Source organism: Pinus tabuliformis, chromosome 6 (genome assembly GCF_031772625.1).
Source record: "Pinus tabuliformis cultivar Carrire ecotype Pingquan chromosome 6, CPIR1, whole genome shotgun sequence".
NCBI classification, from domain to species: domain Eukaryota; kingdom Viridiplantae; phylum Streptophyta; class Pinopsida; order Pinales; family Pinaceae; genus Pinus; species Pinus tabuliformis.
Window position 1 is genome coordinate 515,210,473 of NC_142292.1, and position 144,179 is coordinate 515,354,651.

At 38.5% G+C, this 144,179-nt stretch overlaps 1 protein-coding gene across 7 annotated transcripts; it reads right to left on the reverse strand.

The window, feature by feature from the left end:
* Positions 1-15,177: 15,177 nt before the first annotated feature.
* On the reverse strand, positions 15,178-83,874 carry LOC149259564 (nuclear transcription factor Y subunit A-7-like). Of its 7 annotated transcripts, none has more exons than XM_089418745.1 (6): positions 83,630-83,874; positions 82,861-82,988; positions 81,027-81,154; positions 80,651-80,761; positions 80,259-80,402; positions 15,178-16,103 (listed from the first exon to the last, which is right to left on the reverse strand). In XM_089418745.1, exons 2-6 carry the CDS (start codon positions 82,886-82,888, stop codon positions 15,660-15,662), a joined length of 855 nt encoding a protein of 284 aa, XP_089274871.1. In that variant the 5' UTR covers positions 82,889-82,988; positions 83,630-83,874; the 3' UTR covers positions 15,178-15,659. The 7 variants fall into 7 exon arrangements, with proteins under 7 accessions (XP_089274871.1, XP_089274852.1, XP_089274873.1 ...); XM_089418726.1 differs by having other exon boundaries at positions 15,201-16,103; positions 80,259-80,429; positions 83,630-83,870; XM_089418747.1 differs by having other exon boundaries at positions 15,201-16,103; positions 80,651-80,743; positions 83,630-83,869.
* Positions 83,875-144,179: the final 60,305 nt, after the last annotated feature.

The following is a 144,179-nucleotide window of genomic DNA, read 5'->3' on the forward strand; positions in this document are numbered from 1 at the left end:
CAAATACTCAACTTCTTCCATGCCAAAAGAGCACTTGGAAATATTTACAAATAATTTATGCTTGCAGAGAAGTTGCAAGAGCAAATCTACATGTTGAAGATGGGTGGCCCAGGTGCAACTGTAGATGAGGATGTCATCAAAGAAAACAAGGACAAGTTTTCTAAGATAAGGTTTGAGTAGGTGGTTCATAAGACTCTGAAAAGTGGATGGGGCATTACAAAGACCACATGGCATGACCAGGAACTCATAATGGCCTTCAAGAGTTCGGAAAGCAGTCTTTGGAATGTCTACTTCTTTCATGTGAATTTGGTGATAGCCCGAGCCAAGGTCGAGCTTAGTAAAGAATTAAGCCCCATTTAGTTCATCCAACAAATCATCGACAATCGGGATGGGAAATTTATCTTTGACCATCAACTTATTGAGGGCCCCGAAGTCTAGACACATACGCCATTCCCCATCTTTCTTGAGCACCATGACCACCGGCGATGAATAAGGACTAATGCTAGGACGAATGACGCCTACTTCCAAGAGTTCCTTGATGATTTTTTCAATTTCATTCTTTTGGGTGAACGGATATCTATATGGGTGCACATTTGGTGGTTGGGCCCCTGGGACCAAAGTAATGCTATGATCATGTTCCCCTCTCGAGGGTGGAAGCTCATGAGGCTTGTCAAAGACTAGCAGATGGTTGTTTAAGATCTGTTGCATCTCAAGATGAATATGAAGAGAATTGGGTTCGAAGGCCTGGATGGCATTAAATTGGGCTATAACTCCATGGTGGCCCTTTTTTAACAATTTTTCCATCCTATGTGAGCTGATGATAGAGGGATCGCCCGCCTAGAGTCTGTGGAGGGTATGTGTGTGGTTGTTCTGCTTAAAGCTCATATATAACTCCTAGAAATCCATTGTGATTGGGCCAAGTGTGCGAAGCAATTCAGCACCTAGGACAATGTCGCACCCTCCCATGTGTATGGCAAACATGTGGGTCTTTAACTAATAATCCCCCATTTGCAGTTTGACATTTTCACAGCGGCCTTCACATTTCATTCTCCCCCCATCAGCAATTTGGACTTGGAAGTTAGGAACTGCTCGGACAAAACAATGCACCGCTTCCGCAACTCTTTGATGGATAAATTTATGTGTACTACCACTATCAATCAAGACGACTACCGGGCGATGCTTAATAAAACCTCTGATTTTGAGAGTTTTAGGAGAAGAAATCCCTGCCAAAGCATGTAGCGAGATAACTGGTTCTTCAGGTACATTGTCCTGCTGGTTGTCCTCTTCTTCCTCCTCTGGTTCCTCAAGTGGTGGGGCTTCCTCCGATGAACTGTGATCAGTAGCATCAATTTGAAATAATTTGGGCTCCTTTCATTTATGCCCGGGGGAGTATTTCTCATCACAGTAGTAACACAATCCTCGCTTTCTTCTTTCCACAATTTTTGCTGGTGACACCTTTTGAACCTTGAGTGTTTGGGTAGTGCTTTGAGCCTGGGTGGGTGACCCTTGGCTATGAAATTTGGGCGATTAGACTAGGCTGCTAATGCACGTTCTACTTCACGAGCTATCCTGCAAGCATGCAGCCATGACATAGGGTGTTGCAGTCGAACGTGGGCTTGTATGGTTTCTTTGAAACCACTGACAAAACATTCCAAGTAGAACTCATCATGTAGACCTCCTGTGCGGAAAGCTAAGGCTTCAAAGGCTGTAATATATTCGTTCACTGTTCTTGTCTGTCGGAGCTTAGTGAGATGACCCAAAAAGTTAGATTCATGGTCAAAGCGATCCCTAAGAGCTTTTTTGAATGTCTGCCAAGTCAAGGGCCTTCCATAGCAACGTTGATGCCACTACGACCATTGCCATCTTTGATTGTCCAAATACATGCTACCCACACTAAGCTGAGTCGTATCATCCATGATGTGATTTAGTGTGAAATATTTCTCCATTTGTGCTATCCATGTGGCCGGCTGAGAGCCATCAAATTTATACATGTTCAGCTTGGGTGGTCGCATCTGGGATTGTTGGTGGGTGCCAAAGAGGTGAAGAGACTCGTTGGACTCGCCCTCACTGTTTTTATTGCCAATATATGCCTCCGCGCATTCCTCCCTTTTTCCCTTTGAGAGTGTTTCATTTAAGTTCTTCAGTGACTGTAGTACTTCGTTCAATGTTGATTCAAGGGTGTCGATCCTCTCATTATCCATAGCTTGAGCTCTAGTTTGTACCATGCACCAATCTGATGCACTTGAAATTTGGGACCGCCTGAATGTTTTGGCACTAACAATTGAATGGTACCACCTTGCTCAGCTCGTCGACCTGATGCTTATGGGCTAACTCTCCAATAAGCGTCCCAGAGGGTCTCAAACTGCAGTGGCCGAATCCCAGAAAATTCAATGCTACCCAAAGTCCTGCGAAAATCACGTTTGTGTATAGGAGCCCACACAATTAGTCAGATCTGAATGGCAGAACTGATTGTTGCGACGGCTACAGAGCCCAAACTACTAGATCTGGATGGCAGATCTGACGAATCTAATGGATCTAAATGGCGGAACTAATTGTTGTTGTTGCGACAAAACCCCACCTGTGAGATCTGATCAGGCAAGACGATGTGTGATCTAGAGATAGAGAAGGGAACTATGGTCTCCAGGAGTGTCAGGTGATACAGATCGCAATATACATAAGGGTCTGACAGTGGTACTCGGCCCAATCTTTCAGGGCACTAACCAAGGAGGATCAACCATACCCTTAGTTGTACAACCCGACTACCCTATCGTACACGCGAGTAATCTCCCCGAGTGTTGTTCTCAATGTATTGTAGCAGCAAGACGGTTGACGGTTTATCTATGGCGAGGTTTCAAGGGAGCCTAGGGGGCTTCCGATATACCCAGAGGGTACTTGGAAGACAGTCCATGCGCAGTTCTGTCTAATGCGCTACTACTCGAAGGGGTACCCACAGGGGTTACAAGGGAGTCCAACAAGCGTGACCACCTCTTGTATTTCCTGCGTGCATGCCTCCCCAAATCCGCAGGTTTATGCGCTCAATGACAGATCCCGTGGTTTAAAGACGCCAGAACATGTCTCTAGCCAAAAAAAAAATTGCTAAAAATTGGAGATCCCATCGGCCCTGGAAAGCGCTCTGATACCACTTGTTATGCTCTTAACCTGCAAGACGATACCAAAATACCAAATATGCGAAGAAATATACCCAGAACATAGAACAATGAGAAATAATAGCAAGTATTTTATTATTCAGAAAGCAATGTTCACTTGCCTCTTCGAGGGGGCAACCTCCAATAGAGCTGAGCTCAATTACAAAATAAGACACGATGCTCCTCGATCGGAGTCTCTATCCCTTATATAGGATTCATACATGCAATACCATTGTTCTTATTAATCTCTAGCCAAGAAAAAAAATTGCTAAAAATTGGAGATCCCACCGGCCCTGGAAAGCGCTCTGATACCACTTGTTATTCTCTTAACCTGCAAGACGATACCAGAATACCAAATATGCAAAGAAATATACCCAGAACATAGAACAATGAGAAATAACAGCAAGTATTTTATTATTCAAAAAGTAATGTTCACTTGCCTCTTCGAGGGGGCAACCTCCAATAGAGCTAAGCTCAATTACAAAATAAGACACGATGCTCCTCGATGGGAGTCTCTATCCCTTATATAGGATTCACACATGCAATACCATGGGGAAATAACATTGTTCTTATTAATACCATCTATCTAATACCATGGCCCATTTGCAACTAACTGTGGTCCCTTCATTAAATGGGGGTCAACCACTTACAATTATTAATATGGGCTTTATTGACACTTTACTTAACTATAACTATGACTCGGTCCTATTACATAAATAAGGGGGTTAGGGTTGGACCCTAACATCTTCCAAGTTACTATTGTCATACATAAAATTAGCGTAAGTGTCCTTCTTGGATTTGATAGTCATAATTTTTGTTTTCTCGTTTTTAACAGTCATACCCATGGTAGAGCAGGAATCCTTAAGAAGTCTAAGTTGTTGATCAAGATCAAATGGGCACCTTGCGAGAAGACCAATATCGTCAGCATAGAGAAGAAGGATGATAATTATCCCAGCTAAGATCGTTCCAGCACAGCCTGCTTCCTCTAAACAACTTTCTATCTTATCGATGTAAATGCCAAATAGGGTAAGGGAGAGGAGGTAACCTTGTTTAACTTCGATATTACACTTAATATCTTTCGACCACCCCTCATTTCTCTTTAACTTGGCAATTACATTCTTGTATAACCTTATAGCGGCAACTCTCAACTCGAAATGAACCTTTAGCTCTTCTAATCTATTCCATAGGTTGCTTCTAGGAACTGTATCGAAAGCCTTTCTAAAGTCCACAAAGCAACAAAAGAGATTGGATTTATCATTGTGGCATTCCTCCACAATGATCCTAAGCATAAAGAGGTGGTTCGTTGTTGAGTATTGCCTTCTAAAACCTGCTTGGCCTTTAGCCCGATTACATTCACTTTCAAGCCATATTCTCAACTTCTTTTCCAAAATAATACCATATAACTTGGCTGAGAAAGGGTTGATCATAATTGTCTGATAATTAGAGGGGTTATTTGTATCCCCACTTTTAAAAATAGGGATAATTAGGCTTTGATTCCATGGTTTAGGGAATCCTTTCTTGACCGCTTGATTGAAAAGCTTGTGGATGTGGGGGATGAGGACAGGACCTCCAATTTTTAAGATTTCTGCCTAGTAACCTTCAATGTCCTTAGCTTTCCCATTTTTCAGGCAATTAACCCCAAAATCAATGTCTTATAATGAGAAAACTTCTTTCATTGTGAGCAAGGTTTCAAAGTTATCCATAACATTTGGAGATTCGTAAAGCTTTTTAAGATAGGAATTGCAGTCGTGTAAAGCAATTTTATTATTATCTTTAGTTTTCCTAGTTAGAATCTATCTCCAGAATTTCTTAGGAGCTACCTTAGAGAGGTGTAAGAGATTCTCTTGTCTTTTACGAATATACTTCATTTTCTTCCTTTTAGTTAGGGCTTTGTATATTTTTATCTTGCCAATTTTAAGAGATTCATCAACAGGTTCCTTAATTGCTCTCCTCGCACTTTCACAATCTTTGTCATACCATGGGTTGATTTTTCTATTTCTTTTATTACTTGAAACTTCAAATGAGAACTTGTTAATAGAATATGGGAGGGTTGTAGTAAAATTATGATAGAGGTCTTATATGTTGTCTATACTAGATAAAGGAAGCAAATTAGTTTTTAATTCATTTAGAAAGAGATTGTTTTTATTTTTATCAAAGATTTAAGTTCTTTTGGCTATAAGGATTATCTTCTATGGGATCTCTATGCATGACAAAATTGAGAGTTATAAGTAAAGGCCTATGATCAGAGTCAGGTTTGTGGTCGTTTAAAATGCCAAAATTTATTATTTCGTTGTATAAAGGGAGATCGAAAATAGCACAGTCTACCACGTTGCTACCAAGCCCATGGATGCAAGTCATCTCACTAGAATTGGGCCACTTCTTTAGACAAGCGGAGAGGGGATCCAATGGTCTATAACTAATCTCTAAGAAGTATGCTTCTCGATCCAAGCATCCATAAGTCAAGTTCCCAACCCCAAATGTGTACAACACATGTTTTCAAGCTCCTAGGGCTAAGTACTCTCCTCTAAGCACTTATTGCTCCTTGTCCTAGGTAGGTACCTCCCCTAATTTTGCAATCAACTCCCTCACTGTGTGGACTCAATAAGTCGGTCATCATGTTGATCAAGGTAACAGCCACGTATGTTAGAGCATCTATATGTCCATGAAGCATCACAAGGGTTTTAGTAGATATATTATTCTCCTAACAAGGTGAAAACACTTTTGTTGTAACCCCAAAAGATTATATAAATTTTATTACACAATTTATGTCATTTGAAAGTGAAAGCATTGTAATTTAGGTCCACAAATATGTTTTTAGACATATTACCTTACAAGTAGTTATTCAAACTCAACTACATATTCATATGTGTTATATTAATAATATCTTACATATTCATATTTTTTATACATGTTCATATGTGTTTCCTAACAATTTGCATTTTCCACTTTCAATATATCTTTGACACTTCATGGTTTTGAACCTACCATCATTAGTCACATTCACATTCCATTCACTTCTAGAAACCTTAAATTCATATCAAACATATCTATACAAAATGTCTAAGTCAATTTAAAAAATACACAAGAATTAAATTTCACAATTTGGCAAATATATCCTCTCTACCATCCATTTTTCAAAATCATATGCTCAATTTGTTTCCAAACCATACATCAATTCCATTATATCTTTAACCTATTCTACTTAATTCTACTTAATTGTTACTCCATTTCCCATTTCATGTAAAAAACACTTAATTAAAATATTGCTAGCACTCCTAGTGTAATTGTGCCAAGAGACGCTCTACACCTCAGTATAAGAAAGATGTGTATGTGTATTGTAAGTAAGTATGTCAACATTTTTTAAATGTTGAGAAAAATAAATAATATCAATAAATAAATAATGTCGTCCCATTATGGGGTGATATTGTAGTGGTGTAAATATTTGTAAACATTTCAATAATAAAAAGTTAAAAATAATCAAAATAATAAAATTCAATTTGTTGTATTGTAATATTGTTTTTATTAATAAATTATGAACAATTTTTTAGATCAAATAAAATCATAATATATATATCACATTAGAATATATAACATATAAGTATGGTCATAAATTAAGATCCATTTTACCATAAAAATTAAAACAAGTGTTGTTAAGTTGAGATGTAAAGAGGATAAATTAATTGATTGTTGAGCCACAAGGATTTGCATAAATGTTGGTAGGTAATAACATATTTACAGTTTTACGGAAGTGACTCCTAATAATTATATTTATTTACATCTTATTTCTATCCATTTTTTATGGAAGGACTTGCTTAAATTATGGTGAAAAGTAACTTATCCTAAATATATTATTTAGGTGAATATGAATTATTTTCAAGGATTTTATTTTTGGATTTAAACAGCCTACACAAATATTTAAAAAGTATGCATGAATATTGAAACCATATCCATAAATTATGGCATAAAATGTGTGATGTAGTTATCCACTTGGCATTATATTATGGAACCGCTACAATAAGACTCAAATTATGGTCCAATTAAATGTTTGAAAAATAGTTTTTTTTTAATATTGAAAAATAAATTATTTTTTTCGAAGTTAAACATTATAAGTTGCATTGATCAATGCTAAACTAATAATGATCAAGAAAATCAATTGGCATGGACTAATAATGATTTGTAACCATAATTAAATTTAATTAATAAGCACATAAAAGTTTAATAGTTACAATAAACTTACAATATAACAAGATTCTTAGCCATGGATATTCACCCTCACTTTACCATGGATATTATTAACGTATAAGTAGGTTTTGTTACAATACCACATGCCCAAAAACCATAACGCTATTCACAATCAAAATATTTTATAAATATTTAATTTTAACTTAATTTTATAACTTTTTTTTAATTAAATCTAAAAGAAAAAAAAATGTTATACTTTTGAGATATAATTAAACCCTCTACCCTCACATATACTAAAAGTATTTTGTAGACATTCCATAGAGATTAAATCAAGGTTTTAATAAAATTAAAAATTAAAACACTTTTATATATAAAAATGTGAAATTTATATAACTAAACCCTCTACCCTCATTACTAAGTATTTTGTAGATATTCCATGGAGATTCAACCAAGGTTTTAGTAAAATTAAAAATGAAAACACATAAATATAAAAATGTGAAATTTATATAATACTAGTCTAGATTCATCTTAATTTCGGATCTAGAGACAGATCAAATCTATTTTCACTTGAAAGTAGTTTACACCTTTGATTTTATCCCTTCAACATTTAACAAAGTCCAGAATTAAAATAAATCTAGACTAGTATTAATGCAAATATATACTCACAATTCATCCATCCTAATATATATGTACAATAATATATATGTACAATAAGGCCATGCAACTCTAATGTACCACATATGTACATATATTGATAATTCTAACGTACCACGTATATGGATGACTCGTTCATTTAGTAAACATATATATCATCTCTTTCATGTTCAAGTATCTTTGAAAGCAGTAGTCTTTAACGCGACTTTTTGAAAGCCTTTCCGGCGATTTTTTCCGATGAAAATCCGGCAGTAATTTATTGGAATCCAAGTTTGATAGCTAATTTCTGCACAATGAAACCGTCCCAGGGGTTTTTCAGGGTGCTGAATCCGAATATGCAGTTAAAAAACCATTTTAACTGCAACAAATCATGATTTCATCTCAATTTCTTCCGCCGGATTCCGTCACCGGAATCTCAAAAAGTCGCATTATAGACAACTCCTCTTTGAAATACCAACAAGTGGATGTGTGTCACGGTAAGCAGCATTTGGAGCCTATGTATGGAGTCGTTGATAGCATCTCGTGAAAGGTATTGGAGGACCATGAGGTTAAATATAATGGAAATGCAACTCTAATTCCCGAGTACAAGTTCGAGTACAAGTTTAAGTTAAGAGAAATGTTTAATTTCATACAGAAAAATAAAGCAGATGAAGAATATAGCAGATTAAAAGAGAGAGCGGGGAAGCCAAACCCTTTGGATGAAACGAAACCGTAAACACTATAGAAGAAAGAAAGAAGAAAGAAATTATTTTAATGTTCACGAGACTAAAGATAGCCTATGGCACAGATTACTTCTTCATTTACTTGATGTATTCGGCCCTTTTTCTATGAAGCTTCATAATAAATGCTTTCAGCGTCTTGACAAACCCCTTGTTAAATAGATTATCCCAAGAGCTAGTTGTCAACATATCTTCATAACTTTCCCTGTTGTCTTTGAAGGCCTCACATTCTAAAATAAAATGTTTTTTGGTTTCCACTTTTCCGGAATAACAAAAAATGCATACCCTTTCCTTCCACACTTCCTTTGGCCTTTTCCAGCGCCCTATGTCACAACAAAGTTGATGAGAATTGCTCAGATATTGGCCTCTATGTATGCTTTTGGTTGATGATTATGAGTGGGACTAAACACTTCAAAATAGTAATTTTTCTTTCTTCCTAGCTCCTTATCCCAAGTACGTTTGTGGAACTTTTCCATAACAAAAGCGTTTATCTCTTTGCTATTTATGGGACATGCGTTCAGGCAAATACCCCATTTACTAAACTATTTGTTATTTTGTCGCATCCAAGTTTTTTTGCTCTTGCACAATCTATCATTAAAGACAACTTTAGGCCATCTACCCTCTTCCATTTGCTCAATTTTTTTTAAATACCTTATGACTCGCACCATAACAATTGCTTCAATAGGAGCACTCCCTATTTCACTTAACAAGATATCAGAAGGAACTACACTTTTAATCTTAAATTTGTTTGTAATCAAACGCTTCTGAATTTTCTCAATTTTCTCCACTGCATGTCGGAGGTACTGCTAGCCCACAGTTCACAACCATAGAGAATCACCGAAATCACTAGAAGCCCAAAAAGTGTTTGAGTGGTCTTCCAGTCCCATAACTCTGTCTCTCTACACCTATTTTGAAAAGCATAAAATGTTTTCCAACCCCACAAAGTTCTTTTCTTTATACAACCATTCCATCTTAGATTTTTGTTGAAGTCAATCCCAAGGTATTTGTAATCCGCAACTTCTTCCAGAATGTTGCCTTCAAAGTAGAACTTATGCTGGTTATGTTTTCTTTTCTTAGAGAAGACCACTACTTTCGTTTGCTAATATTGACTTGCATCCTCACACTTTTACAAAAATGCTCAAGGGATAGTAAGTGCTCTTGCAAACCAAGAGCCGATTTAGCAATCAGAATAAGGTCATTTGCATACAAAAGAACCCTTATAACAAACTTGCAAAAATAGATACCATCACCCCCTTGCAAATTTAACCACTCCTCAAGCTTATCGATATATAAACCAAAAAGGGTAGGAGACAATGGGCAACCTTGCTTGACCCCGATATCGCTTCTAAAACTTTCAAAAATGCCTGCTGAAGTTCTAATTTTGACTTTCACCTCTTCATACAGCCTATGCACAGCTGCTCTCAAATGTTTAGAAACCCCGCAAAAGAATAACACATTGGAGAGCATAGACAGTTTTCATTCGCATAAAAAAGACATTTTACATGCCTGGAACTTTCCTTCAAACACACAAAATAGAGCGGACTTCGAAGTTTCAGTTGTTTTCTTCCCATGGTGAAATTCTACAGAAATTCAAAGGCAAAAATCTCATAATTAGAAAATGAAATTACACCAGCATTTCAATATAGATCGTTCTTAGTGGATGTAGAAAACATTCTGTCGACAAGATAAATTAATATAAATTAATTGAATGGATTAAAGAGGATGATAAATTTGGGTAGTGGGATGGAGTGTTATTCTTTCCACTTAGGTCATATTCTCCTAATGATATGTTAAGCGAATATATTGTTGTAAGGCTTTGAACCCCATTGTTAATATGACCTTGTACCGTAAAGAATTTAGTGTTTACCCTAGTAACTATTCTCAAAATGAGATGAAGTGCCCTGAGGTAAAATATGTTACTTGGAAAGGAAAACTATAAACTACCATAACACTGAAATCGCTGATGCAGAGTTATATCATCTGGATTAGGCTAAAGTTCCAAAGAAGTTTCGGATGAATTAAATCATTTAATTGGGTCCAAAGCCCAAAATGCCAAGTTTACCTTGAAGAAAAACGGTGGCATCTACTGAGGTGATAATTTCACCTGAACTGTCATTTTTCACCGGAATCCAGACTTTTTTTTTCAAAAAATCCAACCATGGGAGTGTTTAAATTGTTTTATTAATGGTGGAAATAGATTTAGCACCATCAAAAAGTTTTGGGTGCCCAAAATCCATCCTGAAGCTCGAAAGCTGTAATCCATATTTCCAAAAATTTGTAGCAGATTTTTGTCAAAATTGTGCCATAATTTCCATTATTTTCTGGATGAAAACGTCGATCTTGGTTTTAGAATCAGAAACAGGAAAACCATGTCCAGCAATGTAAATACCTTAAAAGCATTCATGCATGTCCAGCAATATAAATACCTTAAAAGCATTCATGCAACAGTTAGTTGAAGTAGGCATCAAGGTCAAAAAGGATCCACCAAAGCAATGTCATAAATCAGTTTGCCCACTATGTATGATAAAAATAATGTTCCCCGGCAATCAAATCCTCCTACCATACTTAGAGACATGATCTCATCCATCATGGCTGAAGAAGAACGAGTAGCTAAAGAAGTATAAAGAAAAGGTTATTTTCAATAAAGAAATGAAACCTAAGAAAAGCCGCAAAAGTGAACCAAACAACACTCGAAAAGGAAAAAAGGTCTTTTACAGGCTATGGAACCTGGGACTGCGAAGTACAAGCAACTGATGCGCTTAAATTTGAAGTCAAAAAGAAGAGTTGCAATATGATTTGGAAATCAAGCAAAATCTCAAATAACATGGAGGAGGATGGATTGAACAACAATTTGTTGTTTTGGTCTACAGCTTAGTAACTCAATCTCCACACAAAGCGTAGAGAATAGGGGATGCTTGTTTTGTTGATTGGCTTAGGAAGTCCAACCTATTTCCAATTATTTGCACAACTTCTTGTTTCGGTCTATAGCTTAGTTGCTCGATCTCCAGATAAATGTAGCGAAAAAGGGATGCCCAGTTGATTGATTGGCTAAAGGAGTCCAACCTATCTCCACCTCAAATAAAGTGATGGCATTATGATAGTGAGAGATTGTCTAGAAATCCTGTTGCTCGATCTCCAGATAAATGTAGCGAAAAAGGGATGCCCAGTTGATTGATTGGCTAAAGGAGTCCAACCTATCTCCACCTCAAATAAAGTGATGGCATTATGATAGTGAGAGATTGTCTAGAAATCCCGTTGCTCGATCTCCAGATAAAAGTAGCGAAAAAGGGACGCCCAGTTGATTGATTGACTAAAGGAGTCCAACCTATCTCCACCTCAAATAAAGTGATGGCATTATGATAGTGAGAGATTGTCTAGAAATCCTGTGGAAATCTAACTTCAAAATGAGCGTTATGCCAATCTGATGGAGCACACAGAAGTCTCTGAGCTGGAGCCCTATTTCATTGCTGAAGATCAAGCAAACAAAATTACAATTTTCAGAGTCATACTTTAATTGTTGAGACACGTCGTTTTTCAAAGTGCCGTTATGAATCTCTTATTCATGGGAGGTAAAACTAAAAGGGTTGTTTTGTGTTAAAGGCAATGTACTAACACCCTGTAAAGTGCTAGTGTTGTTAATAACAGAAATACCCACTGTATGAATAAAAGGTGTTTTGCCACATTGCATTCATAACTCCTCCGTTTAAATCAACATATAATATTCATACGTCTGCTTCTCATGTCATGATCGTGTATCATTAAAATATTAACAAAATGAGCAAGTAGTAATTGTACTTCATTTCTCTCTAAAATGGTGCAACTACTACGACATAAAATTCCGCGTTCTTAATGCTGAATTTCAGGGGTGTTAACTTCTGCTACAGGGCCTATTTTCTTATGAAGTTGAGATAGCATACTGCTGTTATCTATTTTCTGTTTTAGGATATTATAATTTCATCCATCCTTATGAAGTGGAGAGAGCATACTGCTGTTATCTATTTTAGGTTATAATTTCAACTCCACTTTGCATAGAGAGTTGCCAAGAACCAGCATTATTTCATCATTATTAGCAGGACACCAAATTTTTATTATGAAACTTTCCATCTAAAAGATTATAAATTTAATTTGAAAATCATGGCCAAGTCAGACACCAATTGGTATATAAAGTTCCAGAACGCAGTGATAAAGTTCAATTCGAATTTGAATTTGTCAAAAAAAAATAAGGTATGAAGTTTAAATAAGGTTTGCCATGAGGGTCTTCCATATACATATTTCAAATTCTTAAAATATATATAATTATATAAATATAAATATATAATTTATATATATTTATAATTAATATTAAATATTAAATTTATAAATTTATAATTTTTTTATAAATATAAATGTAGTCATCTGGGTATGAAGTTTAAATAAGGTTTGCCATTAGGGTCTTTCATATACATATTTCAAATTCTTAAAATATATATAATTATATAAATATAAATATATAATTTATATATATTTATAATTAATATTAAATATTAAATTTATAATTTTATAATTTTTTTATAAATATAAATGTAGTCATCTTTAGTGCCACTTTTTCGACTTTCCGGTGCCTGAATCTAGCGGAAAATTTTGAGGTCAAATCTTAATTTGTTTTATTTAAACTAGTTTTTTTACTGTATATAATGATTCAGCGCCCTGAAAAACCCCTAGGGCACTTTGATTGTGCAGGGGTTACCCATCAAACTTGTGATTTCAATAAATTCTTGCCGAATTTTAGAGAAATTAGACCAGAAAAGCTTCCAAAGAGTCGTATTAAAGACAACTTAAATATAAATTATAATACATATAACATATTTTTCTCTCTCGAACCAATAAAATAAATAGTGTCCCTTCCTCCTGGATTCCATCTGAAGAGTTGTGAGATTTTAAACCCATTACCATAACTTGTAACCTAGCCCATAAACTAGATCCTCAACGCGCATTCAATTTTAGCGTTGTAACACAAATTCATGTGTTTTTATTTTCGATGTGTAAGCTAATGAACTTAAACAAATTTTATGTCCTGTAGCCTGCTCGCCTTTTTTTTTATTTTGCAGCCGTCGCGACTTGGCCTTGAACATAAGAATTTTTACACCATATAACCTACTCGCCAACGCTTTTTCTGTATCAATTGACCCTCGAAGGTTTTTCTCTATCAATGGGCCTCGAAACTAACGAATTTGAACATTTTTTATGGACTTTTTGAGATTTGTTGAATTTCGAACCTCAAGGTTCAAGTCCGGCAAACCCTATGACATAGGTGGGGCAAGGTACTCCACTCCACACAGCAATCTGACTACTAAAGTCTACATAAGTGTACATACTCTAGATTTGAACTTGTGACCTCTTACATGAAAACACATATTCTTAACTATTAGGCCCACTCAAGATGTACTTTACAGTGTTAAGTCAAAAGCAATTGCAATCCTATATATGCAACACTTCAACACAAGAGGCTTGTAAAATGTTAATAACATATGTCTATAACTAGCATGGCATATTCATGAAATGGGAGAAATCAAAACTAAGAATTGTAAATCAATTGGAAAACCCCTTTAATGTGGTTAATTATTCATGTCCCACAGCATATTCATCCCAGCACACCCCAAAGTTGTCACACTCGGACTCAGCAAAGACTAGGCTGTCCTGGGACTCGGCAAGACAAAGTGGCAAATACAAAAAAGAACTCAAAATATAGTAGGGACAATTCTGCTAAGTCTTGGTGAGACTGGCCAAGTCTAGGCAAGTGGCAAGTACAGGGCCAAAAGTACAAAGCGAGTACTCAGCCCAGCTAAGATATGCATATGACTCAACTCGAGTACTCAGCCCAGCTAAGATATGACTCAACTCGACACAACTCGCATGTATCGGCTAAGTCAAACTACATTGGCACACCTATTAGTTTTTCAGCATAACCAAGAGTGGATCTCTCCCATTTTGATTATATAAGAATACACACTTTGATTATCTAAGAATACATGAATTGTAATATTACGTAATAGGCCAGCAATCTCAACCTTATTAGATTTTTACAAATCAAAAGAAAAGAAACCAGCCATAACAACAGGCATGTATTGATGAAACCTCCATATACCTCCTGACTTTGCCATGATCATATTTTCATTCTAGTCAATTTCATATTCTACAAATTCCTTAGCCAAAACAGATCACAAATAGACAGATTACCTAAGAAGATCTGCATGAAAAACCTGCAAAATTTGAATCTCTAGTACTACATAGAAAAATGCACTTGACATCTTACATCCAACTATAGCATATGTGAATAGATTTTCATTGTTGCGGCTGAACATAACATCCTTACGAGATTGCAAACTGCAATAAACTCTTATCCTTTGATCAATTTCTAAACAGAGAGAAGAGCAAAGGACAAGCACCAGATTTTGGCATCTAAACTAACTTATGGTTATTACAAATTCTAAAGAAAATTTAAGCAAAAATAAAACCAGTCAGCACAACTTGGTTAAATACAAGAACTGTTAAAGTACCAAATACATTAGCCAAGAATGATTTGCCTCTGTCCATTTTCAATCCAGGCTGACAGAGTTCTGCCCTGCCTCACACCACCACACAAATCTACAGCCTAGTTGATATGGTGTCCCAAGTCCTACACAAATCTACCCAGTTCAACATCTAAGGTCTGGTAAAAATATCAGCCTCTGAAATAAATAAATTTAACTTCAGATGTATACCAAAACCTACCCTTTCCTTGCAAATTGTCTTGTCAAGGAAGTTGCATGCCAGGATATGACATGCTTCAGACCAACCTTTCATTGGTGAACATCTTATAAAATAAACTCAAACTATGCATGGATATTTTTTACAAAAGTCAATAAATATCTATTTTGTTTGTCAAGAAACTTGGCGACTGAGCAGGACATACATCTTGATACCCCCATTTGAAATGACATCATTGGGTTGCTACTGCTGTATGGTGGCCTCCACTGGAAACCACGCCTCCAACTTGGCCACTCTCTGTAGTGCTGACTGAAAGAGGATGAAATGCAGATGAATGAAATCCTCGCCTTTGATTATATGTGTAATGTGATCCATTTGACACACTTTCACCCATTCCAACTTGACCAGGAGAGACTGTTCCAGAATGAGCACTGATGCCATTGCCAATTGGTGCTAAATTACCTATGTGTTGAATCCCATTCAAATCATGTGAGGTACCATCCTTTCCTGAATCAGGATTTAGCACCTTATTACTTTGACCTGTAGAATCATGAGAATCATTATCCCCTGACACATCTTTCTCATTGCTTCCATCATTTTTGGTGTTAAGAAACCGACCACCACAACCCCTTGCTCGTCTTAAAGCATGGCGGTGTCGAGATTCATGAAGATACGGCTGCAAAAAGAATTCAGTCGATAAGAATTTATCTTCCACATGTTTGACTTTGACCAAAACACGAGTACTTGATGTCTCCATCTTGAAGAACCAAAGAAGAGATGTCTTGACAACATCCACATATCAACATAGATTGGGAACATTTTGCAGATTCAAAGAGATTAAGGAAAATGTTACAAGTGGTATCACCAACGTCGTAATATAGATTAGATCTTAAGACTCAGAAAAGTTCAAAGTGTTAACTAAAAAGTTGGTGACAGCACCAAAGGAGGCAACTAGATCCCCTTCAAGGACAGCTCCTTGTGGGAAAACTATCTTGTCAAAATATAAACATTTCCATTCCAATCAAAATAGGCCTGAAATGTTTCTTGGCTGCACCATATCCACTACATTTTACAGTATTATTGATATCTAAACAGTTGTTTCGGAAACAATGTTCATTTTGTGCAGATGACAAGCTCTCGTGATCAAATTCAAAATCTCAATGTCAAAAAATTGTGAACTTCTTGATAAACAGCCAGGACTAGATATTTCACAAAATAAACTTCATAAGTTCTTCCCATAAATTTAATACATAGAATATGCACATTAATGCAGAAGGCACCCTCCTAAACCACCTTAACACTTAAAGATCACTATAAGTTCAAAGCTACTTACTTCAGTCGACAAGGACACTAGAAACATATAAAATGAAAAAGAAAAGTTTATTTCTCTCCTGAACAAGCATTTGTTCTCATTAGCAATTTGATTTGTAGTAAAAAGTGGCAAGAACACTTCGGATATCCAGATTGCAATAAAAGCAGTTCCATCAAACATAAAAGTAGTTTTGAGCAATATTCTTTGAAGCTCATATGAGTTTTAAAAAAGACCCAAAAACATTATTCCAATCATCAAACAATGGAGCCTTATAAATGTAACCAAGCCATGAGCATTTTTAGGCCCATCTAGCTACAATCGAAGATTCATTGCCAATAAACACAGCTTACCATGTACCATCTTTAAACGAGAATCTTTTGAAAGGAACAAAGGAGCATAAGAATTCTTCAAAGAATGCATGACAATGATGCATCTCCAAACCATTTCAAACTTCAAAACTCATTTATTTTAAAGCATGATACTTCATATAATGAGAATCAAGCCACTAAAAAGGAAAGAGAAACTCGAATTCTAATACAATAAAGAAATCTTATCATTAGTGAATACCCTCAAGAAATGAAAACAAGTTTTACCTTACAAAAATTTTAGAATAGACTACAACAACCTCAACCACTTTTTAGGCTAATACACCTGAACAACAAATATATGTAAGAAATTACAAGAATTCGATGTCTCCTATATAAAAAGACAACAAATTGCTTCTCATTCTTCCCTGTGACGAATGATATCTGTATGAAAGGAGCAAGACACTAACAGGCCATTGCTTGAAAGGAGACCAAAATATTTGAGCATATTATCATACAAAATTTGAAAATTCAGCTTCTTGTGCTGAGAGCACTCTACAGCCCAGTATGGAGGAGATGTTCCAGTGGCTCATTAGATGAAGTGTTAGATCAAAAATAATAATAATAAAACATAATGTCGGCACAATTAAAAAAATAATAAATCAATACAAATTCAAATTTTTATATAGTAATTTTCTTGTTAGAAATAAAATTATAAACAAATTTTTCAAGAGAAAATCATAATATGCATATCACAATAAAATAAATTTAAATAATAATGATTCATATTCATAACCATGTCGTTATTTCAGTACGTAAAACTAATTAGAAATAAGAATAATTTCTATATATAGAGATGTGAACACCGAAATACATATAAAAAACACAAATAGTAGTTGTATATTTAGATCCATTTTACCATATAAATTAGAACTAGCAATAATCTCTCTCTCTCTCTCTCTCTCTCTCTCTCTCTATATATATATATATATATATATCTGTGTGTGTGAAATTTATATAAATATAATTATATAAACAATATTGTTAAGAACCAGCATAAATCCATCTTAAACTTTGGATCTACCAAGTGCCAAAAGGAATCAAATCTCTCTAGATGCAAATGTTTCCTCAAGTTTTGCACTCAAAAAGAGGTTTGCACCTTGAGAGATTTGATCCCTCTCGGTGCTTGGTAGATCCGGAGTTAAGATGGATCTAAGCTGGTTACTAAAGAAAAGATTGTAGTCTCTAAATAGTGAAAGGCCTACTACATAAAATTGACATTTTTATAATAATGACCTTTTACAACATGAGAAACATTCTAATTCTATACCGTTATTTACATTTTCCATTTGTCACATAAGTGATGGTTACAACTACACAATAAAAATACAGAACACCCTAAACACATACTTTTCCTCCTCACCACACTAGTGATAGTTACAATCAGTGTTGTCGAAAAATCAAGGACTTTCCAAATTTTCCGGAAGTGTAAATGAAAAAGAGAAATTGCATTCAAAAATGCAATTTTTTTAATAACTCATCGTACTCACAATTTTTTCACAACTCTGGCATGTCATTCATAATTTTTTGGAAAAAAAATCTGCTGCTGTGCACATTTTTCTCTGTTTAAACTTTAACACCAGTTATGGCACTCATTTTGCTAACTCAAGCTTGTTGCTTGTGCTTCTGCCAGTAAAAATTTGACTCCAGCATGCCATTGGATGGCAAACTTGATGTCTATTCTGTAGCAAGGAATGATTTGTGAATTGGGAAACGATTTCAATCCGTTATTGTGCATATCCCATGTATGTTTCTACTCTCTTCCCTTTCAGCAGATTTCCACAATAGGGATAGCATTTGCTTTTTGAAAGTTTTTGCAGTGTTTTTCTGCAATAATTTACAGTTAGCATAGCTTATCATTAAACTTCATGGTCCGATTTTTTTTGCAAACAATACATGCATGTCACCCTGTTTCACTTTGACAACCTTGAAATTTAACAAAACATTAAACAGTGACAAATTTTGTAATAAAATTTGGCAATAAGTTTGAGGAACTACTATATATATATATATATATATATAATTCAATGCATCCAAGGCTGTCCCTATAATAAACTCAAGTCAATGTAATAAAAAATATGATTGAAAGATAATAAATTCGATCTTAAAAATATAATAGGAATACAATAAAATTGAATGTAATAAAAATATATACATAGTAAAGTTATGGGCCGAGGTTGTCTCTGTATGTGTCACTATCGAAGCTTGGTTGCAGCCTGTAGCCATCGAAGCCGCCAACAGTGATTGTAGTCTGTGAGTCACAGCTCAAAAGGGGTCATTGTCCCGAATCAGGGTTTCTGAGAGACATGGGACTCCAGAGGGGTCGGGAACTCTAGGTTATCACAGTGAGAGGGTGGGACTTGAGAGGCATCTCAATCTATCAATGTGAGAGACAAGCCACGACAGGAATGAAGACTTCATAAGCACCTATATCTCTCAGTGTGAGAGACGGGCCATGACAAGACTCAGGAGAGTACTTAGTCGCTGGAGGAATGAATAAATGAATGAACAGGAGGAACGAACCTTGATTTACATTTAGGTTTTTTTTTAAGCTTTAAAAATTCAAACCTCAACGCATCTCAACAAACTCCATCAGATTTGTAAGAAAATTTATTCAATTTAAGATTCATATTTGGCTTAAAGTTCAGCGAAATTCAATGAATTTGTTCAGATTCACCTGAAGTTCGGCATATTTTGAACTTGAACATTGAAAATCAAAAAATAGTGACTTAACAACCCACAAAAATATTTTCATTTATCTTCCACCAACATCCCCAAGCAATTGGATGCATCTTGGGAACATGGAGAGCCTATTCATGGGTATCGTAAGAAGATCAAATGCAATTTTTCCTCATCAGATCTGTTCGGGATTTTTACAATTTAAAAATTCCACCTCGTAAGAATCACCGGCAAAGATGTTAAGCCATGTAAAATATTGCCTCAAAAATTCAGCAAGAAATCTTTGCCACTGTGTAACAAACAAAGTTCGTATACTTCAATGGTATGCTTTGATACCAATGTTACGAACAAAGTTTGTTTACACAGCAAAATACTCAGAAGATCTGGTTTATGTAAATATCCATTATAGGACAAAATATGTTATATGAGATTTGTACAGAAGATATGAGATGATCATTACAATTGAGGGTGAGGGCCTGCTTATATACCTACGCAGGTACCTCTTCACAAAAGGTCATGTCTTTAGAGGCATGCCTATTCACTACTAATTAATTATTATTCATTATTATTATTATTTATATTATTTGTATATATTTTATTCATAACAGTGTCTTCGTCTTCAAAAAGCTTTGTCCTCAAAGCTTATCGCTGACAAGGTATGTCATTTGTTTCTTTGTCTCTGTAATCTGTTCACATCTTTTGAAATTCTTCAATTCGTTATCTTCATTGATACAAGATGATAAGATCCTTGGAGTGATAAACAAAATAGTCGAACTGAGAAGGGATCTAACCATCCTAAATCAATCTTTTGTGGAACCTTGAGGTTGTTGGAAACTTGTGATTTATTGTTATGACAAGACTAGATTGTACAAACTTCAATATTCATTGGAACATAAGTCTGTTGTTTTTGTTCTGAACAATACAAATATGTGGGTTGACTAAGTTGTCTTCATGTGGTTTAATTTTCCCTTATCTTCCATGTGACAACCTCTTGATTTACTTGGAAGTATATGATTTCCTTTAGCTATGGAAGTTGCGTGGTTAATTTCTGGATCTTCACTTCAAAATTCCAATGCTTGAATTGCAACATCTAAGTGCGTCTTCATTTCAATTGGTTTATCCTCTTCTTGATTTGTGATATTGACTGGATTGGTATTCGTTTCTTTATCTTAAACTTGCACTGTTACGATTGGAAACTTTAATACTTCCTCTTGAGTACGTTGTTCTAACCTATCTTTTAGCAACTTCTTGTCCTTTTTAAGCTTCTTAATTTGTGTTAGTAATTTTTCACTATGGTCTTTAAGCCGAGAAACTTCTTCATTTTTGTCAACGATGATTTTGTCAACTTCTCTTTGCATATTTTGTAGTATTTTTTTATCTTCTTGAAAAATTACTTTTGAAATATCTTGTATGTCTTCGGGTGTTACTAAATTTGGCTTCAATGTAACATCTTGTAAGGTTATTTTTTACTTTTTGTATCAAAATGTCAAAAACTTATTTTTCGTATTTAAGATGAAGGACCCTAGAGTTTCCATCCAGGGTGAACCCAAAATAATGTCACCTTGATTGTTCCATAGGGCTTGAACTAAGAATTGTGATATAAATCTATAATCCCCATTGTTTAATTGTAAATTGGTTATGTCATATTTTTTGTTGCCAAAACAGTCTAATTTTTCGATTATATTTGACTCAAGGATCACTAATTGGTTTGTGATTTTAGGTTTTATATAATTTTTATCTTCAACTAGTAAGGTAGCAATAGTAACATCTTTTTTTGCAATAGACCCCTTAATTTTAAATAGCACTGAAGCATAGTTATGTGAGGTTTCTGGAAATCTTCCTTCATTTATTTTTGAATTAGGTTTCATTCCTTTCTCATGATTGTTGGACTTCACTTTGCATTTATCCTAGAAAATGACCTTTAAAACTTTTCCACTTCCTTATATTATCTCCTTAAAATATGAAGTATTCTTGAAATATACCACTTTTGAAACCTTTAAAATAACTTCATTTAATAAAAAAAATTTAATAGTGATTCAAATTCAATGTGGTCCTTTTTTTTCCTTATATTTTTCTTTTAATAACTAAGCAATAAACCCTTTAGATTCCAAGTGTGAAAATTCCAAGATCGGAATCATATTGCAGCAACTAATATTATTTCTCCTAATTGTTAATTAATTAACAATTTATCTGCCACGACAAATATCGAAATAAATACATTGTAACCTTCACAAATAAAACTGCGGAAAAAATAATGCGTTGCAAACTAAGAAATGCTAGCACACACACACACACAAAAAAATAACACAATTATTTTTGGACAAAAGTTCCCGGAAAAACCGAACTTGGGAAAACCAGTGTAGCAGCTGAGGTATTTATTATTATGCAGCAGTGAGAAATTTTGAGTACAACTGGATGTCGAAATCTGACAATCCTACAGAGAAAAATACTGGCAAAAATCTAGTGAGGAGTTTTCCTCACCCCACAGGCAAACTCCTTGCATGACTTGCCTTCAGAAATTCCGCCCTCTGACCCTTTGCGCTACGTTGCATAACCTTCTGGACGTCTAACCTTAGACTGGTCTCTGACGAAGTCATTATGCCTTCTGTTGATTGGAAAGATGCTTCTCCTGCACTCTGGGACTCCTTCCCGACCTCTATAACTAAAGACGTCTCTCCCTCTCAACAAATCGATCTTACCTCTAGAGGTTGTTGCGCTGCCCCAGTGTTAGCCTCTTTGTGGCTCTTCTGCCTCTCTGCAAATGCACTCGCTGGATCTGGAATGACTCCTCCAACCTCACTATATCTGCCCCTCTCTCACTGCTTCGATCTCTATCTCTCTCTCCGGCAACTAATTGTTACTACTCTGCAAATCGATCTGCCAAGAAATCAAATGGCTGAAGTGTCTTCTCCATCACCACATCAACCTCCTCTTATAACCCTTTGTTGGAAAACCAACAGCCAAGATTAAAATATAATCGATGGCTACGATCATCTCTGGATCGATCCGTGTGAGTTTCTAGATGATTCTCGCCTTGACTTAATTAATTTTGATTAATTAACCATATTCCCCAATTTTAGACTTAAAAATATTTAGAAATTGGTTAATAATCTAAGTCATTTCTAGGCAGAATTTCTAAAAATGATTTATGAATTTTGGGGATCTCATATATTCTAACCTCTCCACCAAATTTCGTGGCTAGAACACGTTCGATGCTACAAAAACTAACACTCCCTCTTAGCGAGGAATGAGTTCTAGTACTGCACTCCCTGCCACAACACCCTGTCTCTACATCATCTCATGTCACATTGTTGACGTCTGGCCATACTGCCCACCAACCACTGTGCAACTCTGATATATGTTGCATTTGTGTTGCTACTGACGTTGCCATATTGCTGCCAACACTGCATCTGCACTACAACTCCCTCTCATTTGTTGTTACAATTGCAACATCTGCAATTGAAAAGCATCCAAAATGTTTAATCAATTGTCATCAATATGATGCATCTGTCTCCCGAGTCTCTGACTACTATTAGCGTTTGCACAGTCACTGAAGAATCTGCATTGCTACTGACTTTGCACTGCTGCCAACTTTGCACTATGCTTCCCAGCATCTGACTACCACTAGTCTGCAATTATCACTCTGATACTGACTGCATCAACTGCCACTGATCCATCCTACTACTGAATACTTTGGGCCCCTGTAGCATGGTATTGATCCATGAGGTGGACTCCTCAAGGATCTTGCCCATCTGTAGCACTCTGGGCTACAACTCCAAGTCACCCCACCTCAATCCTAGAGGTATGGCTACCATCATCACGAAGTCTTCTTCCAGCCTGGAGGAAAGCCTATCGATCTCTGCAGAAGTTGTCTACTAGTCTTGCTTCTCCTCTTTGTCCTTCTTCCTGAGGGAACACTAGGTACTATAGTGATCGAGCTCACCACAACTGAAGCACTTGACCTTTGACAGGTCCTTCTTCTTCTTTTTCTACTCCTCTTGTCCCTGACTGGGACCCTTATATGCAAGGGCCACATTCTCCTCTTCCTTCACCTGCTTTTGTCCGTTGTTGTTGCCACTGATGGAGCTCTTTAGAAGAACTTGCCTTAATTCCTCTTGCTGCAAGTTAGCCCACATCCTGTCCCACTCTGGTAATTTGTTTCTGCCCAATATGCTTTGGAAAAAGACTTGCAGTGCTGCCCCAACAACTGACAAATGGTCCCGAACCTCCTGAATCCTGATGAGGAAGGGGTCTATGCCTTACCCTTTCCGCATCCGAATGAGTCTCAGCTTCTCCTCGAGGTACATCTTCTGCTACTCGGAAGTACCCTGATATAACGTGGCGAGAGCATGCCACATCTTCTTGGCAGTATCTTTGCCAGCTATATGCGAGACTATATGATCTCAAACTCTGTCTAGGATCAACCGCTTCGCCCATGCTATCTCCTTTTTGTACTCTTTCAGCGGATCTACGTCCTCAGGAACTGACACCACTGCATCAATATAGGCTTTCAGACCATATTCATCTAGAAGGAAGGACATCCTCGCCTTCCAGATGATGTTGGAAGCTCCATCCAACTTGTCCTGATCACGAAACCTAGCAATGGCCATCTCAAAGAACTGTTGAAAACTACCTCTTTCTTTCTACTTGGTAGTTGCTCTGCTATTCGCACTCCCTTTTGGAGTGATAAGATCTGCTCACAACGATCGTCGATCTGCAAGGAAAATCGAACTGCTTGAGACAAGAAGTTGCCTGAGGAAAATTTTCCCTTTGTGTGTGCTCTTCTCTCTTCCACCCCGATGTTAGCTCTGCTCTAGCAAACTACCGCAAAAACCATTGCATCTAGCTAGAGATCTATTGAATGAAAAAACTGAGCTACTCCCTCTGCCTCTGGAATCTCTCGATCTGGTAGGATCAAATTTTTCTGCCCCACTCAGAAAAATGAACCCACAAGTAACTCGACTCCTGACAGAATGACCGCGTTGCCCTTGAGAATTTGGCCCTCTACCCACACTGAGCAGTGAAATTCCTTCTTTTTGCCTCCAAGCTCTCCTGTTGATCAAGTGCGCTCTAATATAATGTGAAAAATCCAATAGCGGAATTCTATTGCAAAATTGATATTATTTCTCCTAATTGTTAATTAATTAACAATTTATCTGTTATGGAAAATGTCGAAATAAATACACTTCAACATTCATAAATAAAACTGCAGAAAAAATAATGCGCTGGAAACTAAGAAATGCTAGTGCACACAAAAAATAACACAAATATTTTTGGACAAAAGTTGCTAGAAAAACCCAACTTGCGAAAACCGATGCAACAACTGAGGGTTTTAGTATTATGCAACAGTGAGAAATTATGAGTACAACTAGATGTTGAAATATAGCAATCCTACAGAGAAAAATATTGGCAAAAATCTAGTGAGGAATTTTCCTCACCCCACAGGCAAACTCTTGGCACGACTTGCCTTCAAAAATTCAGCCCTTTGACCCTTTGTGCTTCTCTGCGCAGCCTGTTGGACATCTAGCCTCAAACTGGTCTTTGATGAAGTTGTTTTGCCTTTTACTAACTAGAAAGATGCTTCTCCTGCACTTTGGGACTCCTTCCCGGCCTCTGGACTTGAAGACGTCTCTCCCTCTCAGCAATTCGATCTTACCTCTAGAGGTTGTTGTGCTGCCCCAGCATCAGCCTCTCTGTGGCTCTTCTACCTCTCTGCAAATGCACTCGCTGGATCTAGAATGCCTCCTCCAGCCTCACTATCTCTGCCCCTCTCTCACTGCTTTGATCTCTAGCTCTCTCTCCGGCAACTAACTGTTGCTATTCTAGAAATCGATCTGCCAAGAAATCAAACTGTTGAAGTGTCTTCCCATCACCACATCAACCTCCTCTTATAATCCTTTGTTGGAGCACCAACAGCCAAGATTAAAACGTAATCGATGGCTAGGATCATCTTTGGATCGATCCGTGTGAGTTTCTAGATGATTCTCACCTTAACTTAATTAATATTGCTTAATTAACCATATTCCCTAAGTTTAGACTTAGGAAATATTTAAAAAGTGGTTAATAACCTAATTAAGTCATTTCTAAGCGGAATTCCCATAAACGAATTATGGGTTTTGGGGATCTCATGTATTCTAGCCTCTCCACCAAATTTTGTGGCTAGAACACATCCGATGCTACAAAAACTAACACCAAGTACCTTAATAAACAATTATTTGGCTTTCCTAAAACAAACGTGAAGAGATGTGAAGAAATGGGTGGTCGTTGTACAAAAACCGTACAGACGCATCGAATTGTTTGAACAGACTCGGCTAATTGTTCAGTGTTCAATTCAACGGCAACAATCCGAAAATACAATTGTTCTATGGTGGTTGAATAATCTTGGTGAAGGCTCATATGGTGTATGGTTAGCAATGAGATAACGACAGAGTGGCTAGCTGGTATACGAGCGGTTGTGGCTCAAGCATAGCAGACAGAATGACGGTTGTGGCTCAAGTAGAGCGGACAGGATGGGACAGTGGCTTCGATTGTTGCATATGTTAGGGTTGCAGTTACGGGCACAGTTGAACGTTGATGATGTGCAGAGGTTCTGTCTGCTTGTGTTGTAGGGTTGCAGTGACTCAGGCAGCGGCAACGTAGGCCTCTGTTAATGCACCAACCAGGTAAGTGCGTTTTTTTCCCTTGTTTTTTTTGTTTTGGTTATAACTTTTATATATTTTTTTTTGTTATATAATTTTTTTTCTATACTTTTATAGTTTATATTTATTTTTGAATCATTTTTCTTTTTTCTTTTTGTATATACTCTTCTTTTCTTCTTTTTTAACTTGATCTTTTTCCTTTATTTATATATATATGTTTTGTTTTTCTTTTCTTTTTTCTTCTTTTTTTTAATGCTAGCTAATTCCTTTTTTAAGCATTTTTTTTAATATACTTTTTTTTCTTTTCTTTTTTTTTCTTTTTTTACTATATGGCCCAAGGCCTGATGGTGAGACAAAGAAACTCCAAATTTATAGCGAAACACTTGAATTGTGATGGCAACAAGGTTGACGATAATTAATGGCCAAAGACTGGATCACACTGGCTCTATGTAGTGAGTAAGCAGCCAAAGGATCAAACAATGGTTATGTAAAAATTTAATAATTTTATAATTATAGGTTAATTAGGTGAAAGGGCACGATCAGAAGATCATGCCCTTTCACCAAGAAGCACCCAAGGCGGTATATAAGCCAAGGGCCCTTCTATGTAATCCATCATTTAACTCAATTAATAAAATATATATATTTTTCTGCAAATGCAAATACTGAGCGAGTTTGCTCCATCTAGTATTAGAGCAAAGAATGAAAGAAAGTAAGTGCAAATGTTGTGGCGAAAAATGGGATCCTAAACACAAATGTGCTAAAGGAAAAGAGACCAAGAACCTGTATACATGTGAAGCAACCAATGATTCAACTAGTGAAGAATCACACTTAGAAGAAGTTGAAGATTCCCCACAATTTTCTCCAGAATCGGATAACGAGAGTATTCCACAAATGTCGTTATCGGCCATCACAGGGATATCTCAACCCCAGACATTAAAATTAAATGGACATATCAAAAAGAGCAATATAATAGTTCTAATAGATACAACCAGCACCCACAACTTTTTGGACTCAAATATGGTGAAAAGGCTCAACATTTTCTCATATCCCATGCCCAACATGAAAGTGATGGTAGCTGACGAAAAGAAAATTTTAAAAAGTAGGGAAATGCCATACAATGAAATTACAGATTCAGGACTACAATCTAGAATCTTCGTTCTATATTATAACATTAGGAGTGGATGTGATCCTAGGTATCCAAACAAACCCTAGGCACTTACTCTGCCAACCATCAAAAGCAATTTATAAAATTTAGATGGGAGGGGCAAAAATACAAGTTATTTGGGTTCCAACCCCCTCATAATCAAATTGTATCGTCATACCAGATGATGGAGTTGAAACGTAAGGGAGCACCAGCATATGTAGTGCAATGTCATCAGATGGAGATGTTGGCTTCAAGATTGGTTAGCGAAGAAGCACATGTAGCTCAAGAACTACCACCTGAAGTTCAAAAATTGATCCAAAAACAAACAAAAAAGATGTTCCAAGATCTTCCTATGAAGATGCTACTTGAAAGAGAAATCGAGCACATAATCAAAGTCATATCAGGGTCAAACCCTGTCAACATCAAGCCGTACAAGTATCCACACCGCCAAAATACTGAAATCAAAAGAATAATCCAAGATCTTTTAAAGTGTGGAATCATCACAAAGAGTAGAAGCCCATACGCTACTCCAGTGGTTCTTGTCTGAAAGAAGGATGGATCCTTTAGACTGTGTGCAGATTATCGAGGACCAAACAAGGTAACGATTAAGAATAAGTTTTTGATCCCCTTTATAGATGAAATGTTAGATGAACTTAATGGAGCCTAGTACTTTTCAAAATTGGACTTTGAGATCAGGATATGGTTAGAGGGCATAGCGACCACTGTTTTTCGAACACATGAAGGTCGTTATGAATTTAAAGGTAATGCCCTTCGTTGTTAATTTTCCAGATTGTTCTATGTTGTATCAATTACTTTAGCCCAATTTACTTCTTCATTAACAAAGCATCCAATTATTAGCAATGTAACCAATCATAAACTGTAACTGAAGATAGAACAATATATGCAATGACAAAGACAATGTTACTTGGGAGCGGGAGCGGAAGCGGGGAGCGGGAGTGGAAGCGGGAGCGGGAGCGGGAGCGACCATTTTCAGAAGCTCCCGGTTTGGGAGCGAATCCCGGAGCGATTTTTTAAAAATATATATATATATTTTATATTTTTTAATTTTTGATACATATATGTCAACAAAAACATGTAGAATGATGAAATAGACATAAAAAACATAAAAAAACATAAATTGATCATTGAACCATATCACATCAATCATCTAGAAATTATAATCGTCATCAACCTTAGTAAAATTAAAATACATATTACAATCGCAACATATTGAGTCTTATAAATCATGATTCATCAAATTCAATATTAAAGTTTCAACTTCAAGCTTTCAGAATTGAAAATTCAATAACATTTATCATCATTGATCACCAAAGTAACAAGTTGTACTTGTAAGCCAAGTTTAACCATTACAAGAAGTAATATCGAAGATATTTCTAAGTCCTGACTCCTAACTTCTAACTGTTAACGTGATATGAAATGTTAAAAATTTATAAAATGAAACATGAATAATGAGATGAAATGAAACAACTTTAGTGACTAGTCTTTCACAAAGCATCATATTCATAATTCACAATCATTACCAATGAGTTATAATTGCCAAGGCCCAACTTCAAACTTCAAATTTTCATTGTCACAGTGATATAATGTTTACAAAAAATATCATAATGTCATAATGATATGAAAGAGTCAAGAGTCAAGTGTCAAGGACTCAAAACTCAACACTGAACAGTTATGAAAACTAAAGTGACAAATCTAATAGAAACTAAAAAAGACAAGTAAACTGTAAATCTACAAGTGGCCCTTGCCACGAGAGTCTCCAGGAGTATAAGTAGGTCGTGGTGGTCTTCTAGGAGTCTCCCGCCCAGACCGACGACCAGAACTAGAGCCTCCACGCGAGGGTGTCGATGGAGGTGGCGACAGCAATGGAACAAGACTCGGGCCCCGAGAACTGCTACTAGATGGTGGAGGTGGAGGTGCCATGGCTGCTGCAGCTACTTCAGCTTCATCCCGTACAAGCTCCTCTTCTAGTTCTTCCATATGTACAATGCCATCCTCCAAATTGTCGTCCTCAGGGTGATTGTCCCAAATTTTATATGTGGGATCTTCATTAGCCCGATCACAGTAATGGCTCAACAACCTCAAGTTGTAGTGCACATAAACCAAGCTTTCTGCTCGGTTTTCGTTGAGCCTGTTTCTTTTCACATTATGTATATAACTGTAGGTGCTCCAACACCTCTCTACAGAAGAAGAATTTACAACCTGTGAAAGAACTTTTATTGCCAATTTTCGCAAAAGTCCGTGGCCGCCATATGTTTCCCTCCATGTGAGAGAATCAAATTTATCTTTGTCATCCATTGCATGGAAGTTACCATACAAACCACTGCCAGTGAAGTATCTGCCTATTTCAAGGCGCACCGCTGCACATTCCTCCCTGTCAGGCACCAACTTTTCTAATGCTTCCAGATATCCTCTAGTTACCTCTCGATCTAAATGGGGTTTGGTCCTAACACCACCCCCTGCTGCAGGTTTGCCCAACCAAGAATCTGAGTAGTATTTTGGCGTAAGGATATACGCCAAGCAATGTAGTGGAAGGTTAAGCCTATTCCACCGTTCACACACACAATCGTGATTCAGTTTGTACAAGTCGGGATCTCTGTTATGAACAATGTCTTTTATTTCCCCCAACATGGTATCCATTTGCTCATACACCTCGCCAATCACTGGTTTGTCTGTATCTGCAAACCGAATCATGTTATAAATTGGCTTGGTGAAATCCAATACCTGTCTCACAGTTGTCCAAAACTGCCCATCAAGAGCGGCCTCCTCCACCGTTTCAAAACCTGCAATGTCAGCTACATTTTTAGCCCTTTCCTTTAACACCTGCCAATGTGGACTTGATACCATGCTAGCTAATGCCTCTCTTACCTTCAAAAGGCGCCTGAAGGTGAGGTAATAGCTACCAAATCTAGTCCTCGCAATCTTCAGCAACTCCAATCTCGAGTGACTGCGGAAAAGGCCATGGGTATTGCTATGATTTGTAATAAATTTTATCATTTTTTTTCCTTTCTTGTACAAATCACCAATCCATTGGTATTGTTCATTTTTGTTTTTGACAATATCATGCAACAGAAGGTTCAATGTGTGAACCAAACATCCAGACCAAAATATGTTCGGGTATTTATCCTCAATAATTGCTCCCGCTGCCTTACAATTAGGAGCATTATCAGTGATGACTTGGATGACATTGTATGGGCCAATACGCTCAATTGTTTCAAGCAATGCTTCTGCAATGTTGATAGCGGTCTTGAACTTGTCTGAGTAATCATGTGCAGCTAGAAAGATGGGACCACTTCGGGACACAGCAAGAACACTTATCAATGGCTTGCCTTTTACATTTGTCCATCCATCAGATACAATGGACACCCCATTGTCAGTCCAAGAACTTGTCATTTTATTCAAAGAATGTGATATTTTTGCTTTTTCATGATCAAGGCCAACAATTCTTGCCTTGTCATACCCAGGGCTCTTGTATCCTTTAGGGGCATCATTTATGGAAGAAACCATTTCGTGCCAATAAGGTGAGCGTAGAACATTGAATGGTATCCCACATGCATAGAGGAACCTGTAAACTTTTGAATCCACATCATTCCTACACCCCTCATCAAGGAAATCTGATATGGTTCTACGGCGTAAAGATGATGACCCTGTGCCTCCATGTGCATATCCACTGCCTTGGGAGGATGCTGAAGGAGTTCTTTGTGAGCTTGGTTCAAAGAAACCCCTTGATCTTTTTGCTCTGTATTGGGCGTCATCCTCTTCCTTTATGTATTTGGCTCTATCTGCTGTTGACACCGCGTTACAAGTTTTGATTCCTATTTGTTTCTCTCCATCCCATGGCCTTTTCCCGCAGAGGTGTCTTCTAGCACGGGTGTATGAGCCTGTGTAATCAGTGTTGCAATGGGGGCAATGAAATTTAGTGGTTCCACCCCCTCTCCCTGTTTCAGCCCTGTGAACATATTTCCACAATGGAGTTTGGTCTTGTTTAGTTTTTTGACCCTCATGTTCACCCTCCTCCACATCCTCCTCACTGGGGTTTTCACCCATTTGACTTCCTCCGGCTTCTTCATCCACCTCTTCAGTTTCAGGCCCCCTCCGTTTCCTACTCTCCACCACCATAATAACCAGAAAGGGGACCAGGAAGAGGAAAATGCCAATAAAAATCCCCAGGTCCATCGTGTTTGATGTTTGTAGGGTTTGAGTCTTGAATCTGCAAATTAATTTAGTTTATTGGGATTAATTCATTTAATTTATTAATTTAATTTAAATTAATGATCTTTAAACTCAAACAGGTAAATGAAACTAACCAAATTAACTACCTAACCAGCTAAACTAACTAAATGATTAAGTTACTTACCTCTGCAAGCTTGCTCCTCGCTCCTTGGCACTTGCTCCTCGCTCCTCAGCTCTGGCTCCTTGCTCCTCAGCTCTTGCTCCTTGCTCCTTTGCTCTTGCTCAGCTCTCAATCTCAAGCTCAATGAAGTTGAAATGAGTTTTTTTTTGGCCCATTGAGCTTATAAACAAAAAAAAATTAGTTAAATTTTTTTAATTTTTCGGGTCCGGCGGAATTTTTTTCCGCCGAACCGCTCCCGGCCGATTAAAAATCGCTCCCGGAGCGTTTTTTAATGCCCGGGAGCGATCAAGGAGCGATCGCTCCCGGGCATTAAAAAGCGCTCCGGGAGCTCGGGAGCGATCACTCCCTGAAACGCTCCCTATCAGAGCAGGGAGCGTAAATTTTTTTAAGGGAGCGCGCTCCCGAAAATCGCTCCCGTCTAGCGAGGGAGCGCGCTCCCGACCCGCTCCCCGCTCCCGCCCGGAGCGCGCTTCGGGAGCGGGTTCGAGGGGGGGGGGCACTCCCCCGCAACACTGGACAAAGAAGACAACAGCACAAACATAAGAGACAATAGATTGGTCCAAGACCAAGGAAAAAAACCCCACAAGGGGGAAAACCTTTTCAAATCTTCTTCTTTATTAGATCGTCATAAAAAGTTTTTAGCGGAGAGTACAATGAGCCCAATACATAAATTTGCAGCAGAGATTTACAAAAACAAATTGCAGATCTACAGAATGGCAAAGAGAAACCCTTGATCCATCAAACCACTAAAGATAATTGAAGTCAACTGTCAAACCCTAGATGCTCTTAGCAAGACTGACTGCGTGCGTCTTGAACTCCCTGGACGCTCCCTCAGCCACTGTGTGAGGGTGTCTGTCATCCCAGACCCTCTCAGGAAGATTGTGTGAGTGCATCCAAGGTATAACTTACTCAGATCTGCTCCAAACCCCTAGACGCTCTCTTCCAACTACTGTGCATGCATCCAGGACTACCTAGACGCTCCCTAGACCACTCTGTGCGAGCGTCCATGAACTAATATTATCTGATCTGCCCCTGAAACCCTAGACGCTTCTTGTGTGAGCGTTTGGGGTTGCTCGAACACATCCTGGACCACTTTGTGCGTGCATCCGGGGACCAACACCTTCAGATCTGCTTTCAAAACCCTGGACGCTCCCTTAGGTTGTTGTGTTAGCGTCTGAGGCTTCTTGGACGCTCTCAGGGCCACTTTGTGCCAGCGTCCTCGGACGAAAATACCCTATTACGTGCCAGTGTCCGAGAAACAGAAAACCCTAGATTTGTGCGAGCCTCACCCCCGTAATTTCGGACCCTTGGACAATCTACCTCTGTCAAACTTGTGCGAACCAAGACAAAAGAAGAGAGTAGAAGATGACTTGATCAATTTGTGTAAATGAGCTTGAAGTCGCTTCTATTTATAGGCTTTCATGAGAGTCCACTTGGGTTGAGGCCGACCTAGCCAATTTCACATGTGCTTAGGGTCGACCCATTCCATTATACATGAATGAATAAAATAATTCAAAAATCAACTTTCACTTGTCGAAATGGGGTGATCTTTAGGTCGATTTTGGTCCTCTCGAAAAGAGAAATTTAATGCAATCATCATCTCAATCATCTGAGTTGTCCAAGGTGGAATTTGACCCTAGTTGCAAAAATTAACACTCCCTCTCAACTAGGAAGAATTCCACCTGCCAATATCTGTCTGTTGATCATCACATCATTTGTCATGTTTTTGTCATGCTTGGTTGTCTCTGCTCAACTCTATCTGCTGAAACTTTCTCATTTTAAAAGAAGAAGAATCAGAGAGTAATAGCTTCCACCCATACCAAGCAATAGGATAACTTGATCATACATGGGAGCAAGTCTCAACCCAATCCTATTCCTTATCGATCTTCCCATCAATGACCCTTAGTAGTCATGTGGTAGAACACCTGCATCATAATCGACTAGTACACTCTCAACCCGTTGCCTAAACAGGGAGCAGTATTCCCAACAAGCCTTGCTTGAGGGTATGATGCCAACTGGGGTATACTCTACATAGACCAGATAAGGGAGCAACATCTCTGACCCTATGAAGATAGGGGAGCAACATCTTCAACCCTATGGGTAACAGATAGGGGAGTACCCTATTGTCCAGAGATCCCTCAACCCCAGGAGCCCTCTATCTCAATTCCTCACCCTGGGAGCTCAAACAGGGTGGGAAGAGTTGGCTCAATGTCCTCAATCAATGTTGCCCCTTATCTGGAGGGGCCACATCCATCAGTCCAAGCTGCTCTCTGAAGACCAAGAACTTTCCTTTCGGTAATGCCTTGGTGAGAATATTTGCAATTTGCTCATCTGTCGATATGTGATGGAGTCTAACAGCTCCTCTTTGCACCATGTCTCAAATAAAGTGATATCGAATCTCAATGTGCTTGGACTTGTCATGAAACACGAGATTTTCTGCTAAACGAATCCCACTCTTGTTGTCGCAATATATCACTGTAGTGTCTAAGACCTACTCAAATAGCTCTCCAAAGAGGTTCCTCAACCAAATTGCTTTGTGTTGAAGAAAGTGTAACTAGGTTCGGTCTTCATAATGACATGTAATTATGACTAATGTAAATGATGTAATAAAAAGAACAAAAACTATTTTTGTAGGCCTTGCTACATGGGTTTCATAAGCAGGAGGTTTATTTATTTATTAGAGCCTTAGGATGTATTATTAAAAGAGTCAAAGTCATAAGAGCTCTTCCTGAGCATATATGAAATGTATATGAGTCAACCTAGTGTCTAGTTCAACCCTCCAAGACAAGCACAATCCTCTTGAAGAAGTTGGCCAGCAAAATGATATAAAACACAATCATGTCGACTCAAAAAGAAGTCACAACGGTTCCCTCACTTATGTCGGCTTATTATGGAGACATAACTACTATATATACCCCGCTGGTCTTCGCAAAAGTACAGATAGAATCTCGGATCCTCTGAAATCTCGGTCAAGTACAAGGGTGCAAACATCTCAGACAAGCACAGTGGAACAGTATTTTCGAATACAGTGGTATAGAATCTCGGATGAAGTACAATGGCTCTATAATTCTCGGATTGTCATCATGATCACTGTCTCAGTGTACTAAACAGTATCATTGTAATTGATACTAAAGATCTTGATGCAAGGAACTCTCAGTTATGCACTCTTAGCATCACTCTCTAGTCACAGTCACAATCTTGACATGATTGTGATCTTACAGTTACACATTCTCGACATTCTAAACACAGTCAAGATCTCAGCAAAGTAGCAGTCATGATCTCGATCATAATAAAGACAAGGTCATGGTCAATATCTCGATGCATCTAGCATACAAGTATGAAGACCTCGGTGACATGATGATGAAGCGATGATCTAGGTGGAAGTACAAGCAATGGTGTGACTGCAAGTACCTTTATGGTACTATGATAATGTTCTCAGTGAAGCAGTAGTGATGATGATGATCTCAGCAATGACAAAGAAGAGGATTGGTGTCTTGGTCTTTGTGTGGCCTAATAGGTCAAGGGTCATGGTCTTGGTATTCGTCAATTGGAATCTCTATAAGAATTTGTGTGGGTTTTCCTCTCAAAGAGTGAGAGATTTTGGCCCTGGCAGAAAGCCAAACATCTTATGTTCTTGTCTCTTATCTTATGTTCTCATCTCTTTGTTTTGGTAACTATTTGATGAATATAAGACACACTCTAATAAGAACAAGTTAAGATTGTGCTAAGAAGAAAAAATAAAATATCTCACAAACAATTATCATGCTAGAAGAATCTCATTAACTCTAATTGCCTTAGATTCTTCAACATGGTATCAGAGCTAAGGTGTTGAAGTCAAAGGAAGGGCAACAAAAAGAGACATTCAAGGATCAACTTCAACAAAGGCAGCAAAGCAAGTTGAAGGCCTTTGACAAAATTGAAGGATCAGTCTACATCACCAAGGGTTTTTGTCTATGCAATCAAGGAGACAGTCTACAACAGCAAGAGCTTTTATCTCCATAATCATCACCAAAAGTCCATCAAGACCCTCATCAAGTTGTATACAAAGTAAGGTAGCTCAATGGACCTCAAAAACAAAGATTACATCATCTTGGAGAAGATCAAAACTCTAGGAGCAATCCTGATCTACAAGAAGGCAAAATATATTTAAGGCAATAAGGCATGGTCATCTTCAAGAAAGAATCATCTCCTTGCCCTAGAAGAAGATCACCCGAGGAAGCAGCAAATCATCCTCATTAAAAGGAGCAACCTTTTCTATTGAGGAAAGGCTTTCTCATTTGAAAGAAGATCATTCAAGAGGAAGCTCTAATGCATCTACCACTTCCAACATGATCAAGGTGAAGGTTTCATCTTCACATCTCAAGTAAGTATTTTCATTAATCAATTTGGTAAAATGACTTCATGAGTACAAGGAGATCTATAGGTTGGATGGGTCATCAAAGGTTCCTTGCATGAAGAAGGAGGATAAACATAGTCCTCTAAGTAGTTGAAGTTGTTGAACATATCAAAAGGTCTCCTCTGAAGAGGATAGACATAGTCCTCTAAGTAGTTGAAGTCATTGAACATATCAAAAGGTCTCCTCTGAATTCTTGGAAAGGGATACTTATGAAAGATCCTCTCATATAGCAATATTGGAGACATCAAAGAGATGTATATGATAAACTCATTCTCAGAAGATGCAATGAAGAAGGTCATGTGAAATCTGATCTACATTAAAGTAAAGTGTATCAAAGGATGTAGGATATCTTCATAAGGTCCCATATACAAGATCTACGAAGGAAGATAACCATCATTGATTCATAATGCACTAACAGATAATCAAGGTAACAAATATCCATGGGATAAGAAAGTTACCTCATTCGACAACTTATGGTCTCTATGCAAAATAGAGAAAGACAAGTTGATGGCAAAAGTATTGAAGATTAAAAGAAATTAAATATGTGCAGAAAGGAAAGGCAAGTTTGGTCCTCAAGCAAGACAGAATAAGTATAGTTAAGATTCAATGTTAGGAAAGATTATAGAAAGAAGCTCATATCACTAGAAAGATGGAGGAAGTTGAAGGAAAAGGGGCCAAGGAAAGAGGGAGTAACAAATCTCTACTATGAATAAGATGGTATCCCTCACAAAAGGTTCCTATCATAAGCTCCTAAATCTTGTGCTATGGATATGACCAAGATAATAAGATGCATCGTGGCATCATCGAACCATTAGAAACAAGAACTCGTGACATCATCGTGGCAATCGTGGAGGACAAAATCTATGGCAGTCAAACATGAAGGATATAGCTGTTGGGAATCCCATTGAACATTGAAGGAAAAGAAGAAGTCATCCAAAACAAGGTTCATCATACATCAAGTCAAAAAGGAAACATCTGCCAAATGAGGATATACAAGATCCTCAAGATTCTTTGATGGAATCCTCATCGAAGGGTTCACTAATCTAGATAGGAAGCAAGTGTTTCATTAAGAAATCCAACTTATGGAATTCATGGATGATGTTATGGTGACATAAGAAAAGAAACGGATCAAGGGGTTGAAGACACTTCAATCAAGGAAGTTGTTGAAAGAAGCCTAGGACCTAAAGGTAAAATAAGGTATGTATGCTTGTGTTTAATATTATAATGTCATGTCATATGGTTGCTGGTAACAAAGATCATTACTTCTATCTTAAAAAGCATGATCAAGAGAAAAAGAATCTCCTCCTCTCAAAGGATGTAGGAAGACATAAGTCACACTATATGAAATCAACATAATACGTCCTCATATGAAGTATGAGGTGGTTGACTACAATTAAGAAACTCTAATTGAAAGCTCCTTGGAATGGAACGTGTGAGGAAGGAAGAGATTGTGATATATGCAACCCTGATGAAGGTGATCAACATCCAAAAGACCAAGAAGACTTGACTAGGAAATCTCTCGAAAAGATTTGAAGACTCTGATGGAAAAAATGAAGACCCTTGACAATGGATATCTTTGGGAGATGTATCAGCATGTATGCAGGATGCTAATACCTACAAAAAGATGTCATGATGAAGAGCCATCTCGTAAGTTATGATTTGATTTAATATTATGTTTTGATTTTTTGAATAATATCTGGATAATGCAGGGCTACTCGAACAAGAGTTGTAAATACAAGTACAACTAGCATTCATGTGGTAGATGGAAGAAGCGTGATGAGAAAGAAGAAGTCACATAACGAAGGTTCCAGATATGAAGAAGGCCACTTTCCATGAAGAAAGGAATGACATGACGAACAAAGGAGGAAAGTGATCGACGGATGTTGCCCTACGAGAAAGAAGCTCAACTAAATTTCATGACATCAAGGAGAGAAGTTGATCAAGCAGCTTAAGGAACCACGAAGAAGAAGTCGCTGATGTGTAGAAGAGTCCCTAGCTAAGAGGGAGCTCTGACAAGTTCCTGATTAAAAGGGAGCTTGGGTACATTCCTTCAAGGAATGGGCATATCTTCCCCAGTTAAGAGGGAGAGATAGACACAACATTCTTGTCTTCACTTTGGAAGAAAGAATGGAGGATTGGGTAATCATTTGGCATTTGATGCTCTTTGAGGATGTGTAGGGCATCCAAGACAAGAGTAGGCAAGAGGACCGATATTCTTTGAGGGCTAGGAACCCAAGATAAGAATAGTCCTAGAAGGTCATACTCAGTGAACACTCAGGTGGGTATGTACCTTGAGAGACAATGATGAAGGTGTCTATAGTCATTGGTCTCGCCAACATTATGCTCTGATCTGATGAGAGATAGAGTTGTCAGTCAAGGCCTTCCTGTGGAAACAATGTTGGTTACTATGATGATATACAGAAGGGTTACCAATCTAATTCTTCTTATGAGAAATTCTTCAAATTGAGAATGACCAAGTGCCATTTAAGAGGAAGTCTTGAAGAAAGTGTAACTAGGTTCGGTCTTCATAATGACATGTAATTATGACTAATGTAAATGATGTAATAAAAAGAACAAAAATTATTTTTGTATGCCTTGCTACACGAGTTTCATGAGCAAGAGGTTTATTTATTTATTAGTGGCTCCCATTGAGAGCCTTAGGATTTATTATTAAAAGAGTCAAAGTCATAAGAGCTCTTCTTAAGCATATATGAAATGTATATGAGTCAACCTAGTGTCTAGCCCTCCAAGACAAGCACAATTCTCTTGAAGGAGTTAGCCAGCAAAATGATATAAAACACAGTCATGTCAACTCAAAAAGAAGTCACAATGGTTCCCTCACTTACGTCGGCTTATTATGGAGACATAACTATTATATATACCCTGCTGATCTTCGCAAAAGTACAGGCAAAATCTCGAATCTTCTGAAATCTCGGTCAAGTACAGGGGTACAGACATCTCGGGCAAGCACAGTGGAACAGTATTTTTGGATGGATACAGTGGTATAGAATCTCTTATGAAGTACAGTGGCTCTATAGTTCTCGGATGGTCATCATGATCACTGTCTCAGTGTACTAAACATTCTTGGTGTAATTGATAGTAAACTAAGTAACCGGATTCATCCTAAACCCTCTACGAATCTGAATCCTGCGAATCAGACACGATTTGCTAGGAATTCGAATCCGAGAATGGGACATGATGTGTCTGTACGGGATTCGTACTCGGACAAGCACAGTGGAACAATATTTTTGGATGGATACAGTGGTATAGAATCTCGGATGAAGTACAGTGGCTCTATAGTTTCTCGGATGGTCATCATGATCACTGTCTCATTGTACTAAACATTCTTGGTGTAATTGATAGTAAACTAAGTAACCGGATTCGTCCTAAACCCCCTACGAATCCGAATCCTGCGAATCAAACACGATTCGCTAGGAATTCGAACCCGAGAACGGGACACGACGTGTCCATATGGGATTCGTATGAATCCCATACGGACACATCGTGTCCCGCTTCTAGGATTCGAATCCCCTAAAATGCATTCCGCGGACTTAAAATATGCGTTGTTCCTTTTCTTTTTCACCTTATTTCTCATTCAGTTTTGCATAGTTTGAGTCGTGGGCAAGGAGCTACGGGTGTGGAGCGTTCGGCAAGGAGATTCAAGCACCAGGTAACTGCATTTCCACTCTATTTTTTTGCATTTCTATTACAACAGTTTGTATATGATTTTTTTTTACAAATTTGTGCATGTTTTGTTCATTATTTTTACAGTATTCATGGCTCAATCAAAGGCAGCAGTTAGGAGGCAGAGGAAGGGGAAGAATGTCTCCATTGGAGATGCCTCTCCTCCCCCAATATCATCAGAGTCTGCTGCAAGTAATGTTGAGGGAAGAGGAGGACCTAAAGACAACATTGAGAAATATCCCTTGTGGAAATATGTCACAAGAGAGGATGGGACAACCACCACGGGGAAGGGAGGAGGCAATGTGCAATGGAGATGCAACTTTTGTCACATTTCTTTCAAAAGCACATTTTCGTGTGAAAGGCCATATGTTGGCTTTACTAGGTTGTGGAATTGGAGCTTGTAAAGTTGTTCCTTTACAAAAGAGGAAAGAAATGGAAAAGGAGTCCACTGTTGGTATGGAAAATGTGGCTGCAAAATCAAGAAAAACCAAGAATGAAGACGCCCTTCCATTTTTGAGGAAAGACACCACCAAATTTCCATTTGAGAGTTCTATTGGGGGACAAGTAGCAAAACGAAGAGCAATTACATTTTGTCCAATGGACAAGATTTTTCAAAAAGAGAAACGAGAAAAGCTTGATCTCACCATTGCCTTCTTTTTCTATCAAAACTTCATATCATTTAATATTGCACGCTCACCTCTATCTATTGAGATGTGTCGAGCTGTAACTCACAGGTCTCCATCATGGTATGTACCTCCTGGTTTAGAGAAGCTTAGAACCACATTGTTGACGAAGGCAAAAAAAGAGGTGCAAAAAATGCTTGAGCCTATTGTAGCATCATGGCCAACATCTGGGGTTAGCATTGTTTCTGATGGATGGACAGATCCAGCACGACACCCAATCATCAACTTCATGGTGTCTTCTTTGAATGGTCTAGTTTTCTTGAAAGCAGTGGATACACTTGGAGAATACAAGGATGCACAATTTATTGGTGAGTTATTTATTAAAGTTATTGAAGATGTAGGTGTTGATTCTTGTGTGCAAATCATTACAGATAATGCACCTGTTTGCAAGGTTGCTGGCATGATTGTGGAAGCTAAATATCCACAAGTGTTTTGGACACCTTGCATTGTCCATTCATTGAACTTAGCACTAAAATCCATTGCTTTTGATGTGCTTTGGATTGGTAACATTATCGAGGATGCACGACATATCCGTAACTTTGTGCAAAATCATATAAATGCCTTCACTATCTACAAGGAGTACACCAATCTATCATTATTGAAGATTGTTGATACACAGTTTGCCTCTTCATTCATGATGTTGAAGAGGTTGAGGGAGGTCAAGACTGCTCTTGGGTCCATGGTTAATTCAGAGTTTTGGTCTTTTTGGAGAAAGACAGATCAAGTAGCCTCTAAAAGAGTGAAGGACACAGTGCTAGATGATGCTTGGTGGGAGAGGGTAGATCTAATTATTCAGATCATGGACCTTATCATTTCTTTGCTTCGATTTGCAGATACAGACAAACCCATCCTAGGAGAGGTTTATATGGGATGGGATTCCATGATTGAGTCTGTGAGGAGCATTATTCTACAGAGTGAGTGCCCCGAGTATGAGACATCACCAGAGGCCTTCTGTGATACTATATAGGATATTCTTGTCAGCAGAGGGGACGAGAATTGTACACCTTTACATTATTTGGCTCACTCATTGAACCCAAAATACTACAGCCATGAGTGGCTGAATGGTGGACCTTCCCACAGATTCCATCCTCACATGGATGGTGAAATCTCACAGGGGAGGAAAGAGGCATTCAGGCGGGTTTTTCGGGATAGATCATTGCTTGATGAGGTGGAGGATGCCTTTGCAGAGTTTTCCACTGGCACTGGACGATTTGCAGGATATGATGTGATTAGAGACAGGGGGGCTAAGAAGCCCTATTCTTGGTGGGCAAATCATGGGGCAACAAGCCCTCCTCTTTAACAGTGAGCCATGAGGCTCCTCTCTCAGGTGACTTCATCCTCTTGTTGGGAGAGGAATTGGAGCACATATGGGAATTTGTATAGTGTGAAGAAGAGCAAGCTTGAGCAGTCCAGGGCAAAGACAATGGTGTATGTGCACACCAACCTTCGTCTTATTTACAGGCAGAGGGAAGAGTGGTTGAGGGGAAAGAAAAAGATGTGGGATGTCTTTCCTGATGATATGGGTCTGGACAGCAGTGTTGAGTTGGCATTGGCCAACATGGATCTCAATGATCCAGTGCTAGAGCCTGTTAGATTTGATGACGGTGATATTTTTGAAGGGTCATCCTCCACACCAGCAGATGCAGAGGCGAATATGGATACAGGGGAGGAGGAGGATGCAGAGGAGAGCAGTGGTGACCATGATGATGAAGACATTGATGCTGATTCTGATGATGACTCTAAGGATTGATGACTACCTATTTCCTTGAGGCTTGTATACATGTAGTTGTTTTATATTTTCTATTTCTATTTGCCATTGGCATTGCACCAGCACTACCTATGTAACACATTTTGATTTTATGACTTAATAAGAAAACTACAGTTGTCAGTGTCTTTATCTTACTATCTTGTAGTTGTAAGTTGTCTTTCATTTATGAATTATGAATCATGATTTATGTGACCACTGACATGTATTTGAATTTTGTATGTACTATGCATGCTATAGATGAAGATCTATGTTTGAAATCAATGAATTTGTATCATTAATTAGAATTTGTGTAAGAAATATATATATATAACGAATCCTACGTGTCCTGTTCCGAGGGGTCAACGTGTCCGAATCCGACACTCGAATCCCTGTATCCTACGAATCCTCGTGTCAAGTGACTTAGATAGTAAATATCTTGATGCAAGGAACTCTCAGTTATGCACTATTAACATTACTCTCTAGTCACAGTCACAATCTTGACATGATTGTGATCTTACACTTACACATTCTCGACATTCTAGAAACAGTCAAGATCTCAGTAAAGTAGCAATCATGGTCTCGGTCATAATAAAGACAAGGTCATGGTCAATATCTCGACGCAGCTCACATACAAGTATGAAGACCTCGTTGACATGATGATGAAGCAATGATCTAGGTGGAAGTACAAGCAATGGTGTGACTGCAAGGACCTCTGTGGTACTATGATAATGATCTCAGTGAAGCAGTAGTGATGATGATGATCTCAGCAGTGACAAAAAAGAGTATTGGTGTCTTGGTCTTGGTCTTGGAATGGCCTAATAGGTCAAGGGGCATGGTCTTGGTATTCGTCAATTGGAACCTCCATAAGAAGAATTTTGTGCGGGTTTTCCTCTCAAAGAGTGAGAGGTTTTGGCCCTAGCAGAAAGCCAAACATCTTGTGTTCTTGTCACTTTGGTTTGGTGATTATTTGATGAATATACGAAGACGCACTCTAATAAGAACAAGTTACAACTGTGCTAAGAAGAAAAATTAAAATACCTCACAAATAGTTACCACGCTAGAAGAATCTCATTAACTCTAATTGCGCTAGATTCTTCAACACTTCACAGTTAGCCATGCTTGCAGCGATGTATTCCGCTTCAGCAGTGCTCAATGCTACAAACTTTTGTTTCCTGCCCATCCAGGATATCATGGCAGATCCAAGGCTAAAGCAGCATCCAAATGTACTCTTTCTATCGATAACATTTCCTGCCCAGCGAACATCAGTGTATTCATGAAGTTGAACATCTCCGACAAAATATCTCAGACCAAGTGTGATCATCCAATGCAAATATCTTAATACATGTTTGGCAGCAATCCAATGTGCATGGAGGGGCTCAGTCATGAATTGACTCAATGTGTTTACTGCATAGCATATGTCTAGATGGGTGTTCACAAGGAACATCAAAGCCCCAATCAGTTGTCTATACTCGGATGGATTTGCCAAATCGGGTCCTGCAACTTCTCCACATAACTTCTTGAAGTTCATTTCCATCGGTGTAGCCATGGATTTGCATTCAGTCATTCCAAATCTTTCCAGCAGCTTCACAACATATTTTCCTTGTGAAAGGAAAATCTCACCAGGCCTTTGCCACACCTCAAGACCTAGAAAGTAGTGCATGAGACCAAGGTCCTTCATCTCGAATTCAGAGGCTAGCTCCCTCTTACACTCGATCATCAGAGGCTCACTACCTGTCAAGAATAGATCGTCAACATATAAAACCAAAATCAATGGCATACCTTGGACTACCTTGAAGTAGACGCTTGGAATCGGCATTGCTTCTTCTGAAGCCCCGCTTCATTAAGCAACTGTTAATGTGTGCATACAATGTCTTCTTCAACCTACAAACATGAGTTCTTCGATCTTCCACTTCAAATCCTTGTGGTTGTTCAACATATACTTCTTCTTGTAAAGGAATGTGGTCTTTACGTCCATCTGACGAAGAGTCCATCCTTGACTAGCAACAAGAGCAACTATCAAAAGGATGGCTGTATATCGAGCCACGTGAGCAAATATGTCATCATAATCTTCTCCCTCTTTCTGAGATAATCCTCGAGCTACGAACCTTGCTTTGTATTTCTCAATGTTGCCATCAATTCCATGTTTGATCTTGAATAGCCACTTTGAATTCACGACAGACTTCCCATTCGGTCTTCGCACAACATCCCATACATCATTTTTCACAATTGATTCATATTCCTCGGCCATAACATCCTTCCAAACTTGTTCTTTTACAATTTCTTTGAATGAGGATGGTTCGGCTTGAATCATAGTGCTCATGGTGGCAACATATCCCTGATACTTGCATGGTTGCTTTTTTTCGCCAAATGATCTACGAACGTGACCAAAATGGATCCTAAAAACCCTCTAAGTCTTCACAAATTAAAAACTATCGGAAAGGATGAACTTGTAGAAATGGTGGATTACACTATCGGGCTTGAAAAACATGGAGAAACAGTGTAAAGCAGAGCTATCAGATGCTTGAAAAAAGGATGCACAGGAGTCATCGGATCTGGCCGATCAACGGTCCAAATCTGATCGGCATATCACAATCGGAGATGGCAGGCCAAGGCTATCAGAAGCTATCATGTGAAAGTTGGGACAGCGATCAGCACGGGTCACCGAGCACTGTCGATCAAGCGCGCAGATCGACGGCCCCAGTTAACTCACAATATCGCGTCGGTAGAATACAAAGGAGCGCTTACCAACGGCCCGGGGACTATGCGATATGTGATTGCAACATCTCGCATCGCAACAATACAAAGAAGCGGGGCCAATATATATGCGACTTGCGATAAGCTGAACCCGACGGGTCTTATGGACACATATATATATATATATATATATATATATATATATATATATATATATATATATATATATTGAGTTCCGGAAAAAGGGTTTTTTCTATGTATTTCGCGTTTTCGTTAAATAAATGAAATACAAAGGGCAATGTTTTAAAACTCCGACTCCGACTCCGACTCGGTCGAGGGTCGACTCCGACTCCGACTCCGACTCGGTATCAACTCGGTCGGCTCGATTTCAATGACTCGGTCGTTGTAAAAAATACATTAAATATTTATTTTTTATAAAAACACATAATTTAAAGATTTTCATTCATGTTTCCAAACACACAGCATTAGAATATAGATAGAAGACAACATATGATCAAAGTAGGCTCATGAATATATCAATTATATCAAAATGGCACCCAGTGCATTGTCCAATACATACACGATGATGATATAGAGATCAAAACAAAAACACATAACCAAGGAGGCTATAAATGGCCTCTACAACAAAAGTCTGTGACCAGTACTACTGGCTACTGCTAGAGTTGCCACCATCATCTGGCTAAGTGTTACTTGGGAGCAGGAGCAAAAGTGGGGAGCGAGAGCGAAAACGGGAGCGGAAGCGACATTTTCAGAAGCTCCTGGTTTGGGAGCGAATCCTAGAGGAGTTCAACAACCAATGTCACTAACATCAAGGTACATAGGGGGATTAGTGCTCTTGATTAAATACGAGTTCCATACCCTAATACATGACAAAATTCAATGGAAACATTACAATCCTCCAATCCTAAAATCCTGAAAAACTGATAAGTCTGCTAGATTTTGAATGAAATCTAAAATTCTACTTTCTCCATATGAAATCCAATGAGGCCGAAACCACTCTCAAACATCCTGAGCCATTTCATGGTAATGTTAAAAATTTAAGTAAAAGGATGAAAATGAAGATTAAGGAGAATGTCACTTTTACTTTAAGAACTTAACATTACCATGAAATTTGAATAGCATATCAATAGTAGAGAGCATTTGAGTGTGTTAAATAGGGTTTGGGAGGGGGAAATGGACCCCAAATAACATTTAACTAATTCATAAAACACATTGGAGTCCAAACCAATCAACAAACACTTCAAAATTTCATTAAAAAAATGTCAAATCGCTATTTTGATGGGGTTACAGGCTGCTGGTTATGACTCGACCGAGTCAATACGGAAACGGCCGAGTTGGCCGAGTCAGCCATGACTCGGCCGAGTCATTGAATGACTCGGCCGAGTCATGGCTGACTCGGCCTACTGAACCGCTTCCTCCACCGAGTCACATTTCTGGGCAATGAAACGGATCAACTCGGCCGTTTCCGTTTTGAATCGCCCGAATTTTAAAACTATGACGAAGGGAATGCGCCCGATGCGATGAAGTCGGACCCGAAAGGGTTTGTAAATGCCGTTGTATATTATTTGAAGTCCGCCATAAAGACATTTGTTGGGATTTCAGTGTTTTAATGTATTTTTCAAATACAAAGGAAACCACAACATAGGGGCACTTGCAACTTGTGATAGCGATTACAGGCGGGCCCAATAGGAGTTTAGGGCGGATTCAATGATTTTTGAAGTCCGATAGAAAGAGTTTCTGCGGATTTTCCCGTGTTTTAGTGTATTCTCTATGTAAACAGAGAACGACCATTTTGAGGATTTCAAGGGCGTCGATGGTCCCTTCCGTTACAGAACAGGTGGCCACCATCCCTAAAAACGTTTACCAATGATTGCTTAATGCTCAGGGGGATTTGAGCAAACAGAGACCGGGAGCTAGAGAGCCCAGAAGAGGAAACGAACAGACAGCGCCGATTGGCTTAAAAGCCACAAAATGACAGAGACAGAGACAAGCAGTACTGAGACAGAGAGTGAGAGAAAGAGTCTATGCACTTAGAGAGGCTTGAGGGATTCAAGCAAAACTCCTGCTGTTTTGTATCTGTTGTGTTGAGATTCAATTTGAGCTCACATTTGTAAAACTCTACTCTTGAAGACATAATAAAGAGGTCACCACTGAAGGCTAGACCAGGAGACGTGTCCTAAGAGTTTTGGGTGAACTCCATATTAAACTTGTTGTGTTATGTGTGTTTGTCTATTATGTTTCTCTAACTGCTCATTGTCTATATTATTCGCAATCTTATCGATTTGTTGCACTAAGTAATATAGGCAAATCCATGCACATTAATACCTTAAAAGTAATCTAAGATCTCATTTTTAGATCAAGTGGTATCAGAGCTTTGGTTTTTGGTTTGTTAAGGTTAGACAAGCTTGTGTTGGACTTTTTTGAATGTTAACTAGGTCAAAGCTCAAACTGGGAAAAGAAGAACTTGTAGAGGCCAACCCAGAAATTGGAAGAGTCTATCCTAGGAGGAGGATGGCAAAAGAAATTTCAATGGAATCAGAATCTCAGTTCATGGACAGTTTTATGGCCATGAGGGCCATGGTGGAAGAGATGTATCGGGAATGTAAGAAGGGTCGAGGGAAAAGCACTTCGACACCCAAACAAGACAAAGGAGCTGAGGAACCTTCTCTAAATGCCCCTCCAGAGGGAAAAAGGAAAGGTGAAAAGCCTCCCCATCATCTCCTCCACCATCTCCTTCATCATCCTCATTTCCTAGCCCTGATAAGAAAAATAAGAAGACTTCTTTGATTAAATTAGATGTAAAATTTGATTTGCCAATTTATGATGGGGAATTAAATGCAGAAAAGCTAGAGAAGTGGATTAGACAAATTGATGTATATTACAGGGTGAAAAACATCGATTCAGAAAGGAGAAAGATTCAACTGGCTAGCCTTTGCCTTGGAGGAACTGCCCTAGTGTGGTGGGAAGGCAAGACACAAGCTAATTTGAAGAAGCATGGTAAAATTCTTTCTTCCTGGAACGAATTTGTTTCTGCCATTAAAAAACAATTCTATCCACTAGCTTATATGCAGTAAGCAATGATGAGTTGGCAAACTCTTCACCAATTAAAGGGGCAAAGTGTACAAAGCTATACCCAGGAATTTAGAAAAAGAGCTTTAACTCTAGGCATTTCTCTAGACTCACTTGAAACTTTGTTGAAGTATATAGGTGGTCTGCATAGCTATTTGAGGCACACCATTCTCATGTTTAAACACACTAGCCTAGATGATGTATCAGTTCAAGCTACACATCTAGAGGCTAAAAGCAAGAATGTGAACCCAGAGATTGGGGGATCATCAAAACACTCTGCAAGAAATAACAAGGAAAAGAAGTTGAAATGGAAGGAGAAGAAGGAAAACGTTGTACAGAAAGACAAACCTTCATGCACTCACTGCAAGAAGGATGGACACGATGATGAACACTATTGATCGTTGCATCCGGAGCTGAAACCCAAAAAGTTCGGTGGTAAGAAGAAGAAGGCTGCTGCTGCTATTCAGAAAGACTTGGGGTCAGACTCAGGTGATGAAACAACAGTCATAGCCACTGGTATAAAAGGTAAAAATTATGAAGCATCTACAAGTAATTCTACACAATCTATTGATAATGAAGATAATGAGAGGAAAAGACATGAGCTTTTTCATATTAGAGTTATTTCCAAGCATCAAAAGATTGATACTTTATTTGATAGTGGATCACAAGTAAACTTGATTTCTGAAGCAATTGTAAAGAAGTTGAGATTACCAACCACACCTCACAAGAAGCCATATCCATTAGGTTGGGTATGTGATAAAGCAAAGCTACAAGTGACTAGACAACGTAAACTTAGGTTTGCTATTGGGTCAACATTTGTGGATGAGGTTGAGTTAGATATAAATTCATTGGATATATGTGGTATTGTTTTAGGAAGTCCTTACTTGTATGATAGAAAAACCATTTTCTATAGAGTTGAAAATAAGTATCAACTCACTAAAGATGGAATAGAATATATATTGTAAGAGCTCATAAAATCAAAAATAATTACTCTCTCATAAACTCAAGGCAGATGAAAAGAATTGTAAATTCATGCAAGCAATTTTTACTAATGGTTGTAAAGGAAGAGAACCCTGACAAAACCAATATATTTGAGAGTTGTGATGCTAAACAGAAAGATGATTTAGTTAAAGTTGTTTCAAAATATGATATCCTATTTCAAGAACCTAAAGGTCTGCCACCCAAAATGGAAATAGTACATGATATTCATTTGCAACAAGATGCTCCATTGCCTAACATCGGAATGTACAGGTTATCCGCTTTAGAGAACGCAGAGATCAAGAAGCAGGTACAGGAGCTGCTCGATAAAGGGTTCATAAGGCCAAGCACACCACCATGTGGATCTCCAATCATGTTGGTGAGAAAGAAAGATGGTTCGTGGAGGATGTGCATTGATTACAGAGCACTGAATAAAATAACGATCAAGAATCGTTATCCTCTTCCTTGCATTGATGATCTATTAGATCAGCTGAAAGAAGCAGTTTACTTTTCCAAGTTGGACTTGCGTAGTGGCTATCATCAGGTCAGAGTAGCAGAACAAGATGCATGGAAGACTGCTTTCAAAACAAAGCAAGGGCTATATGAATGGTTGGTTATGCCTTTTGGCTTAACTAATGCTCCTGCCACTTTCATCAGAGTTATGAATGATGTACTCCGACCTTTTATTGATGATTTTGTAATTGTATATTTAGATGTCATTCTTGTTTTCAGTAAAACATGGAAAGAACATTTGAAGCATGTAAAGCAGACATCAGATGTTTTGAAAAGAGAAAATCTCTATGTGAAATTATCAAAATGTGAATTTGGCAAAACATCTTTAAATTATTTGGGTCATCTTGTAGGGGGTGGTGAATTGAAGATAGATCCCTCTAAGGTTGAAGTCATTGTGAACTGGCCTAAACCCAAATCTGCTACAGAAGTTAGGAGTTTCCTAGGAGCAGCGCAATATTGGAGGAAGTTTATTGCTAACTTTTCCTTGATTGCAGCTCCCTTACATGCTTTAACAGGATTGAACAAGGTGTTTCAGTGGGGAGGCAAACAACAGAAAACCTTCGACACCTTAAAAGAAAAATTAGTACAGCACCAGTACTAGCATTGTCAGATCTTCAACGACCATTTGAGATTGAAACAGATGCCAGTGACTATGCCATGGGAGCAGTGTTGATGCAACACGATAAACCCATATGCTATCATTCTGAGACATCTAATTCTGTAGTAGTTAATTATCCCACATATGATAAAGAATTGTATGCATTAGTACAGAGGGTGAAAAAAGTGAAACATTACTTAATGGGCAAAGAAACAATCATCCATACAAACCATCAACCACTTCAATATTTGCACTCACAAACTAAATTGCAGCAATCAAGACACTATAGGTGGATGGGTTTTCTACAGCAGTTTCATCTTGTCATTAGATATAAGAAGGGCATACACAATAAGGTTGCAGATATGTTATCCAAACCAATCATAAATGCATCTACTATACTTAAGCATAACTCAGTAATGCATGAAAGTTACATTGAACAATATGCTCAAGATATAGATTTTAAAGATGTATATGCAACTTTAAGCCATGGCAAACAAGTAGAAGAATTGGATTATTATGTTAAGGACCAACTCTTGTATCATTTGGGAAAGCTATGCATTCCACAAACTGAAAGAGTTAACATAATCCAAGAAGCACATACTTCTCTTATATCAGGGCATTTTGGTGTAAGTAAAACAGTTGCACAGCTGCAAAGGCTCTGTTATTGGCCAAGAATGCATGAAACAGTTTCTAGATATATAAAAGGGTGTACCATGTGTGCTAACAGCAAGCCCAGCAATAGAAAATTAGGCTTGTACACTCCACTTCCAGTTCCTTCTCGTCCTTGGGAAAGTGTTTCCATGGACTTTGTTGGGGGGTTGCCAAAATCTAGAAAAGGTCATGACTATTTATATGTTATTATGGACAGGTTCAGCAAAATGTGTATCTTAATACCTTGTAACAAGCAGATTACAGCTGAACAAACAGCGAAGTTGTTCTTTCAGCATGTCTGGGTCCATTTTGGGTTACCCACTTCCATTGTATCTGATCGAGATTCCCAATTTGTTGGGAAGTTTTGGTCAAGTCTGTGAGAATTGATGGACACCAGATTGAAGAAGATCACAACATTTCATCCACAAACAAATGGCCAAACAGAGGTGGTCCACAGGACAGTGATCCAGTTACTCAGGGGCTATTGCAGCAAGCATTCCAAACTTTGGGATGAACATTTGTGTTATGTGCAACATACTTACAACCGTGTTAAGCACTCTTCTACACAGAGATCTCCTTTTGAGACTTGTTTTGGTTTTACACCAAAGTCTCCCTTGGATTTTGTCTTTGGAAAAGACATAGCAGTTGATGGACAAAGTGATGTGGACAAAGCAACCAAGTTCATTGAACAGATCCAAGAAATTCACCAGGCGGTACAGGAACAACTGGAAAGAAGCCAAGCCAAGTATAAGGCCAAGCATGACAAGCATCGAATTGAACATAGCTTCCAAGTTGGTGATCAAGTCTGGTTGTACATCAGCAAAGACAAAATGCAAGGTGAAGGTAAGAAGCTGAAGCCAATAACGTATGGGCCTTTCAAGATACTTGAAAAAATTGGTGAAAACGCTTTTCGCCTTGATTTGCCAGTTTACATGCACATCTATTCAATAGTTAATGCAGAAAACTTGAGACTATTTGAACCTTCATTGATTGAAGATCCCAAAGAGCAAAGTCAGTTGCCTTCTATTGATGATCTGTTGCCTGAATATCTCAATGAGTTGCAGGAAGACACAGTTCTGGACAGGAAGGTGAGAACTACGCGCAGAGGGGATGTTGAGTACCTCAGGATTGGACTCAAAGGTTCAAAACCAAGCAGTGCATGATGGATAGAAATTAGACAAGTGAGGAAGCTATATCCTCACTTGATCGATGTTTAACAACCAACTTTTAGTGGTCCAAAAGCTTTTTCAGTGGGAAGGCGTGAACCAAAATGGATCCTAAAAACCCTCCAAGTCTTCAAAAATTAAAAACTATCGCAAAGGATGAACTTGTAAAAATGGCGGATTACACTATCGAGCCTGAAAGACATGGAGAAACAGTGTAAAACAGAGCTATCGGAGGCTTGAACAATGGATGCATGAGAGCCGTCGGATCTGGCCGATCAACGATCCAGATCCGATCGGCATATCGCAAGAGATGGCAGGCGGAGGCTATCGGAAGCTATCATGTGAAAGTTGCAACAGCGATCAGCGCGGGTCACCAAGGACCGTCGATCAAGCGCGCAGATCGACGGCCCTGGTTAACTCGCAATATCGTGTCGGCAAAATACAACGGAGGGTTACCAACAGCCCGAAGACTATGCGATATGCGATTGCGACATGTCGCATCGTAAAATCGCATCGCGACAATACAGGAGCGGGGCCAATATATATGCGACTTGCGATAAAGCCGGAACTGACGGGTCTTATGGACACAAATATATATATTTTGAGTTCCGAAAAAAGGGTTTTTTCTATGTATTTTGCGTTTTCGTTAAATAAACGAAATACGAAGGGAATGCGCCCGATGCGATGAAGCCGGACCCAAAAGGGTTTGTAAATGCCGCTGTATATTATTTGAAGTCCGCCATAAAGCCATTTGTCGGGATTTCAGTGTTTTAATGTATTTTTCAAATACAAAGGAAACCACGCACAGGGGCACTTGCGACTTGCAATAGCGATTACAGGCAGACCTGATAGGAGTCTAGGGTGGATTCAATGATTTTTGAAGTCCGATAGAAAGAGTTTCTGCGGATTTTCCTATGTTTTAGTGTATTCCCTGTGTAAACAGAGAATGGCCATTTTGAGGATTTCAAGGGCACCGATGGTCCCTTCCGTTACAGAACAGGTGGTCACCATCCCTAAAAACATTTAGCAATGATTGCTTAACGCTCAGAGGGGGATTTGAGCGGACAGAGGCCGAGAGCCAGAGAGCCCAGAAGAGGAAACGAACAGACAGCGTCGATTGGCTTAAAAGCCACAAAATGACAGAGACAGAGACAAGCAGTAATGAGACAAAGAGAAAACAGAGACAGAGAGTGAGAGAAAGAGTTTGTGTACTCAGAGAAGCTTGAGGGATTCAAGCAAAACTCCTGTTGTTTTGTATTTGTTGTGTTGAGACTCAATTTGAGCTCACATTTTGTAAAACTCTGCTCTTGAAGACATAATAGAGAGGTCACCACTGAAGGCTGGACCAGGAGACGTAGCCCAAGAGTTTTGATTGAACTCCATATTAAACTTGTTGTGTTATGTGTGTTTGTCTATTATGTTTCTTTAACTGCTCATTGTCTATAATATTCGCAATCTTATCGATCAGTTGCACTAAGTAATATAGGCAAATCCATGCACATGGGCCTTAAAAGTAATCTAAGATCTCATTTTTAGATCAGAACGGGGACATTTCTTTCAACATTTTGTAGAGTATCGTGGAGCAAAAGTGGTCTCTTCCTAGTAGGAGGGTCACTTGGAGGAGGATCTAACAGATCCATAGGCTCCATGGGATCATCAACAATATTGGACTCGAGCACGGAAGAACCATCTAGAATATCTCAGTCATCATTCTCCTTCTTGGGAGGAGGAGGTGGAGGAAGGTCTCTTGCTTTTCCAAGAGTTGCATCTTCATCAAATGTTACATCCCTACTAATTTCGACCTTCCTTTGACCAGGAATATATATTCTATATGCTTTAGAATTTTCACAATAACCCACAAACATACATTTTCTTCCTATAGCTTCCAAATTGTTCCTTTTGTCCTTTGGCACATGAAAATATACAGGGCATCCAAATACACAAAGATGGCTAATATCGGGCTTAACACCTGTGAATATTTCTTCGGGAGTCTTATTTTCTAATGTTTGATTAGGCACCCTGTTTTGAACATATACAGCAGCATGTGTGGCTTCAGCCCAAAGGAACTTTGGCACCTTTTGATCATGGAGCATGGCACGGGTAGCTTCTAATATAGACATGTTCTTCCTTTTAGCTAAACCATTATGTTCGGGAGCACAATCGTTTCCTTCTTGATCCCTTCTTTCTTGCAAAATGCTATGAATTCGTTTGACAAGTATTCCCCTCCATCATCTGACTTGAATGCTTTAATTCTCTTCCCTGTTTAATTTTCGATCAAGGCTTTGAATTCCTTGAACATTTCAAAGGCTTTATCCTTGTGCTTAAGGTAGTATATCCGTGTCTTTCTTGAGAAGTCGCCAATAAAGGTGATGTAGTAGAGATGACCACCAATAGAATGCACGGGCATCAGACCACATATATCGGAATGAATGAGATGGAGGATGCCATTTGTCTTGTCCTCACTAGAGGGGAATGGTCCCCTTGTTTTCTTTCCACTCTCACAACCTAGACAAACTCCATCATGATGGGCTTGAACATCGAGAATACCAAAGACCAATTTCTTCAATTTCGGAAGAGCATCACAGTGTAGGTGAGCCAGTTTACGATGCCACTAACTCGCTCAGGTGATTAGTATTATGAACCAATGCTAGAGTGGCCTTCCAGTGACTCTACAAAGTCCTTCAAATCTTGATCCTAATGTGAATGCATCTCTCATAGGTGAATCAACAGACCAAGTCAAAACTTTTCCTTTGATGAAGGCAACCCTCATCCCTTTATCTTCCAATGCGGATATAGATACCAAATTTTTCATTAATCCCAGCACATACATAACATCATGCAGCAGAACTGATTCCCCAAAATTCAACTGAAATTTGACGGACCCAAAGCCTTTCACGGGATGAGTGGAGTTGTCTCCAAGAATGATCTTCAGCTTAGTCTCCCTCTCTACCAGATTAGAGAGGACTTCCTTGTATCCAGAGAAATGATGAGTGGCCCCACTATCAACCAACCAACTATCCCACGAATTTGGTGGAGAAGACCTAGTAAAGGCAGAAATAAGAATGTATTCAAATTTATTTGTAGCATTACTTTCATACCTAGGAGCCCTTGACTTCCTTTGAGGTGGATGATCTCCTTCACGGTCGCTTGAGGAATATCTTCTTCTTCTTTCATATCTTCTATCGTGGTTATTCCTTTGATTGTCTTTTCTTCTTTTATTATTGTTGTTGCTTCCAATGTTGTAACATGGCATCTTTCTCTTCTCAGGACAATCTCGAGCATAATGAGCTTTCTTGTGGCAATTATAGCATTCAATATGAGATAAAGATTTTCCATTCCTTCCCTTTGAATTTTGAGGAGGAGGCTTCCTTGATGGACCTCCTTTTCCCTTCTTCCTTTTGTCATGAGTGATATATGCAGCGAGCTCTCCCTCTTCATGCTTTTGAATCCTTCCTCTTGCTATCATCCTTGATTCTTCTTGAGTAAGCTTCCCAACAATTTCATCAAATGACGGAAGGACATTGTTGTTGCTTATTGTAGTAATGAAGGTTTCCCAAATAGGAGGGAGACCTCTAAGAGTCACAACTACTAGTTCCCTGTCAAGAACATTTTCTCCAACTCTCTATAATTGATCTCTAAGGCGTGATATCCTCATAATGTAGGATTGAACAGCTTCTCCTTTGTTCATCTTGGTTTCCTTGAGTTGATCTTTCAAGGTGATGATCTCATTCAAATTATTGATTTCATACATGTCAGTTATCTTGTCATACATGTCTTTAGACTTTCTTAAATTCCCAACATATGCAAGTAAATGATCTTGTAAACCATCAGCTATAATTTTCTTTGCTTTGGACTCACCTTTCTTGTACCTATTCTTGAGGGAAGCGGAAGCATTTTCTGGAGGCTCGGGCATCCTTCCTTGAATGTATTCCAACACATCATTGTTGTCAGCTATGATCTCCAACCTAACTTTCCATGCAGCAAAGTTTGATGCGTCACCCAACTTTTCATGCTCCTTGAAGGTAGAGGAAGACATCTTGACCTTGACTAGGCAATCTTCTTTCTGATAATGAGGGCTTCAATGTTTGTCTTCTTTTGGGCTTGTCCTTCACCTCAACTCTGATACCATGTTAATTTTTCAGATTGTTCTATGTTGTATCAATTACTTTAGCCCAATTTACTTCTTCATTAACAATGCATCCAATTATTAGCAATGTAACCAATCATAAACTGTAACTAAAGATAGAACAATATATGCAATGACAAAGAAGACAACAATACAACCATAAGAGACAGCAAATTGGTCCAAGACCAGGAAAAAAACCCCACAAGGGAAAAACCCTTTCAAATCTTCTTCTTTATTAGATCGTCATAAAAAGTTTTCAGCAGAGAGTACAATGAGCCTAGTACATAAATTTGCAATAGAGATTTATAGAAATAGATTGCAGATCTACAAAACGGCAGAGAGAAACCCTTGACCCATCAGACCACTAAAGCCAATTGGAGTCAACTGTCAAACCCTAGATCAAAACCCTAGACGGTCATAGCAAGACTGACTTTGTGCATCTAAAACTCCCCGGACGCTCCCTTAGCCACTGTGTGAGGGCATTTGTGTCTGCCCGGACGCTCTAAGGAAGATTTTGTGCGTGCGTTTGGGGTCTAACTTACTCAGATCTATTCCAAACCCCTAGATACTCTCTTCCAGTTACTGTGTGTGCGTCCAAGACTCCCTGGACGCTCCCATGACCACTTTGTGCGAGCGTCCGTGGATTAATACTGTCTGATCTGCCCCTGAACCCTGGACGCTCCCTTCAGGCCTATATGCGAGCGTTTGGGACTGCTTGGACACACCCTGGCCCACTCTGTTCGTGTGTCCAGGAACCAACACGTTCAGATATGCTTCTGAAACCTTGGACGCTCCCTTAGGTGTTATGAAACCAGCTCAAGAAAAGATAGAAAAGATAGATCAACGCCTTAGAATTCAGCCTCTTCGAGGGGGCAACCTCCTTTACATTACATAAATGAACAATTCTTAGATGATACAAATGAAAAGACCTCCTTTCTATATATAGGAGTCTAAGGGGTCATAACATAATCAAAGCCGACATAACAATAATAATGTAAGGTCAGAATAATAACAATAGTGGGCTTCTATGGGGTACATTAGTAACAATATGGGCACTACATGGGTACATCAATATAATAAGTGGGTTTTACTAATAACAATAAGGGGTTACACTAGTAGTATAGGGGCCTAACATGCCCCTCTCCTTCAAAAAGCGTTGTCCTCAACGCTTGAGTAGTTCTTGATGCTTCTGTATAAAATTCTTGTCCTCCCATGTGGAATCTTCAACGGGTAAGTTCTTCCACTTGATGAGATACTCTGAAATTGATCGATTTCGTAGCTGTCGGGTTCTTGTTTCTGTGGCTGCTCCAGGTTCCAATATGATTTTTCCTTTCTTTTCAATATCTGGCAATATTGTTTGAATTGGGATTTTTGCAACTTTTGAATAAGTGGCCACACTTCTTTGTCCTTCTTCCATTGATCCCTTTCTTCGTTTATCCAATCTGGTTGGATAATAGAAATAGCACAAAACAATGCTTCCACATCCTCATCCTTGAAGAGTCTTCCCATTTGGTAAGGTCGCCATTTTTTAAGTGCATGTAGTATTGCCAACATTTCCTTCTCATAAATAGCTTTCTTTAGATGTAGCAGTAAAAATACCCGGTCGCCTACATCAAAACATTTTTCACTATGATGTTGATCTACCTGTTGTTTCATTTGATTTTGCACCGAAGTGGCGTTATCCTTTAAAAGTTGGAGAACTTGTTGTTGATGCTCGATGTGATCTTTCACTGCTTGAACCTTTTTCTTCTTGATATGTCCTTCTATCTTTAGAGTTTGAGGAGTGGTAATTTCTTCCAATCATTTACAAGATATGGTCGGATTCATTTCTTGACGCTCGATGTGATCTTTCACTTCTTGAACATTTTTCTTCTTGATATGTCCTTCTATCTTGATAGTTTGAGGAGTGGTAATTCCAACCAGTGAATTACAAGATATGGCTGGATTCATTTCTTCTTTCTTGATTTGATCTTTCACTTCTTGCACCTTTTTCTTCTTGATATGTCCTTCTATCTTGAGAGTTTGAGGAGTGGTCATTCTTGCCAATAGTTTACAAGATATGTTCTGATTCATTTCTTCTTTCTCTGGGGTCAGGTCCTGGCATATATCCTCTTCTTTTGATGTTTCTTGATCCTTTTCTTCCTCCTCTTCATACTCTATGTAAAATAATTTCTTCTCAGCACACTTATGACCTTTAGTGCATTTGCTGTCACAATTGTAACAAAGCCCTTTTTCTCTTTTTTCTTCCAATTGTTGTGGTGTAACCCTTGTAGGTTGTGGAAGGCTAGGAGAAACAACACGTCCATCTTTAAAGTTGTGAGGGGTAGACTTCCTTGTTGCCATAATTTTACTTTCAAATATGTCACATAACCCTTTTACTCTTTCCAATTGTTGTGGTGTTGCTCTAAAGAAGGTGTTGCTCTTTGTATCCTCATAATCTGCTATCATTTCCTCCGTGAGAATTGACCATGTAACAAGTTGTTTACGAGAACAAAGCCCTTTATACCATAAAAATTGATCCAGTTCTAAATATGAAGATGCAATACATACCTTTTGCAACTGTGGTACACCATGTAGATCAAAATATTGCTCCATCTGAAGTATCCAATTTACCGGATCCTTGCCATCAAACTTCCTCATCTTGCTTTTTCTTGATTTTAGGACCTCGATCTTGAAACAACTGTAACTCTGTACTTGCAGATATTTAAGTTCTGAAATTACTACCTGTAGTAGCCCTCTGTGTCCTCTTTCCAATGCCACCAGTCTGATCCAAATTGGATTCTCCAAAAAAGAGTTATGCACAATCTCCCAAGATGACCTGATTATAGACCATTCCAGAAGAGCAAACTTGTATGAAGTGCCACGTGTCAATTTTTCGACCTTTGGCTCTGAAAAAGATATACAAGAAACTACAGTTCGTCCTCTTTCTGTACCTTCTTACGAAATTTCAATCCAATGCTCAGAGAAAGTTATGACTATTTTCCCCAGGTCACCTGTTTGGAATCTCATTCAAGAGTCTGCAAAAAGACCAACTTCCTTAGATCATATCTCCGCAAATATAGCGCGAAAAGATCTGAAATTCGGACCCGAGGTTCAGTGCGATTCCTTCTCAAATGGGTTTTTTTTACAACTTCTGAAACGTCGTAGAAAAAATGTTATAGCGAAAATGCCACGATGACCTATTTGGAGCAGCGAAACCCTAGAATCCAAAGCTCTGATACCAAATGTTATGAAACCAGCTCAAGAAAAGATAGAAAAGATAGATCAATGCCTTAGAATTCAGCCTCTTCGAAGGGGCAACCTCCTTTACATTACATAAATGAACAATTCTTAGATGATACAAATGAAAAGACCTCCTTTCTATATATAGGAGTCTAAGGGGTCATAACATAATCAGAGCCGACATAGCAATAATAATGTAAGGGCAGAATAATAACAATAGTGGGCTTTTATGGGGTACATTAGTAACAATATGGGCACTACATGGGTACATCAATATAATAAGTGGGTTTTACTAATAACAATAAGAGGTTACACTAGTAGTATAGGGGCCTAACATTAGGCTTCTGTGTTAGTGTCCTAGGACAAAAATACCCTGTTACGTGCTAACGTTTGAGAAACAGAAAACCCTAGATCCGTGCGAGCTTCACCCCTATAATTTCGGACCCTTGCGCAAGCTACCTCGGTCAGACTTGTGTGAACCAAGACAAAAAAAGAGAGTAGAAGAGGGCTTGATCAATGTCTATAAATGAGTTTGAAGTCACTTCTATTTATAGGCTTTCATGAGGATCCACTTGGGTTGAGGCCGACCTAACCAATTCCACATGTGCTTAGGGCCAACCCATTCCATTATACATGAATGAATAAAATAAATAAAAAATCAACTTCCTCTTGCCCAAACGGGGTGATCTTTAGGTCGATTTTGGTCCTCTCGAAAAGAGAAATTTAATGCAATCATCATCTCAGTCATCTGAGTTGTTCAAAGGGGAATTTGACCCTAGTTGCAAAAATTAACATTCGGATTAACTAATGCTTCGGTAACCTTCCAAGCCACCATGAACGAGTTATTTTGTTTTTATATAAGGAAGTTTGTGTTAGTGTTCTTTGACGATATTCTAATCTATAGTAAAACACAGAAAAAGCATCTACAACTTCTGGAGCAAGTTCTCACTATATTAGAAGAACATCAGTTTTATGCAAAGATGTCCAAGTGCACCTTCGAAAAAGAAGAGGTAGAGTACCTTGAACACATAATATCCAAGGAAGGAGTAAAAGTAGATCCTAATAAGATCAAGGCTATAAAAGAATGGCCCAAACCAGTTAACATCTCCAAGTTAAGAGGATTCTTAGGGTTGATTGGGTACTATCGAAGGTTTATTAAAAACTATGCCCATATAACCGCACCCCTAACGAACCTTCTAAAGAAGGACTCATTTCGATGGGATGACAAAGCAAAAAAGTGTTTTGAAGACTTGAAGGGCATTATGTCTAATGCACTTGTATTGGCAACTCCAGACTTTTTAAAATCGTTTGTAATTGAATGTAACGCTTCAAGTTTTGGCATAGGAGCAGTATTAATGCAGGATGGTCACCTAATCGCGTCTGAAAGCGGGAAGCTCAACAAGCGAGAACATCTCAAGTCTACAAACAATAAGGAAATGCTCGCCATTATGCATGCATTAGCCAATGGAGACAATATCTATTAGGAAGTAAATTCTTAATACAAACAGATCATTAGCAGAAAACACTTTCTACAGAACAACAAAAATGGATCGAAACAATGGTTGCCTTCGACATGGATATATTACATAAGAAAGGGAAAGACAATGTAGTAGCAGATGCTTTGTCTAGGAAAGACGAAGAATCATCATTACTTGCAATTTCAGTGGTTGTCCCAGAATGGCTTAATGAATTCAAAGAGAATATGCAAAGGATCCAGAAACAAGTGCTATAATCAATAACCCTCCGCAGAATTAAAAATTTGAATGGAAAAAAGATATTTTGTGGTATTAAGGGGAGAATTTACCAAAGTCCAAACTCTAAATTTAAAGCCAAGTTTCTCAAAGAGTTCCATGATTCACTGTCAGCCGGACATGTAGGTTTCTTTAAAACCTTCTATAATCCACAGCAATCATTTTCCTATAAAGGAATGAATTAGGATATTCAAAAATATGTAGTAGAATGTGATCAATGTCCGCACAATAAAAGTGAGAACATTGTGACCCCGGGTCTGCTCCACCCCTTAAATATTCCCAACCAAAAATGGGAAGAAATATCAATGGATTTTATTGAAGGATTATCCATGTCGGATGAAAAAGACAAAATTCTCGTAGTAAGTCGATAGACTCACCAAATATGCACACTTCATAGGAATGAGGAAATCAAATTCGACAAAACAAATCGCAGAGATATTTTGCAAAAATGTCCACAAATTACATGGGTTTCCCAAGGTCAATGTTAGCGATAGAGACGCCAAATTCAAAGGTAATTTCTTGAAGGAATTTTTCAAACATATAAAAACCTACCTCAACATGAGTTCAACATACCATCCTCAAACAGATGGTCAAATAGAAGTTGTCAATAAATGTTTAGAAGCTTACCTACGTTGTTATGCAACAGAGAAACAAAATAAGTGGGCTAAATGGTTACATCTCATTGAATGGTGGTACAATTCCACTTACCACACTTCAGCGAAAATGACTCCATTTTAAGCTCTCTACGGTTACGAACCTCCTAAATTGAAGGATCTTGCCATTATCCAGCAGTTAAAGATCAATTAGAAGAAGCACAAAAAGTCTTCCAAGCATTAAAGGAAAATCTAAATATTGCAAGAAATCGTATGAAGCAACAGGTTGACCAAAACAGAACAAAAAGAGAATTCGAAGTTGGCGAATGGGTATTTGTTAAACTTCGGCCTTACAAGAAGTTGTCCTTAAAACAAAAAGGAAAAAACAAATTGGCACCAAAATTCTATGGACCGTACCAAATTAACAAAAAGATTAGCCAAGTAGCATACAGTTTAAGCCTTCCAATAAAAGTCGTGTTCACAACGTCTTCCATGTGTCTTGCCTTAAAAAAGCACTTGGCAAACACCAAGTGGCGCAGACCACACTTCTGACATTAGATGACAAAGGAAAGATCATTTTAGAATCAGAAGGTATCATCTCCACTAGGGAAAAGAAGTTTTGATCATGAATAATCAAAGAATACTTGATTTAGTGCAAAGACCTACCAAAGAAGAAGCTTCTTAGGAGATAGAAGCATTTCGTCAACAACACCCGTTGCTACGTATGCTTTGCGGAGAACGCATATTTCCGAGAGGAAGGCAATGTTACGTAAAACTTTAATAATTTTGTAATTATAGGTTAATTAAGAAAAAGGGAATGATCAGAAGATCGTGCCATTTCACCAAGAGGCACCCAAGGCAATATATAAGCCAGGGGCCCTTTTATGTAATTCATCATTCAACTCAATTAATAAAATATATGTATTTTTTCTACAAATGCAAATACTAAGTAAGTTTGCTCCAATAGCTCTGATACCAATGTAACAAACAAAGTTTGTATACTTTAGCGGTATGCTCTAATACCAATGTTACAAACAAAGTTCATTTCCACAACAAAATACTCATAAGATCTAGTATATGTAAATATCCATTATAGGACAAAATATATTATATAAGAATTGTAAAGAAGATATGAGATGATGATTACAATTGAGGATGAGTTTATGCTTATATACCTAGGCAGGTACCTCTTCACAAAAGTTAATGTCTTTAGAGACATGCCTATTCACTACTAATTAATTATTATTCATTAAAATTATTATTTGTATTATTTGTATATATTTTATTCATAACATTGTTGAAGGATGTAAACAGAAGAAAGAATAAAAATAACTTTGTGGCTTCAACTTGCTTTGAGTGAAGCAACAAGGGAACCTCTAGCCACATTCGGGGCGTGGTATGTGAGATGTGCTTCTTGCTTCGCCTTCTACAAGGCCCACATCATCGTTCTTCTTTCCAAAACTAAACTTGGGGCAAAACCTTTACTTAATTCAGCTCTTTAAAAGAAGAAAAGGGCAAAAAGTAGATAGGGCTGTGGGCAAGTATTTCTTGTGGACTAATATACCCTTTAGCAGTGACCGGGCTCACCACACCTGAAGCATTTGACCTTTGACAAGTCCTTCTTCTTCATTCTCTGCTCCCCATGTCCTTGACTAGGACCCTTACATGAGAGGGCCACATTCTCATCCTCCTTCACCTGCTTTTGTCCACTATTTTTGCCACTGATGGAGCTCTTTAGAAGAGCTCGCCTCAATTCCTCTTGCTACAAGTCAACCCACATCCTGTCACACTCTGGTAACTTGTCTCTGCCTAATATGGTTTGGACAAAGACTTGCCAATCCTTGAAGACACTGTTGAGTGCCAATCTCACTAGCTTTGTGGGTTGAAGCATTGCCCCAACAGTTGGCAACTAGTCCCAAACCTCCTAAATCCTGGGGAGGAAGGGGTCTATGCCTTCCCCTTTTTGCATCAGGATGAGCCTCATCTTCTCCTCGAGGTACATCTTCCGCTGCTCGGAAGTACCCTGATATAACGTGGCGAGAGCATCCCACATCTACTTAGCAGTATTTTTTCCAGCTATATGCGAGACTATATGATCCCGAACTCTGTCTAGGATCAACCGCTTCGCCCGTGCCATCTCCAATATGTACTCTTTCAGCTGATCTGCATCCTGAGGAACTGCCACCACTCCATCAATATAGGCTTTTAGGCCATATTCATCTAGAAGGAAGGACATCATTGCCTTCCAAATGATGTAGTTGGTAGCTCCATCCAACCTGTCTTGACCACGAAGCCCAGCAGTGGCCATCTCAACGAACTGTCGAAAACTTCCTCTTGCCTTCTGCTTGGTTGTTGTTCTGCTATTCGCACTCCCTTCTGGAGTGAGAAGATCTGCTCACAATGACTGTCGATCTACAAGGAAAAATCAACCTTCTTGAGACTAGAAGTTCTCTATGGAAAATTTTCCCTCTGTGTGTTCTTCTCTCTTCCACCCCAACATTGGCTCTACTCTAGCGAACCGCTACAAAAACCACTGCGTCCAGCTAGAGATCTGCCCAACAAAAAACTCTGAGCTGCTCCCTCTACCTCTAGCACCACTCTATCTGGAAAGATCGAATTTTTTTTCCCCACTCAGAAAAAATCAAACCTCCACAAGTAATTCGGCCTTCTCTGAGAATCACTGCGCTGCCCTTGGGAATTTCGGCCCTCTGCCCACATTGAGTAGCGAAATTCTTTCTTTTCGCCTCTGAGCTCTCCAGCTGATCAACTGCGCTCTAATACCATGTGAAAATTCTTAAAACCAGAATCCTATTGCAGCAACCGATATTATTTCTCCTAAATGTTAATTAATTGACAATTTATCTGCTACAGCAAATATCGAAATAAATACACTGCAACCTTCACGAACAAAATTTTGCGGAAAAATAAAACGTTGGAAGCTGAGAAATGCTAGCACACGCACATAAATTAACACAATTATTTTTGGACAAAAGTCCCCAGAAAACCCCAAATTGGGAAAACCAATGCAACAGCTGAAGGTTTTATTATTATGCAGCAGCTGAAGGTTTTATTATTATGCAGCAGCTGAGAAATTCTGAGTGCAACTAGATGCCAAAACCCGGCAATCCTACAAAGAAAAATACTAGCAAAAATCTAGTGAGGAAGTTTCCTCACCCCACAGGCAAACTCTCGGCATGACTTGCCTTCAGAAATTCGGCCCTCTGACCCTCTGCACTACTCTTCACAGCCTGCTTGACGTCTAGCCTCAGAATAGTCTCTGATGAAGTCGTTTTGCCTTATGTTGACTGGAAAGATGCTTCTCCAACACTCTAGGACTCCTTCCCGACCTTTAGAACTAAAGACATCTCTCCCTCTCAACAAATCGATCTTGCCTCTAGAGGCTGCTGCGCTGCCCCAGCGTCAGCCTCTCTGTGGCTCTTCTACCTCTCTGCAAATGAACTCGCTAGATCTGGAATGCCTCCTCCAACTTCATTGTCTTTGCCCCTCTCACTGCTTCGATCTCTAGCTCTCTTTCCAGCAACTGACTGTTGCTACTCTGGAAATCGATCTGCCAAGAAATCGAATTGCTCAAGTGTTTTCTCTATCACCACATCAACCTCCTCTTATAACCCTCTGTTGGAGCACCAATGACCAAGATGGCTACGATCATCTCTGGATCAATTCGTGTGAGTTTCTAGATGATTTTCGCCTTGACTTAACTAATATTGATTAATTAACCATATTCCCTAAGTTTAGACTTGGAAATATTTAAAAATTGGTTAATAATCTAATTAAGTCATTTTTAGGCGAAATTTCTAGAAACGATTTATGGGTTTTGGAGATTTCATGTATGATTTCATGTATTATAGCCTCTCCACCAAATTTCAAGGCTAGAACACATCCAATGCTACAAAAACTAATACAAAGCTCGTTAATTTTTTGATGACCCTCTTACACGTTGCAGTTCTCATGTCTCAGTGACTTGGTGTATGTCCATTACAATCTCCAACTATGGATGAAGAAAATGGATAGAACATTGTGTTGAAAAGTGTAACTAGGTTCGGTCTTCATAATGACATGTAATTATGATTTTATGTAATGAGATGTAAATAAGAAAAATAAAATTATTATATTGACTTGCTTCATTGGTTTCATAAGCAAGGGATTTTGAACTTTGAGTCAAGACTCCATTGACAGTCTTTAGGATTTATTTGTCATCTAATCATAAAATATTAGAGTCATTGTCATGAAATGAAGTCATGTTACACTTTGTAAAAGGTCAATATTGTCTATGTAAAGTATGCTCCAAGAACTTGTCATCTATCCTCTTCAAGTCGGCCTACAAACGATGAAAGAACTCTCTAGATGAAGTCGACCTAACTCCAACAGTCATGTCGGCCTAACTTGAAGAAGCAAAATTCGATCAAACAACTCGACTTGCCTTAGACAAGACAGAAGTGCGAAAAGAAGTGCGAAGAAAGGGTTAGAAAGAAGTGCAAAGAAGAGGCAGAAGAAAGGTGCGAAGAGAGGGCAACCAAAAGAAGTTTCTTCTAGGCATACGAAAGGATTATTCTGGGCATACAAAGAAGGATTATTTTGGGATCTATGAAGTAGGGTTTCTTCTGGAATAGGAAAGAAAGGTATCTTCTGAGGTAGTGCAAACAAGGATATCTTCTCGGCAGTACAAAGAAGGGTTTCTTTTGGGGCAGCAGGAAAGGATTCTTTTGGGAAGGTCGAAGGAAAAGACCTAGAGACCGAGATTCTCTAGGGGAAGCCAAGAAGGAGCAGTGTGAAGGATAGAGACTAAGTTTCTCTAGAAGGAGCTGAGGAGGAGAGCAGTTCAAAATCAAGAAAGGCAAGGAAAGGAAGAGGCAGATCATCAAGGTTAGTGGCAAGGTTCTTGGGAGGATACTAGAGTCAAGGATCTGTGTCATGGTCTTGGTACTTATCAATTGAAGATCTAGAAGAAGAATTTTGATCGGGTTTTCCTCTCAAGAGGTGAGAGGTTTTGGCCCTGGCTGAGAAGCCTACATACTGTGTCACTTGTCTTTTATTGTGCATATTGGTAATTGTCTTGATGAAGAGAACACAATAATAACATAACGAAGAAAAGACTATAAGCTAAGAAGTAAAAGTGTATCACAAGCAATTATCAAGCAAAGAAATTGTTAACTTTGAATGCCCTAGATTTCTCAACATGGTATCAAAGCTTAGGTGTTGAAGACAAGAAGGGGCAGTCAAAGCAAGTAGACACACGAGAATCGAACTTCAAAGAAGGATCAAAGAAAGTCAAAGAACACCAAGCAAGAGATCTAGATCTTCATCAATCCGAAACCCTAGATCGAATAATACTCCAAGCAAGAGTCTTGAAATTATCTTCAAGAAGGAAGCAAGAAAGAAACACTGAAACCCTAGAAGCACTTCAAAAGATCATCACTCATACTTCACCAAGGAAATGGAAGCTCTTTAAATCTAAAGAAGATTTAATTGAAAAGACAATCTTCTCTCTATTGAAGCAAAGATCTCATAGAAGGCAATCCTCCCCCACTGAAGATTCGAAGTAAGAAGCAACAAGTTCGTCATCAAGTTTAAGATTCAATCTTCACAAGTAAGTACCCTTTTTTATAATATAATCTAGTAAAAATGACTTCATGTTTCAAGGAGAAACAAAAGTCGGTTGGGGTATCAAACTTCCTTGAATGGAAAATAAGGATAGACATAGTCCTCAAAGTAAATGAAGTCATTAATCATGTCCATGGAAAAGTCTCCAAGCCATCCAAAAAACAAGCATTATCTGAATACATGGAAAGGGATCTCAATGCCCAAAAGATTCTTATGGAGTCTATCAAAGATCCACTCACTTCCTATGTAGTCGAGCTGGAGACATCTAAAGAAATATATGATAAGCTGGGAGAACTCTCTAAAAGCATGATAGAAAAGATCATATCACTTAGATCTGATCTGCATAAGTTGAAGGTATCAAAGGATGAAAGGATATCTTCATGTCTCTTAAAGGCATCTCAAATAAAAGGTCAATTGCAGGATCAAGGAGAGATGGTATCTAATAACGAAATGATCTCCATTATTCTAAATGCATTGACTGATGAACAAGGTAACCTCATATCTACTAAAGGAGAGGAAGTTATCCCATTCATCAAATTATAGTCTCTCTGCAAGGTAGAAGAAGACAAGATGAAAAAAGAAAGTGACAAAAGATCAGATAGAACGGAACATTTAGTGACAAGATGAAAAAGGAAATTTGGAAAGTTTGGTACTCCAAAGAAGAAAAGGAAGAACATGGCTAAGGAAAGATGCTATGGTTGTCAAAGTCTTGGGCACTATAGAAGAGATTGATTTGAACGTAAGAGGGACAGGGAAGAAGACTATTCTACGAAGGAAGTGAAAGAACCTAAGACAAAGAAGTTTAAGAAGGAAGAAGCAAAAAGATCTCTACTATGACTGAGATGATCTTCTTCACCAGAAGGTACCTTTCAATTGTAAGCTATAGATAGGATGCAGTGTAAATAAGATAGAATGCATCAGATTAGAAAATAACATCATGATAGAAGCATTAGTAGTAAGAGCTCGTGACATGGGAAGCAGAAAGTATGTCTGGTACAAATTCTACTAATTACAAAGAATAGGAAGCTCTTAGGAAACCTCATTGATACTTATAGAAAAAAGCGGAGGTCATCATCGACTGGGATCATGATAACGAGAACATTTGTCGGGTGGGGACATGAAACATCCTCAAGTTTCTCTGATGGAATTCTCATCAAAGGATTCACCGATATAGAAAGGAAGCAAAGGTTTTCATTAGGAATTCCACCTCATGGGATTCAAGGGATGATGATATGATGACATAACAAGAAAGCAGGTCTGAACGATAAAGTCCTTTCGAATGAAGTTGCTACAGGAAGTCTAGATGACCGTAAGGAAGATGAGGTATGTCTGCGTACATAAATTATTGGTCATGTCATATGGTTGCAGATCATTGTTTTCATATTGGGAAATATGATCAAAGAAGAAGGGATCTCCTCCTCCGAAAGATTGCAGAAAAGTATGTCACACTAGATGAAATCAACATAACATGTTCTCATATGAATCATGAGGAAGCTGACTTCAATCAAGGAAATCTGATTAGCAGCTCCTGGGATTGAAGTGTGTGAGAAAAGATAAGAAGAGATCGTGATAATATGCAACGAACATAGAAGGCATTCAACATCTGAAGTCCAAGAAGATTTGGCTAGAATATCTCCCGAAAGGATGTGAAGACTCTGATAGGAGTCGGAAAAGGATAGACCCTTGACAATGGATGCCCGTGGGAGATGTGTCAATCTACATACAAGACGTTGATACTTACAGGAAGATGTCAAGGTGAAAAATCATCACAAAGGTAATTTTGATTTAAAGTGTTCATTGATTATTTTTGAACTAATATCTGGATGGGCTTATGTAGGACTGCCAAAGGGAAATTTGTGGATGACTTCCAAATGGACCATATAGAAGGATGTAATGTCCCTCCGAAAAATATGGCATGAAAGCAGAATGACATAAAGCAAAGCTAGATGGAAAATCTGATGGATCACTTTCTGATGAGTTGAGGACATGACTAACTCATGGATAAAAGTGATGGATGATTTGTGCCCTATGTAGAAGTTCCCAAAGAGGAAGACTCCTTGACGAAGAAGAAATTCATGACATCACAAAAAAGAGCACTTCTAGCAGTTGATTGCTCCAGGATCTCCACATAAGGAGTTGCAGTAGGTTCCTAGTTGAGAGGGAGCCTGAAAAGAAGTTTCTTAACTGGAAGAAACTTGGAAATTCCTAAGCAGGGAGCTTAGGTACATTCCTTTATGATAGCAATGAGTACATTCCTTTATGGAATATGTCCTCCTAGTTTGAAAAGGAGAGATAGACATGTCGTTCTGGTCTTCACTTGGGAAGACAGAATGGAGGATTGCGTAATCACTTGGCATTCGATGCTCTTTGAGGATGAGACAGGGCATCCAACAATAAGAGTAGTCGTGGAGGACCGATATTCTTTGTGGGACTGGGGAGTCCAGGAAAAGAATAGTCCTCACGAAGCATATCTTGAGAGAACCCGGGTGGGCTATGTTCCGAGAGAGACAAAGATGAGTGTGTCTATAAAATTTAAATCATCGGTCTCGCCAGCATTGTGCTCTGATCTTGTGGAGAGATAGAGTTGTTAGTCAAGGCCTTGCTATGTAACAATGTTGGTTAATATGATGCTATACAAATGAGTAACAAATCTGAATTCTTCTTATGAGAGATTCTTCAAATTGAGAAAGTCCAAGTACCATTATGAATACCTCCCTAGATAAGAGAGAGTGTTGAAAAGTGTAACTAGGTTCAGTCTTCATAATGACATGTAATTATGATTTTATGTAATGAGATGTAAATAAGAAAAATAAAATTATTATATTGACTTGCTTCATGGGTTTCATGGGCAAGGGATTTTGTTTTTGAGTCAAGACTCCCATTAAGAGTCTTTAGGATTTATTTATCATCTAGTCATAAAATATTAGAGTTAGTCATGAAATGAAGTCATGTTACACTTTGTAAAAGGTCAATATTGTCTCTGTAAAGTATCCTCCAAGAACTTGTCATCTATCCTCTTCAAGTCGACCTACAAACGATGAAAGAACTCTCTAGATGAAGTCAGCCTAACTCCAACAGTCATGTCGGCCTAATAGACATGAGAAGAAGTGTATATATAGCCTACTCGGCCTCACTTGAAGAAGCACAATTCGATCAAACAACTCGACTTGCCTTAGACAAGACAAAAGCGCGAAAAGAAGTGCGAAGAAAGGGTTAGAAAGAAGTGCGAAGAAGAGGCAAACGAAAGGTGCAAAGAGAGGGAAACAAAAGAAGTTTCTTCTAGGCATACGAAAAGGATTCTCTTGGGCATACGAAGAAGGATTCTTCTGGGATCTACGAAGTAGGGTTTCTTCTGGAATAGCGAAGAAAGGTATCTTCTGGGGCATTGCAAAGAAGAGTATCTTCTGGGCAGTACGAAGAAGGGTTTCTTCTGGGGCAGCAAGAAAGGATTCTTCTGGGAAGGTCAAAGGAAAAGAACTAGAGACCGAGATTCTTAGGGGAAGCCAAGAAGGAGCAGTGTGAAGGATAGAGACTGAGTTTCTCTAGGAGCCGAGGAGGAGCGCAGTTCAAGATCAAGAAAGACAAGGAAAGGAAGAGGCAGAGCATCAAGGTTAGTGGCAAGGTTCTTGGGAGGATACTAGAGTCAAGGATCTGTGTCATCGTCTTGGTACTTATCAATTGAAGATCTAGAAGAAGAATTTTGATCGGGTTTTCCTCTCAAGAGGTGAGAGGTTTTGGCCCTGGCTGAGAAGCCTACATACTGTGTCACTTGTCTTTTATTGTGCATATTAGTAATTGTCTTGATGAAGAGAACACAATAATAACATAATGAAGAAAATACTATAAACTAAGAAGTAAAAGTGTATCACAAGCAATTATCAAGTAGAGAAATTGTTAACTTTGAATGCCCTAGATTTATCAACACACTGAATGTGGATGTCATTTCCTTACACAATATTGATGTATTGTCTAATTGGAGGGTGGAGTCTGAGGTGCCTAGCATGGAGGTAATTGCATAGTTAGAGGAGGAACAACAACAAGAGGAGCAAGAGGAGTAGCATGAGGATGAGGAGCAACAGCAGTGGCTTGAAGACATCATGGAGGGTGATGTGCTAGCATTAGCACCACCTTCTACACAGATTAATGAACATAGTTCTACACCCACCAGACGTCGTCGGACATTTGGTACAAGGTCAGGCCTTCTACTGTTAGGGGCAAGCCTAGCAAACATCCCATGACTTTTTCCCATAGAAGGGGGGAGATGGCATTCATATAAAATAGCTAGCTACTAGTTTTGTTTCTTTTGTCATTCTACATCTACCTCATGATGATGAGATATATTTATAAATATGTATATGATTTTTTATTGGTTCTCCACTTTTGAGTCCTTCGTTAGACAATTATAAGGGTTTAGGATTCAATATCCACTTTGATGTATCATTTTTTATTTGTCACCTGCTACATCATATATATCAATGCTTTCTCCAAATTTATGTGCTAATATGTTTATCTATGTTGCACAGGGACCCGTCCGAGTTTCGGGGACTTTTGGACCCTTAGGAAACATCCCCAAACTGTTGGGGACTCCATTGGGGTCTTGGACTTGCTAGTCGTCCCCAAGACATTCCAAATAGATTTCAAGGATGTTTTGGGAAATTTTTAAGGATAATCCAAGCACAGAGCTTCAATTTTGACAATCATGGACATTGATGATTGAACAATATGATCATTTTTCCCATTCATTTTTTTTGGAATGCATTGAATCTAAATTTTACGTACAATTTGCAACTCAAAACATGGGTTTTGTATGATGGGTTTCATTTTGGATTTCTAGTGATTTAGATATTGGATTTTCAATGGTAAGATTACAAAAAACACCCTCCATGTCAAGAAAACAGAAAATACAACGTTTTAAAAGGATGATCCTTGTGGTTATTTCTCTTGTTTTTTCTTAGGATCATCTTAGCTTTTACATATTGTATGTGGGTTTCGCGGATTTATTCAAGTTTAGTGCTTCCATCATCCTAACCCCAAGCACTGTGAAAATAATCATATAGTTGTGAATTGGATTGACTACTAAATGTTTAAATAAATTCATATTCAATCCCCTTCTTAATCTGAAATATGAATTTAATATCTAGAAAACCAAATTATTTTATAGTGGTTTCCAACACAGCTATAAAAGTTCGCAAAATCTATTGAAAAGGGAATGCCTTTTGTGTTTAATATAGTCATCATTAACAAGAAATATGAGGAAAGAAACTAATATAAACGCAGTTCTCCTTGATAGATTATTCATGGACCTTATTACAAATCTAAAGTAGTTACACTTAAGTTTCCTAAAGCTAAAGATCATGTCTAGTGGCCAATAATAATGGAATGTCACTCAACCCCTTTTCAAATTGTTTGATATTTTAATTGGCGAGTGTGAGGGTTGTGCATAATAATTGTGAATATTCCTAGTCTCAAGGAAACCCTACTGCAGCAAATATGAATCTACTTCACCTACTTGATTTTAATATACATTATCAAATTTTAGGTTTCTGCGATCTTCAGGTTTGTGTACATCTTCTTCTGGATTCATCTCACATTAGGTTTGTAGTTATAATCGACGTTTTGAACCATCAACGGTGGTTCATCATCAGGATGAGAAGTCTGTACCGTTCAAATATGCGAACTCTTTTCATTATATCCCTTCCGTAATGGGTTAGTATCTCAAATTTTAGGTTTCTACGATCTTCAGGTTTGTGTACATCTTCTTTCGGATTCATCTCGCATTAGGTTTGTAGTTATAATCGATGTTTCGAACCATCAACGGTGGTTCATCATCAGGACGAGAAGTCTGTACCATTCAAATTATCCCTTCCGTAATGGGTTAGTATCTCATATTTTAGGTTTCTGCAATCTTCAGGTTTGTGTACGCCTTCTTCCGAATTCATCTCGCATTAGGTTTGTAGTTATAATTGACGTTTCGAACCATCAATGGTGGTTCATCATCATGATGAGAAGTCTGTCCCGTTCAAATTATCCCTTCCGGAATGGGTTAGTATCTCAGATTTTAGGTTTCTCTGAATACTGAAGCAAATTATTTCTATAGCCTACACTACTTTAATATTTGATTACATGAAACAGAAAACTGAGCAAAGAAAAATATACATGGGACACAGTGATTTTTGGACAAAATAGTCCCCGAAAAAACCCAATGCAGGAAAATCGGTGCAACAGCTCTAACTATCTTCTATTATTAAGCAGTAATTCTAAATACAAATGTTGGTTGCCCTCCCGGCAAACCAGTGACAGAGAAAATACAATGGCAGAAAAATTGAGTGAGTTTTACCTCACTTCACCCGGCAGCTTCCAGCTGATCTGGCAACGAAACTGGCTAACCCTGGCTGCCTCCGCGTTGGCCCTACGTACGCCCTGTGTCAACCTTACAGGCTATGCGTCGACTCTACATTGTCTCTTCTGCCTACTACGTCAACCTTCCCGGCAGTTCCGACTTTCTGCGTGAGGGCAGCTTCTGCTTCTACGCTAGCCCTTCTGGCTCTGCGTCAAGCCTACGTGGGCCCAGATTGGTCGAGTGTCAGTCCTCTTAGCTGTTGCGCTGCCTCCAGTAGCTTCTCTCCGCCTCTCTGTTAGTACTCCGGAACCATCCCTACCCCTCTACTGCAACTGATCACTCAATTCAAATTCTCAGCTTCCTAGCCTCAGAAATCGAACTCCATATCAATTTGTTCTCTCCGTGTGTGTTTCTAAATGAACCCCAAGCATTCTTCTTATACTTTTCTCGTTGAGACTTCAACAGCCGAGATTAAGTCTCTAATCAACGGCTAAGATTAAAACATGACTTGATTCGCCTTCTAGATCATTCTCACCCACATTTTGATTAATGCCCATTAATATTTTAATTTTCCTAAGTTTAGACTTAGGAACCCCATTAAAAAATATTAATTATTTTAATAAAATACAATCCGGGTGGAATTTCACCAAACGATTTCAGGGTTCTTTAGAACTCAGGTGCCTTAGCCTTTCCACCAATTTTCATGGCTAAAGCACATCCGATGCTACCAAAAACTAACACTCCCTCTTAGCGAGGAATGTGCTCTAGCAACAATGTCTAACTGCATGCTGCTTTGTTTCTTAAGCATCTCCTTTCCACACTGTTGTTGCCACCAACACTGTGTTTTTGTTGCTACTCTACTGTTTCCCATGACCCTGCCACTGCCACCGCTGCATCTATACTACAACTCCCTCTCAAATGTTGCACCTGTTATGCTGCTAATACTGTCACTACTAACATTGCATTCGTATTGCAACTCAGTTTTTGAGGGAAGCAACTGAAAAACATCCAAAATCACTGAACTTAACTATGTTTAGCATAATACCATGAATATTGGAATCTGACTGCTACTAGTCTTTGACCCTCTGAATCTTTTGTGCTGCTACTGACTTCTACACTGTGCCATTTGCACTATTGCCAACCTTGCTCTACATTGATCAGTCTCTGGTCTCAAGCTACTACATCTGTCTCTCCAATCAATCCACTGCATCATTTGACACTAAGTCCATCTCGCTACTGCTGAATCTTGGGCTCCCATAGCAATGAATTGATCCCGGCGGTGGACTCCTCAAGGATCCTGCCCACATGTAGTCCTCCCGACTACAGCTCAATATCGCCCATTTCCCTCCTGGAGATGCGTGGGCACTCATGGCAAACTCATCCTCGTCAATTTTTGTTGGAGCAGCCTTAGGATCATGTTTCTCATCCTTATCCTTTTGCTTCAAAGGACACTGGGATGCAAAGTGGCCCATCTCGCCACATCTGAAACATTTCACCTTCGAAATGTCCTTCTTTCGTTTTGTTGTCCCTTTGATGCTAGAGCTGCGTTCTCCTCCTCCTTAGTCTTCATGCCACTCCCACTGCTGCCATTGAGGTTGACCTTAACTAGATCCCTCCTTAATTCCTCATGTTGAAGGGCTGCCCACATCTCCTCCCATGAAGGTAGTCTTTCCCTACCCAATATAATTTGGACGAAGACTTGTCATTCATCTAAGACTCCATTTAGGGTCGTCCTTACCATCGCGGTAGACTGAGGAGTAAAACCCACTGCAACAAGCTAGTCTCTAGTGTCTTGAAGACGTTGAAGATAGGAGTTAACTCCTCCCTTCTACATCAATGTCCACTGCAACTTTTGTTCTAGGTACATCTTCCGTTGTTCAGAAGAGCCTTTATACAGTGAAGACAAAGCTTCCCACATCTCTTGGGTTGTATCTTTGCCCTACAAGTGTGCACCACATGATCCCGAACTCCATCGAGTATGCACCTCTTCGCCTTCCCCTGCTCGACCTTGTACTTCTTCTTTTGATCATTGTCAGCAGGAACAGCCATAACACTCTTGACGTAGGCTTCGAGATCATACTCCTCCAGAACAACTAAGATTTTGGTCTTCCATATGACATAGTTGGAAGCTCCTTCCAACTTGCCTTGATCTCTGAGCCCATGTGATGCCATCTCACCCAAACTGTAGAATTGACTCCTCTAGTCAATGCTCAGCACTACTGTCTGGCAAGTGAGAAATTTGAACTTTTGGCGAGAAAAGTTCTCTAAGGAGAAAATTCCCCTTCTATGTGTCTTCGCTCTTTTCCGACGGATTTCCGCCTCGGCAAAAACTACGTCCTTAAAGCACTGCACTGAGGCTCTGCATCACTCCCTCTGCCTCTGCAAGCTCACAAACCGGAAATATCTGCTTCCCAGCAAGGACTGCGCAATCCCTTCAAGCGGATTCGAATTGTTGCCAAGTGCAGCTTTTGGCCTCTCTGCTCAACGCTGGATCTGCTCTTCCCGTTTCAAAATCAATGCTCCGATACCATGTGAAAATTCCTAGTCTCAAGGAACCCCTACTGCAGCAAATCTGAATCTACTTCACCTACTTGATTCTAATATACATTATCAAGTTATTCTCTGAATACTGAAACAAATTACTTTTACAGCCTACACTACTTTAATATTTGATTACATAAAACAAAAACCAGAGCAAAGAACAAGATACATAGGACACAATTATTTTTGGACAAAATAATCCCCGAAAAAACCCAATGCGGGAAAACTGGTGCAGCAGCTCTAAGGGTTTTCTATTATTAAGTAGTAATTCTGAATACAAATGTTCGTTTCCCTCCCGACAAACCAGTGACATAGAAAATACAATCGCAGAAAAACTGAGTGAGTTTTACCTCACTTCACCTGATAGATTCTCACTGATCCGGCAACAAAACTGGCTAACCCCAACTACCCCTGCGTTGGCCCTACATCAGCTTTGTGCTGTCTCTTCTGCCTACTGTGTCAACCTTCCTGGTTGTTCTGGTAGTTCCAGCATCCTGCGTGAGGGTAGCTTCTGCTTCTACACTATCCCTTTTGGCTCTACGTCAAGCCTACGTGGGCCCAGATTGGCCCAGCGTCAGTCCTCTTAGTTGTTGTGTTGCCTCAAGCAGCTTCTCTCCGCATCTCTATCAGTATTCCCGAACTATCCCTGCCCCTCTGCTACAACTGATCACTCAATTCTAATTCTCAGCTTCCTAGCCTCAGAAATCGAACTCCAGATCAATTTGTTTTCTCCGTGTGTGTTTCTAAATGAACCCCAAGCCTTCTTCTTATACTTTTCTCGTTGAGACTTCAACAGCCGAGATTAAGTCCTCCCCTATCCCCTGAAAATATGGGGGCGCGCTCTAGCCGTTCTCGTCGTTCCACCGTACCCAAGACCAGTCCAACATAGGTGTTTATATAATCTTGTTGTTCCTTTGTGTGTTTAAATTTTTGAAAAAAATGAATATATTTTGTACTTTTTTATGTATGTCGCAGTTTGCCAAATTTTTTGTCGATGTTAGTCAGAAAATGTTTTCTGAGCCTTCATTAATTTTTTGTCGATGTCAATGGTTTCAACACTGATAAATATACAACTCAAGCTATCATTTGCATCACCTAATCATATTGATTCGTGGTGATTGAAACTTTAGCCTATAGACAACATATCTTGTGTTTCTCTTATTCATATGTCCATCTTCTCTTCTCTTGATGATATGCTTATGGTTCATGCTAATTTAGGGTTTGTTGGTGGTTTCATTCAATCCTTCTCTCTCTCTTGTGATCTCACCATATCTTGGAGGTAAATCTAACAACATTGTCTCTCCAAGAGGGGAAGAGATGCATATCCTTTACAAACTCATGGTTGGGATGCAACTTTCAATGCTAAAGCTGGGACCCGTGAAGCCGTAAGTGTAGGAGGTAGTGATCTCCATAAAAAAAAGAAATGATGTCTAGAAAGGGGCTCCTTACTCGTATTGAATACCATGATTTTAGTTTTGCCAAGATTAACCATCAACTACTGAAGATTACAGATCTAACCCAACACATCCAACTACCTTTGTAACTCCTCTAGAGTCCAGCCCAATGTCACCAAATTGTGTGCAAATAGTAGTGAGATGAGAACTTGGTAAAGTAGACAACCACCCATCCTCTAAGTGGAATTCTTGAAAAACTATTCTAGTTCGCCGATGTAAACCCTGAAGAGAGTAGGGGAAAAATCCTAAAGGTGATCCTTTTGTGACCCCTAGAACCCACTCGTTACTCGTTACTCTCCAAGAACCCACAAGATGTGTGAAATCTGCCCACAACAATCTCGTAAAGCCGAATCACTGCAAACAACAGAACCTCAAGTACCCGCAAGGTATGAAGCACTCGCTCTGTAAGGCATAACAAGAATATAAGTTTTTTTCAGCACAAAACCTTGAAAATTGCTCGAACACTGTCCAAAGTCATATGAAAATGTTAGAAGTGGCAAATATAGCATGCCCTTTCAAAACAAAAAACCACAATTTATTCAGAATTTCAGAATGTGTGAAGACATACTACATAGCAATGTTTTATCCAAATACTACCCTAAAGAGAGTAGGGGAAAAATCCTAAAGGTGATCCTTTTGTGACCCCTAGAACCCACTTGTTACTCGTTACTCTCCAAGAACCCACAAGATGTGTGAAATCTGCCCACAACAATCTCGTAAAGCCGCATCACTGCAAACAACAGAACCTCAAGTACCCGCAAGGTATGAAGCGCTCGCTCTGTAAGGCATAACAAGAATATAAGTTTTATTCAGCACAAAACCTTGAAAATTGCTCGAACACTGTCCAAAGTCATATGCAAATGTCAGAAGTGGCAAATACAGCATGCCCTTTCAAAAAAAAACCACAATTTATTCAGAATTTCAGAATGTGTGAAGACATACTACATAGCAATGTTTTATCCAAATACTGAATGAAACAAGGATGGAAGAGAGTGATAATGACTCATGAGGATCAAGATGATTATCCAGCAGTCCAAATAAATGTCCAGCGGATTATATGAAGTGAATTATTTCACTTTTCTCATGGTGAATTCAATCTTGCCTTCAATGAAAGGAGATGTTAACCAAATTGCTTAGGTGGACTTCATGAACTCCTGCCTTCAATGAGAGGAGTTGGCAAACTGATGGCTTCAGTGGATTTACACAAATTCTGCCTCGAAAACTTGACAAAGCACCAACATGTCCAGGAATCTGGAAATAATAAGCAACCAAAAATAAAGCATATAGTCTTTTAAAATATTGTGATTATTGTGATTATTCTGGTCAAAGGATCTTAGCTCGAGTAGTTTGGTGAACAATTTGTTTCCCCAACTGCGTGGTTTTAAGTCTCTGAAGAAATTTGTAACTGGCCTGTTTGGGGCATTTATGAAATAGTTGTACCTGGTGTAATAGTGGCAGCTGATTTTTCAAAGCTACCGATTCTCCAGAAATTCTTGTTCTGGTTAAAAAATATATTGTGATCATTTTCACATTGTCATATATTTTGCATAAATTTGAATCTTTGAATTAGAGGGCAGAGACAGTTGAAAAGTAGTATTTTTGTGTTAAGGATGGGTGCTAGACTATTAGCACTCCAATACTAGAGTCCAAAATGTAATAAAGTCACGTTAATAAGAGTGTCATTAGTATGTAGTAGTTAGGTCAAGTGGGTAACTAACTAAAGATTGAAATATAAAGTGATCCCCCTCAGTGTATCATAATAGAATATTATATTCCACATCTCCCATGAACTTATGCATTCAATTTTTGAGCACTCCAGAAGATAGAAGAAGCCAAGACTTGAAACGGTATAATAGTATACTTTATACAGTTAACACCATAACTGGAAAGAGACTTTCCCTAGAAATTAAACTTCCATACATCGAATAGACAATACCCATAATTACTGGACTCAGACAATGTATGTAAACAAGTATGACACTATTGAACAGCAAATAGACAACAACCTTGACAGGATCATATAACCAACAGCAAATAGCCAACAGTTTGGTAGCAAACCTAGCACTCCACCTTGCATAAAAATAACACACAATGCAGTCCATAGCGGTGACAAAATAAGTACTCGGGCTCATGGATTTTTTTCAGTATAAACTTTAAAATACAGACAAGTACATTTCCTAAAACATAAAGAGATTTCTTTAATGGCTTGAAATTCCATTGGTAATTTAATTTCGCTATCAAAAAAGAGACAAAGGAGGCAGAACCAGGAGACAGGTTCATGTTACTTGAAAAGAAAAGCAAAGAAACCAAACTGACAGACCAACATAGACTTAAGCACCATGTTGATTGCAGATACTATGCAGAACCAAATTCCAAGTACAAGAAGATTGGAGTAATAACTAAACTATCAAAGAGATCCTATTCTTACATCAGAGATAATTGGAGGAAACAAGACAAAACTAAAATTATCACCTTTCTACATTTTATCAGCTTGTTCTCAGACTCTGCTTTTGCCCGAGATTGTCGTCGTCGCAAAATTCCACGATATTGTTTTGCATTTACATACACTGGAGGTTCCTCGACCATGTCTGATGGTGGTAATGGAAGACCAGCTTGCTGCACTCCAAACATATGAGGAGGAATCTACGGAATACCAATTATTCAGAAGGCTTCACAGAAACATAATATTTTGCTAATTGCTAACCTAGTAAATAATGAAGACCATGGAATGCTAGAAAACCCATTTTCAAAGAAATGAACATCATGCTTCAACATTCACAATGTAAATTCTCAAGCATTGAATTTAACTTGATAAGACAAACCATTCACGAGAATCATTGGTTATAGAGTAAGACTTGCAATACCATAGCTTGTGCCCCATATGTTGCAACATAGCTTCCGTAGAAGGGCTCTGGATATGGGTATGCAGCTTGAGCTTGCCAAAAAGCATTGCCTGTCTTCAAATTGACATGGAACTAACAGATATTTTAAAATGTAGTCATTTAACAAAAATGACCTACTCTTTTTAACGGACGAAAATACCAATCCATTCTCATCCAATGACCTTTGATGACTGAATTTCAAGCTGAATGGGTAATAATAGCGGGCTATCGTTCATGCCCATTCTTTTACATTTCCTTAAAATTAATTCATTTTATAAGCAATGGTTTGCACTATAAACAACATCCCTAGAGGAAAATATGTACAATTTTATTAACTAATCTAAGAAAAATAACTCACAGGTCCTAACTCAAGTTGAGCTTGCCGCATCACAGACTCTGCATGTGCAGGCAATATGCCAGTCGACGGAACCTGCTGTTGTTGAATTGGTGGTTTCTGCTGTTCATCTATTTGACTGATTTCAGGGCCTACATAATATACAAAGATTAAAACAACATTGGAATTTTTCTAAAACAAAAAAGTGATTTATCACTTTTTTCAAAATTTAAAGCAGCACTAGTGCAAAAAGATAATGAGTAGATGGCAAAACGAAGGATCAATAACATGAGTCATCTAATTAAAAAGATTCAAAACAAGAATTTTAAAGTTTTTTTTTTAATTTAAAGCAGCAAGGATCAATAACATGAGTCATCTAGTTAAAAAGATTCAAAACAAGAATTTTAAAGTTTCCTTTATTTTTAGAATTTACACAGTCATCCTCTTATTTCTCTAATGCAGGATCACAAATAACATGGGTTATTTAGTTAAAAAAATTCAAAACAGTACTTCTAAACAATTCCCTTAGTTAGAATTTACCCAATCCTCCTCTCATTTCTCTAATACTTTTAACAGTAAATGGCTTTATAATTAATAAGTCCATTGTGGGAAATTTACCATTTAGCTGTGAAACTGTATCAATAATTTAAAAGTCATGTGGTTCTATTTAATTTGAAAGCCACCACCCCTAATTTACCTGCCAGTCATACAAAAATATATGTTGAGAAATTTAAATAACACTATATAAACTCAGATAGTATTTGCACTTCCAAAATGACCAATGACCTCTGCCAATTAACTTCAGCCTTTTTAACCAACAGGAGCAACTGCTAATAGCAAGGTTGACAAGTAGCTCACCAAAGCAAGGTAGAGATGAAGGGTACAAATTAGCTCCAAAAATAAAAGAAAAACAGAATAAATTCAACCATCAGCGAAACAAAACTGACTGTTAATCCCCCTTTCCCGAATCCTTGTGTTTGTCAAATGCCTTGAAAACATTTCAGAGTTCCGAGACTCTCAGTAACTCTAAACGTATGCCATCAGTGCAAAGAGGAATTGGAATCAATTTCTAACAAGGATGAGGCTCGTACATGCTCACTCAATGAAGGACCACTGGAAAAAAAATAAGCTTGAAAATTAAACCCTAACCGTACCTCCAGACCACAGTTTGTTAAGCTTTTGATTTACAAACCACTAGGCACAAACAAATTAATTTAGGACCAGATCCCACGAGGCTTCAAACTGCGGTTTATGAAGGCTCCTTTACCAGTAGAAATAACTAAATCGTTCTTTTAAAGAATAAATTTGACCTCTAAAAATGTTGTCTTCCTTTCTACTTTAAAATATTCTACGATAATTATGGATTAATTTTACTTAATTTACTGTAGACTATAGACTATCAGACAATGAGAACCGTCCCTAAGAGTTACAACCCAAAGGATTCAATCTACCACTTATGGAGGTTCCTTTAAGAGTAAACTTAACTACAAATTTGATCTGAAAAGTAAATTTGACTTTTAAAAATGTTTTTCTACACGAATTCACTGTAGCCTCTCAGGCACTGCGAATCGGCCCTAACCTTGAATAAAAGAATCAGGCTCTCAACATTCTTAAACAATCCTATCTTAAAACGTCTTTCCATAAATAGTTTTCTTTCACCAACCTTTACATGTCCCTTTAAAAGCTTGTACGACCTGGCCTTCCGAGCAATATCTATGGACTACAGGTTAAACTGAGTGGCAAGATGCCCGATCTCTGAACTACTCAAATTTGCTATAAAATAAAATAAACCCCTCCTATTTGGAGGCCACAAATCCAAACAGAAAAATAAAAATAGGAGACGGATAGAGAAGAGCACCGAGTTTCGTAGTCACGTTCTGCATCATAAATAATTCGCCTTTTCACGACTTGTTTTCTTCAAACTGTGGATGCGCGTTTCTTGGTGAAAAACTCAAATCGTATTATGCAGCAGCTTTACTTTCTTCCCTGCCACCGCCATTGTAATTTCAACCCACAAATTATAAATTAAGCACAATGAAACTAATTTTAAAAATAAACAAATAATGACGTCATATTTAATTGTGTCCGACCGAAGAATTGCTGGGTCAGGATAAGGCTTTTTCCTTCTTGGAAAAAAAGAGGCATGGATCCTGCAGCTTAGGGTCTGATCCATTAAAAGGGTCTATTCAGTTAAAAGCTGAAATGTTGTAATGATCATCAAAATCGCGTATACCAAAACCGAATTTTATGTAAATATAACAGCAATCTGCAGGGAATGGCCGGAACGACCCTTGTGTGGCGAACTATCCACATAGTGAACATATTTAATTTACCGCACAACATGAGAATCCAGGAAGGAAAGAAAAGTGCCTCTTGTTGACAAATCAAATGATAATTTACAATGTCCGAGGGTTGAATCTATCTTAGCCGCCAATTACAAGAAATAAAACCTCTTGCGAATTACAGAGATGTTTGTTCAAAGTTAGAGACCATACATTTGAGAAAACAAACTATGCAATGCTTGATCTCCGTCAAGTTTGGCCATCACAGCGTCAAATTACGGCCCGGGGCGTACAGCTTAGAGGTGAGAATGAAGAAATGGCGGAAGAATCGAGGGTTGTGCTTACCTTCTTAGCCTGTAATGTGATGAACTTGTTTCATGGTTGCTTCTGCGTTCTGCTGTTCACGACAAAGAACATCAACAGATGGCAAGTTTGTGAATTGGGTGAAGTGGGAGCTAAAAACAATGGCCCGTATTTATTGTATACAAGTACTCTCCGCGGGGATGGGCTCTCTTTGTTTGTTTCTGCTGACCATAAACTTTGATCTGTTAAATGGATTTTCTAAAGGATTGGCCAGACTTACTTTGATCTGTTACATGGATTTTCTACAGGATTTACCGTACTTACTTTGTTGCTTATATCTATAAATTGGGGAAAGAAAGTTGAAAGCCAAAAAAAATACCTATTTTTATAAAGTTGGCCGATTCACATGCTCTTAAAATCAAAAAGTTGTCGATAGCATAACTTTAAAAGTTAGGATTAAATAATTAAATATTAATAATATTATTAAGTTATTTTATAATTTTTTTAATTTAAATTTTAAACGTAGTGTTGTAAATAATATGATTTTTATAATTTTATAAGTATACGTTGATGTCACTTTTTTAGAATCGGGTGGACTTATAGTTGTTATTTTCTAAATCTAATATAAATTTCATTATATATTTTTAACATTACAATTTGGTGAACCTCCAACCTAAAATCATTGCCTTGTAACAGTAATGTGAACAATATTATCCATTCATTCACTCTTCACCTTATCACATTGCAATAACATTAAATGTGCGCCCTTAACTTTCGTCATTCCGCTTATTAATCTACCCATTATACATTAAATGTGTTGTCATTGGAGCTATTTCCGGTAGCTTCCCTTCTCACATTTCAAAAATACAACCAGAAAACCATTTAGCTATCGAAGTTTGTCTAGTCGAGTCGAGTTTCTCGCCTTTTCTACATACTTTTTCCTTGTAGTTGTATCTCACATTTCAAAAATGTAACCAGAAAACCATTTAGTTATCAAAGTTTGTCTTGTCCAATTTCTTACTTTTTTCTACATACTTTTTCCTTGTAGTTGTGTTGAGATTTACAGATGTTAAGTCAATCATTCAAACATGAAAAATCTTTCCACCACTGAAAAACTTGAATGGTGTCCCATGAATTGAACCATTAAGTCATCACCTATCATACCCATTAGGAATGTAATATATGTTCAAAGTAGGGCAAATGGATTTTCACAATGATTATCAACTATAAATTGAAGGCTTTGTTAAATTGAAGCATGCAATGTCAATACATGGGCAAGTAAAATAGATATTAGAACAAAGTAAAAAGATAATACACTTTCTTATTTTTTATAAAAAACTACTCTCTTTCTTCTTCTTTTTTGTTGATATCCTAATATTTTGACCAATTAAAATTTTATATATATATATTCAGATGGTTTTGCCCTATTCTCTATTTTAATTATATTTTTCATACTTGCCTATTAGTTCTCTAACCAAAATCCAAATCCAATGGTAAGAATGTATTTCAAATGCATAATCAAAATATTTACACCCAAATTCAAAAGCAACCATTAATTATTGTTTTCTTGCTTTTATATTCATTATTAATTTTATTGTTTGTATATTATATTATAAAATATTTATACCAAACAAAACACTAGCAACGCCTTTTGGAGGCGTAAAATGTGTGCCTATATAAGATAAAGAGGTTTAAATGTTTTGTTTTTGAATTGAATTAAAGATTGGAAAAAAAAAATTGTAAGCTAGTACAAAAGGATTTTTATTAATATAAAAAAGTTTTACAATGATAGCTTATGATCGCCAAAAAAGTTGATATGGGAGTATAAGTCTCCAAGCATATAAAACAAAGGAAATATCATGACTATAAAAAACAAAGTCTCATGATTATCTTCATTTACATCCATTATCCAATAGGGAAATTGTTGCCTCTAACCGATATAGAGGAAATTGAACAACAATAAACTACGCTCCTAGAGCCATAGGAAAATAAACACCACCAACAGAACTATGATGGAAGAATTGATCCATAACTACCATCTCGTTGCTCTCTGAGTCATCCAAAGCTTTGAAAGGAAATTAAACACAGACGCTATCCCTTTGTGAGAAGAACACAGGCAAAATGTCATATCAGATAAAGGTCGTTGCATGTTGTAGAAAAGAGTGGTAGATATTTTCCATTTGGGACACCTAAAAGGAACATTAGACGCCACCTCCTTGCAAGGGAAACACATACAAAGTGTCATAGTAAATAAAATACCATTGCATGCTGGGTAGAGATACATATGTACCAGTGTTGACACCTACTAAAAAAAAAACTCTGACAACACCATCTAGAGATTTATATAGCAGAAAGTGAAAAAATTGTACAGTACTAGCCCACATTAGTCTGAGATGACCACTAGTGAAAGGGGGGATGTATTAGACGATGGAGAGGTATTAGTTGGTTGAGAATTCATAACAACAAGAGGCTATGTGAGCTCCTCATAATCAAAATCATAAACCACATATTTCTCAACCCTACTCAAACATGAGACTATATCATCCAGGCAGAAACTTACATTACTGAGAAGTCACTCGATATCCTCTTAACCTATAATTTTTTTGTAATTATCCACATGCTTATCTCTGAGAACCAAGCGAAAGAGGGTATCCATATGTCAATGCACAGCAAGAGAGTGTAGAAAATGCAGTCTCCTCTTTCTGAATTTATGTAACATCCCTAGTGAAAATTTCATGTAATAAAAGTTAAAAAACAATAACCATAGATTAATGGGACACTTATTCTAAGATGAATGTTGGGCAAGGCATCCTAGGGGGCTGTTCATTTGGTTGTTTATGGCTAACGAAATTTGCAAAGCAATGGTTGAGGCTTTGGAAAGGTAAAATGGCATTTTTGGCACAATTATTTATGAAAATAATTGGAAATTGGGAGAAAAAGGAAGTGAAAGGTCACAGGTTGCATGTGAGGAAGAAAATGAAGGAAAATAATGGAAAATGAAGAAAATAGAGGCCTCATTCATAAAAAGGCTTTTGAGGATTAGTTGGTAACCTTTTGTTAGTTTAGCTTTGGAGCTCTTTCATTATTCTCTCTCTTTCATACTCTTGGACACTTAGAGTTTTCTTGGAGCACTTTGGCATTGGAGCAAGAAAGGAAAAAAAGGCAAGAGGAAGCAAAGATCAAGCAGAGAAAGGCAGGATCAAGCAGCTACAACAGGCTTCATTGGAAATATCAACTTGCATGTGTATTTTCCTTGCTAGATTTGGCATGCATGGGATTGCATGTGTTTCTTTTCTACCATGGCATGGGTTTTTCCATGCGTGACAGTATTTTCAACCTAGCCTTACCATTTCATGATAACTTTGATGAGATGGGTTCTCTCATTCGATTTATATGGGATGTCTGATTGGATTCAAAGTTGAGTGGCGTGGATCTTCGAATTGACAAACACATGATATAGTGATCCCTATACCAGACTAAGGATGCACGAAGCCACTAGCCTAGTAACTCCTAAACCAGACTATGGGTTGCGGTAAAGCCAGATTGTGTGCCTCGATGGGCCTAGGAATCCTTGTCGTTGAATGGTGGGATATACATTAAAGCCAAGAGGTGGATTTTCTCTCCGTTGGGCCTAGTGATTCTGGGATGGAATGCATGGTAAAGCCTAGAGTGTATGTCTCGGTGTAGGGCCTAGTGATCCCTGGATTGGACTGCGGATGCATGGTAAAGCTTGAGAGACTAGGAAGCACTCAAATTCCTCACTGTGTAGGTGGAGAACTCAGATGGAATCCACATTGATTGGTGTTTCTTATGTGTTCTATAAGTCCCACAGTCATGCTTGGAATATGGCACGAGGGTGGTTGGCTAAAGAGAGACTTGGCTCGACCAATATATGGTCGGGTGGAACATGGTAGTTCCATCACTAGTTGGTTCATTGCATTGATTAATGAGAAATTCATTCCATTGATTTTCATGTGTGTGTGTGTGTGTATATATATATATATATAATATATATATGGATTTTGATGGCTGATATGTTCATTATAATTATGTTCCTATTATGCTAGTTAGATGTATATTTTGTTACAGCAGCTATGTATGGCTCTCAACATATTTTTACTTGTATTTGAATGGATATGGTGTCTATGACCTAATAAGTGATAAGGCAACACATGACATGAGGAAGCAATGGTTCATGGCGATTGTCAGATGAGTATGAGATCCCTACACTTAATTCTATTGTTTACACCCGTAGGTTACATGTTGACAATATGTTTGATGAAATGCATGTCATGGCTAGTAGGGGTCTGGTTAAGGTCTTGATCAACTATTTAATTTTGCATCATTTTTTCCCTGTACTTTACTTGATTCTAAGCTTTCATTCCATTCTGGGCAGTGGCTTGGGCTTTGTGCCTGAAAAAGTGGCTTGAATCTCGGGGTCATTGGCACAAAACTGGAAAATTTAGTCCACATTCACTGGCAGGCAGGCCTATGAGAGCGAATTTAGGTCTTTGGTCGCCCCCTTGCCCATAGCATGAGAGCGACTATGGCCTCAGAGGTCCAAAACGATAGTGGGACCCAGGGAAAGGTTGTCTAAGTGGCTGACTTGTCTCCTGAGGGTTATATTGATGATGTTGGATGACTATGTGTGGTGTTCTATCGATTCCACTTCCTTAAGGTTACCAACGAGGTCGAATCTGATCTAGTAGCCTCTCGTCTCATGTTTACCCTGATTGGCATGGTTACTTGGGTGGATGTGGGAGGAGGGTGTTACAATTTTCCAGGGTCGGGAATCCATTTAAAGTCTTTAACACCTACCTTTGAATCATAGAAGTAAGGCATATATATATATATATATATATATATATATATATATATATATATATATTGAATTCCATTTATCTATTATACAATCTATAAATAGATTTAAAGTGTTTTTTCACAACTCCAAGGAAGTTTCTTTGTTTTTTTAACTTTTACTAAGTTCTTATCGAGATTTATAATTTTTTTAACTTTATAAAAATGAATTAGCTAATATTTAAAGCCCTAAAAACATAAAAACGTTTGATTAAATTAAATCAATAATATAAATTTATGATAAATCATAATTATTGATAACTCTATATTAATATAAATCAACTAATACTTAAAAGCTTCAAGGGTTAGCTCAAGTGGTCAAGAGCGAGACATGAAGTTCTTTGATATTGTTGTTGATCATAGGATCAACTCTCTTCGATTTCCTTTAGGTAAGGCCCTATAATCAAGGCCAATGGTTTACCTAGCTTACCATACATGAAATGTAGGGAAAAATTATGGGGTTCCAGCACTTTCATTCCAAGTAAAAAAAAAAACTATTTTTTTTGTATGTTATGTGGAAATATTTATATTACGTGAAAATTGATTTTACATTGATAATATTCATGTCCCAAAAAACTATGTGGGAACTTATAAACTAATAGACTGACCATAACTTGTTCCCATGGTTCCACATTTAGTCAAATCCATATAGTTCGTCATGATTGCATATTAGAAATAAACAAAACCTTGACCAAAAAGAAACCAAGTGCCATGCAGAACTACTAGTCTAAGACAATAACTGGAGAAATTGCATTAGAGTTGCCTTGAGGTATTTCTTTTGTTGGTGAGTTGATGACAGTTGGAGTGCGAGGTTGCAAACTAGAACCAGAATCAGAGTCATACACCATGAAGCATTCCACCCAATTTATTCTGGAGATTATATCATCTAAGTTGTAACTTATATCCTGCAGGATCCTTTTGATCTCCTTCTGCCCTGCAAATAACTGATAATGGTCAACTTTCTTGTCATGGATGACCATGTGAAGCAAAATCTCCAATTGCCAGTATAGAACCACTGAATGAAGAAAGTGTAATCTTTGTTTGTGGAATTTGCCCAGGTGCGGAGTCCATGTAAAGGTGGAGCCACTAATTTCAAAATATGAGTAGTAATCCTAGTCACCAAATCCCTTAGCTTCCAATGGAAGAATCTTGTTTCTAACTTCGGGGGGGGAAGGCGTCAAAATGATATGCCACATAATGCCAACCAAAAAGATGTCGACATCGTGAGGAAGAAGGTCCTATCACACCACCCCTACGACTAGGTTGGCGGAGCCGAGGTGCCATAAGAGCAATTTTCTGAAGTTGACTTGACAAGGTTGGACAAAACATAGTGTAACCAGTCAAATGGAAAAACACAGAGAATGCAAGCACCATCCATCTCCAATTATGACAATGTTGGGAGGAAATCAACTTAAGGGTGTGGACACTGGCAAAGGTATGAAAAAAATTGTATGAATACACCGTCTAGGAATAACTATACATTAAAACATATGTACTGATGAGCCCCAAAAATGTACAATTATTTGGGCTCATTCAACTTCCTAATTTGGCTTAGTCCACCATTCTCATTTGTTTATTGCATGTTTTTGATTATTTTTATGTTAATAGAGTGAATTTGGTTGGTCATCATGCCAACAAGTCTAATGGGTGCTTTGTGTAGCCTTGTTGGTCAACTTGGAGACAAATTTGAAGGTCTTAATGAGTACTTGGCAGCCAAATTCGTGGGAGAACAAGCTAGAGGATTTGTAGGAAGGTGTCCCCTCATTTATGGGCCCTTACCTCGAATTCTCCACCATCAGCTCGGAGTTCAAAGGCCACCAAATCAATGAGCACAAGGGCAGCCAAGCAAGTCAAGTAGGACTGCTGTTAACTACAAGTCTTGGGCAGCCAAGTCCCTAACTTTTAGGAGGACTGTTGGGTCCTCAAATTGTATAAATAAGAGGGCTTGGGGCCTCATTTTGGTTAGCTAGTGGTTGGTCATTTTTGGTAGCTAGTTGGTAGTCATTTTTGTAGCTAGTTAGTCATTTTGTTTTAGACATTAGTTAGCTAGCTTGTAGTTCGATTTTTAGGCCATGGATTAGCTTTGCTTTCAGCTCATTCTCAAGCTCTCCTTATGGACAGTTTTGATGTACTTTTCATTTCTTGATTAATAAAGATGGATCCAGCTTTGCACCAGCTCTAAATCTTTCATGGGAGGCTGTAGCTCTTGGGGTTGGGCCCATCTCAAGCGCCCAGTACCTCCCTTGTGTATCTTTATGTGTTTGCTGCGTTCTTGAAATAAAAATCTGCTCTTTAGATCTTGCTTTGTTATGGTAGTTGGTCTTGATGGGTAACGTAGCTTTTTATGCTTAGAATCGATTGGTAGGAGCTTGTTATGCATTTAGATCTTTTGGAATGCTCTTTCTCACGTGAAGTACATGGTTCTCTTTCCAAACAAAGCTGCTGTTCATTTATTTCATTGACAATTAGATTAAGTTAGCTAGGATTTGGTTTGTTTGCAAGAATTCATTGACTCGTTTAAATGAGCATTGTGCAGGGCATCTCTATCATCTTCATCACCTCCTCAAGTTCTATTTAACCTCTGTCTCACTCATTTACCCTCCAACTCTCTCATTTCCCACATAGCTCCATCTCCTTCAACTTTCGTTGGTTCCATCCTTCCAATCATCAAACCATTGCATACACTCTTCCCATCCTATTTTTCCAGCTTCTGAGCCATCACCAGCCTCATTCCTACCTTACACATCTCCCCCTACCACTCCATTACTCCTCCATCACTCCAAACACTCACGGTAGGTCATCCTGTAGAAAACAGAGTATCCTGTAGAATCCTCTGCAGGCATCCTGTAGGAGGCCACTCTCTCGGTTGCTGAGCATCTGAATGCGAGGAACCTCTGTGGATGGATGCTAAGGATCCCTAGGGACCTCTCCTAGCCTCCCCAACCTGTCCCACGCTTTCCTTCCTTCTCCATCCCATCTGCACAACCAAACCCTAGTTAGCACAAGATCACAATCATTCCATTCACTTAAATGAAAAATACAAAAACATAACTTTCATGATGCAAGTAGCTTAGATCCATGCATTTTCACTTATTAGAGGTAATGATAGCATTGGTAGAAGTTGCATTTACATTCCTTGCATTGTAGAGGTTAGACTAGTTAAATTAGGGTTTCCTAGGTTTACATGCTTTGATTTGCTTTCAGTTCATTTTTGTCAAGTAAAGTAGCCTTCCTTTGAGATTAGCTTTCGTCCATCAATTAGCAAGCTTCTTTTGAGAGCCTATAGAAGTTGGCTTGAGCCCTAGCGGACTTGTGCCAGCTGACCAAGTGACAGCTGCGACAAGAGCTAGTACTTGTGCATATAGCACCGCCGCTTCCAAGTTTGTACGAACTACCGGGTTGATAAAATTAAGAGACAGGAAGCCCCAGGAGTTGTAGCATTATTGCTACAATACTGGAGCTCACCATCTTTTTGGCGCCGTTGCCGGGGAAGCGGCAGAGTATTGGTGATTGTTGCTATTCTTCTATTTTCTACTACAACCTTCTTCTAAGTAGTTTACTTCATTTCCATTATGCAATTTCATTTATGCAAAAGTAGATTAGCCTTTCCTGCTTTCATAGATTATCATTTCATGCTTTCCTAGAATAGCCTTTCAATTCCGCATTTCAATTCTGCAAGCGTAGATTAGCATTTCAATTCCACAAGCGTAGACTAGCATTTCATTCTTGCAATTTCATTTGAGCAAAATAGATTAGTCCTTTCAATTTCGCAAGATAGTTAGTTGCAGTTCAATCTATTTCATGCTTTGTAGGAGTAGAGATAAGTTAGAAAAATGATTGCACAACACCCCCACTGCTTCACACAGCCAACGTTCTTCTTCGATGGCTGTGATGAAAGGACCCCTGGGTGGACATCAAGACATATCTGAAGAACCTCTAGGGGAGAAGAAGAAGAAACATTCCTCTGAAGCAAATGGCTACAAGCAGAAATGTTGGGAGCAGTCCCTTATCCAAATATGAATTTGCAAATCAGATCGAAGATTTCAAGAGTGACATGAGGCAGTTTCTTGCCATGCAACTGGATACCTTGCGGATCCAAAAGAAGCAAGAAGTAGTCAAGAGGGCTTTGGTCATTTTTTGTCCTAGGTGCCTTAAAAAGCATCCTAGGAACGAATGTCCAATGCACTCCCTAGAAGTGTGTTTTGTATGTGAAGAATACCATCCTACAGATCAGTGCCCTTCCTTGCCCAGAATCAAAGCTACATATCAAAGAGCCAAGAGAGCCACTGAATCACTCTGTTATATGAACCAAAGGAGGCCACATGGACCCATACCCTACCAGCAGGAACTACAAGGGACACCCGAGACCTATTATGACCCTTACCAAGCCACCTTCATGCCTTCTTGGGGTCCCCCTGCTCATCCTTCCTGGTCTACACCTCCTCCTTGGTCATATTCTCCTTGTTCCTTCACAGATCCATATTATGCCCAACCAGTTGCTCATTCGTTTCACTCTTATGCTCAGCCACAGCCTCAGTGGAATGCACCTTATCAGGAGTGGAGACCCCAGTACAACTCTCATCCCGCTCATTTTCCTCCACCACCTGCTCATCCACAACCATCGCCTCCTCCTCCACCAAGGCAATCCCAAATGCCTACCCAACCACAATGCCATCCATCTCCATCTCAAACTCACACCTCCACTCATCTACCCGTACCATTTCCAAAGCCATGCAATGGAGTAGCTCAACCCCATTGCAAATCTGAGGCACAACATATCCAAAAAACTCCTCTTGAGCCCAATGATCTTCACCAAAGCTCAGGAAGAGTGTTGCAAAAAAGAGATCATCTTGAAAGCATTGAAGGACCAAAGGCAAAAGAAGATCCAAAAGAAAAGATCAAAGAACCATGGGCTGCACTTGATGAAGAGAAGAGATCAGAATCAGAGATGGAGAAAGCTTCCTCATGGTCACCATCAAATCCTCCATGTACTCACGAGAAAGATCAGCAAAAAGAGGAAGATCAGAAGGTCATAATAGAAGGTGACATGAAGAATGATCCAAATCAGCAAGATGACCAAGGATATCAAAGCTATATTGAGATATGGTTTCAGAAGGTCACTAAGTTGCAGCAGCACTCTCCTCCTCAGCTATGTTTTGTACTCCCAAAGTCAGATCATTTTGTCTCTAAAAGTTGGATAGTTGTCCAAGCATGCATTTCGAGCCTTCACATCATTTTTTCTCTAATCTCGATGTGCACATGGCTCCATTGGAAGTATTCTTATACTTGAAAATGATTTTGTTTTTTTCAAGTAGGGTAGGGTAGAAAAAAAAAAAGAAAAAGAAAAAAAAGAGAAAAAAAGAAAAAGAAAAAAAATGAAAAAAGAGGAAAATAGAAATCTAAGGTGAAAACCTCCTCGGAGGCGCCTTAGATTGGCTCATTGATTGAAAACCTCCATGAGGCGGTCAATGGGTTGGAAAAAAGAGAAAAGAGAAAAAGATCTTTGGGTGAAAACCTCCCTTGGAGGCGCCCAAGGCAAGCAATTAGGGTGAAAACCTCCATGAGGCGCCCTAGTTGTTTTTCAAAAAAAAAAAAGAGAAAAAATAAAAAATAAAAAGCTAATCTCCATTGAATAAGTTCATGTTGCAGCAATGACATTGCAGGTTAAAGGAGGACGTGTCATGACAGGAGGAGCACTCAGATCAAAGACAAAGGAGTTTTTGTGCCTTCTACAGGAAGTTTCGTATCTTCTACAGGAAGCTTACAAAAAAGCCAAATTGATCTCCGAGGAGGACCTGAAGGCTTGGAATATGTCCATGAGGCCTACCCACATCCATGTTTCCATTCCTCACCCCTTTTCCATCATTTTTTCATGTCATTATGCTTCTTTCCTCAAAACTGTGTTTTCTACAGGAAGCTTTGTATTTCTACAGGAAACATCCTGTAGAACCTTTGGACGAGCCAAATACAATTTCAAAAATGAATCTAATGGTGGGAATCTGTTGATCAGGCCTGCAAGCACTTGTGTGTCCATCCCTTTCCTTTCTCCATCATTTTTCCACCTCCTTGTGCTTCTCATTGTGCTTCTACAGGAACTTCATGTAGAAATTGTGGGAAACTAGGCATTCATTTCAAAAAGTGGTTTGGCGAGCATGGTAGCTTCCTCAAGGGTTCAGAAGTCCTCATGCAATCTTCCAACTCCTCCTCCATCATCTCCATACCTACATCATAGCCACAATTCATTTTGTCATACCATGCAAACACATGCAAAATGCCTTGAAGCTAAAAACACATAGAGCAGAATTTGTTTTTGCCATAACTTGAGAACCATGCATCCATTTGACAAACCGTTTTATGGGGGATTGTACAAGGTCGATGACAACATGCCTGAGCAGTTTCATGCAATTCCGGTGCACGGTTTTCAAGAAATCAGCCTCCATCACCATCAGCCATTTTTGCATTTTCTCCATAACCGTGCATCCGTTTCAAAACCTGTTTCATGGGGAGATGCACGTGGGTGATAGTAGCCTACCCAAGCAGTTTCAGCCAATTCCGATGCACGGTTTCCGAGAAATCGGCCTCTGAAATATTCAGCCATTTTCCATTTTTCTCGAAATCCGTGCATCCATTGATCACGAATTTGATATGGGAGATGCATAATGATGGTAGTAACATGCTCACCAAGTTTCATATCAAACCGATCTACCGTTTGGGAGAAATGGCAAAAAGAAGTCTGGTTTTGTGACCATGCAGCAGCAGCAGCTTGAACGGGCAGAGTTGAACGTGGAAATGATTGCATGCACTTAGATCCGGCCAGAGGACACCTGCACATGAAAAAAGCAATCAAGGATTAGCAGCCAAGCCATATGCAATCAGGAAGACTAAGCATGCAGCAGCAAAATCAGAGCAGGTAGCAGCAAAAAGCTCACGGCAGCCATTCAACTTCGAGGTATGTGACAAACTCATTCCTCTATTGCATAAATTTAATTCGAAAACTGCATGAATTGATGGGATGGTGGAATTAAGCCACGAATTTAGGAAGGTTCACTTGATGTCCAGTTCTCTAGCACTCACGAGAAGTCACGCCACATGCATGGGTCAGTCATGCACGTGAAATTTAAAAAAATGTGGGCAGTCTAACTCCAATGCAACTAATGGATGAGATCACAGGCAGAGAACACACAGTTGACAACTGCAGTTCATGATGGCACAACAATTGCATGGGCTAGCACACGTATGTGCCACCTCACCCCAAAAATCACGCATGTAATCTGAGCGCTCAGCTGAAATTCAAAGGCTGTTGTTCATCTGCACTTGCCACATCATCAACTGAAGTCTGCACAATCTATTAACTTGTCATCCTCCACCAAGCTTTCTCGGCCATATTTTTTTAACCCACCGATGCAATCACGTTCTACAGGAAACGGGTGGGGTCTTCTACAGGAAAGTGCAGCAGAGCAGAGAAGCCTGAGTTTCTCTTCATCAAGTTTGGAGCTCGAAGAAAGGTGAAAATAGCTGAGGTGGATCATGTTATTTTATTGTTCGTTCACTTGCACGGGATATTGCAGAGGGTATGAAAGTCGTGGAATTGCTTTTAGAGCTTTCAAAGGATATGGCTGTGTATGAACAGATTGGCAAGGTACAAGGTTGTATCCTCCTCCTTGTAACAATGTCAAATAGTGACAATCCTAAAACTGCTAAGGATGCAAACAAAGTTCTGGAGAATCTCCCATGCAGTGAGCATCATGTACTGCAAATGGCATAGGCGGACTATTTCAAGCCCTTGATACAGAACCTGAGAGAAGGGTCTGAAACAATGAAGATTGTTATGGCAAGTAAGTTGTCAGAGATAGGTTTAACAGATCAAAACAACGCTGCATTGCTCAAAGAGGAGGTTGTATTTCCACTTCTTGAAATGATTTCCAATGTTCATTTGAAGTCAAAATTAGCAGCCATTGGGGCACTTCAAATCTTTCAATTTTACCTGAGAATGCGTTACAAATGATCAAAGATGGGGTGGTCTGACCCATCTTGGACCTTCTATGCACACCACTGTCAACTATATTTGCTTTGAGAGAAAAAGCTGCTAATACCTATGCAAACCTTGCTATGTCTACAGCATTGCCCCAAAGAACAAATGACACAACAGCTGCATCTTAAAAGTGTGATTCGGTATGAAGTTTTGCTCTACTCCTGGTTATACAGCAGCTTGAAACACAACTTGGGAATTCTCATTTTTGGCCTGTTTTGAAGCAATTGCAGATTGAAGGGAAATGCTGATTCATAGCAGTGATATGTGAGCAAATCATATTTTCTCTGCCCTTGATCTATCTTATGTTCTGCTCTGCTTCTGTTATTAATTCTTAGTAGAGTTCAAATCCAAGATTAAGAATGCCGTTCGATTCAGTTAAAGGCCTGGAAACACTCTTTCCCATCCAGATTTGGCATGCACTATCTATTCTCGGGCAGTTCATTGTACTTGTGTGCTTTTATAATACATTAGACTTGCCATTCATGTTGGATTCGTCAGCTTTCAGGCAGCACAGTTCAAGGAGAAGGCACCCTCAGCCAAGCAGGCCAAAACAGTGAATACTGTTTCTACAGGAAGACAGAAAAAGCCACTACAGGACTGTTTCTACAGGAAGTTTGAAAAGAGGGCAGCAAGAGGAGAAATCGGCCGAGATTTTAGCTAAGGAGGCAGCACCTGTGTTGGCCACCCTAAGGACATCCATCCCCTCCATGAACACTCATTTCTTTCAAGGTTCGGGCACAATTTAGTCACGGTTCAACCTTCTACAGGAAGCTACAGGACTTTCTACAGGAAGTTCTGTATTTTTACCCAAAAACATCCTGTAGAAGCCTTTTGGCAGGCCAGAATCAATTATGGAGAGGGATTTGAAGCTTGAAGTCTGTTAAGGAGGCATGCAACCACTCTTTTCTTCCATCCTCCACTGGTTTCATCTCCTTTCACCACCGTTTCCGCCATCAGATTGAATATACTTGCACAATCATACCCAAGCTGAGAATTCTTTAGGAAAAGGAGCAAGTAGTGGGAAAAAGCAAAGAAGCATGGTTTCATGACAGAGAAAAGGACATCACTTCAGAAGCTTGGCATGACAAGGAGGCCATCAGGGCCATCAAAGATGAGGAGAGAGATTGGTTGCTCAGAGGATGAGCAACACTTTCAGTAGGGGGGTGATGATGAGCCCCAAAAATGTACAATTATTTGGGCTCATTCAACCTCCTAATTTGGCTTAGTCCACCATTCTCATTTGTTTATTGCATGTTTTTGATTATTTTTATGTTAATAGAGTGAATTTGGTTGGTCATCATGCCAACAAGTCTAATGGGTGCTTTGTGTAGCCTTGTTGGTCAACTTGGAGACAAATTTGAAGGTCTTAATGAGCACTTGGCAGCCAAATTCGTGGGAGAACAAGCTAGAGGATTTGTAGGAAGGTGTCCCCCTCATTTATGGGCCCTTACCTCGAATTCTCCACCATCAGCTCGGAGTTCAAAGGCCACCAAATCAATGAGCACAAGGGCAGCCAAGCAAGTCAAGTAGGACTGCTGTTAACTACAAGTCTTGGGCAACCAAGTCCCTAACTTTTAGGAGGACTGTTGGGTCCTCAAATTGTATAAATAAGAGGGCTTGGGGCCTCATTTTGGTTAGCTAGTGGTTGGTCATTTTTGGTAGCTAGTTGGCAGTCATTTTTGTAGCTAGTTAGTCATTTTGTTTTAGACATTAGTTAGCTAGCTTGTAGTTCGATTTTTAGGCCATGGATTAGCTTTGCTTTCAGCTCATTCTCAAGCTCTCCTTATGGACAGTTTTGATGTACTTTTCATTTCTTGATTAATAAAGATGGATCCAGCTTTGCACCAGCTCTAAATCTTTCATGGGAGGCTGTAGCTCTTGGGGTTGGGCCCATCTCAAGCGCCCAGTACCTCCCTTGTGTATCTTTATGTGTTTGCTGCGTTCTTGAAATAAAAATCTGCTCTTTAGATCTTGCTTTGTTATGGTAGTTGGTCTTGATGGGTAACGTAGCTTTTTATGCTTAGAATCGATTGGTAGGAGCTTGTTATGCATTTAGATCTTTTGGAATGCTCTTTCTCACGTGAAGTACATGGTTCTCTTTCCAAACAAAGCTGCTGTTCATTTATTTCATTGACAATTAGATTAAGTTAGCTAGGATTTGGTTTGTTTGCAAGAATTCATTGACTCGTTTAAATGAGCATTGTGCAGGGCATCTCTATCATCTTCATCACCTCCTCAAGTTCTATTTAACCTCTGTCTCACTCATTTACCCTCCAACTCTCTCATTTCCCACATAGCTCCATCTCCTTCAACTTTCGTTGGTTCCATCCTTCCAATCATCAAACCATTGCATACACTCTTCCCATCCTATTTTTCCAGCTTCTGAGCCATCACCAGCCTCATTCCTACCTTACACATCTCCCCCTACCATTCCATTACTCCTCCATCACTCCAAACACTCACGGTAGGTCATCCTGTAGCCATTTGTAGACATCCTGTAGAAAACAGAGTATCTTGTAGAATCCTCTGCAGGCATCCTGTAGGAGGCCACTCTCTCGGTTGCTGAGCATCTGAATGCGAGGAACCTCTGTGGATGGATGCTAAGGATCCCTAGGGACCTCTCCTAGCCTCCCCAACCTGTCCCACGCTTTCCTTCCTTCTCCATCCCATCTGCACAACCAAACCCTAGTTAGCACAAGATCACAATCATTCCATTCACTTAAAGGAAAAATACAAAAACATAACTTTCATGATGCAAGTACCTTAGATCCATGCATTTTCACTTATTAGAGGTAATGACAGCATTGGTAGAAGTTGCATTTACATTCCTTGCATTGTAGAGGTTAGACTAGTTAAATTAGGGTTTCCTAGGTTTACATGCTTTGATTTGCTTTCAGTTCATTTTTGTCAAGTAAAGTAGCTTTCCTTTGAGATTAGCTTTCGTCCATCAATTAGCAAGCTTCTTCTGAGAGCCTATAGAAGTTGGCTTGAGCCCTAGCGGACTTGTGCCAGCTGACCAAGTGACAGCTGCGACAAGAGCTAGTACTTGTGCATATAGCACCGCCGCTTCCAAGTTTGTACGAACTACCGGGTTGATAAAATTAAGAGACAGGAAGCCCTAGGAGTTGTAGCATTATTGCTACAATACTGGAGCTCACCATGTACCCTAGTCCAACAACATTAATTTGACAAGTTTTAAGCGGTACACAACAATTAAGATTGCGACAGATCGACCTATGGAGCGATGTTACCAACCAGTTATCAAAACCACAGTGAAAAAGTTCTCGGATACCACACTCCATAAACAAGGACTGGGCAGCTGAATGATATGTCTGCGAAATCAGGGAATTTAGAGGATGCGGAGGATAATACAACGACCAATTCGAAGGAAGGACTTGTCATTGTATTCTAGACAAATAATATGAAAAACGTGGGCACCTACAATAAATAACCACCGTACTAGACCCAAACCAAACAGGATAGGAAATGCTCTGAGTAGAGAAAGGGAACCTAGACGTATACAAATAGTTTGACAAACCTGTCTCTAATTTGCATATCAACACCGGACATAAGTTGTAGTCAATAGAAACGAGACGTTGGTGCATTGTCACAGACACGGTCTAGAAAATCCACCACCCTGAAGAGATATCCCAACATATATGGAGAAACCTCCCAAACGACGAGTATAACAGACCAAAACCAGTGCCTGACGGAGCAATCACGAGGGAGAGATAAGTGGGTGTAATGGCACACATCTTAACGTCTGCATTAAACACTCCAACACGTGTGTATTGCCTTGAGATACCTACATTAGCAAACTCATATGCCTGAAACTATTAATCAGAGGAATGTCGAACAAGAACTCACCGCCCTCCACCTGCCTCTCTTTAAAGTGATTTGACAAAATCCCTAAGGTTTGATCATATAGATAGTGGAGAGGCCATGAGTACATCCACTCTGGATAGGTGGTGACTTATTCTCGGATTCCAAAGTTTACCTCCCACTCACCCACTCTAAACTCACGTATGGAAATCATGCGAGTCAGGGCCCTTCCCAACCATAAATGCACCCCCATCGGGGAGAAAAAATCATGAGGTTGTAGGAGAAAAAAATCTTGGTAGAAATTAGCAATTTGTTAGGATAAGAAAAAGTTTAGAAATCTTAGAGACTATTGGGGTGTTTTTAGGATTTAGAAAAGTTATGGATAGGAAAGATTTTGTCAATAAGACAAAAGCGAGTCTACCTTGAAAAGCATGAGTGATTTGTGGATCTAGGAAAATTTATTTTGTTCGTATATGTTATTATAAATATTGTAAACCCAAGGGAAAACTAACGACTAAATAAATGTGTAATGAGGCTCATATAGAGAAACAAATGGTTTTGAGTATTAGAAACAAATGGTTTTGAGTATTTTTGTATGTACAGGTTTTGTTAATGAAATGAAGTTTTCATACCTTTTATGTATGAAGTGTCTATGTGCACGATCTTTGAAGAATTCTTCAAATTTTGAATTGGTAGAATTAAGTGCCTACGTGTGTGAATTGGGTAGAGAAATCTTACTGAAGATTTAGTGAAATTAAATTTACTGCATGTATTAAATGGTGGAGAGTGGTATTATTTTATGAAGAATAATTATTCTATGTGCTTAATGGAAAGAAAGATAATGGGTGCTCATGAATTATATTTTTATATTGAGTGCGAATGGTGAATTCTTTAGGAAATGAATGTAAATGCGAAGATGTGTATGGAGTGGATTCATGATCTTGGTGCTAGTGTGATTTTGGGGCCATCAAAGTGGTATCAGAGCAGGAGATCTGGAGATAACATAAGAATTTTGCGCTACAATATGGAGTAAAAATTAGAACAAGATTAAGACAATGTAAAGTGGCAGCAATTGAGAAGGAGGATGCGATGAGAATTCAGACAACTAGCATAACTGTGATGGAGGAAAAAGAGTGAATACAGAAACCTGAAGAACAAGGAGTGCTCGAAAGGGTTTCCAAAGGAAAGGACCAAGAAATACCAATAGTCCAAGCTTAGAGGAGAAGCTTGGTGAGGTGTGTGTAGCAGGAAGGAGACCTGTTACTTAGAAGGTTATTTGCAGTTCATGGTAGGTAGAGGAAAGCTCACAAATGAAGAGAAGAATATGAAGATGACTATGGATAGTCATTTGAAGAATTTAGAGGGAAGCCACAAAGATGTGAAAGTAGTTGGCATAAGGAAAATGAGTGATGAATAATACGAGAGGGAACTAGTTGAGATAAAAGAACAATTGAATGTGCTTACAAAGTTGCTACAACAGAATGAGGAGAACCAAAGGTATGGGTAGAAAAGGGTTAAGTGGCATGTTGAAAGATTATGGACTAAGAAGCACAAAAATAAGTTGCGACAAAGGTTGAAGTAAGAACTCAAATCTATTGAGTGTAAGGAGGAAATTCACAGAGGTGAACCTAAGTAAGGAGAAATACTTGAAGAGGATGGTGATGAGGTTGATGGATATTTGATGTTTGAGACATCAAATGAGGCTACAAAGCCATAAGTTTTTCTTTATGATTCATTTATGGTTGCAGGTGTTATTGCAGATGATGGATAGTCTGTTGAAACTGTCATGAAGAAAGATGAATATATAGGAGAACAAAGTTCAAATTTTGTTCTTGGCAGAGAGGAGGAGAAAACTTGAATGGGATTCTCATAGTGAATGATGAGCCAAAGGCAGAGACTACTTTTAGTCTTCACACTGATTGTGTGCATACAGGTGCGGAATAAGTGATTATCACTTTCCAAACTGATGCAAAAGTTGTTGTGAATGAGGATGCAACAGTGTCAAAGGAGGAAGAGTTTGCTAGCAACATGGAAATAAAGCTCAATCAACAAATTGAAGCAGGGAAAAATATTAAGGCAAAAACTCTACAAGCATGGGATGAAACTGAAAGTATATTTTTTTGGTTGTATACTTTTGTTTTGATCACTTTTTTGGCTAGAATTTTTTCACTTGGAATGGTGAACATAAGCAAGATGAAGACAAATTTCTTGCAGTGGAATTATGGTGGAATTCGAGAACCAGGTGCAGAAGTGCAACATCATGATAAGTGATCATTAGAACTATGTATGGGATCCAGGAGGATGTTAGCAACAATAACTCATGGTAAGGAGACCATGAAATTTTTTCTACCTTGGGAGTCTAATGTAGGAGCATTAGAGCTTCCAAGTCATCAAGTTTTTGGAGATTCAACATGGAAAAGGAATTTTATTCCTTACTTTAAATCATTTTAATTTATTTATTTACTATATATAGAGATAAGATTTAGTAGATAATTTTTTTAAGAAGAAAATATGCCTTTTAAGGCATGAAAGAATTAGGAAAGAAATTATAAGAGGTTGTAGGAGAAAAAAATATAGGTAGCAATTGGCAAGTTGTTTTATTTTTTTTAACACAGTCGATTACTTTTTATATATTGCAAAAAAGAAAGAAAAGGAAAAGGAAGCTAGTTCCTTGTACAATCAAAGGAGGGCAGGTTCAAAAGTAGAGCTCAAATTGGGAGCGCAGTCCCTACAACTACTTTTACCGCCCTGAATCCATAAACTTCAAAAAAACTAAAGTGTTGGTGCCGTGGTTTTGAGATGTGAGATAACTTTCCAAAAATTGAATTGAACTCCTTAAGCCTCGCACGGAAACCAAACCTACTCTTAACAATGGGTAAGCAGACTTAACCATAAGCCTTTATCCACGTAAACTAGGAATGAACACAAACACATGGGAAAAAACAAAATCCGCTTATCTAAAGCCTTGGCACGATTTTCAAAGTGTGCTTTTATTAGGCTCAATCTCCACCTTAGAATTACCACTGTCAGATCTAACAGACACCTCCATTCACCAATCAACCAACTTGCACGTCACTCTACCACCGTCGATCCACTCGCGATAGATCCAACGACAGGCAGGGATTTCGAGTGGAAAACTCGCGTGGAGAATACCCGCCTGTAAAAGTGGTATTCTCACTCCACCCTCTTGCTACGTGTCCAGCGCTGAGTGGAATCATATGGTTCCCTCCTGAAACTTCTTACCACTTAAACTCATCTCGAAAAACCATTCATGTTTAAAATCCCGCCTTTTCTCTATGACTAACTCTCGAGCATGTTAGCGCCTGATGGTCTTTGATCTGCCACCTTCGACGACTGTGATGGCTTCTCTAAGTTCCTCTTATGCTATTACTGAAGTCAATCCTTGACCGTTGATCGTCGAGATCCAATGGTTCCTGTGCGAAGATTCTGCATCTGAAACCTCACTCTTGCTTTGCGCATTTCTTCGTTGTTTTGTGGTTTCTATTCCTGATTTATTGGTCTCTGTTGTTGATTGCCATACTATCTCGGGTCGCCTGGGAGCTTGCACAGGTGCACATGGGTCCTGGTATAATTTCTCGATCATCATACTGGGTGAGGGGTCATGGTATACTTTCTTCATAAACTTCATTATTCTCTTTGATAGTCCCAACTAGTCTGTCAATTACTTTGTTAGCATGGTTATCAGCGTCCTTATTTTGGTTTCTCAGGACATGATTTATGGTTATATTTCCCAGACTTTCAAAACTTGTTCTAATCCTATGATAGATTTTGTTGATGGTTATGCTTTTGAAGTCCCTTTTGGCATCCAATGCGGCTATTATGAAAGCTGAGTCCCCTATTATTATAGAGTCCTCGATTGCAATTTTGTTTAAAAGCCTTGTGCCTAGGAGAAGGTTGTATGCTTCAGCCCTATTGTTTGTCATTTCTCCAAGGCTCCATTCATAAGTTATTATTTTGTTCCCATTTGGATCTAGTATAACTCCGTCTGCCCCTGCTTTACCTCGGTTATTTTTTACAGCTCCGTAAAAAAAAGAATGTGTCTCTTCTATTTTTTTATCCATTCTGCAAATTCTATATCCTCTAGTCTTAATTTCTATTTCTTGTTTGTGTGAGATTCTTTATTTTTTGCTATAGCTTTTGCTTTTGCTTTGTTTTCTAACATTGCTTTGTTGTACCAATCTTTCTCTTCTTGTTGTAAATTGTTTTGGTCCATTTTTGAGATTCCATTTGTACTTATTATCTCTGCAACTTGGCTCCAAGTTTTTGCTAGGATCTTGCCTAGATTTGGCTTTTGATCTTTGAAAATGCATTTGTTTCGGGCTAATAAAATTTGCCAACACAGGATTGAAGGGAGACATTTCCATATCCTATTTATTGTTGCCTTTTTTTTCTTTGTATATGGATAGCTTTTATCCCAGTTTTTATGAAGAGTTGTCAATTGAATTGTTGGATTTATGTTTATTTCCAAAGGACTTGTTGCCTGTTTCCAACACCCTCTCGCCACCATATAGTTTATGAAGAGGTGTTAGATTGTTTCTTCCTCCTTTTGACACATGACACATTTTGAGGGCCCTTGTATTCCTTTTTTTTTTAATTTTCAGAGGTAAGAATTTTTCCTTTGAGAAGGGTCCAGGTGAAGACTTTAATTTTGGGTAGACTCTCTGATTTCCAAGATGCCTTCCAAAGACTCCAATCATTTTGATTGTGAAGTTTTTGGAGGAGGTTATACCTCGATTTCACTGTGTAATCCCCTCCATTTAGGTCCCAAACAAAGTCATCATGCTCTTCTTTGTTGATGGGTGCGGCCCCCGCTAGATGAACTTTTAAAATTTCCCACTTGCTTTTTAGTCTTGGTGGTGTAGCCAACTTTTTTCATCTAACCTAGTGATTTTGATCCCAATCCGAAATAGAATAAAGAGTGTTAAAACTTTGCTCTTCCATCCATCTCTGAAGTCCTGTTAAATTTTGTTGCTGATTTAAGGGGTTTTTCCCCATTATTCTATCCTCCCAGATCGAAATTTTTTTGCTATTCCCTGGATTTTTGGATATTTGATCTCTAATAAGAGGAATTATCCTTTTAACCAATTTCCAGACTTGGGTGCATGGCCTGTCTGGAATAGTATCAGTGAGCAGCTTTGTTCCATGACAATTTAAGTATTTCATTGTTAAAACTTTTTCCCACTAGTGACGGTTCCCATTTATCATTCTTCAGATAATTTTTGTCCCTAGAGCAATGTTCATTAGTCTTGGCAGGCAAATTGCTATACCTCATTTTTCATAGGGAAGAGTAACTTGCTCCCATCTAACAAGGCTGAATTTTTTATTATCTTGTTTTCCTCCTTGCCAGAGGAAGCTTCTTATTATCAGTTCCATTTGCTTGTGGGTACTTGCCGCGACCATAATGATTGCATACTGATATTTGGGCAAGGCCAAGAGAAGTGCATTAATCAGTGTCACTCTTCCTGCCAAATTGAGCCACATCACTCCCCAGTTCTGAAAGAAATTGGCAAGTTGTTAGGATAAGAAAAAGTTTAGAAATTTTATAGACTATTGGGGTGCTTTTAGGATTTAGAAAAGGTATGGATAAGAAAGATTTTGTTACTAAGACAAAAGCAAGTCTACCTTGAAAAGCATGAGTGATTTGTGGATTGAGTTATGGATATAGGAAAAATTATTATGTTTGTTAAAGAAATGAAGTTTTCATATCTTCTATGTGGGAAGTGTCTATGTGCACGATCTTTGAAGAATTCTTAAAATTTGGAAATGGTAGAATTAAGTGTATATGTGCATGAATTGGGTAGAGAAATCTGAATGAAGATTTAGTGAAATTAAATTTACTGCATGTATTAAATGGTGGAGAGTAGTATTATTTTATGAAGATAATTATTCTATGTGCTTAATGGAAAGAAAGATAATGGGTGCTCATGAACCATATTTTTATATTGAGTGTGCATTGTAAATGCTTATGGAAATGTTGTGAAATGAATGTAAATGTGAAGATGTGTATGGAGTGGATTCATGATCTTGGTGCCAATGTGATTTTGGTGCCATCACCTTGGATGCAAAGCCTTATTGTGCCTATCTTGAAAAGTAAAGATAAACACATTCCCTTTAATTATAGGACCATTATGATTAGCCACATTTTAGCCAAGTTGTATGAGCATATTTTGGAAAAGAAGATTAGTTGGTCTAGAGCGAGACCTAAAGTTCTTTGATATTTTCGTTGATCATGGAATCAACTCTCTTCAATTCCCTTAAGGTGAGGCCCCGTAATCAATGCCAATGATTTACCTGGTTTACCATCCATGAAATGTGGGGAAATACTTTGAGGTTCCAGCTATTTCATTCCAAGCTAAAGAAAAATAAAAGAATTAATACTTAAATATAAAAAATCGCTATATAATATAATACTAGTAAAACAAAGTTATTGATCAAACTAGCACTGTAACCTCAAAACGAGAATTCTCGCAAAAAAACCCCAAAAAATGAAAACGAAAAGTGTCGATGTTACATCAACACACACACACACACATACACACATATATAAAAAATTTAATATATATATATATATATATATATATATATATATATATATATATATATATATATATATTCAGGGTAAAATTTCAACATTTTTTAAAAATGGTAGTAGAAACCAATTTTTTTTATGTAAAAAACACCTTGAAAACGAAAAGTGTTGATGTTGAAATGGTGGGGTTTTTTTTTTTTTTGTAATATTCGGGTTTATTTTCAATATCTTTTAGCAATGACATTAAAGATAAAATATCATGACTCTGAAAAACGTTAAAATTCCTAGATTTTCAGGTATGATATTAAAGTTAAAATTATCATGTCTCTTAAAAGTTTTAAAATTCCAACAATTTTTAGCCATGACGTTAAAGATAAAACATGTATAACTATTTTCAACCATACCATTAAAGATAAATTATCATGACTCATAAAAACCTTAAAATTTTGACAAATTTTCAACCATGGAATTAAAACCATATATCACAACTACAAAAAACCTTAAGTTTTCAATACATTTCAATTATGACATTATGGAAAAATTATATGACTAAAAAAAACTTTAAAAGTGAACACATGAATGAAAGAGTCATTATATCAAGAGTAATTTCTTTTTTAAATGTTAAAAATATAGTTATTTTAAAATCTTAATCTAAAGCAACTTGAAACATTGTAACAAAAATTTAAAAATCAACCATCAAATTGACACGTAGTATAGGGGAACTTGGCCCATTGCAATGAAATCTTAAAAATCAACCATGAAATTGACACATTGTGGGGGCAGACTTGATCTATTAGAACAAAAAATCTAAAATCAACTATCAAATTGACACATAATGGGGTCGAATAGCTAGTTGAAGATCAACAAAGAACCTGCAAACAAAAAAATTAAAATAATAATAATAATAAAAAATAAATAAACACAAATCAAAACAAAAATTAAAGGATTGTTTTTGTTTTTTTGTTTTTTGTTTGTTTGTTTTGTTTTGTTTTTTTGTTTTTGTTTTTGTTTCTTTTTTTAAGTAAAACAAATACAAAAAGTAAAAAAAAATAATAACTAATAAATAAAAAACTATTTTTTATTGTCGATAAAAAACATTGAATTTATATTACTATGGAAATAAAAAGTGCATTTGGAGTTTTTTTTTTTCGAAGGTGGAAAAAAAAAGTGCATTTAGAGTGTCATCAACTCGTCCTGCCTCACTCTGATCAGATTTGTTGGCGAGGAGAGCTAGAATATAAAGCAGAAGATTTAACAATTTGCACCTTATTTCCGAAGGGCTACGCAACCATACAAGCAAAAAAACTAACAAAATAAGAACACAACTTGTTGCATTCATTTGAGGGTGGTGGATGCAGTGGGTGCGTATTTGCATGAGTCAGTTGCTCCCTTTGGTCATGCTGGTGAAATTTGATATGCTCAAGTTGAGCTTCATTCTCCTGCAAAAGTTCATTTGTTTGTCGCTAGCTTCTACGAATGTTTGCAAATTGTTCTAAGATTTCCTCTCGAGTGAATTGAAGATCATTTCAATAGGCCACATTTTCATTAAGATCGTTGTACGGTTGGTCACGAAGAATATCTAGGTTTTCTTGGATCCCTCGCAGTTGTGCAACAATTGATTCCAAGGAGGAGGCCTAAACAACATGACTAGGGGTGACACGGGGTTCTCTGCTATCTCCTCCTCCCTATCCAAGACGGATGAACGAGCCTTGCTGGAGGATAAGGCTCCTCCCCCTCTGACATTTATATGGCCATGGTATCCACCACCTTGATGGGGTACGCCTCTCTGCCTCATCATACTTGCAGGCAATAGAAGAATTCCAAGTAGACCAGGACCCCAGTCCAGTTGGCGCTTGAGCTCGCCACAACACATCACAGTCCCAAATACCCACCACTTGACTACACAACACCCAAGGATCAGGGGTTCAACTCCACCATACCAGGACCAAACCACCCTGATGATGAGCCCCAAAAATGGATGATTATTTGGGCTCATTCAACCTCCTAATTCGACTTAATCCACCATTCTCATTAGTTTATTGCATGCTTTTTTACCATATTTATGCTAATAGAGTGAATTGGGTTAGTCATTATGCCAACAAGTCTAATGTGTGCTTTGTGTAGCCTTTTTGGTCAATTTGGAGACAAAATTGAAGGTCTTAATGAGCACTTGGCAGCCAAATTCGTGGGAGAACAAGGGAGAGGATTTGTAGGAAGGTGCCCCCTTCATTTATGGGCCCTTACCTCGAATTCTCCACCATCAGCTCGGAGTTCAAGGGCCACCAAATCAATTAGCGCAAGGGCAGCCAAGCAAGTCAAGTAGGACTGCTGTTAACTACAAGTTTTGGGCAGCCGAGTCCCTAAAGTTTAGGAGGACTGTTGGGGTCCTCAATTTGTATAAATAAGAAGGCTTAGGGCCTCATTTTGGTTAGCTAGTGGTTAGTCAATTTGTAGCTAGTAGTTAGTCATTTTATAGTCATTTTGCAGTTCGATTTTTAGGCAATAGATTAGCTTTGCTTTCATCTCATTTTCAAGTTCTCCTTGTGGACAGTTTTGATGTAACTCTTCTTTTCTTGCTCAATAAAGATGAATCCAGCTTTGCACCAGCTCTAAATCTCTCTTAGGAGGCTGTAGCTCTTGGGGTTGGGCCCATCTCAAGCGCCCAGTACCTCCTTTGTTTACTTTCATGTGTCTTTGCTGCATTCTTAGAGTAAAATCTGCTATTTAGATTTAAAACTTGTTGTGTTATTTAGGTTGCTTTTGATGATTAAAGTAGATTTTCATGTTCAGATTGATTTGGATAGATTGATAACATAAAGGATCTGTCATGCGGAAAGAGTCAATTTTGCGGACAAAACCAACCTCCCTAGAAGCTTAAGGCTTTCTAGTGACAAACAAGACAATTAAGAACAATCCTTCTCTAAATATGCATTTACCATATAAGAAATCAAGTGTTTAGATCCTACCTGTATTCCAACGCTGTTGTAGTAGTCCAGCCTCGTCGATCCGGATGAGCTCCTCCTTCTCTTCGAAACCTGCATTCACTAACAATCAAACGATTAAATAGCACCTGAATATTTCATAAAATAAAACATATTTAACATATAGACCAAGGAGTATATGAAACAACTCATAAATAACAAATTGTTGAGAAGAATGGACTTATTTGTATTAATAGGAAACAAAAGAAACCATTACAACCTGAGCCTTGGTGTTGTGCAAGTTCCTCCCAGGGTCCGGCAAGAGTTTTCCTTTACTTTGATCAGCTCACCCACTTCCAAATGAAACAAGAAGGATGACAATCTCTCCTCACAAGCTTCTACAAGGAAGTCCTAATCTCAACAGCATCTACCCTTAGGAATGTTCAGCTTTCAACCTCCCCTCCCTCTGGCCTAATGCATGTATTTATAGTGCTGTAGAGGAAGTTAATCAGGTCCACCATCAATGGGATAATCCCCTCTTTGGGTGGGTTAGCTCCCCTCTTGATGGGATAAGTTCCTCTTCCATAGGGATACATGAACCATCTGGAGGCGCTCCATACATGTCAAACAAGCTTCTAGAATGCTCTAAAAATGACCACAAGTAACTTTTTTGGAGTGAAACTTGCGCCTTTTGACCTTTACAGGAGTACGCAACCATTGCTTTACAGACAGAGCGTACAAGTACGCAGGTATTGTGAACTTGGGTTGCGTACACGCAGGTAAGGCTGAGAGAAACTGCGTACCCAGAGATAATTGACTTTAAATGACTTTTCTCTCTTTCTTGTAGTTTGACATGGAAAGCAGAGGCATGAGACTTGCCAAGGAGGATAGTATGACAGTTGATGGAGCCATACTAACTGCAAATAGTCATGGTGACATTTTTTAGTGTAACAGATTGCCCCCTAAAGTGTGAAGCCTGAAGTAGATTTAGGGTTTAAAATCATCTAGGAAGGGTGAAGTACTTTATCATTTCAAGGATTATCTTGTGGAGAGCCTGGTCAGAACCTGCAAATATTCAACACAAAATACATATATAAGATGATATCATCGCTGAGGTAGGCATTCCCATACTCAGATTGAAAACTTTAACTAACAATCTAACTACTGCTCTGATACAGGAATGATTTTGCAGTACATCACAATCATAGACACATGTAGACACAGTATGGACGCAGCCATCTGTTTATGATTAGTCTACTATATAATGAATACAAAACTCCTCACAGCCTGGATGGTGGAAACTAGATCCAGGGTCTTGATTTCTACTTCTCGAATTGGTACGATTCTATCCATGCGAATAAATGAGTTGATGTCGAACATGGTAGAAACCACTTGATTACCAGTCAATGATGTAAACTGTTAATAAGTGTGAGAGAGACCACTAGTGATTTCAATGGTTCTCAAAGTACCCAGTACAATCCATGAGATGTGAATGAATGGGTTGATATCGAACATGTCATGGAATCCTTCGATCGAAAGTCAATGATGTAAACTGTCGTCGAAGGCGAGAAAACTGCCATTCATGCATGCAGACTTCAAAGTACTGACGATTTCTAAGTCATCTCTCTAGATAATGTGCTGATGTCGATAGAAAGCGACCCGTTGCAGGCAAGCCCACAACACGAAATCATAGTTCAAGTTGAAGAAATATTGTTGTAAGGACTGACTCAGGGATGGTCAAAATGGATGACAAGTATTTTGCATATGAATGGTTTATTTGCAGAGACCTCTTGAACACATAACGACACGACAGATGGCTTGGCGACGATTGACCCAAAGTTAATACCCAGAAACGGTTGAAGACTTTCAAAGTGGTTTGATCAACTTTAAGACAAAAGATTTCCCAACCCAGGTGAATGAAAAGTGTCGTGTTCAAGAGTGGTAGTAAGGTTTTTCTGTGACAAAGGATAACAAATAGGTTCATTCTTCTCTCTTTTCCCCCACCATTTCTGGCAAGTACCTCTTTATTTTTAACAAGCTTGAGGAGGATAACATATGCTTGATTATAAGCTCATCATTCGGATGAGTCCAACTTAGTTTAGATTCGAACCCTAAGAAGGAGTGGTTCGTTCCTGTTTGTAATCGAACAGGTCCTCTACTGTGAAATTTTAACGAGTCCAGTATAGGAGAAACTCGACGTTTTTCAATTTTAGAGAGTCTGAAAAAACTAAAGAAGACTCCAGGGTTGAACTTTTTCGTAAATTTGTGGCTCCCAAGCCTGAAAAAGTATAAAATAATACTTGAGAGAACTGCTTGATCTTGCGACCAAGGAGTACTTTCATGATTAGTGTCTTTGACCTGAAAAGTAAAAAGCGATCAAAGACACGTCGTTTTATTTTCAGTATCGAATTTGAAACGACAAGAATCCGGCAATCTTTTCCTATTTTTACGGTCAGAAAAAGGGCTATAAGGGGACCGTCTTTTAATTTCGTTTTAATGAGTGTAAAAGAAACGCTCGGCAATCTTTTCATGTTTTAGGAGTCAGAAAAGGGCTTAAAAGATGACTCTGATGTTTTGGTTCGTGAAAAATGATAATTTTCTCTAAAAGTCCTTTTGTCCTGCACAAAAACAACACATTACTCATACCTATTTAAGATAGGCAAAAATACATTGAAAAATATCCTTCCATGGTGAAAAATAAACAAACCTAGCATTCATTTATCCAAAAAACCTATAAAAAAACTTTTTACCATGCCATTTTTACCATTTTACTGTTGAGGGAGAGAAAAGGGCTTTTGGCAAGAAACTTCCCGTGGACTTTGCGGAGAATCCGACCGTCGGAATCGAGCGCCGTCTCTTTCAGGTATTCCACAACATCCTCCTCTTTGTTTTCATCTGTTTAGAATTTCATTTTAAGCCCTAGTTTGATTTTTTGGGGGCTTTGGGGTTTCAAGATCCGCCTTTCTGGGTACGCAGGTGCCCCATGGGCGACCTGCGTACCCCGACCATTTCATTAATGGGAAAATGGCAGGAGTACGCAGCCTACCTTCAGAACAGCTGCGTACCGCTGCTCTGTTTCTGAACGCGGGATGCGTACTCCGCGCAAAGCAATTTCAAAACCCCAAATCTCAAAACTAAACCATTAATTTTTGATTTAATGAATTCTAATGAATGTTTTCTGGTGTGTAGATTGCCCACCATGCTTGATTGGCGCGAAAGAGAACACGAAGATTTCGATTTGGCCGCAATAGATCATCAACCTTCCATTGATGCTTTGAAGGCATGCGGTCTCTACAAATACTGGGCCATACCTGGCATGAGGGCCCAGGTGCCATTCTTAGAGTGGTTGATTGAAAGATGGAACGTCCAGGAACAATGCTTTTACATCGGAGGGCACCAGCTCGAGATTGAGCCCTCAGACATATATTTTCTCACTGGTTTGCCTAATAGGGGCGAGCAACTGTCTCTGTTCGGGACTAGGCCGGGTGGCCAATCCCTTGCTAGTCTCCGGCTAGAGTGGTGCAACAATCAAAACCAGGAGAATGGGATAGAAATCAAATACATATCCCGACCTGAACTTATGGTAATTGCCTTTACGGTTACCAGACTCTGCGGCACGGCCGCTTTGCACATTGCCACCGGGTCCTAAATGCGGATGGCGATTGATTGCTTCCGAGGCACCATTTTCAACTGGTGTGATGCTGTGTTGGCCAATATGAAGGGCCAACTGACTAGGGCAAAGAACGGGCAATTAAAGACCTTTGGGTATGGGCCTTTAGTTGTGAGCTTTGCCCTAGAGAGAGTTCCGATGCTGATCCCCCAGCATCTCACTGTTGTAGTTGGGCCACCTCGGGAGCCAAAGTTGATGCGATGGGTTGCGGTGATGGCCCGACATCCTGATGAAGGAGCGGGAGTTGTCCGATTTCCTGCGAGTTACTTTCACTGGTTGGAGGACCAGGTCTTTGCGATCCAGGATTTTCCTTATGCCGGAGTGGATTTTCGCAGTGATCCGGACATGGTTCTTCCACAGGGAGAACAATGGGACGACAGAGGTACTTCATTTTTCACAAATTTTTAAATTATCTATTTTTTTTTTTTGTTTTTATATATCGTCTCAAAACTGACAGTAAATTTTTTCAAAATGCAGATGTGGGTCCACGGCGTCCAGCCAATCTCCGACCTTTCGAGAGGAGACAACCAGTTGCACCGGCACCGGTCCCACAGGATGCTGCTACAGAGACCTTAGCTGAGTTGGAGCAGGATCTAGAGCGTCTGACGGCGGATATACCAGAGACTACTATAGATGATATTCCTATCAGACTTTAGCGCTATGTAGTCGCAGTCCCAGGATGAGACTTGGGATGCAAGGACGAAGATTAAGTATATTAAGCAAACAGGGAGTCTACAAGCATATCAACAGGAATTTTCGAGTGCGATATTGGAATTACCTGATATGGTAGAGAATGACAAGGTTTTCAACTTCATTATAGGATTGAAACCTTGGTCACACAACAAGATGAAGAGGCAGAAGATCAAAACTCTAGAATAAGCTTTTGTTTTGGTTGATACGCTGGTAGAACATTATGATGAAGGGACTGAAGAGAAGAAGAAGAAGTCTGATAAGCCGAAGGAAAAGACTACAAAGGAGGAGTATTCGAGATCGAGTGGTAAGTCGAAAATGAAGAAGCCTTTGAAATGTTGGTTGTGCGGAGAGGACCACATGATGAAGAATTGTCCTTCTAGACCGATGGTGGCAGCAACAACACAAACCGATGTGAAGAAGAAAAAGGAGGAACCAACGATTGGGATGATGCAAATTTTGGGAGCTGCAACAGCAATGGAGGTTGTCCCAAGGCATGATCCTGAAAGGAACAAATTGGAGTATGTTAACATGAAGGTTGGGCAAGGCACTTTACTCACTATGGTGGACAGTGGTGCGACTCATAACTTCATCAAAGAGGAAGCTGCGAGGAAATTTGGGTTGAAGTTCTCACCAACCCAAGCTCATCTTAAAGCAATGAACTCTCCACTAGATAAAGTCATTGAAATGACAGAGAATTTGGAGGTGAACATTGGTGAGTGGTCTGGGAAGATCGACTTCACAATTGTGCGGATGGATGACTATGAAGTAGTATTGGGTATGAAATTTTTGAAGCAATATGAGGCTATGATGGTGCCACATATGAAGAAGTTGTACATTTATGATGGACAAGATGATGAACCTTTGGGGGTACCTACCATGGAAGCTATGATAGTTGGGTGTAAATTGACAACGATGAATGTGGAGGACATCAAGCAGGACAAAGAACTCTATGAGAGGTTTTCCATTGTAGAGACAAAACTCATGGAGTAGACACAAGTTATTAGAGCATTGTCTGATAGTATCCTGGATTTGACAGGCAGGCTAGAGGCAGTGGAAGGAAACAAAGATGTTAGACCAGAGACTTAGGAGGAGAGCACAGAAGCATACATGTAGAGACTGGAGGAGGAAGATCTGGATAGATGGATTGAGCTATTAGAGAAGGATTATGGAGAGCCCTAGGCTTTCCCATCCCCTCCCTCTTTCTAGACTAACATGGGGATGAGGCTCATGTAGAATTTCCCACTGTAGATCACCTCATAATGCAATATACTAAAGCAAAATACTTGATCTACTTCTACAAACAAACTTGCGAAAGCTTAATCGATTATGAGCAAGATCAAATAGAACACATATAACAAAGAATGAGAAATCAATCACACATGAACATAGAAGAATACTCTGGGGAAAGCCTAAGCTAAAAACCCTGATCTCTGTATTAGCATACAAGTGGAAATATGTCTGGATTACACAAAGCTTTAGCTCACAAGCTATCCAGCTCTCAATACAATCCCTTAATGCTACTCATAGATTGAATAGAAACAAAATATGCCTTCCCTCAGTCCTCCAAGCCTCCTATTTCCTTGCGTAGTTTCTCTTGGGTCCTCTGGCTGCCACCTGTGTGAATTAACCTCTCACACAACTCACCAAACTCAGAAGTAACTGTGCAATCTCCAAGGAATGAATTCCTTCTGCATGCAAGAGATATCCTCAATGGAATATTCCTGCAACTGATAGTACACTGTCCCATCATTTGATCTCAACTGGGTCTCTGACTGAACTGACATGCGTGAGTTATTTATGAGATAATATTCAGATATCTGAAGTGCAGTAGTTACATGCATGCATGCATTAACTAACTGAACTCACAATCAGTTCCACAAACTATTGGAACTAATCTAACTGGACTTAACTCAGTTAACTGAGCTAACTAATTACAACTCAAAGTACAACTCATCCTGATCACTTTAATTAAGGGATAACTTCCTCAATCAAAGGGAAAACTGTTGCATGTCTTCACATAGACTTCATGTTTGATTTTCTCCAACTAATTAACTCAAGATGAATTAATTAATTATTTTTCAAACAACTGCTAAGATCAAATTCGAATTTTAATTCTCAATTTTAGTTCATGGACTAACTAAAATTGGAATGTATCCCGAAATGCTATTTATAGCAATGCTATTTTTAGCACTTCTATATTTAGCATTTATTGTTGCTATTTTCAACACTCCCTCTCAACAAGAAAGGGATTATTAGTCACCCCAATCCTGTCTTTGTGGAACTCGAACTTGCATTTTGACAATGCCTTAGTCAAAATATCTGCATCTTGTTCCTCGGTTGAAACATACAGCAACAACATGATCCTCTTCACCACACAATCTCGAAGATGATGATACCGGATATCAATGTGCTTGGACCTGTCGTGAAATTCTAGATTCTCAGAGAGTTTGATACAACTTTGATTATCACAATAGATCACAGTTGGATCCATCCTCTAACCAAACAATCCAACTAGAATTTTCCGCATCCAAATGGCCTCACATGTTGCTTGACTGGCAGCCATGTATTCAACCTTTGTTGAGCTAAGTGCAACTAACCTCTGTTTCCTATTGTACCAAGAAACTGCAGCCGAACCAAGGTTGAAAATTCCTCCTGAAGTGCTCTTCCGATCTGATGGACTCCCTGCCCAATCTACATCTGTGAAGCCCTGAAGCTTCACTCCCTCTGTTCCACAATCAATACTGAGATGTGCCTGTGAGGTATCTCAGCACATGCTTCGATACCTTCCAAAACAGCTTGGTAGGCTGAACCATAGCTTGACTTAGTTGGTTCACCGCAAAGCACAAATCTGGTCATGTGTTCACTAGATACATCAATGAACCCACAAGCTGTCGATAAACAATAGCAGCTACTATCTCACCTGGAGTAGCATCCTCCTTCCTCTAATTACCTGCTAGAGGAGTCTGCATGGGCTTGCACTTCTCCACGTGGAATCGCCTGAGTATCTCATTGGCATACTTGCCTTGAGACACAAACACTTCCCCATCCTTCTGCCACACTTCCATGCCTAGAAAGTAGTGCATAAGACCCATGTCTTTCATCTCGAACTCTCTTGAAAGGTCCTCCTTGCAAGACGTGATCAACTGATCATCACCTGTCAATATCAGAACATCAACATAAAGAACAATGATCAATGGCTTACCTTCTACCATGATGTGGTAAAGGTTTGCATCTGCTTCACTCTTGGTGAAGCCCAACCCGGTGAAATAGCTGTCGATCCTAGTGTACCAGGCACGAGGTGCTTGCTTTAGCCCGTACAAAGCTCTCTTGAGTCAGCACACATGCGACTTACGATCGAAGATCTCAAAACCTTATGGCTGCTCTATGTACACCTCTTCCTTAATCTTGCCATTGAGGAACGCAGTCTTCACATCCATCTGATGGATCTTCCAACCCATCTGAGCTGATAGTGCCAACATCGATCTGATATATGAGTACCTTGCTATAGGAGCAAAATTCTCATCATAGTTGATCCCGTCGACTTGTGAGAAACCACAGGCAAAAAATCTTGCCTTATGTTTCTCAACACTGCCATCAGCTGCTTGTTTTACCTTGTAAAGCCATCGAGAACTCACTACTGACTTGTCCTCTGGTCTTGGGACAACATCCCAAACATAGTTCCAAACGATGGAGTCATACTCCTCCACCATAGCATCAACCCAGACCGGTTGTTACACTGCTTCCTCAAATGAAGAAGGTTCGGTCTCTACACACTCCCCAACCAAGGCCATGTAACCAGTGTACCGCTCGGGTGACCTTCTTTGTCTGCACTGAGAATATGGATGTCCCACATTCTCTCTCGCATCTAGCATCAACCTGTCAGCTTCCCTTGAGCGTTTCCGCCCATCTTTGGAAGACTATGCATGAGTGGATATCTCCACTCCCAGATCCTCTGCATGCAGCTGCTCCACATCAGTTTGAGGCTCCTCCTCCTTAGGAACCAAAAGTTTTTCCTCTGCATGCAACTTGAGCTCCCTCTCAAGTGATACTCGCATGGCTTTCTACTCGTTGAACTTCAGATCTCTGCATACCACTATCCTTTGACTGGTAGGCAAGAACACCCAATAGTTGTGGGATGTATCATGTACCCCACAAGTATCCCCAACTCAGCTGTTGGATCTAGCTTCTTCCGAGCATCTTTGGTCACATGGCAATAAACCAATGATCCAAAGATTCTGAAGTGACTCACGTCTAGTCTCTTCCCGGAAAAAGCCTCCACTGGTGTCTTCATTTGCAGTATACGATGCGGGCTTCTATTATGCAAGTCTCTTGTTGTATTGCATGCCTCAGCCCACAAATGAAGTGGTAGGCTTTGGTCATGCAACATCGCTCAAGCTTCTCCCACAATCGATCTGTTCTTCCTTTCGGCCACCCCATTCTGTTGTGGGTTATGGGGTGCTTTAAAGTCCCGTTTAATTCCTTTTGTTGCATAGAAGTCCTTAAACTATTGGGAGACATACTCTCCACCATTGTCGCTTCGCAAGGCCCTTATTTTCTTTCTAGATTCTTTCTCTGTCAAGGCTTTGAACTCACAAAACCTTGAGAAGGTTTGATCCTTCTTCTGCATAAAGTAGATCCAACATCTACGAGAAAAATCATTAATAAAAATAACTTAGTACCTTTGTTTAGCGGTGGAGGCTTTAGAGAATGGTCCACACACATATGTATGAACTCGCTCCAGGATTGCTCCAGTTTTATTGTCTCGATCCTGAAAGGAAGATTTTCCATACTTACCCAAGGTACAACCTTTACATGTATCCATTTGCTCCAGTTTTCCCTTGGGAAGTCTGGTAGAAATCTGCTGCATGATCTTTAAGACCCCATGGTGTAAGTGGCCCAATCTTCTATGCCATAGCTCACTAATATCTTGGCTCTACACCAACTCCGCTTTGGAATTCAATGCAGCACAGTTGTCTACCTCCAACTTGTAGAGATTCTTTACTCTAATCCCAATCCTCTTGGTCTGTCCAGTGCTGATATGCCTCAAGAATGCCTTTCCTTTGCTAAAGACTACATCATGGCCTTTATCTTCCAGCATAGCGAAGGACACAAGATTCTTCTTTAGACCAGGCACATACTTTACATCAATCAGGGTGAGAGGAGCTCCATGCTCCCTCTGAAACACAACCGTACCTTCACTTGAAACACGGTACTTTCCATCGTCGCCCATATCGATCCGCATCTGGAGGTCCTTCTCCTCCAATGTACTGAAAAGATTCTTGTCGCCGACCATGTGGAATGAAGCTCCACTGTCCAAGTACCAAACACACCCCACCATCGATGAAACCATGCATGCGATGAGGGTGAAATCCAATTCGAACTATGAGGCCAGTGCCTCACCATATGATCCTTTTGAGGATCCCTTCATGGATTTCTTCTGTGGACAATTTTGAGGATAATGGCCCACCTCATGACAATGAAAGCATATCACTTTCGATTTGTCAATCTTCTTCCCACTTGGGAAGAATTGGACTTGGAATGGGACGCCTTCCCTTTCCCTTTCCTCGCCTTACTCACTAAGGCTAAATTTTCTTCGTCATCTTGCTTTGATGAAGATCCATCTCTGGTGCTTCTCCTTATCTCCTCCTACATCACATCCGACCAAAGTCGTTCCCAATCTGGCAGTTTCTCTCTTCCATTTATCGAGTCTTGGTAGCTATGCCAGCTCTTAGGAAGACCGAGGAGAGCAAGACTCACCATGTCATCATCGGTTGTCGTGATCCCTACACTTCCAAGCTCATCCCTGCATGTGGTGAGCTTGTTCAGATATGTAGAGATCGTGTCGCCCTTTTCACACTTGATTTTCCGAAGCTTGTCTTTCAGTGCTAGCTTCCTCTGATCACTGTTGTTCTAATATAGATCCTTCAATGTTTTCCACATTGAAAATGGTGTCTCCTTCCCATGGAGACTCGAGACAATGTGGTCTCGAACTCCCTCCAGAAGAATCCTTCTCGCTCTAGCCACACATTTCTTCCATTCCGCCAATTCTTAGGCATTTGCAGTTGCTGGCTTGGGGACTTCTTGATCAATGAAGTCCTTCAAACCATTGTCCTCTAATACCACTTCCATGCGATCCTTCCAGGCTATATAATTCGAGCTGCCATCAAGGGTATACTCGAGTCTCAAACCGTTGAACGCCATTGGTGAAATTTGAGATGTGATAAGAATTTGAATTCTATAATCAGGAACTTCAAACTTCTCCCTTCTCCCTTCTTTGTATATTGTTCTTCGCTTTGATCACCTTTGTTATGATACCATGTAGAATTTCCCATTGTAGATCACCTGATAATGCAATATACCAAAGCAAAATACTTGATCTACTTCTACAAACAAACTTGCAGAAGCTTAATCGATTATGGGAAAGATCAAATAGAACACATATAACAAAGAATGAGAAATCAATCACACATGAACACAGAAGAATGCTCTAGGGAAAGCCTAAACTAAAAACATAGATCTCTGTATTATCATACAAGTGGAAATATGTCTGGATTACACAAAACTTTAGCTCACAAGCTATCCAGCTCTTAGTACAATCCTTCAATGCTACTCATAGATTGAATAGACACAACATATGCCTTCCCTCAGTCCTCCAAGCCTCCTATTTCCTTGCGCAGTTTCTCTTGGGTCCTCTGGCTGTCACCTGTGTGAATTAACCTCTCACACAACTCACCAAACTCAGAAGTAATCGTGCAATCTCCAAGGAATGAATTCCTTCTGCATGCAAGAGATATCCTCAATGGAATATTCCTGCAACTGAGAGTACACTGTCCCATCATTTGATCTCAACTGGGTCTCTGACTGAACTAACATGCATGAGTTATTTATGAGAGAATATTCAGTTATCTGAAGTGCAGTAGTTACATGCATGCATGCATTAACTAACTGAACTCACAATCAGTTCCACAAACTGTTGGAACTAATCTAACGGGACTTAATTCAGTTAACTGAGCTAACTAATTACAACTCAAAGTACAACTCATCCTTATCACTTTAATTAAGGGATGACTTCCTCAATTAAAGGGAAAACTGTTGCATGTCTTCACATAGACTTCATGTTTGATTTTCTCCAACTAATTAACTCAATATGAATTAATTAATTATTTTTCAAACAACTGCTAGGATCAAATTCGAATTTTAATTCTCAATTTTAGTTCAAGGACTAACTAAAATTGGAATGTATCCCGAAATGCTATTTATAACAATGCTATTTTTAGCACTTCTATATTTAGCATTTCTTGTTGCTATTTTCAACAACTCATTGTCTTATGTTCATGATAGTGAGTCCTCTCTATGAATTTATGAGCAGGCACTTGGGGTAAGATGGACACGATTGATAGTGGGATGTGAAGATAGTCATGATGATGTTGGGAGCATGTGTTCTTTTGGAGGCGATGTTATAGTTGGATTAGCTACCCAACCAGTCACCATCACAGGGGGATCCAACACATGATTTTCTTACAGAGTTTGACGAGATTTGAGCATGTAGCAAGTCATGGGTGGAGCTATCTGGGTGCCCACATATATGGATATGTCTTAGAAATGGAGGTTGTTGAGATGGCATTGTCGAGGATGACAACATTTTCATAGTGGTGGAGGATGTCAGGGCCTTCAGTTGAAGAGTGCCCAAGAGAGTCGAAAAACTGACGATCATGGTTAAAGGCATGTGGGCGTGCCCGAGTTGTGCGACGAGCGCCTATGTTCAGTTAAAGGCGACTCGGAAGTAGATGTTCCATTATGTGCGACGACGGGTGCGCCTTAATGGGCAAGCACCCATCCTTATGATAAGTTGTGCGACAAAATACGAGGGATGTGCGATGGGAAAGCGTACGATGGGCAGGCATGCCAGGCGACCTGAGTTGGGCATTCCAGTGGGCACACACTAGGGTGAGGCAACATAGATTGACACAACATGAGCGCACCCACACCAAGTGCAGGCAGCCCGTGGGATAGGTGGGCTAAGCAACCAATTGGAGAGCATGTGCAGACCACAGTGAGGAGTTGGGCCAGTGGGTGGCATAAGCCAACTCGAGAGGAAACAAAAAGGAAAATGGTGGGGTAATGACATGGTTATTTTGGAGTTGGGCCGACATATTATAATGTGCAGGCCGATGCATTATGGTGATTGGGCCGACCTTAGAGGAAGGTGAACCAACACGACGGTTGGGTGGAGTTGGGATTGCCGAACCCATATAGATTGTAGATGGTGTAGGAGCTTAAAGGCATCAAGTCATTCAACAAAGATAAGAAGAACATCAAACATAAGCGAAAGGGTCGAAGGAGGAAACTGAGCAACAAGCAGATTTGTAGAACGCAAGGGTCAAAGTTAGCCGCGACATAATTCAGGGTTTATGGTTGGACGTGACAATGGACAGACTATTAGGTGGACCACAATGCATAACGTAGGTCAAGCAGGCCGCTACAACGGGTAACCCGGTAGAAGTGCCAACGGACTGTTGCATAGTGTTGGTGCGGGTAAACTGCGACCTAAGGTCGCTACGATGGACCTATGGGCATACATTGCCCATTCTGTTGTGCGTGGGTGAACGCCGTGAGGTGGCAATCGGATGGAAGGGCATTTGGACGGTGGTTTGGGTAGGCGGTTCCAACATATGGGCACAAGTAGAGCACCAGGTGACAAAAGGCGTGCAAAGTTGCGATAAGGCTGGCCAAGGGTGCAGTGAGGTCGTGGTAGAAGAATGGGTTGGGCACAGCATGCCAAATAGTTCGACAGTCCAGGTGAAGTGTGCACAAAGGCACGACTTGGGATATTTTGCACGCATGGTTTATAAGAGAGTTGTGCAGGTCGAGGCATTATTGACAACACGTGTGAAGTATTTTGTACAATTGAATTACAAAAATTTATATATTGATATCGGGCATACTCAATAACATGGGAGTTTCCCCTCCCACATATGATTATGTGTTGATGTTTTCCATTGTGCATATATATTGTTATATGGTTATTTAAGGAAGTTTATTTCCACTGCATTGATAACACTTGAAGGTAAAACTGGCCAGGTGTTTGGTTAGACGTAGTCCATATACTTGAGTATTGGTGAAAATTAAAAATATAGTGGTGTTGCACCCACTATATGTGGTTGAAAGAATACCACAAGGATAGGGTTGTGACACCAAGGAACTCAAGCCTAAGGCTTCAACCCTTAAACTAGTGCATGAACGTCCCCTACTCCCTACCACACTGAAACTGCCACAGTGAACTCAAACTCGTTTCCTCACCAGATTGAATTCATAGTACACTAAAGCCTATCCATCCAATACAGAAAGTCTTGGAAATAAGGAAATTCATAGAGAACCAGCTACCTTAGAGAACACTTCCTCTCACATGCATATAAGTAAGGTGGAGAAACCTCATGACAAAGGTCCAAAAATAGAGAAAGAAAAGAAGGAATCATGTCTAGAGTCAACCTTGTGTTGGAAATGATGGCGCAAGAGTAATAGTCATTGACATTTGGGCATGCCTTGATATGAGCAACATTAAATTCAAACCATCTAGTTAAAGAACTAACACATCCCACCTGAAACCATAAATTCCTAGGGATGTTTGCATGCTGAGTAACACAAGATGGGAGGCATGTTGCCTGTGTTAATTATGTGTGGGTTTGGTGGTGGCACCTTTAACACTTGTCACCTCACAAGATCAACAAAAATCATAATTAGTATAATTTAGGTTATCAATATAATTCTATTGATGAAGTTGAATGGTTTACAAATTATTTTAATATATTATTAAAAATGAAATGTAAATAAATATATGAAAATTTTCTATTATATTCTTCCGAGGAAAAGATCGTAATTTCCATTATATAGAAATATTGAAAATTACATGTTGTAGTTTCTATATATGTTGCCTATGTTAATTATGTGTAGGTTTGGTGGTGGCACCTTTAACACTTGTCACCTCACAAGATCAACAAAAATCATAATTAGTATAATTTAGGTTATCAATATAATTCTATTGATGAAGTTGAATGGTTTACAAATTATTTTAATATATTATTAAAAATGAAATGTAAATAAATATATGAAAATTTTCAATTATATTCTTCCGAGGACAAAATCGTAATTTCCATTATATAGAAATATTGAAAATTACATGTTGTAGTTTCTATATATATATATCATATGCCAAAATTGTGGCCTATATGCCACTATACAAAAAAAAGACTGATATATCTTGTCACATAGAGGAGTGCTTTGAAGCGCTGTAACATAAATAGATTAGTTGTCTAAAAACTAAGTAAGCGAAAAGAAATTCAGTCAATAGAAAACATGTAAATAATGTAGCTTTGTCCACCAATTGTTGTTGTTCTATAAATGGCCTATGTTAATACTGATAATATGTCTGTCCCTACTGTTCCTGAATTATCCAATGACCACGAGGTTGTTGTGTTGCCTCCTTGGATAGGCTGTCAAAAATATGGTTCCTTTCCCTGTATATATGATGACATGAAATAAAGTCAAAATGTGCTTTAAGAGTCATAATTTCATCCAAACAACTTATGAGTGTGTGCACGTGACATTGAGCCTGTAGATTGAACCAATTAATAACAATTTTGGAATCTCCAAATATCTGAAGTTGTCTGCATCCTTTCTCAAGGGAGAATATGAGAAGAAGCCTGAGGAGTTTAATTCAGAGTAATTGTTGGTGCCTCTGCCTAAGCCCATTTTCATTTTGAAAAAAATGATCTTCTGTTAAGTACAGGATAGCTCCCCCTCCAAATCCATTCTATTGAGCAGATCTGTCAAAATATGCTAAGGGCTTTGATTTGTCAATAGTTTCAGGTTGGATGATATGATGATGAAGGTTTTATTCTTCATCTGGGATCAAGGAGAATAAAGCCTCAATATGAGAACATGCAGATGTCCAATTAGGCCTCCTATCATGAAAGATGTATCGATTCCTAGCTATCCAAATGCCCCAACAGACCAATATGGGAAGATTGCAAAGCTTAATTGGTTGGGAATTATTCCACCAAGATACCCATGCAGATTGAAAAGATTCCCCTTGCCACCTAATGTTGACTGATAAAGATTGATAAATCTGGTTCCAGATGAGCTGAACCGATGGACACCGTAGGAAAATATGGTCAATAGATTCAGTGCTATTTTTACATAAAATGCACCAAGTAGGGCCCTGGAAGGATCTATGCTGAAGGTTGTCCCTGGTCAGAACCTTATTGCACAAGAGACACCACATAAAACAATTTTTCTTTTGCAAGGCCTTTTAACTTCCATAGCGATCGCCACCACCATTCTTTTTGTTCAGGTTCATGGTTTGCATAGATGTATAGGTAGCCTTCCTTTGGAGTATATTTACCTTGAGTTAATATGGCCCATATAAGTTCATCATCCTGATCGCTTATCCTAACATGTGATTCCGACATGGCATTGATGTAATTGGTCCATTCCTGTCTCCAATGTGCAAGGATCAACAATTCCTAAGCAGTTCTCCACTTTTGGCCATAGATGGTCGAGTTATCAGGATCTACAACCTGATGAAGGTGATTGATACCTGCCTCCTCCAAATATTGAATAAGACCGTGAGGTAGAATATGAGCATTTCCACACCCTGACCAAGCATCCATACCAATTCGAAAAAAAAATTCAATTATATATATATATATATCTATATCTATATATATAGATATATATTATTTTTTATGATTTTTGAATGATAATCCATAAATAGTTATATTAAGATAAATATGTTTTTTTTGGAAGAGAATAATCAATGATTTAATTTTGATTGAGATTATTAATTTTTATTATTTTTATTTAGTTATAAATAATATGGTACTTATATTTAAAAAATAGCTATCAATATAATTTTATTGATTATATGGTTTAAGATGAATGGTTTATACACCATTTTAATATTTCATTTAAATGATTTATAAGTTATTTTAATATTTTATGATAAATGAAATGGAAAAAAAATGAAAATTTAAATCACTTATTTAAAATAAGAAATTATAATAAGAAAATTATGATATTTAGTTTTTATAATTTATAATTAGTATTTGATGATTTAATATGATTTGATTATTTTTCTTTAATTATATATAATATGAAAATTTTATTAGATTTTTTTTATTAGTAAATAAAATAATTAGAGAGAGAGTTGTGTATACTAATATATATTTATAGTTGAATGTGTATTAAGGTGTTTCAAATTAATGATTTTTTCACTAAGAAGTTTCTCATGAAATATTTTATTACCTCTTATCATATATCTCATAAATTATTAAAACTTTAATTATAATTTATTTTTTACAATATATTTTATTTTAATTCATATTTATAAACTAATTTTTACTATTTTTTTATTAATTTTTTATTTATAAAATATATGAGTAACTTAAAAAATTTAATTATAAGTAATTATTAATTTTTTATTTGAGAAAATATAATTATAAATTTAAAATTTACATATTATTAAGCTATATAAATAAGATGGAAATATCAAAACATTAATATTATTATATCATTTTCACCAATAAAGATAAATATCAACATCCACTATTAATTTGTTGTTGGATTGGCCACAAAGAGGATTCAATTATCCAAGTTGCATAAACCCGCATTTAAAACCCCATTGAAAATCCCAAACGGTTAGTTGTCAGTACTAGTTGGATGATTATATGTTACAATCAAATTAATGTCACATGCAAGCCTTGGATTTAGCATGAATCATAGTTAAACAAGGATTGCAAGCAATTGTAGTCCCTGCCGAATGACAGGAGATCGAGACAAGTATATATTATGTGTTAGAAGCATCCACAACTTGAAGTAGTTGCACAACGGACATACTTTCTGACAAGGAACAAACAAATTGGATTGGTTGAGTTTTTTTTGCTTAGTAAGCACTTTTAGGATAAAGTTTAGGGGCAGATCTAGTTTATTGAATTTCTGTGACGCAGATCTAGTTTATCGAAGTTCAGTGAATGTGCTAGTCATAGCCTTCATGGAAACTGATAATGTGCCAGCCGTAGCCTTCATGGAAACTGACAATGTGCCAGTCGTAGCCTTCATGGAAACTGATAATGTGCCAGTCGTAGCCTTCATGGAAAACTGATACAAGGAACAAACAAATTGGATTGGTTGAGTTTTTTTGGCTTTACATTTGTTGCCTGTCCAGGAAAATGCATCAGGGCTTTCCATTTGTTGTCTGTCCAGGCAAATGCATCAGCGATTAAGGCATTTGGAGATGTAAGTCAAGACCAATTCTGCAAATACAAACACAGTGAAAGGGTGCTTAGTATGTAACAAAACGAAGCATTTCCCAACATTATTAATTTATGGTTGAACTTAACTGAACTTCATTATTGAAACTATTATGTATTTTCAACAACAGTGCAACACGTGCAACAACAGTATTTCCCGTGGAAGTATAAGCATATTTTTGAGGCACAATGTTTAAAATTTAGTATTAAAAATATTTATGATTTCTAGAACTAAAACAATACAATAATATAATACGAAATTTGTTTTGATCCCAATTTTCTTTTTGGTGATACAAAATCAATCACTTACCATATAAACAATTTAAAAGATAAAGCAAATACATGGAAACTCTAACCCTAATTGTTTAGGGTTCTGTCATTCAGAATTTAAATGAATTTATAATTTTTGGAATGCATTATATCGAGGTCCTGTCGAGTGCCAACCAATAAGCACGACGATGACTTCTCTTTGCTACTGGTGAAGCCCCTTTGCATGGCGTTGGAGTTCTGAAATTCTAACAAATTGAATCAAAGTTTTTTGTGGGGGATAACAATATATGTGAACTAAGCTATAGCAGCCACACTCTTCTTCAAATGTTGGACGAGTGAAAAGAAAACCCTAATGTGACATGAGCGACCTCATTACAAGCCTAACAGCTAGTAAACAATCTATTTCATTTCAGGTTCGTTGTTTTTCTCCTATTGATTTCTCGCAACTACAAGTTAGAATGGGAGCATATAGCTAGGATGCTTAGTATGTAATAAAACAAAGCATTTCCCAACATTATTAATTTATGGTTGAACTTAACTGAACTTCATTATTGAAACTATTATGTATTTTCAACAACAGTGCAACACGTACAACAACAATATTTCTCGTGGAAGTATAAGCATAATTTTGAGGCACAATGTTTTATTTTAAAGTCACCCGTGCTTATAAATGTAGACAAGCGTGGATAAGAAAAAGCATAAGCCTGGATATGGAAATGCATATAGCCACTATGAATGAAAGGGGTAGTCTAACAAACATGGCAAGATGTAGCCATTCATTGAATATCCTTCATAGCGAACAAATACATTATGTAACACTAAATATATACAACCCACACATTAATAAATCAATATATTACCCAAAAACAAAACAATCTGATTGTTTTTTATCCCAAACAAAGCGATCTGATTGTCGTTTATCCCATGCAGTGTTCGTTGATAGCGAGGTGGAAGTTTCAGCCTCGGTGACCACATGAAGCTTCACATCAAGCGACACGGGACTGAAAAGTATCGTCACGGCTAGAAGGTTCTTGCTAGTAACGTCACCACTTGTCATTGTCGACGCACAAAATAAGGGAAAAATACAAAACCTCGGTGCACCGATAAGAATTTCTTAGTAGAACACACTACCACAAACCAGGCGACATCTGATGGAAAAGAATGAGACAAGTGGCACTCATAAGTAAAATGTGTAGTCCATACAGGTTTGTTTTTATATTATTAAAAAGTGTATAGCTTTCAGTTACTATGAAAAAGTAGTGGAAGGTTTTCATATTGCTTCTTGCAGTTCAACCATTTCACACATTTCGTTTCTTCAGTCCACAAGCTTGAAGAGCTATCAGATATTTTATCATTTCCAGATTCTGCCTGTAAAACAAGACGACCTATAGTATACAAGGGTGGAAGTCTTTCTCAGAGTGCGTCGAGTATAGGACGATCAATCTCATCAAAGGTATTTAGTGATACTAGATCGCTTCCAGAGCGGCCTGCACTTCCCCTGTAAGGATCTCTGACATGATTACAATATTTGCAGTTGTTGGTCACCTGGACAAGCACCCTGGGGGGCAAGGCTTTTGTTGCAAAACTAAGATCAGGCAGATCGTAGGGAAGGTTCTTGATATTCTATATATGCACCCACCTTAACATTGACGAGGGATTACAAAGGAAAAATAAGAAGGCGCAATTGCAAATCCAATTGGAAGAGAAAGGTGCAAAAGGTACAATTTTCTCTTAATATGTGCAGAACAAGAGGCATTATTTAAACAATTATTTCAGCTTGCCTTGAAAAAAAAATTAAACAATTATTTCAATTTGCCTTCATAGAATCACTAGATAGCTAGCCCCTAACTACTAGGTTCTCTTTCCTGTAATTGAAAGAATGTGGCATACCTGCAATAAGTTCCTATGAGAATATTACTTATAAGGGATGTGTTGTAACAACAAGTACCTACCTAATTCTGTTGAAATAATTTCAGAAACTTATCTGCATGCGATCTTCTGAAACTTTTGGCAAGCCATGCTAATGATCTTTTCACACGCCATGCTAATGATATGCGTATTCCTGTGCAAATAGTGCATGGTTAAATGAACACTTCCAAACCAGATGAAATAAACCCTTTCCTACTACTAATAATAACATCAAGATTTATCTTACCAGATAGATAGTAATCCACCGCACTCCAAGCCGCAAGCTATAAATTTCTTTTGGCTATGAGATGATGGAAATAAAAGAATGGTAATAAAAAAAATTAAAAAGGTTGCACCCTAAAAACATAGAAACGTATTGCAAAACAACCCAGCAATAAAATACCAGAAAGAAAAATCATTGCCAAAGAAGAATACGATGCCAAAAAGAAAATCGTTTCCAGAGAAGAATAGAAATGTATGAAAAACATTTCAAACAAAATCACTGCCATACTGCTTAAACAACTACTATGCCACTGGTTCTAATGTTGCTTACCTTGCTTACCTTGTCTTCTATGGTGCAGGTGCAGATGAAAGGAGTCTCCATTTCTACCACTCCTCCATTGCTGCCACTCCTGCCATTGCAGACTTCGGCGAGGTTTTCAGAATGAATTTATCTAGTCTGCTGAAGATTACGAGTACATCTTCAGAACTTTGATGCAGGTTAGTTCATGAAAGTCTTCCACATAATTTCTGAAGCATGCTTCCGTGTGTTTGCTCTAGAATCAATTTATCCAGTCTTCTGAAGGTCAGAACTTCAATGCATTAGGACACTTGGAAGAAGCCATGGCAGTTGTAGAAGAAGCCGTGGCAGCTGTACATGCAGCGACAACAGTGATGGTTATCTGATGCGTGTCTCTTACCATATACAGCCATACCTCGAACTAGTTATCCAAAGTTTTAGGAAAAGCATAGAGTCGAGCCTGCTAAACTGTTTATCCTAAGTTTTAAGAAAAGTACATAGTCGAGCCCCAGACTCTTTATCCTAAGTTTTGAGAAAAGTATACAGTCGAGCCGACAATAAGAGGTCGAAACAAAAACATTGGATAAAAGTCCATTGAGCAGAACATTTTATTTAAAACATTGGTTTAAACCCGAAATGTACAGAATATATTATTTGTTCAAAGTGATTTAATAGCTGGTCAATTCTAGATCAATCGCAATAGCCCCTGCTATTCCGAAGGCAGGGACTAATAATGGTTTCTTTATAATGTTCATTAACCATTGGTTTGAAGCTCGCAAAATCACATTAAAACATAAGTTAATGTGAGAGTTCAATGTTAGATGTGCATCCTTAGACTTTTATATAACATTGATAGGTAACTAATGGATTCAGTCATTATACAATCTTGGTATATAATGATTTGCTTGCAGATTTGTTTGTCAATGGAATTAAGAGTCAACGGTGAGCTCATGAAGATGGTTTTGCCTCTTGTCTAATAAATATGGTTGCCAATTACTTTCATGTCCCGTGCCATGTGCTAACTTCCAATTGGGGAAGGACACCCATATTATGATCCCAGTTGTATATTATGACGTGGTTAGTCAATAAAAAGTATATATAACATATCTTCTATAGATATGTGAATTAAAAGTGATGTCCCTTTGCCTCATATGATTCAAGAATTTACATTCGGCCTAGTGTTTAAGTATTTTGGATATGGCCTATACATAAGGCCATATCGGACGATGATGGAGTTCGTCAATAGTATGCGCATATAACAACAACGCGTAATCTAATGAGGTGGAGGAGTTGCTTGGAAAGTTATGGAAATTCTGGTCATATTTAGAGAAAATCTAGCAAATATTTTTGTAAATCTAAGTTATAGTTGTTAAACATCAAAATTTTAGGTGTCCTAGATGTTTTTGATGGTGTTGAATCCATTTCCACAATCAAAAACATGATTCAAACACTACCTCTGCAAGAATTTTTGAATTTTTTTAACCCGGATTCCGACCACTTTTGGCCGTCTGGGCAATTCCTCCGCCTCGTTAGACAACTCCAAGCAACAATATATTCCTTCTTGTTATTGGTTCTGCAAGTTGATGGCTCTCTCGTAGACACATTTGTATGTGACCTGTATAGTTGACAACTAACACCAATCACCAGACAGAACAGGCACGCGAGTGACATATTGCCTCGGGGCCTGTAGCCCTGGTGGGGGCGGCGGTATTACATAAGCCAAAAAAATTGATACGAATGCATTAACTCTAAAGTGAACATCAAAGTTAGACTATAGAAATGAAGATATCTTAACAATACAAACAAAAAAATGCACCAACATCATCACTAGATGTCACTTGGAGTGACATAAAAAATATATTTAAGAAAAACATTAAAACAAATTTAACAAAAAAAAAAAAAAACATTAAAAAAATAAATTATATATATATAACAAAAACAATTATAAAAATTAAAATAAAATTGTTAAAATAAATAAATAAATCAATCAATCGTTAAAAAAAAAGTAATTTAAAAAAAAATGTTAAAATAATTACAAAAAAATCATTAAAACTTAAAACAGTTCACTGTCCTTGACCTTAAGTTGGCAGAGGTCAATTCCCAGAATCGACCCTTCGCCAGCTGGGGGCCAGAGGGCCATTGCAAGGCCGATGGAGCAGGTCTGTGAATCGACCTTCCGCAAGCCAAGGACCAAGGGGTGTTATATATATATATATATATATATGGTTATATGTTTATATAATTTTTTATTTTTTTATTTTTTTGGGAGTTGTATATATGTGAGACTTTTTGGAGTTTTCAACGGATTTCTAGCTGGGATCCAACGAAAATTTTTTGTGGTGAAATCTTTATTTGTGTTGTTTAAACTATTCTTTTCACTGCATATATAGATTCAACACCCTAAAAAACCCTAGGGCACTTCGATCGTAAAGAGTTCACCCGTCAAACTTGTGATTTCAATGAATCCCTGTCGGGTTCTAGACAAATTAGACCCGAAAATAATTTGGAAAACTTTTCAAAAAGTCTCACCTATAAACCATCGTTTTTTTAAATGTTTTGTTTTAAATTTTATTTTATTGTTTAAAAAAATGAATTTTTTTTTATTAAAAAAAAAACAAAAAAACAAAAAAAAAACACTTCAAATGTCATCAATTTTGGATATAAAATTTATAAATGTTTAATACATTTTGTTATTTTTCCAACTTTTTTTATTTAATTTTTTCATAAAAATCGTTTATTTAACATGTCGTTTTTAGCAAAAATGTCTTGTATTATTTTAATTATATCTATATGCAAAATGTGTATTTTTTGTGAGTGTTTAAAATTTTAATTTTTTTATATTTTAGTGACAATTATTTTATGTGTATTGAAGTATTAATTAAAGATATATAAATATATAAAAAAATCTTAACTTCAAAATATTATATATATTTTTTAAACTTTGCAAAAAGTCATTTAAAGAACATTACAAAGAAAAACAAAAAAGACAAGTTTGGAAAACCCTTAAAAAACAAACATTTTAAGATGAAAAATAAGAAGAGGAATAAGACAATTTGAAAAATGGTTAAATAATCAGTATTAAAAAAAAAAAATTGTCCATACTTAGGACATAAGAAAATTTAAAGTGTTAAAACTAAACCAAAAAAAAGGTTGATGTTAATTTCAAAATCCTCATGAATGACCAACATTTTAAAAAAGTATCCATGCTTAATATATATAAAAATTGAAGTGTCAAAAATAAGCACCAAAAAAGGGGTTGATGTTGCATCAACACTTTTCAAAATCGGCATGAAAATCATTAATATTTAAAAAAATGTGCATACTTAATACATAAGAATATTTAAAGTTTCAAAAATATGTTGAAAAAAAGAGAGTGTATTCTAAATCAACACTTTTCAAAATTAGATGATTTTTTGCAACTCTAAAAAAGTGAGAACTCGGTAAAGTTTGTGTATGATTTGTAACTATGTTGTAATATTTTTTTTTTTGTCAAATAAGAGTGGAGCCTTCTATTAACCGCAAGAAAGATTACATATGTTACATGACTTTACAAAGTAGGGATCAACAAGGGCTAACCTTATGAACGGTAACCAAATCCATAACCCGAAACAAACTTGAAACCATCTAAGATCTCGTGTGATCCGACGATCACAAACACTCTTGCCTCAGCGACCTAAGCCCCTTTTACCTGGTTCACGGACCCGAAATTATTGTGAGCCATTGGTTTATAAAAGTTCAGGTCCGTTTTGAAACTTAAGCTCTGATTGCTTGTAGAACCTGACGATTGATCTGACAGCCCTCCGAGATATCGGAGCTGAAACCTGCACGGTCTATAATTGCCATTTCAGACTTGATAAGGATTATAAACCGTTAGACTAAAGAGCATTGGGTCCGCTTTGTTGGGTAACCTTCGATTGCTTTTCCACCTGATGGCCATTAGATTACACAGGTTGTTAAGATCCGTGGCCGACGACCAACGAAGAGACTTGTTATCACCCCAATAAACTCTCCTAGGTTGTATCTCGGAGATGCTCAGGAACATTACAAACTCAACAAAATGTTGGAAATGGATGAATGGAAGGAATGATGCATATTCAAGCCAGATAACCACTTCTACTATGCTTAACTCCAGACATGGGTGAACACCCCCAGACTACAAGGCTTTAGACCACCAATTACTCACAGTTTGAGGATCAGGTGAACATGGAGAATACTAACCACACCAGCAGATGCACAAGACCGTGTGAGGGCCGGTTGCAACTAGTAAAGAGGTCTGCAAATCTATTTCCTATTGCACAGACAGGATGACAGCTCTTTGGCACTAAGTAAATAGAAACCTGCATAGCACATTCAATGATACATACTAGATTCTAACACAGAGGTGGGATGACAGCCCGTCTAATGCTAAACATCAAGAGCACATGAAAAATGCATAACAGGCACAACCTAGAACATAGCAGAAATGGAAAGTGAGCAATTAAAAGCAAAAGAAGCTTGTATTAGCTGAAAAATGAAGACGAGACGCTGCAAGTATCACAATAGTTACAGTCTCCAGAAGTTGAAACTTACATCAAAACTACAACCATCAACCCTGATTACATTTGTGTTCTGGGTATATATAGAGTTTGTTTACAAAGATATTTTGCTGTTCCAGGCGTGGAAGGGTCATAATGAACCATCAAGCACATTAACTATCTAATACGGGTCTCTGATACAATTTGATTGCTTCAGTGGATGAATTTGACGTTCTCTAATGTTCTGTTGTACTCCTCGAGCAGATGGAGTGTAATATGAATAAAGCTCCATGACTGATTAATGCTTTTAACTGCTCTTTCCTTCACGACTTTCTTTCCTTGATAAATGTAGTTGTTGTGGAGTAACTGCACCGGGTACTGGTAGTTGATCGTTGTTGTCCTTCGGGAGCACAGGACAGTCAAAGGAGTGAGGACTTCATGGTGGGTGGACAGAGTGAACGGAGGAATGAGGCGGACCGTCGGATTGCACAGATCAACGGCGGAGACAGCGCGACAGGGGCTATCGGGAAGGTGAGGCGAAGGACGATCGCAGGCCGTTGGATCTCGGGCAGACAGATCCAACGGTGATCGGGCGGAGGACGTGCACGAGGATTAGCGAGCGGGGAAAAGTGGTTTCGTTGGCAGGTGGTATTCCCCACACCGCTTTCGGAGGACGGCGGTAATCGTACACGGGGGAAGCGATTGAAATCAGCGGGTGACGTGTGGCAGATGGGATCGACAGCAAACCGCTTTCCCTGCAAGCTAACGTGCGGGCAGCTTGTGGCATCGGGAGGAGTGAACGTCGTTAGATTATGGTGAACGCGATTGCCGGTGGGAAAAGTAAACTGGGTTTAATGAGCAGGGAAAACAGCGGAGACCGTCGGATCGTGATGAAATGATCGAACGGTGCGAGTTTAATCGCACGGGTTGCCGTAGGAAAAGGCACGTGGTCATGCTACTGTGGTTACATGGGTTTAATCCCTAGCGCCTAGGGGGCCGAAAGAACATAGGCTTTCACAACAATTTACAGGTGAAACAGAGGAAAACACATGTAGCGGGGGCTATGGGAGTGCACAAAAATGGAGGAGTAGGAGAAGAACAACTGATGCACATCCTTTTTTGAGAGCAAACAACCCGATTAGGCCTGTATTTGATCCTTGAAATGTTGAATTGAATAGCAAAGCTAACAAGACCCGCTATTTACCAAGTGCCTCTCCCTTGTGGAAAGCTCTATTTTAAGCATTTATCTTCCCCCTTTTTTGCTTTTCTTCTTTTTTGAAAATTAACGGTTAAAAATGACTTCCACTTCTGCTTTCTCCTGCTTCCACTAGTCTTCCTTCTTGTTCAATCCTAATAGTTTGGAAGTTTTCCATGTCTTTGTCCATCTATCTTTGATAATCCTCACTTAATTTCCTCGAGGGTGTCAAGTCCCATGCATGCCTGCTGTAAATTTCTTTGCAAAACACTCCTTGATTCGTCAGATAATTAGCTAGCATATTGGCTTTTCTTCACACGTGAACAAAGATAGCCGTTCTTAGGGTTTGAAGGTGGGAATGAATACGCTGAAAGATCTGCAAAAGTCGCCAATGTTTTGATACTTTTCCAGGTGCTTTTCCATTGTAGATCTTCTTGGCCGCATTAATAACCAATTCCGAGTCTACTTCAATGATGATATTATGAAAATTTGACTTAGTTAGTATTTCTAGGCACTGCTCTAAGGCCATGAGCTCCACCATGTTATTTGTGGCAGTTCCCAGATGACTATGAAATATGTCCTTTATGCACCCTTCTGATGGCCCCGCCAAAACCAACCATCCCTGGGTTTCCTTTAGAGGCTCCATCTATGTTAATTTTCAAGAAACCATGAGGAGGAGGTTGCCAAAAGTCTTTACCAACGTTTATCCGGCTCACATATTTGTGTATGCTCTGGGGAACTAGCGAATGGAGACCCAATTGCATCAGTATACGAGTGTCCTGGGGCAAAGTCAGGTTCTCAGGAGGTCTCCCTGACATGGCACCAACAATGTCCTTGAGTTGTCTTAATATCTATGCAATAGTGTTCTGGGTTAAGCCAGTTTTTCCCTTGAAATCCTTGCCATTGTGTTCTTTCCAGACGTCCCAGATTAAGAAACCTGAAACCAGAGTCCAAGCGTTGTTGATGATCTCATTGCCTGAGAAGTTCCTTCTCCAATTCCTCAAAGTGTTAGTAATGCTGAGGCCATCCCTGTCAGTTTGCCTGAAGACTGAGGCCACCCAATCCCACAATGTTGAGGTGAAGGGGCAAAGGCTGAGTAAGTGCTCCATCGTCTCCTCTTGTGTGCCACACATATAACATTTAGATGGGCCAACAAAACATTTCTTCAGAAGATTTTCCAAAGTTAGAATTTTCTTTTGTTGAACTAACCACATGAACAACTTTATCTTCATCCAATGCGGGTGTTGCCAGAGGTTCTTCCATGTCATATCAGGGTTTTGATAATCGAACCCTAGAGCTATTTGTTTGGCTTCTTTTAGGTTAAAGTTACCTTCTGTGTTTCTTCCCCATCTTAGTTGGTCAGGTGAGGAAGAAACCAAGATTTTCCTTCGTTCCAAGTCCATAACAAGAGAGTTTGCCTGAGCTTTCAAAGGGCTCTCTTCGCTGTAGCCTAGATCCTTCCATATTCTCCATTTGTCGTTGTTCCTTACCTGCTCCCAGAAGTCACTTACCATGCATAAAAATTTGTTGTCGGTGTCATTCTTGAGATCAGTTAGTTCATCCCTAAACAGGTTTGGTTCTTGCTGCCAGTTGTCCTCCCAGAATCTTGCCAGGTTCTCATCTCGGATCTCCCAGAAGCTGTGCTGCTGTATAATACCTCTATTTTCCCAAGCAATATTCCAAATATGGGAGCCCTTGATAAGCCCAAACATTCAAATATGATCCCTTTCCTGCCAATTTATTGCATATTTATGTTTCCAAAGCTTGGCCCATGGGGTTGCCGATTCCTTGAGCCACCTCCACCAAAGCTTTGCAACCGAAACTCTGCTGAGGGTTTCGGGGTCATGAAGCCCCAATCCTCCATGGGCCTTAGGTTTGCATAGCTTGTCCCAAGCTACCAAAGCCCACTTCTTTTTCTCTTCCCCTTTGCCCCAAAGAAAATCTCTTTGAATGTTCCTGATCTGTTGTAAAAGTCCTTTAGGAACAAGAAGAGCAGACATTATGAAAATGGGTATGGCCTGCAGGATAGCTTTTGTGAGCACAAGGCACCCTGCTAAATTTAAAGATCCGCATGTCCATTTCCTGAACTTATCCTAAAGTTTGTTAATGACCGGCTCCCACACTCCACTGCTCAGAGGTTTGTCTGTAAGGGGCACAACCAGGTACTTAGAGTGTAACTAATCCCTTTGGAAACCTAGAATTCTGGAAAGATTTCTCTAAATAGCAATGCCAGTGATAAAAAAGAAAACTTTTGATTTGTCAAGGCTTACCTCTGTACCAGCGGCCATAGCAAAGTCATTCAAGATTTGTTTAAAATCTTTGGCTCCCTTGACTATGGGAATGCCTTGCAACATAGTGTCATCCTCAAATTGTTGGTGAGTTGAGGTCGCTCCATCTTTGGTGAGTTTCAAACCCTTGATTCTTCCCTTAGCATTTGCCATTTTTATCACTCTGCCTAGCCCTTCCATCATGAGCACAAAGAGGAAGGGGGAGAGCGGATCTCCTTGTCTTAGTCCCCTAGAGGGCATGAAGGTTAAGCAGGATTGAGAAACTAGCCATGGATGGAAGGGCCATAACCCATCTGATCCAATTGTGGTCAAAACCATAAGCTTTCAACACTGCCCTGATGTAAGACCAACTTAGCTTGTCATAAGCTTTCGCTAGGTCAAGCTGTATGATCATACTAGCTTGCTTGTTGCTTTTTAGAGAGTGTACCATCTCATGAGCTTGTGTGATATTGTTGAGAATCTATCTTCCTTCCACGTAACTAGTTTTCTCCTTTGAGATGAGAGCTGGAAGAAGTGGCTTGAGTCTGTTAGCAATCAATTTTGAGATTATTTTGTACACCACATTACATAAAACTATGGGTCTGAATCTTTCCGGTGTGATGGCTTTCTCCTGCTTTGGAATCAAAGCTATGAAAGAGGCATTGAGAGCCTTTAGGACCGATCTGGATCTTCTTGAGTCTTCCACCACCTCAAGGATGTCTTGTTTCACTATTTTCCAGCATGATTTGAAAAAGTCCACATTGAAACCATCCGGGCCAGGAGATTTCCCATTTTTCATCTCGTTGATAACTTCATTGACCTCATCTTCGAATACTGGCCTATTGAGATTATGATTGTCTTCCCTTGTGACAAGCTTGGGAATGTACCTTGTGAATTTGTTAATGAACTGTGACCTGTCTAAGAGAGGCTCCTTTTGCAATGTTAAGGAAGTGTTGTACTAGGATAGATTCCATTTCTTTATGGGTGACGAGCTCTTTCCCTTGAGAATCTTTGAGTTTTAGAACTCCGTTGTGTGACCTGTGACTCAAGGTTGACTTGTGAAAAAACTTTGTGTTTCTTTCCCCTTCTTTAATCCATTGTACTCTTGATTTCTATCTCTAGAAAATCTCCTCTTGCCTGCACCTGTCATCCCATTCCTTCTGAAGAATATATGCTTGAGATTTCCTTTCCTCGTTAAAGCCATTTGTGATCATAAGTTGATTAATCCCTTGAAGTTTCTATTCAACTTCTTTTTTGGCTTCAAAAATGTTACCAAACTATTTTTTGTTCCAATCTTTGAGTCTGACTTTAAAAGTATTTGTTGTAGCATGAACATTTTGGTGCCTTGAAAGGGAAAATCTTCCATCCACCATTTATCAATATTGTTGGTGAAGTCAGGGTGAGAAAGCCAGACATTTTCAAACCTGAAAGGTCCGTTCCTCGATGTGCCCGTAAAAGTGGCTTCAACCTGGATTGGCTAGTGGTCTGAGCCTCCAAAAGGAAGGATTAAAGCTGACATGTTAGGGCCTGTGAGAAATAAGTCCTCTGAGATCATGAATCTGTCTAGTTTAGAGGCAACTTGAGAAGTCCTTACTCTCTTGTTGTTCCAGGTGAAGGTGCCATTTATTGTTTCAGCATCCACTAATCTCATGTTATTCATGAAGTTATGGAAGGCAATGGAGTCTTTGCCTAGTGTTCTGGTACCCCCTTTTTTCTCTGTAAGAGATTTGATCATATTGAAATATCCTACCATAATCCAGGGTATATTAGGATATCTCACTCTTAGCTCCTCAAGAGAAGTGAGAAGCTTGAGTTTGTCTTCAAGTTTTTGAGGACCATAGACATTTGTAATAATGTAACTCTCCTTATCACCCACATGTTGTGTTACTAGCGAAATATAGTTCCTCGACGCTTCTGTGTCCAGGATTCCAAGTTTTTGGGGATCCCAGAGCGTAAGAATCCCTCCTGCCGAGTTATCTGCCTTAACCTCTAGATAATCATACATGCTCAACCTTTTTCTATGTATTTCTCTGATTTTATACATCGAGCATTTTGTTTCCTGAATGAAAACCATGTTTAGTTTTCCTTCTTTTATTCTACTGCTGAGATTTCTTTGTTTCCTTTTACTTCCTAGGCCCCTGATTCCAGGTTGTAAACTTCATTAAGAAAGATTGTTAAAAGAGTAACTAGTTAGATCTTTCATCTTACCTGAGTTGATCATGAGTTTTCCACATTCTGTTAGCAACAAATTCTGTCTTTTCCTTCCTCTTTTCCTACCTGGGTTCTTGGAAGAGTGCCCCTGTGTTTCCTCCATTGTCTTCATCCCTCTGTTTTCTTGGATTTCATGGTTTCTTTTGACTCCAGATCTTTTCGATTGGGATCTCCATAGGAATAGTTGTTGAACCCTATCAAACTCCTCTTTTGGCAGGGAGTCAACTCCTCTGGTAATACCCTGCTCCAGAAACTTTTCTAGATCCAAGTTTTCCTTCTCAAGAATCTCCTGTAGTTCATGATCCTCCGTTCCTAGCTCACTTGGGGTCATCTCATGGTCCCTGCTGAGCTCCACCATGCTCGGTAGATCATCTTGTTGTTGGCTGTTCTCTGGTATGTCCTCCATACTAGTATCCCTATCTTTCTCATTGGTATTAGCCTCCGATTTCTGGTTTTCCCCATTGTTTCCCATTTCTTTTTCTAAGATTTTGAAACTATTATGTCTCATTTGTCCATCCTCGTTGGCTTTCTTTTGGTGCCGCTTTCCTCCTTTCCCCTTACCCCCCACCTTAGTGAAACCCTCATGATCTTTGCTTGTGGTGGTTTCTTTGTTGCTTTCCAGTTTGTTTAATGGGCAGTATCTGTATAGGTGCCCATGTTCATGGCACTTGCAACACCTAAATGGGACATGCTCATAGTTCATCGCCTGCACCCATTCCTAATCTTAAACTTGTAAAATGATCTCGTATGGGAGTGCCCCAGATAGGTCCATTTCCACACAGATCCGAGCGAAGGAAGTGTATTTGCCTCTTATTGTCGCATCTGATATCTTTATAAAATGCCCTAGTTTATTGCCAATAGCCTTTAGAGACTCTGACAACCAATAATCTAAAGGAAGGGAGTAAAGTCTTATCCATACCAGTACTGAAGTGAACGTTTCTCGTTCTGGGACAAAGTTCATCACCCATGGTCACATGTACAGTCTTGCAGCAACGTAAAAATAGGGTCCTCCCTTGAATACTCTATCTTTATCTTCTAAGCTCGTGAACACCACTGTGAAGAAACCCTTGGATCCAAGGTGAAGGTTTATTTCTCCTTTTGGTTTCCAGTTGTACCTTATCCATGCATGTAAGGCCTTCTCCATCGGTCAAGTCCCCATAAATTTGCATATGATTGCGTGTTCCACCATGTCATCTCTGTGCACCTGCAGCGCTGGGTCACTTAAAATGATCCGGAGAGTGATGGTCGACTTGCGTTTGCAACCCCCTATCGCCCTTAAAGGTGCAACTTTCTGACTGTTTCCCTCTTTCCTCTTCTCCCTACTATCTTCCTCATGATTTGATCTTTGTTCATGAGATTTGATTTTTCTTGAGTTAGTGTCCTCAGTGATCCCCTCTGTTGGTTCCTTGAAGTGATGCAGATCAGATTCCTTGTTTCTGTTCGCTACTATGTGATTGTAGGAGGGAGCAGAACTCCCTCCTCCACAACCTGCCATGGTCACCAGCTTCAAACCCTGACTCAAACCTTAGATCAGAATCCTCTATCCTTGGCCGATCCTTCTTTCATCAATTCCTTAACTAGCGTAAATTGATGAAGTATCATTCTCATTCAACTATGTTGTAATATTACTAACTAAGTAATTTATAATTAAGCAAACATATAATATGATAAAATTAAACAAACATGGGCACCATTTTGAACACTCTTATAGAGGAGGATATATTTTCTTGGAGGACATTGAGTTTGGGGTTAAGCAACTCGCTAATGGGATATTGAAGGTTACCAAGCTAAATTTTTTAAAATGGGAGGGTTTGCACTTATCCCTCACATACAGAAGCTCTTCAATTTGGCAGTGAAGGAAGGCTTCCCTAAAGCCTTATATATATGTCCTAAATAACGTCAAGAAGAAAATGGCCATTTCTTAGATACGAACTAATTCTCATGAGCTTTAAAGTGAAACTAGGTGTTAGTCAATTTGTCGGAGAATTTAATATGACAGTTATTTAAACAATTATCCTTATCCTTAATAAATGCTTGTGAACTTTAGCTAGCTTCTTGTGGTTATTTATTCGATTTTTTCATCAAACAATTATCAAGAGCATAAACCATGAAGATCATAAAGACAAAGGACACAAAATATAGGCTCCAAGCCATGGCAAAACCCCTCCAAGGGGAAAACCCAGAAAAAAAACTTCTTCTCTTCTTATAAAATCAATTCAAATGAGAAATCCAAGACCCAAATGTCAAGACCAAGTCCACTCACAAGCCCCAAGTTAGCCCTCCTTCCAAGCATTTCCAAGAAGTTTAGGTCTCCTTAAGTCAACAAAGTCAAACCCTTCCAAAAGCTGTTCAAACTTCATATTTTGCCCCCCTACATTAGAATCTCGCCCTCCTGCAACAAATTTTCGACCCCCTACAATAGGCATGCAACTTCGGCATTCCTGCAACTTTGAAATTTTGCACATGTGAGATTTTCTAGGGTAGATTTCTCTCTCTTTAGACTTCACTTTCTTCCTCCTTTGACTTTGACTTCTTTCCTTGTCCTTCTTGCTGATTTCACTCCTTCTTCAAGAGATTGAACTTGCTTGTGTGTGTATCAAATGAAGTTGAACTGCTCTTATATATACCTATATGTGGAGGTCGAATTACCCTAAACAGAGCCTACTTCATGAGGTAGAGCCATCTTGGTCTTGTAGGGACAAAAATGACATTTTGACTCAAATTAAAATTTCATTTTCACTTTTCTTTCAAAGTCCAAATGGGACTTGACTTCAAGACTTATGACAAATACTCTTTTTGACTTGACAAACCCTAGAAGCATGAAGAACATGCTTGACCTAGTGACAAATCAGCTTGAGCATGAAACCCATGCTAGAAAACAATATTTTTCTTTCTTCTTTTGCTTGTTACATAAGATATACATAATGACATGAGTACAATAACAAGTATGAAGACCACAACTAGTTACATTTTCCAACGCAATTCCTAGAACACCATGGGATGAAAAAGTATGTCACCTATGTAATACTAAGAGAATTGAAGATGGAAAGAACTTTCTCTTGGTTTGTCCATCTTTAAATCACATTCAATCTAAATTTCGAAATAGTTTTCATACTACCAACTTTGTTGACTTGTTAATTCAACATAGCTATGGTGATATGGAAACACTTCTTTTCGATCATAGAAATAAAATTTTAAAGAATCTTAATTAATCTCTTACCTTCTTAAGGTCTAATAGACCATATTGGTCTTAGTGGATGTCAATCATATATATATAATCAGGGTGTTGAATCCATATATTAGTCAAAAACTTATTGTTGCATTGAGAAGCGCTCTACAACCCAATATGGAAGTGATGTTGTAAAATGTTATGTTCTCAGTTAAATTATTTAAAATAAAATTACAATTAAAAAATAATAATGATTAAGATAAGTTTGAGTTTGTCATTTGATGGGTTACCGCTAATATTTTACAAGCCCATGGTATTTATTACGATGAAGCATATTTAAAGACTTGAGGAATTCCATCATTGAATGCAAGGGTACTAACTTTGATCCATATTAACTTGGGACTTGATCCGACTTGGTGCTTGGTAAATATGGATTTAAGATAAATATATGTTGATTTTAAACAATAAAAAGTCACGATTTAATAAAAATTTATTTCATTAGATTGTAGAAAAAAATCCAAATATATAATAGTTGGAAAACACCTTAACTAATCAATATTAATCATATTATATAATATAACATTAATACATTAACTATATATTATAATAAGATATACTATTAATGATTACGGATCATATTATATAATATAACATTAATTTATTAACTAAATATTATAATAAGGTAT

What these genes read in the sequence shown, in the direction of transcription:
- LOC149259564 (XM_089418726.1), bottom strand. Translation starts at nt 82,888, where the DNA reads ATGATGCAGAACGTGACTACGAAACTCG. An exon ending in CATATGGGGCACAAGCTATG is followed by an intron (nt 80,430 to 80,650) that starts GTATTGCAAGTC and finishes GGTATTCCGTAG; the next exon opens with ATTCCTCCTCATATGTTTGG. An exon ending in AGCTGATAAAATGTAGAAAG is followed by an intron (nt 16,104 to 80,258) that starts GTGATAATTTTA and finishes TTCTTTTTGCAG; the next exon opens with CCGTATCTTCATGAATCTCG.